This window comes from Lethenteron reissneri, unplaced genomic scaffold (assembly GCF_015708825.2).
Source record: "Lethenteron reissneri isolate LAM-NWPU_2019-01 unplaced genomic scaffold, ASM1570882v1 scaffold_122, whole genome shotgun sequence".
NCBI lineage: Eukaryota > Metazoa > Chordata > Hyperoartia > Petromyzontiformes > Petromyzontidae > Lethenteron > Lethenteron reissneri.
Genome location: NW_026890915.1, coordinates 144,347 through 251,137, shown reverse-complemented (window position 1 = coordinate 251,137; position 106,791 = coordinate 144,347). Strand labels below are relative to the sequence as shown.

At 49.2% G+C, this 106,791-nt stretch overlaps 1 protein-coding gene and 4 pseudogenes across 3 annotated transcripts; 4 read left to right on the top strand and 1 right to left on the bottom strand.

Moving 5' to 3' along the window:
* Positions 1–30,673: 30,673 nt before the first annotated feature.
* Positions 30,674–32,192, top strand: LOC133361754 (NADH-ubiquinone oxidoreductase chain 4-like; annotated as a pseudogene).
* A 182-nt stretch (positions 32,193–32,374) lies between these two features.
* LOC133361752 (NADH-ubiquinone oxidoreductase chain 5-like) lies at positions 32,375–35,756 on the top strand (annotated as a pseudogene).
* Positions 35,757–36,296: 540 nt separating this feature from the next.
* On the top strand, positions 36,297–39,761 carry LOC133361751 (NADH-ubiquinone oxidoreductase chain 4-like; annotated as a pseudogene).
* Positions 39,762–40,745: 984 nt separating this feature from the next.
* On the bottom strand, positions 40,746–41,258 carry LOC133361750 (cytochrome b-like; annotated as a pseudogene).
* A 6,999-nt stretch (positions 41,259–48,257) lies between these two features.
* On the top strand, positions 48,258–94,140 carry LOC133361747 (uncharacterized). Of its 3 annotated transcripts, XM_061580745.1 has the most exons (8): positions 48,258–51,246; positions 51,837–52,182; positions 52,998–53,150; positions 56,563–56,691; positions 86,704–87,091; positions 87,899–87,984; positions 88,365–88,458; positions 92,007–94,140. In XM_061580745.1, the coding sequence occupies exons 1-3, from the start codon at positions 50,196–50,198 to the stop codon at positions 53,137–53,139; spliced, it is 1,539 nt and encodes a 512-aa protein (XP_061436729.1). In that variant the 5' UTR covers positions 48,258–50,195; the 3' UTR covers positions 53,140–53,150; positions 56,563–56,691; positions 86,704–87,091; positions 87,899–87,984; positions 88,365–88,458; positions 92,007–94,140. The 3 variants fall into 3 exon arrangements, with proteins under 3 accessions (XP_061436729.1, XP_061436731.1, XP_061436730.1); XM_061580747.1 differs by lacking the exon at positions 56,563–56,691; XM_061580746.1 differs by lacking the exon at positions 86,704–87,091.
* The last annotated feature ends 12,651 nt before the right edge of the window (positions 94,141–106,791 follow it).

Below are 106,791 nucleotides of genomic sequence, written 5' to 3'. Positions count from 1 at the left end.
AACTGCCACTCACAACGACACTCACCCTCACCACTCACCCTCACTACTCACCACTCATCCTCACCATCACAACCTCACCATCACCACTCACCCTCACCACTCACGCTCACCAACTCACCCTCACACTCACGCTCACCACTCACCATCACCACTCACTAATCACCAATCACAACCGCCACTCACCCTCAGCACTCACCCTCAGCACTCACCCTCACACACTCACCACTCACGCTCACCCTCACCACTCACCCCTAACTAATCACCACTCACAACTGCCACTCACCCTCACCACTTACCCTCACTAATCACTACTCATCCTCACCAATCACACCCTCACCAATCACCACTCACCCTCACCACTCACCACTCACCCCCACCACTCATGCTCACCACTCACTACTCACCCCTGACCACTTACCACACTCACCACTCACCACTCTCCCTCACCACTCACCCTCGCCACTCACTCTCACCACTCACCAGTCATGCTCACAACTCACGCCTCACCCTCACTACTCACCCTAACCACTCACCCTCACTCACCCTCACAACCACCACTCACCCTATTCCCATTTTAAAAAAAACTTGCTTACGTGTCGTGTACACCACTCACGCTCACCGCTCACCCTCACCGCTCACCCTCACCACTCACCATTCACGCTCACCACTCACCCTCACCACTCACCCTGACCACTCACTAATCACCACTCACAACCGCCACTCACAACCGCCATTCACCCTCACCACTCACCCTCACCCACTCACGCTCACCACTCACCATTACGACTCACCCTCACCACTCACTAATCACCACTCACCCTCACAACAACCACTCACCCTCACCACTCACCACTCATCCTCATCAATCACACCCTAACCAATCACCACTCACCCTCACTGCTCACCCTCACCGCTAACCACTCACGCTCGCCCTCACCACTCACCCCTCACTAATCACCATTCACAACCCGCCCACTCACCCTCACCACTCATCCTCACCACTGACCCTCACCACTCACCCTCACCACTCACCCCTAACCACTCACCCTCACTACTCACCATCACCACTTACCCTCACCACTCACTATTCACCACTCACCCTCACCACTCACCCTCCCCACCTCTCCCTCACCATTCACTCTCACCATTCAACTCACCATTCAGCCTCACACCCACCCCTCAACCACTCACCGTCACAACCACCACTCACCCGCACTACTCACCACTCACCCTCACCACTCTCCACTAACCCTCACCACTCAACATGACCACTCAACCTTACCACTCACCTTCACCACTCACCCTCACAACAACCACTCACCCTCACCACTCACCACACTCATCACTCACCCTCACCACTCTCCCTCACCAGTCACCCTCGCCACTCACCCTCACCACTCACTAATCACCACTCACAACCGCCACTCACCCTCACCACTCACCACTCACCCTCACCACTCACCCTCACCACTCACCCTCACAACAACCACTCACCCTTACCGCTCACCACTCACCCTTACCACGCACCCTCAGCACTCACCACTCATCCTCACCAATCACACCCTCACCAATCACCACTCACCCTCACCACTCACCACTCACGCTCACCACTCACCCTCACCACTCACCAATCACCACTTACAACTGCCACTCACCCTCACCACTCACCCTCACCACTCACCCTCACAACAACCACTCACCCTCACTGCTCACCATCACCCCTCACCCTCACAACTCAACCTCACCACTCATGCTCACCCTCACCACTCACCCCTCACTAATCACCACACACAACCACCACTCACCCTCACCGCTCACCCTCACCGCTCACCCTCACCACTCACCATTCACGCTCACCACTCACCCTCACCACTCACCCTGACCACTCACTAATCACCATTCACAACCGCCACTCACAACCGCCACTCACCCTCACCACTCACCCTCACTACTCACCTCTCATCCTCACCAATCACACCCTCACCACTCACGCTCACCACTCACACTCACCACTCACGCTCACCACTCACCATTACGACTCACCCTCACCACTCACTAATCACCACTCACCCTCACAACAACCACTCACCCTCACCACTCACCACTCATCCTAATCAATCACACCCTAACCAATCACCACTCACCCTCACTGCTCACCCTCACCGCTCACCACACACGCTCGCCCTCACCACTCACCCCTCACTAATCACCATTCACAACCGCCACTCACCCTCACCACTCATCCTCACCACTGACCCTCACCACTCACCCTCACCACTCATCCCCACCACTCACCCCTAACCACTCACCCTCACTACTCACCATCACCACTCACCCTCACAACAACCACTCACCTTTACCGCTCACCACTCACCCTTACCACGCACCCTCAGCACTCACCACTCATCCTCACCAATCACACCCTCACCAATCACCACTCACCCTCACCACTCACCACTCACGCTCACCACTCACCCTCACCACTCACCAATCACCACTTACAACTGCCACTCACCCTCACCACTCACCCTCACCACTCACCCTCACAACAACCACTCACCCTCACTGCTCACCGTCACCGCTCACCCTCACAACTCAACCTCACCACTCATGCTCACCCTCACCACTCACCCCTCACTAATCACCACACACAACCACCACTCACCCTCACCACTCACCCTCACAACTCCCCACTTTCCCTCACCACTCACTCTCACCATTCAACTCACCATTCAGCCTCACCACCCACCCTCACCACTCACCGTCACAACCACCACTCACCCGCACTACTCACCACTCACCCTCACCACTCTCCACTAACCCTCACCACTCAACATGACCACTCAAACTTACCACTCACCTTCACCACTCACCCTCACAACAACCACTCACCCTCACACTCACCACACTCATCACTCACCCTCACCACTCTCCCTCACCAGTCACCTTCGCCACTCACCCTCACCACTCACTAATTACCACTCACAACCGCCACTCACCCTCACCACTCACCACTCACCCTCACCACTCACCCTCACCACTCACCCTCACAACAACCAATCACCCTTACCGCTCACCACTCACCCTTACCACGCAACCTCAGCACTCACCACTCATCCTCACCAATCACACCCTCACCAATCACCACTCACCCGCACCACTCACCACTCACGCTCACCACTCACCCTCACCACTCACCAATCACCACTTACAACTGCCACTCACCCTCACCACTCACCCTCACCACTCACCCTCACAACAACCACTCACCCTCACTGCTCACCATCACCCCTCACCCTCACAACTCAACCTCACCACTCATGCTCACCCTCACCACTCACCCCTCACTAATCACCACACACAACCACCACTCACCCTCACCGCTCACCCTCACCGCTCACCCTCACACTCACCATTCACGCTCACCACTCACCCTCACCACTCACCCTGACCACTCACTAATCACCATTCACAACCGCCACTCACAACCGCCACTCACCCTCACCACTTACCCTCACTACTCACCTCTCATCCTCACCAATCACACCCTCACCACTCACGCTCACCACTCACACTCACCACTCACGCTCACCACTCACCATTACGACTCACCCTCACCACTCACTAATCACCACTAACCCTCACAACAACCACTCACCCTCACCACTCACCACTCATCCTCATCAATCACACCCTAACCAATCACCACTCACCCTCACTGCTCACCCTCACTGCTCACCACACACGCTCGCCCTCACCACTCACCCCTCACTAATCACCATTCACAACCGCCACTCACCCTCACCACTCATCCTCACCACTGACCCTCACCACTCACCCTCACCACTCATCCCCACCACTCACCCCTAACCACTCACCCTCACTACTCACCCTCACCACTCACCCTCACAACAACCACTCACCTTTGCCGCTCACCACTCACCCTTACCACGCACCCTCAGCACTCACCACTCATCCTCACCAATCACACCCTCACCAATCACCACTCACCCTCACCACTCACCACTCACGCTCACCACTCACCCTCACCACTCACCAATCACCACTTACAACTGCCACTCACCCTCACCACTCACCCTCACCACTCACCCCTCACAACAACCACTCACCCTCACTGCTCACCGTCACCGCTCACCCTCACAACTCAACCTCACCACTCATGCTCACCCTCACCACTCACCCCTCACTAATCACCACACACAACCACCACTCACCCTCACCACTCACCCTCACCACTCTCCCTCACCACTCACTCTCACCATTCAACTCACCATTCAGCCTCACCACTCACCATCACAACCACCACTCACCCTCACCACTCACCCGCACTACTCACCACTCATCCTCACCAATCACCACTGACCAATCACCACTCACCACTAACCCTCACCACTCTCCACTAACCCTCACCACTCAACATCACCACTGAACCTTACCACTCACCCTCACCACTCACCCTCACCACTAACCAATCTCTCACCCCTCACCACTCACTCTTACCACTCACCACTCACCACTCATCCTCACCAATCACACCCTGACCAATCACCACTCACCCTCACTGCTCACCCTCACCACTCACCCTCACCACTCACCACTCACGCTCACCACTCACCCCTCACTAATCACCACTCATAACCGCCACTCACCCTCACCACTTACCCTCACTATTCACCACTCATCCTCACCAATAACACCCTCACCAATCACCGCTCACCCTCACAACTCACCCTCACCACTCACTAATCACCACTCACCCTCACTACTCATCCTCACCAATCACACCCTCACTACTCATCCTTACCAATCACACCCTCACCATTATATTATTGCCCCGGTCAACGCCGGATATTTCCCATTCGTAGCAGTTTATATCAACTCTATAACCAACTTATATTAAACGGGAACAGGGCGATTCTAAATGAATCTACAACCTTCGATTCCTTTCCGCGATTCAGAGAATCGATTCTTGGCGCGGTCGGTTTTACATTTTAAATTACACAGTTGTATTTTCATTGGTATGTTATGTTTTAAAGTTTTCAGAAGATTTTAAATGTATTTTCCCCCTGAGCAACGCTGGGTATATCGAGTTTATAACACAAAGTCGTCGCCTGACACGGGTGGGGTGTCGAGGCCTAGTACCGTGCAGAGCCTCCGGCCTCGCCTAGATTGCCCACCCGGCCAAGGCTGGGTGCTGTGGCCGTCACCCCCCCCCCCCCCCCCCCGCGCTACAATAATACTGTCTAATCGCTATCATTTTATTATCTATCGACCCTATGCACACATTGGGGTGGGGGGGAGTGAAGAGAACGTGAAACTTTGATGAATTTACCTCAGCGTCGCGTGTTAATCACCACTCACAACCACCACTCACCCTCACCACTCACCACTCACGCTCACCACTCACCCTCACCACTCACTAATCACCACTCACAACTGCCACTCACAACCGCCACTCACCCTCACCACTCACCCTCACTACTCACCACTCATCCTCACCCATCACAACCTCACCAATCACCACTCACCCTCACCACTCACGCTCACCACTCACCCTCACCACTCACGCTCACCACTCACCATCACCACTCACTAATCACCACTCACAACCGCCACTCACCCTCAGCACTCACCCTCAGCACTCACCCTCACCACTCACCACTCACGCTCACCCTCACCACTCACCCCTAACTAATCACCACTCACAACTGCCACTCACCCTCACCACTCACCCTCACTAATCACTACTCATCCTCACCAATCACACCCTCACCAATCACTACTCACCCTCACCACTCACCACACTCACCACTCACCACTCTCCCTCACCACTCACCCTCGCCACTCACTCTCACCACTCACCAGTCATGCTCACAACTCATGCCTCACCCTCACTACTCACCCTAACCACTCACCACTCACCCTCACTCACCCTCACAACCACCACTCACCCTATTCCCATTTTTAAAAAAACTTGCTTACGTGTCGCCAAGTGTACACCATTTACGCTCACCACTCACCCTCACCACTCACCCTGACCACTCACTAATCACCACTCACAACCGCCACTCACAACCGCCACTCACCCTCACCACTCACCCTCACTACTCACCTCTCATCCTCACCAATCACACCCTCACCACTCACGCTCACCACTCACCCACACCACTCACGCTCACCACTCACCATTACGACTCACCCTCACCACTCACTAATCACCACTCACCCTCACAACAACCACTCACCCTCACCACTCACCACTCATCCTCATCAATCACACCCTAACCAACACCACTCACCCTCACTGCTCACCCTCACCGCTCACCACTCACGCTCGCCCTCACCACTCACCCATCACTAATCACCATTCACAACCGCCACTCACCCTCACCACTCATCCTCACCACTGACCCTCACCACTCACCCTCACCACTCATCCCCACCACTCACCCCTAATCACTCACCCTCACTACTCACCATCACCACTTACCCTCACCACTCACTATTCACCACTCACCCTCACCACTCACCCTCCCCACTCTCCCTCACCACTCACTCTCACCATTAAACTCACCATTCAGCCTCACCACTCACCCTCACCACTCACCGTCACAACCACCACTCACCCGCACTACTCACCACTCACCCTCACCACTCTCCACTAACCCTCACCACTCAACATGACCACTCAACCTTACCACTCACCCTCACCACTCACCCTCACAACAACCACTCACCCTCACCACTCACCACACTCATCACTCACCCTCACCACTCTCCCTCACCAGTCACCCTCGCCACTCACCCTCACCACTCACCACTCACCCTCACCACTCACCCTCACCACTCACCCTCACAACAACCACTCACCCTTACCGCTCACCACTCACCCTTACCACGCACCCTCAGCACTCACCACTCATCCTCACCAATCACACCCTCACCAATCACCACTCACCCTCACCACTCACCACTCACGCTCACCACTCACCCTCACCACTCACCAATCACCACTTACAACAACCACTCACCCTCACTGCTCACCGTCACCGCTCACCCTCACAACTCAACCTCACCACTCATGCTCACCCTCACCACTCACCCCTCACTAATTACCACACACAACCACCACTCACCCTCACCACTCACCCTCACCACTCACCACTCATCCTCACGAATAACACCCTGATCCAATCACCACTCACCCTCATCACTCACCCCCACCACTCACGCTCACCACACTCACCACTCACCCTCACCACTCTCCCTCACCACTCACCCTCACCACTCACCCTCACCACTCACCCTCACCACTCCCCACTCTCCCTCACCACTCACTCTCACCATTCAACTAACCATTCAGCCTCACCACTCACCAACACAACCACCACTCACCCTCACCACTCACCTGCACTACTCACCACTCATCCTCACCAATCACCACTGACCAATCACCACTCACCACTAACCCTCACCACTCTCCACTAACCCTCACCACTCAACATCACCACTGAACCTTACCACTCACCCTCACCACTCACCCTCACCACTAACCAATCTCTCACCCCTCACCACTCACTCTTACCACTCACCACTCACCACTCATCCTCACCAATCACACCCTGACCAATCACCACTCACCCTCACTGCTCACCCTCACCACTCACCCTCACCACTCACCACTCACGCTCACCACTCACCCCTCACTAATCACCACTCATAACCGCCACTCACCCTCACCACTTACCCTCACTATTCACCACTCATCCTCACAAATAACACCCTCACCAATCACCGCTCACCCTCACAACTCACCACTCACCCTCACCACTCACTAATCACCACTCACCCTCACTACTCATCCTCACCAATCACACCCTCACTACTCATCCTTACCAATCACACCCTCACCATTATATTTTTGCCCCGGTCAACGCCGGATATTTCCCATTCGTAGCAGTTTATATCAACTCTATAACCAACTTATATTAAACGGGAACAGGGCGATTCTAAATGAATCTACAACCTTCGATTCCTTTGCGCGATTCAGAGAATCGATTCTTGGCGCGGTCGGTTTTACATTTTAAATTACACAGTTGTATTTTCATTGGTATGTTATGTTTTAAAGTTTTCAGAAGATTTTAAATGTATTTTCCCCCTGAGCAACGCTGGGTATATCGAGTTTATAACACAAAGTCGTCGCCTGACACGGGTGGGGTGTCGAGGCCTAGTACCGTGCAGAGCCTCCGGCCTCGCCTAGATTGCCCACCCGGCCAAGGCTGGGTGCTGTGGCCGTCACCCCCCCCCCCCCCCGCGCTACAATAATACTGTCTAATCGCTATCATTTTATTATCTATCGACCCTGTGCACACATTGGGGTGGGGGGGAGTGAAGAGAACGTGAAACTTTGATGAATTTACCTCAGCGTCGCGTGTTAATCACCACTCACAACCACCACTCACCCTCACCACTCACCCTCACTACTCACCACTCATCCTCACCCATCACAACCTCACCAATCACCCCTCACCACTCACGCTCACCACGCACCCTCACCACTCACGCTCACCACTCACCATCACCACTCACTAATCACCACTCACAACCGCCACTCACCCTCAGCACTCACCCTCACCACTCACCCTCACCACTCACCACTCACCCTCACCACTCACCCCTAACTAATCACCACTCACAACCGCCACTCACCCTCACCACTCACCCTCACCCTCACCACTCACCCTCACCACTCACCCTCACTAATCACTACTCATCCTCACCAATCACACCCTCACCAATCACCACTCACCCTCACCACTCACCACTCACCCTCACCACTCACCACTCACCCCCACCACTCACGCTCACCACTCACTACTCACCCTCACCACTCACCACACTCACCACTCACCACTCTCCCTCACCACTCACCCTCGCCACTCACTCTCACCACTCACCAGTCACGCTCACAACTCACGCCTCACCCTCACTACTCACCCTAACCACTCACCCTCACCACTCACGCTCACCACTCACCATTACGACTCACCCTCACCACTCACTAATCACCACTCACCCTCACAACAACCACTCACCCTCACCACTCACCACTCATCCTCATCAATCACACCCTAACCAATCACCACTCACCCTCACTGCTCACCCTCACCGCTCACCACTCACGCTCGCCCTCACCACTCACCCCTCACTAATCACCATTCACAACCGCCACTCACCCTCACCACTCATCCTCACCACTGACCCTCACCACTCACCCTCACCACTCATCCCCACCACTCACCCCTAACCACTCACCCTTACTACTCACCATCACCACTCACTATTCAACACTCACCCTCACCACTCACCCTCCCCACTCTCCCTCACCACTCACTCTCACCATTCAACTCACCATTCAGCCTCACCACCCACCCTCACCACTCACCGTCACAACCACCACTCACCCGCACTACTCACCACTCACCCTCACCACTCTCCACTAACCCTCACCACTCAACATGACCACTCAACCTTACCACTCACCTTCACCACTCACCCTCACAACAACCACTCACCCTCACCACTCACCACTCACCCTCACCACTCACCCTCACAACAACCACTCACCCTTACCGCTCACCACTCACCCTTACCACGCACCCTCAGCACTCACCACTCATCCTCACCAATCACACCCTCACCAATCACCACTCACCCTCACCACTCACCACTCACGCTCACCACTCACCCTCACCACTCACCAATCACCACTTACAACTGCCACTCACCCTCACCACTCACCCTCACCACTCACCCTCACAACAACCACTCACCGTCACTGCTCACCATCACCCCTCACCCTCACAACTCAACCTCACCACTCATGCTCACCCTCACCACTCACCCCTCACTAATCACCACACACAACCACCACTCACCCTCACCGCTCACCCTCACCGCTCACCCTCACCACTCACCATTCAAGCTCACCACTCACTCTCACCACTCACCCTGACCACTCACTAATCACCACTCACAACCGCCACTCACAACCGCCACTCACAACCGCCACTCACCCTCACCACTCACCCTCACTACTCACCTCTCATCCTCACCAATCACACCCTCACCACTCACGCTCACCACTCACCCTCACCACTCACGCTCACCACTCACCATTACGACTCACCCTCACCACTCACTAATCACCACTCACCCTCACAACAACCACTCACCCTCACCACTCACCACTCATCCTCATCAATCACACCCTAACCAATCACCACTCACCCTCACTACTCACCCTCACCGCTCACCACACACGCTCGCCCTCACCACTCACCCCTCACTAATCACCATTCACAACCGCCACTCACCCTCACCACTCATCCTCACCACTGACCCTCACCACTCACCCTCACCACTCATCCCCACCACTCACCCCTAACCACTCACCCTCACTACTCACCATCACCACTCACTCTCACAACAACCACTCACCCTTACCGCTCACCACTCACCCTTACCACGCACCCTCAGCACTCACCACTCATCCTCACCAATCACACCCTCACCAATCACCACTCACCCTCACCACTCACCACTCACGCTCACCACTCACCAATCACCACTTACAACTGCCACTCACCCTCACCACTCACCCTCACCACTCACCCTCACAACAACCACTCACCCTCACTGCTCACTGTCACCGCTCACCCTCACAACTCAACCTCACCACTCATGCTCACCCTCACCACTCACCCCTCACTAATCACCACACACAACCACCACTCACCCTCACCACTCACCCTCACAACTCACCACTCATCCTCACCAATAACACCCTGATCCAATCCCCACTCACCCTCACCACTCACCCCCACCACTCACGCTCACCACACTCACCACTCACCCTCACCACTCTCCCTCACCACTCACCCTCGCCACTCACCCTCACCACTCCCCACTCTCCCTCACCACTCACTCTCACCATTCAACTCACCATTCAGCCTCACCACTCACCACTCACCATCACAACCACCACTCACCCTCACCACTCACCCGCACTACTCACCACTCATCCTCACCAATCACCACTGACCAATCACCACTCACCACTAACCCTCACCACTCTCCACTAACCCTCACCACTCAACATCACCACTGAACCTTACCACTCACCCTCACCACTCACCCTCACCACTAACCAATCTCTCACCCCTCACCACTCACTCTTACCACTCACCACTCACCACTCATCCTCACCAATCACACCCTGACCAATCACCACTCACCCTCACTGCTCACCCTCACCACTCACCCTCACCACTCACCACTCACGCTCACCACTCACCCCTCACTAATCACCACTCATAACCGCCACTCACCCTCACCACTTACCCTCACTATTCACCACTCATCCTCACCAATAACACCCTCACCAATCACCGCTCACCCTCACAACTCACCACTCACCCTCACCACTCACTAATCACCACTCACCCTCACTACTCATCCTCACCAATCACACCCTCACTACTCATCCTTACCAATCACACCCTCACCATTATATTTTTGCCCCGGTCAACGCCGGATATTTCCCATTCGTAGCAGTTTATATCAACTCTATAATCAACATATATTAAACGGGAACAGGGCGATTCTAAATGAATCTACAACCTTCGATTCCTTTGCGCGATTCAGAGAATCGATTCTTGGCGCGGTCGGTTTTACATTTTAAATTACACAGTTGTATTTTCATTGGTATGTTATGTTTTAAAGTTTTCAGAAGATTTTAAATGTATTTTCCCCCTGAGCAACGCCGGGTATATCGAGTTTATAACACAAAGTCGTCGCCTGACACGGGTGGGGTGTCGAGGCCTAGTACCGTGCAGAGCCTCCGGCCTCACCTAGATTGCCCACCCGGCCAAGGCTGGGTGCTGTGGCCGTCACCCCCCCCCCCCCCCGCGCTACAATAATACTGTCTAATCGCTATCATTTTATTATCTATCGACCCTATGCACACATTGGGGTGGGGGGGAGTGAAGAGAACGTGAAACTTTGATGAATTTACCTCAGCGTCGCGTGTTAATCACCACTCACAACCACCACTCACCCTCACCACTCACCACTCACGCTCACCACTCACCCTCACCACTCACTAATCACCACTCACAACTTCCACTCACAACCGCCACTCACCCTCACCACTCACCCTCACTACTCACCACTCATCCTCACCCATCACAACCTCACCACTCACCACTCACCCTCACCACTCACGCTCACCACTCACCACTCACGCTCACCACTCACCATCACCACTCACTAATCACCACTCACAACTGCCACTCACCCTCACCACTCACCCTCACCACTCACCCTCACAACAACCACTCACCCTCACTGCTCACCGTCACCGCTCACCCTCACAACTCAACCTCACCACTCATGCTCACCCTCACCACTCACCCCTCACCTCTGCCCCTCACTAATTACCACACACGACCACCACTCACCCTCACCACTCACCCTCACCACTCACCACTCATCCTCACCAATAACACCCTAATCCAATCACCACTCACCCTCATCACTCACCCCCACCACTCACGCTCACCACACTCACCACTCACCCTCACCAATCTCCCTCACCACTCACCCTCGCCACTCACCCTCACCACTCACCCTCACCACTCCCCACTCTCCCTCACCACTCACTCTCACCATTCAACTCACCATTCAGCCTCACCACTCACCAACACAACCACCACTCACCCTCACCACTCACCCGCACTACTCACCACTCATCCTCACCAATCACCACTGACCAATCACCACTCACCACTAACCCTCACCACTCTCTACTAACCCTCACCACTCAACATCACCACTGAACCTTACCACTCACCCTCACCACTCACCCTCACCACTAACCAATCTCTCACCCCTCACCACTCACCCTTACCACTCACCACTCACCACTCATCCTCACCAATCACACCCTGACCAATCACCACTCACCCTCACTGCTCACCCTCACCACTCACCCTCACCACTCACCACTCACGCTCACCACTCACCCCTCACTAATCACCACTCATAACCGCCACTCACCCTCATCACTTACCCTCACTTTTCACCACTCATCCTCACCAATAACACCCTCACCAATCACCGCTCACCCTCACAACTCACCACTCACCCTCACCACTCACTAATCACCAGAGGTGGGACAAAGTCATTGTTATGCAAGTCCAAGTCGAGTCTGAAGTCATCAAATTCATGACTCGAGTCTGACTCGAGTCCAAGTCACATGACTCGAGTCCACACCTCAGAGGTGGGACAAAGTAATTGTTATGCAAGTCCAAGTCGAGTCTGAAGTCATCAAATTCATGACTCGAGTCTGACTCGAGTCCAAGTCACATGACTCGAGTCCACACCTCTGCTAATCACCACTCACCCTCACTACTCATCCTCACCAATCACACCCTCACTACTCATCCTTACCAATCACACCCTCACCATTATATTTTTGCCCCGGTCAACGCCGGATATTTCCCATTCGTAGCAGTTTATATCAACTCTATAATCAACTTATATTAAACGGGAACAGGGCGATTCTAAATGAATCTACAACCTTCGATTCCTTTGCGCGATTCAGAGAATCGATTCTTGGCGCGGTCGGTTTTACATTTTAAATTACACAGTTGTATTTTCATTGGTATGTTATGTTTTAAAGTTTTCAGAAGATTTTAAATGTATTTTCCCCCTGAGCAACGCTGGGTATATCGAGTTTATAACACAAAGTCGTCGCCTGACACGGGTGGGGTGTCGAGGCCTAGTACCGTGCAGAGCCTCCGGCCTCGCCTAGATTGCCCACCCGGCCGAGGCTGGGTGCTGTGGCCGTCACCCTCCCCCCCCCCGCGCTACAATAATACTGTATAATCGCTATCATTTTATTATCTATCGACCCTATGCACACATTGGGGTGGGGGGGAGTGAAGAGAACGTGAAACTTTGATGAATTTACCTCAGCGTCGCGTGTTAATCACCACTCACAACCACCACTCACCCTCACCACTCACACTCACTACTCACCACTCACCCTTACCACTCACACTCACTACTCACCACTCATCCTCACCAATCACACCCTCACCAATCACCACTCACCCTCACCACTCACGCTCACCACTCACCCTCACCACTCACACTCACCACTCACCATCACCACTCACTAATCACCACTCACAACCACCACTCACCCTCAGCACTCACCCTCAGCACTCACCCTCACCAATCTCCCTCACCACTCACCCTCACCACTCACCCTCACTACTGACCACTCATCCTTACCAATCACCACTGACCAATCACCACTCACTTCTCTCCAATAACCTTCACCACTCACCCTCACCACTCACCCTCACCACTAACCACTTACTCACCCCTCACCCTCACCACTCATCACTCACAACTCACCACTCACCACTCAAGCTCACAATTCACCCTCACCACTCCTCACCACTCACTAATCATCACTCACAAAAGCCACTCACCCTCACCACTCACCCTAACCACTCGCCCTAACCACTTACTCTCAACACTCACCCTCACCCTCACAACAACCACTCACCCTCACCACTCACCACTCACCCTCACCACTCATCCTCACCAATCACACCCTCACCAATCACGACTCACCCTCACTGCTCACCCTCACTGCTCACCCTCACCGCTCAGCACTCACCCTCACTACTCACCCTCACCACTCACGCTTACCACTCACCACTACCATTCACCCTCACCACTAACTAATCACCACTCACAACCGCCACTAACCCTCACCACTCACTCTCACCACTCACCCTCACCACTCACCCTCACCATTCACCCTCAAAACAACCAATCACCCTCACTGCTCACCACTCACCCTTACCACTCACCCTCACCACTCACCACTCATCCTCACCAATCACACCCTCACCAATCACCACTCACCGTAACTGCTCACCCTCACTGCTCGTCACCGCTCACCCTCACCACTCAACCTCAGCACTCACCACTCACGCTCACCACTCACCCCTTACTAATTACCACTCAAAACCACCACTCACCCTCACCACTCACCCTCACTACTCACCACTCATCCTCACCAATCACACGCTCAACAATCACCGCTCACCCTCACCACTCACCACTCACGCTCACCACTCACTAATCACCACTCACAACCGCCACTCAACCTCACCACTCACCCTCACTACTCAGCACTCATCCTCACCAATCACACCCTCACCAATCACCACTCACCCTCACTGCTCACCCTCACCACTCACCCTCACCACTCACCACTCACTAATAACCACTCACAACCGCCACTCACCCTCACCACTCACCACTCACCCTCACCACTCACCCTCACTAATCACCACTCATCCTCACCAATCACACCCTCACCAATCACCACTCACCCTCACTGCTCACCCTCACTGCTCACTGTCACCGCTCACCCTCACCACTCACCACTCACGCTCACCCTCACCACTCAACCTCACAACTCACCACTCACGCTCACCACTCACCCCTCACTAATCACCACTCACAACCACCACTCACCCTCACCACTCACACTCACTACTCACCACTCACCCTCACCACTCACACTCACTACTAACCACTCATCCTCACCAATCACACCCTCACCACTCACTAATCACCACTCACAACCGCCACTCACAACCGCCACTCACCCTCACCACTCACCCTCACTACTCACCACTCATCCTCACCCATCACAACCTCACCAATCACCACTCACCCTCACCACTCACGCTCACCACTCACCCTCACCACTCACGCTCACCACTCACCATCACCACTCACTAATCACCACTCACAACCGCCACTCACCCTCAGCACTCACCCTCACCACTCACCCTCACCACTCACCACTCACCCTCACCACTCACCCCTAACTAATCACCACTCACAACCGCCACTCACCCTCACCACTCACCCTCACCCTCACCCTCACCACTCACCCTCACCACTCACCCTCACCACTCACCCTCACTAATCACTACTCATCCTCACCAATCACACCCTCACCAATCACCACTCACCCTCACCACTCACCACTCACCCCCACCACTCACGTTCACCACTCACTACTCACCCTCACCACTCACCACACTCACCACTCACCACTCTCCCTCACCACTCACCCTCGCCACTCACCCTCACCACTCACCATTCACGCTCACCACTCACCCTCACCACTCACCCTGACCACTCACTAATCACCACTCACAACCGCCACTCACAACCGCCACTCACCCTCACCCTCACTACTCACCTCTCATCCTCACCAATCACACCCTCACCACTTACGCTCACCACTCACCCTCACCACTCACGCTCACCACTCACCATTACGACTCACCCTCACCACTCACTAATCACCACTCACCCTCAAAACCACTCACCCTCACCACTCACCACTCATCCTCATCAATCACACCCTAACCAATCACCACTCACCCTCACTGCTCACCCTCACCGCTCACCACTCACGCTCGCCCTCACCACTCACCCCTCACTAATCACCATTCACAAACGCCACTCACCCTCACCACTCATCCTCACCACTGACCCTCACCACTCACCCTCACCACTCATCCCCACCACTCACCCCTAACCACTCACCCTCACTACTCACCATCACCACTTACCCTCACCACTGACCCTCCCCACTCTCCCTCACCACTCACTCTCACCATTCAACTCACCATTCAGCCTCACCACTCATCTTCACCACTCACCGTCACAACCACCACTCACCCGCACTACTCACCACTCACCCTCACCACTCTCCACTAACCCTCACCACTCAACATGACCACTCAACCTTACCACTCACCCTCACCACTCACCCTCACAACAACCACTCACCCTCACCACACTCATCACTCACCCTCACCACTCTCCCTCACCAGTCACCCTCGCCACTCACCCTCACCACTCACTAATCACCACTCACAACCGCCACTTACCCTCACCACTCACCACTCACCCTCACCACTCACCCTCACCACTCACCAACACAACCACCACTCACCCTCACCACTCACCCGCACTACTCACCACTCATCCTCACCAATCACCACTGACCAATCACCACTCACCACTAACCCTCACCACTCTCCACTAACCCTCACCACTCAACATCACCACTGAACCTTACCACTCACCCTCACCACTCACCCTCACCACTAACCAATCTCTCACCTCTCACCACTCACCCTTACCACTCACCACTCACCCTCACCAATCACACCCTGACCAATCACCACTCACCCTCACTGCTCACCCTCACCACTCACCCTCACCACTCACCACTCACGCTCACCACTCACCCCTCACTAATCACCACTCATAACCGCCACTCACCCTCATCACTTACCCTCACTATTCACCACTCATCCTCACCAATAACACCCTCACCAATCACCGCTCACCCTCACAACTCACCACTCACCCTCACCACTCACTAATCAGTCCAGAGGTGGGACAAAGTCATTGTTATGCAAGTCCAAGTCGAGTCTGAAGTCATCAAATTCATGACGCGAGTCTGACTCGAGTCCAAGTCACATGACTCGAGTCCACACCTCAGAGGTGGGACAAAGTCATTGTTATGCAAGTCCAAGTCGAGTCTGAAGTCATCAAATTCATGACTCGAGTCTGACTCGAGTCCAAGTCACATGACTCGAGTCCACACCTCTGCTAATCACCACTCACCCTCACTACTCATCCTCACCAATCACACCCTCACTACTCATCCTTACCAATCACACCCTCACCATTATATTTTTGCCCCGGTCAACGCCGGATATTTCCCATTCGTAGCAGTTTATATCAACTCTATAATCAACATATATTAAACGGGAACAGGGCGATTCTAAATGAATCTACAACCTTCGATTCCTTTGCGCGATTCAGAGAATCGATTCTTGGCGCGGTCGGTTTTACATTTTAAATTACACAGTTGTATTTTCATTGGTATGTTATGTTTTAAAGTTTTCAGAAGATTTTAAATGTATTTTCCCCCTGAGCAACGCTGGGTATATCGAGTTTATAACACAAAGTCGTCGCCTGACACGGGTGGGGTGTCGAGGCCTAGTACCGTGCAGAGCCTCCGGCCTCGCCTAGATTGCCCACCCGGCCGAGGCTGGGTGCTGTGGCCGTCACCCTCCCCCCCCCCCCCCCCCGCGCTACAATAATACTGTATAATCGCTATCATTTTATTATCTATCGACCCTATGCACACATTGGGGTGGGGGGGAGTGAAGAGAACGTGAAACTTTGATGAATTTACCTCAGCGTCGCGTGTTAATCACCACTCACAACCACCACTCACCCTCACCACTCACACTCACTACTCACCACTCAACCTCACCACTCACACTCACTACTCACCACTCATCCTCACCAATCACCACTCACCCTCACCACTCACGCTCACCACTCACCCTCACCACTCACACTCACCACTCACCATCACCACTCACACTCACCACTCACCATCACCACTCACTAATCACCACTCACAACCACCACTCACCCTCAGCACTCACCCTCAGCACTCACCCTCACCAATCTCCCTCACCACTCACCCTCACCACTCACCCTCACTACTGACCACTCATCCTTACCAATCACCACTGACCAATCACCACTCACTTCTCTCCAATAACCTTCACCACTCACCCTCACCACTCACCCTCACCACTAACCACTTACTCACCCCTCACCCTCACCACTCATCACTCACAACTCACCACTCACCACTCACGCTCACAATTCACCCTCACCACTCACCCTCACCACTCACTAATCATCACTCACAAAAGCCACTCACCCTCACCACTCACCCTAACCACTCGCCCTAACCACTTACTCTCAACACTCACCCTCACCCTCACAACAACCACTCACCCTCACCACTCACCACTCACCCTCACCACTCATCCTCACCAATCACACCCTCACCAATCACGACTCACCCTCACTGCTCACCCTCACTGCTCACCCTCACCGCTCAGCACTCACCCTCACCACTCACCCTCACCACTCACGCTTACCACTCACCACTACCATTCACCCTCACCACTAACTAATCACCACTCACAACCGCCACTAACCCTCACCACTCACTCTCACCACTCACCCTCACCACTCACCCTCACCACTCACCCTCAAAACAACCACTCACCCTCACTGCTCACCACTCACCCTTACCACTCACCCTCACCACTCACCACTCATCCTCACCAATCACACCCTCACCAATCACCACTCACCGTCACTGCTCACCCTCACTGCTCATCGTCACCGCTCACCCTCACCACTCAACCTCAGCACTCACCACTCACGCTCACCACTCACCCCTCACTAATTACCATTCAAAACCACCACTCACCCTCACCACTCACCCTCACCACTCACCACTCACTAATAACCACTCACAACCGCCACTCACCCTCACCACTCACCACTCACCCTCACCACTCACCCTCACTAATCACCACTCATCCTCACCAATCACACCCTCACCAATCACCACTCACCCTCACTGCTCACCCTCACTGCTCACCATCACCGCTCACCCTCACCACTCACCACTCACGCTCACCGTCACCACTCAACCTCACAACTCACCACTCACGCTCACCACTCACCCCTCACTAATCACCACTCACAACCACCACTCACCCTCACCACTCACACTCACTACTCACCACTCACCCTCACCACTCACACTCACTACTCACCACTCATCCTCACCAATCACACCCTCACCACTCACTAATCACCACTCACAACCGCCACTCACAACCGCCACTCACCCTCACCACTCACCCTCACCACTCACACTCACTACTCACCACTCATCCTCACCCATCACAACCTCACCAATCACCACTCACCCTCACCACTCACGCTCACCACTCACCCTCACCACTCACGCTCACCACTCACCATCACCACTCACTAATCACCACTCACAACCGCCACTCACCCTCAGCACTCACCCTCACCACTCACCCTCACCACTCACCACTCACCCTCACCACTCACCCCTAACTAATCACCACTCACAACCGCCACTCACCCTCACCACTCACCCTCACCCTCACCACTCACCCTCACCACTCACCCTCACCACTCACCCTCACTAATCACTACTCATCATCACCAATCACACCCTCACCAATCACCACTCACCCTCACCACTCACCACTCACCCCCACCACTCACGTTCACCACTCACTACTCACCCTCACCACTCACCACACTCACCACTCACCACTCTCCCTCACCACTCACCCTCGCCACTCACTCTCACCACTCACCAGTCACGCTCACAACTCACGCCTCACCCTCACTACTCACCCTAACCACTCACCACTCACCCTCACTCACCCTCACAACCACCACTCACCCTATTCCCATTTTTAAAAAAAACTTGCTTACGTGTCGCCAAGTGTACACCACTCACGCTCACCGCTCACCCTAACCGCTCACCCTCACCACTCACCCTCACCACTCACCCTGACCACTCACTAATCACCACTCACAACCGCCACTCACAACCGCCACTCACCCTCACCACTCACCCTCACTACCCACCTCTCATCCTCACCAATCACACCCTCACCACTTACGCTCACCACTCACCCTCACCACTCACGCTCACCACTCACCATTACGACTCACCCTCACCACTCACTAATCACCACTCACCCTCACAACAACCACTCACCCTCACCACTCACCACTCATCCTCATCAATCACACCCTAACCAATCACCACTCACCCTCACTGCTCACCCTCACCGCTCACCACTCACGCTCGCCCTCACCACTCACCCCTCACTAATCACCATTCACAAACGCCACTCACCCTCACCACTCATCCTCACCACTGACCCTCACCACTCACCCTCACCACTCATCCCCACCACTCACCCCTAACCACTCACCCTCACTACTCACCATCACCACTTACCCTCACCACTGACCCTCCCCACTCTCCCTCACCACTCACTCTCACCATTCAACTCACCATTCAGCCTCACCACTCATCTTCACCACTCACCGTCACAACCACCACTCACCCGCACTACTCACCACTCACCCTCACCACTCTCCACTAACCCTCACCACTCAACATGACCACTCAACCTTACCACTCACCCTCACCACTCACCCTCACAACAACCACTCACCCTCACCACTCACCACACTCATCACTCACCCTCACCACTCTCCCTCACCAGTCACCCTCGCCACTCACCCTCACCACTCACCACTCACCCTCACCACTCACCCTCACCACTCACCCTCACAACAACCACTCACCCTTACCGCTCACCACTCACCCTTACCACGCACCCTCAGCACTCACCACTCATCCTCACCAATCACACCCTCACCAATCACCACTCACCCTCACCACTCACCACTCACGCTCACCACTCACCCTCACCACTCACCAATCTCCACTTACAACTGCCACTCACCCTCACCACTCACCCTCACATCAACCACTCACCCTCACTGCTCACCGTCACCGCTCACCCTCACAACTCAACCTCACCACTCATGCTCACCCTCACCACTCACCCCTCCTAATCACCACACACAACCACCACTCACCCTCACCACCCACCTTCACCACTCATCCTCACCAATAACACCCTGATCCAATCACCACTCACCCTCACCACTCACCCCCACCACTCACGCTCACCACACTCACCACTCACCCTCACCACTCTCCCTCACCACTCACCCTCGCCACTCACCCTCACCACTCACCCTCACCACTCCCCACTCTCCCTCACCACTCACTCTCACCATTCAGCCTCACCACTCACCACTCACCATCACAACCACCACTCACCCTCACCACTCACCCGCACTACTCACCACTCATCCTCACCAATCACCACTGACCAATCACCACTCACCACTAACCCTCACCACTCTCCACTAACCCTCACCACTCAACATCACCACTGAACCTTACCACTAACCCTCACCACTCACCCTCACCACTAACCAATCTCTCACCCCTCACCACTCACCCTCACCACTCACCACTCATCCTCACCAATCACACCCTGACCAATCACCACTCACCCTCACTGCTCACCCTCACCACTCACCCTCACCACTCACCACTCACGCTCACCACTCACCCCTCACTAATCACCACTCATAACCGCCACTCACCCTCACCACTTACCCTCACTATTCACCACTCATCCTCACCAATAACACCCTCACCAATAACACCCTCACCCTCACAACTCACCACTCACCCTCACCACTCACTAATCACCACTCACCCTCACTACTCATCCTCACCAATCACACCCTCACTACTCATCCTTACCAATCACACCCTCACCATTATATTTTTGCCCCGGTCAACGCCGGATATTTCCCATTCGTAGCAGTTTATATCAACTCTATAACCAACTTATATTAAACGGGAACAGGGCGATTCTAAATGAATCTACAACCTTCGATTCCTTTGCGCGATTCAGAGAATCGATTCTTGGCGCGGTCGGTTTTACATTTTAAATTACACAGTTGTATTTTCATTGGTATGTTATGTTTTAAAGTTTTCAGAAGATTTTAAATTTATTTTCCCCCTGAGCAACGCTGGGTATATCGAGTTTATAGCACAAAGTCGTCGCCTGACACGGGTGGGGTGTCGAGGCCTAGTACCGTGCAGAGACTTCGGCCTCGCCTAGATTGCCCACCCGGCCGAGGCTGGGTGCTGTGGCCGTCACCCCCCCCCCCCCCGCGCTACAATAATACTGTCTAATCGCTATCATTTTATTATCTATCGACCCTATGCACACATTGGGGTGGGGGGGAGTGAAGAGAACGTGAAACTTTGATGAATTTACCTCAGCGTCGCGTGTTAATCACCACTCACAACCACCACTCACCCTCACCACTCACACTCACTACTCACCACTCACCCTCACCACTCACACTCACTACTCACCACTCATCCTCACCAATCACACCCTCACCAATCACCGCTCACCCTCACCACTCACCACTCACGCTCACCACTCACCCTCACCACTCACTAATCACCACTCACAACTGCCACTCATAACCGCCACTCACCCTCACCACTCACCCTCACTACTCACCACTCATCCTCACCCATCACAACCTCACCAATCACCACTCACCCTCACCACTCACGCTTACCACTCACCCTCACCACTCACGCTCACCACTCACCATCACCACTCACTAATCACCACTCACAACTGCCACTCACCCTCAGCACTCACCCTCAGCACTCACCCTCACCGCTCACCCTCACCACTCACCCCTAACTAATCACCACTCACAACTGCCACTCACCCTCAGCACTCACCCTCACCACTCACCCTCACCACTCACTACTCATCCTCACCAATCAAACCCTCACCAATCACCACTCACCCTCACCACTCACCACTCACCCCCACCACTCACGCTCACCACTCACTACTCACCCTCACCACTCACCACACTCACCACTCACCACTCTCCCTCACCACTCACCCTCGCCACTCACTCTCACCACTCACCAGTCATGCTCACAACTCACGCCTCACCCTCACTACTCACCCTAACCACTCACCCTCACTCACCCTCACAACCACCACTCACCCTATTCCCATTAAAAAAAAAAACTTGCTTACGTATCGCCAAGTGTACACCACTCACGCTCACCGCTCACCCTCACCGCTCACCATTCACGCTCACCACTCACCCTCACCACTCACCCTCACCACTCACCCTCACTACTTACATTCACTACTCACCACTCATCCTCACCAATCACACCCTCACCAATCACCGCTCACCCTCACCACTCACCACTCACGCTCACCACTCACCCTCACCACTCACTAATCACCACTCACAACTGCCACTCATAACCGCCACTCACCCTCACCACTCACCCTCACTACTCACCACTCATCCTCACCCATCACAACCTCACCAATCACCACTCACCCTCACCACTCACGCTTACCACTCACCCTCACCACTCACGCTCACCACTCACCATCACCACTCACTAATCACCACTCACAACTGCCACTCACCCTCAGCACTCACCCTCAGCACTCACCCTCACCGCTCACCCTCACCACTCACCCCTAACTAATCACCACTCACAACTGCCACTCACCCTCAGCACTCACCCTCACCACTCACCCTCACCACTCACTACTCATCCTCACCAATCAAACCCTCACCAATCACCACTCACCCTCACCACTCACCACTCACCCCCACCACTCACGCTCACCACTCACTACTCACCCTCACCACTCACCACACTCACCACTCACCACTCTCCCTCACCACTCACCCTCGCCACTCACTCTCACCACTCACCAGTCATGCTCACAACTCACGCCTCACCCTCACTACTCACCCTAACCACTCACCCTCACTCACCCTCACAACCACCACTCACCCTATTCCCATTAAAAAAAAAAAAACTTGCTTACGTATCGCCAAGTGTACACCACTCACGCTCACCGCTCACCCTCACCGCTCACCATTCACGCTCACCACTCACCCTCACCACTCACCCTCACCACTCACCCTCACTACTTACACTCACTACTCACCACTCATCCTCACCAATCACACCCTCACCAATCACCGCTCACCCTCACCACTCACCACTCACGCTCACCACTCACCCTCACCACTCACTAATCACCACTCACAACTGCCACTCATAACCGCCACTCACCCTCACCACTCACCCTCACTACTCACCACTCATCCTCACCCATCACAACCTCACCAATCACCACTCACCCTCACCACTCACGCTTACCACTCACCCTCACCACTCACGCTCACCACTCACCATCACCACTCACTAATCACCACTCACAACTGCCACTCACCCTCAGCACTCACCCTCAGCACTCACCCTCACCGCTCACCCTCACCACTCACCCCTAACTAATCACCACTCACAACTGCCACTCACCCTCAGCACTCACCCTCACCACTCACCCTCACCACTCACTACTCATCCTCACCAATCAAACCCTCACCAATCACCACTCACCCTCACCACTCACCACTCACCCCCACCACTCACGCTCACCACTCACTACTCACCCTCACCACTCACCACACTCACCACTCACCACTCTCCCTCACCACTCACCCTCGCCACTCACTCTCACCACTCACCAGTCATGCTCACAACTCACGCCTCACCCTCACTACTCACCCTAACCACTCACCCTCACTCACCCTCACAACCACCACTCACCCTATTCCCATTAAAAAAAAAAACTTGCTTACGTATCGCCAAGTGTACACCACTCACGCTCACCGCTCACCCTCACCGCTCACCATTCACGCTCACCACTCACCCTCACCACTCACCCTCACCACTCACCCTCACTACTCACCTCTCATCCTCACCAATCACACCCTCACCACTTACGCTCACCACTCACCCTCACCACTCACGCTCACCACTCACCATTACGACTCACCCTCACCACTCACTAATCACCACTCACCCTCACAACAACCACTCACCCTCACCACTCACCACTCATCCTCATCAATCACACCCTAACCAATCACCACTCACCCTCACTGCTCACCACTCACGCTCGCCCTCACCACTCACCCCTCACTAATCACCATTCACAACCGCCACTCACCCTCACCACTCATCCTCACCACTGACCCTCACCACTCACCCTCACCACTCATCCCCACCACTCACCCCTAACCACTCACCCTCACTACTCACCATCACCACTTACCCTCACCACTCACTATTCACCACTCACCCTCACCACTCACCCTCCCCACTCTCCCTCACCACTCACTCTCACCATTAAACTCACCATTCAGCCTCACCACTCACCCTCACTACTCACCGTCACAACCACCACTCACCCGCACTACTCACCACTCACCCTCACCACTCTCCACTAACCCTCACCACTCAACATGACCACTCAACCTTACCACTCACCCTCACCACTCACCCTCACAACAACCACTCACCCTCACCACTCACCACACTCATCACTCACCCTCACGACTCTCCCTCACCAGTCACCCTCGCCACTCACCCTCACCACTCACTAATCACCACTCACTAATCACCACTCACAACCGCCACTCACCCTCACCACTCACCACTCACCCTCACCACTCACCCTCACCACTCACCCTCACAACAACCACTCACCCTTACCGCTCACCACTCACCCTTACCACGCACCCTCAGCACTCACCACTCATCCTCACCAATCACACCCTCACCAATCACCACTCACCCTCACCACTCACCACTCACGCTCACCACTCACCCTCACTACTCACCAATCACCACTTACAACTGCCACTCACCCTCACCACTCACCCTCACCACTCACCCTCACAACAACCACTCACCCTCACTGCTCACCGTCACCGCTCACCCTCACAACTCAACCTCACCACTCATGCTCACCCTCACCACTCACCCCTCACTAATCACCACACACAACCACCACTCACCCTCACCCTCACCACTCACCACTCATCCTCACCAATAACACCCTGATCCAATCACCACTCACCCTCACCACTCACCCCCACCACTCACGCTCACCACACTCACCACTCACCCTCACCACTCTCCCTCACCACTCACCCTCGCCACTCACCCTCACCACTCACCCTCACCACTCCCCACTCTCCCTCACCACTCACTCTCACCATTCACCACTGACCAATCACCACTCACCACTAACCCTCACCACTCTCCACTAACCCTCACCACTCAACATCACCACTGAACCTTACCACTCACCCTCACCACTCACCCTCACCACTAACCAATCTCTCATCCCTCACCACTCACCCTTACCACTCACCACTCATCCTCACCAACCACACCCTGACCAATCACCACTCACCCTCACTGCTCACCCTCACCACTCACCCTCACCACTCACCACTTACGCTCACCACTCACCCCTCACTAATCACCACTCATAACCGCCACTCACCCTCACCACTTACCCTCACTATTCACCACTCATCCTCACCAATAACACCCTCACCAATCACCGCTCACCCTCACAACTCACCACTCACCCTCACCACTCACTAATCACCACTCACAATCGCCACTCACAACCGCCACTCACCCTCACCACTCACCCTCACTACTCATCCTCACCAATCACACCCTCACTACTCATCCTTACCAATCACACCCTCACCATTATATTTTTGCCCCGGTCAACGCCGGATATTTCCCATTCGTAGCAGTTTATATCAACTCTATAACCAACTTATATTAAACGGGAACAGGGCGATTCTAAATTAATCTACAACCTTCGATTCCTTTGCGCGATTCAGAGAATCGATTCTTGGCGCGGTCGGTTTTACATTTTAAATTACACAGTTGTATTTTCATTGGTATGTTATGTTTTAAAGTTTTCAGAAGATTTTAAATGTATTTTCCCACTGAGCAACGCTGGGTATGTCGAGTTCATAGCACAAAGTCGTCGCTTGACACGGGTGGGGTGTCGAGGCCTAGTACCGTGCAGAGCCTCCGGCCTCGCCTAGATTGCCCACCCGGCCAAGGCTTGGTGCTGTGGTCATCACCCCCCCCCCCCCCGCGCTACAATAATACTGTCTAATCGCTATCATTTTATTATCTATCGACCCTATGCACACATTGGGGTGGGGGGGAGTGAAGAGGACGTGAAACTTTGATGAATTTACCTCAGCGTCGCGTGTTAATGCGTGCGCATATTTTTAACGGGAATTAAAAATGGCGTCCACCCCGCAGCGATGTTGCTGCCCGTTGCCAGGGGCCAACCGCCCGTTGCCAGGGGCAACCGCCTTCGCGCATGCGCAATGGCGTGCTTCGTTAAGTGCCGGTCGGCAATAGTAAATAAATAAATAAAGAGAAATCACACTAAATCGATAATCGGTCCGATTTAAAGTTTAGAGACGAAAAATCGGAAATGCCTAAGTTTACCGCGGGGCCGGGTCCGTGCCCACCTGCAAAATTTAATTTCGGCGAACCCCACGGTCCAAGAGCTAAATCCCCCAGAAGCGAGCGTACGCAGACGGACAGACGGACAGACAGACAGACAGACAGACAAAAAATGAATTATATAGGTTAGATGGAACAAACCAAGAAGCACTGGCAGAATTCCTCTATGTTGTGTGGCGAGAGGCTGATCTTACCACTGTGGGAAAGGACTTAAGCTTGTACATAGCACATGAAGACCAGTGTCACTGCGTGACTGTAATGGAGGATTTACATACTCTCAGTGCTGTTGAAGATCTGACATGTGATCATGAGGAATGTGACACCAGGGTGTATTTACATGCACAACATGCTGCACAGGAACATCAAACTGTAGTCATCAAGAGCCCTGATACTGATGTGGCAGTGATTGCTTTAAGTCTGCAGCCAGATTTACCATGTAGGTTGAATTTTTTCACGGGGGTTGGCAACAAAACAAGGCTCATTGACTTAGCTAAGGTGTCGTCAGCTCTTGGCACAAGTGTCTGTTTGGCACTTATTGGGATCCATACCTTCTCAGGTTGTGACTCTACAAGTGCCCTTTATGGCAAAGGCAAAAGAAATGCATTTTCTGTTGCTTGTGAGAAAGAGGAATATCTGACTGCTTTTACAAATCTGGGTAGCAGTTTTAACCGAGACCAGTCTACCCTTGAGCTACTTTGCACATATGTGTGCCACCTGTATGGCCAGTCATCTGCCAAAAATGTGAACGATGCAAGATACAAAGCATTCTGTATGGCATCGTCAGCTTTTCCAGAACTATCCATGCCCCTTACAAGTGACGCCCTGTATCAACAATGCAAAAGGGCAAACTACCAAGCAGCCATAATGAGACATTCTCTGAAAAGGTATAATGTGTGCCCCTTCACCCGTCGGCAATGGATGGCACCTCGAGGATGGTGAGTTAACAGTGACCTGGATGACTAGAAATCCTGCCCCTGAAAGTGTGTTGCAGGCAGTCCACTGCAGTTGCAAGCAGAGCAAATGTGAGACTGGAACATGTTCCTGTATGTCTGCAAGACTGTCTTGTACTGATTTATGTCGGTGCCAAAATTGTGCAAATGTTTCACAGGAAACAGAAGAAAGACCTACATGGGATGATGGCTCTGATAGTGATAGGGATGATACCGATGAGTAAATATGCGCTGTGTTATAATTTAAGGTGATTTTGAGCTGTAAAGAATCTGTGGTAGAATTGTAATTTTTTTTGGCAGCATTCCAAAACAAGAGGACAGTGTAGCATTTCGAGTCATTTCAGCCAACTTGGGCCAAAGTGTGCTTATATTTGTATCTTTCTGTGATTACACAGTACCTACTGAAAATTTTGATGTACAAAACATCACAGTTTTGCTAAATTTAAAATGTTTATGTTCAATTTTGCTTAGTGCCAATCCGTGAAGTTGAAGCATATTTTCTACAAATGTGCCATATTTCATGGTCTACATTCACACTTGAGTATATAATGCACCAAAACCTGTCTCAAGTGTTTAGGTACATGTATAAGTGTCAGTTTGAGAGATATTTGGTGTTGCTAAAATGTATATTAAAAAAGTTACAAACAAAACCAGCAGCATAAGATTTTAGTTTTTTCCAATTCACAATTAGATCCATTTATGGATTTTGAAAAAAAACTGCAGGGTATTTTGCGGAGAACTTTTAACATAAAGTCGAAAATGGTTTTGTCTATGAACAGTCGATCGGCCCTTATCAGCAGCAAAAATTTGGATTTCTTTATTTGCTCGCAATTCTTTGAAGGCTTTTGCTTCACTGAAGTTAATATTTGTATTTGACACTGTGCTGTTCTCAATAATTTTGGCAACCTCGTGCCAAATAATTTCAGCTTAATTATGAGGGAGATGTCTAACTGCTGATTCCACGTCAGCAATGATCTCATTGTCTGGAATTGTACATGGGGCAACAACAAAGTTAAGACATTTAGACAGGACTGAAACCAGATCGCTGGATAATTCAACGTGAGTTACTAAATGTCTAACGTTTGTTACTAACATTGAGAGTTCACCCTTCTTTGAGCTTCCTTATTTGTTATCCTTCTTACAATGGGCCTAATCTATGAATTACAGCAAAGAGGACTTGACTGAGCAGAATAGTTCATTGGGGCTTAGTCTAACTAAGACGATTGATTTCGGCTCAATTAATTCTGAACTTTCAGGAACACATACTCTCACATGCCTCTGACATTAATTTATAGCTCTTTCTTCCTAGCCCTGCGAGGCCTCTCCCGACAACAAAAACATCTTCTTTCACGTCTACTTACCTTAGAAAGTATAGCCCGAGCACTGTATGTCTCCACAGCACTACGAGCCTTAAACAATACCTCGCTCCCAATCATAGCAGCACCTCTTATCATTTTACCTTTTCAGCCTGCAAAGCTGGCATAGGGCTGTCCCTAATAATCGCAACAGCTCATACTCACAACAATGACCAACTAAAAGCCCTAAACTTACTAAAATGCTAAAACTTGTCATCTCCTCAATTATACTAATCCCAATAACCTTTTTAATTAACAAAAAAATATACTATTAACTGCTACGACCTTCTTCAGCTTTTTAATCGCAGTTGTGTCAACACTCACATTAAATTTAGATGTAGCTGAACATAATTCGGCCAACCCCTTTTTAAGCATTGACCAATTTTCACGTCCACTAATCATACTATCCTGCTGACTTCTCCCCCTGACTATTATAGCCAGCCAAGCACATATAAAGACTGAACCTATCACACGACAAAAACAATAATCTCCCTACTCATCCTTCTTCAAGTCCTTCTATGTGTTACTATCGGAGCCTCCAACCTACTAATAATTTATATTGCCTTTGAAACTACCCTAATCCCCACCCTTTTAATTATTACCCGCTGAGGAAACCAACAATAACGACTCACAGCGGGTTTATATTTCCTCTTCTACACTCTATCCACCTCCCTGTCCCTCCTTCTTGCCCTTATTATAATCCAAACCCATTTAAACTCTCTATCAACCTATATTATCCCCCTATCTGATCTTACACTTCTATCAAATGCACCTTGATCAGAAACCCTATGATGAGTTGCCTGCTTTCTAGGCTTTTTAATCAAAATGCCCCTCTATTATTTCCACCTATGACTACCAAAAACTCAAGTAGAGGCCCGAATCGCAGGTTCTATAGTTTTAGCTGCGATCGTATTGAAATTAGGAGGCTATGGTATAATTCGCATGCCATGTTAATTTATCCCGCTAACTGAGGACCTAGCTAACCCTTTTATTATTATTGCTATATGAGGAATAATTGTAACTAGTTAAATTTGTTTACGACAGACAGACCTAAAATCTATAATCGCCTACTCATCTGTTAGTCACATAGGCCTAGTTGTAGCTGGGATTTTCACAAAAATACCATGGGCCTGATCTGGATCTCTTGCAATAATGATCGCTCATGGACTAGTGTCATCAGGCCTATTTTGTCTCGCTAATATTACATATGAACGTACCCACACACGCTCGATCTTCATAATTCGAGGCTTACAAACCTTATTTCCTCTAATATCGTTCTGATGACTTATTATATATTTTGCCAATATAGCCCTACCCCCATTCCCAAACTTTATGGCCGAAATTTTAATCATCACCTCTTTATTTAACTGGTCAAATTGCACTATTATACTACTAGGCCTAAGCATAACCTTAACCGCTCTTTTCTCATTATACTTATTATAACTCAGCATGAACACCCCAACAAACATGCACCAGTCAACCCTAGTACCACCCGAGAACACCTACTAATACTAATACACATAGCCCCTATTATTCTTCTCATCGCTAACCCAAGCGCCATTATAAATAGACACAAACATAGTTTAAATAAAACATTAAATTGTGAGTCTAACAAAGAAGAATAAAAACCCTTCTGCCTGCCGAGAGGAGCAAGGCAGCGCTAAGAACTGCTCATTCTCTCCCCTGAGGTTCAACTCCGCAGTCCTCTTGAGTTTCTAAAGGATAAGCAGAAATCCGCTGGCCTTAGGTGCCACCGATCTTGGTGCAAATCCAAGTAGAAGCTATTGAATTCCCACTATCTAACTTTAATTATAAACTCTGGAAAACTACTCACAATTATTATCCTTCTTCCCCCTGTTATCATACCTAAACCATCCATAATTCTTACAACTAAACTCGTGAAAACCTCAATATTCATTAGTCTAATCCCCTTAACCATTTACTTGAAGGAAAATATAGAAACCACTCTCACACTAAAACCCTGGATAGATTGGACCCTCTTTAATATTGCCCTATCTTTTAAAATTGACAATTATATTGCCATCTTTACCCCAGTTGCCTTAATAATTTCCTGAAGTATCATAGAATTCTCACAATGATATATAGCAAAATAACACCACGTAGACAATTTTTTTTAAATATCTCCTTTTGTTTCGAATTACAATCATTACCTTTATCTCTGCAAACATCCTGTTACGATTATTTATTGGCTGAGAAGGAGTGGGAATAATATCCTTGCTTCTAATTAGTTGGTGATCAGGTCGAACAAAAGCTAATATCTCTGCTCTTCAAGCAGTGGCTTATAACCGCATTGGAGACATTGGACTAATAATAATTATAGTCTGAATATGTTCTAACACTAACTCCTGCGACCTACAACAAATTACCCTACTTTTATCTAATCAACAATATATTATCCCCACCCTAGGATTCTTAATCGCAGACACAGGAAAATCAACCCAAATTGGGCTTCACCCATGACTCCCTGCTGCAATGGAAGGTCCAACCCCTGTTTCAGCGCTACTGCACTCAAACATCATAATTGTTGCAGGAATATTTCTACTCATTCGACGTCATCCCTTATTTTAAAAAAAATCCTAGAAATAACCCTCTGCCTAGGAGCAATAACCACTATTTTAGCTGCCCTCTGCGCAACAACACGAAATTATATAAAAAAAGTATTGCCTTCTCCACGTCAAGCCAGCTTGGCCTAATAATAGTCGCAATTGGTCTTAACCACCCTCACATTGCCTTCCTCCACATGTGCATACACGCTTTCTTCAAAGCTATAATCTTCCTATGTTCAGAAAGTATTATTCACAATATAAATGATGAACAAGACATTAGAAAATTCAGCTGTTTAAACAACAACCTTCCTCTAACAACAACCTGTATACCAATCGGGTCCGTAGCACTTATAGGCCTGCCGTTCATAGCTGGCTTCTTCACCAAAGATTTAATTCTAGTGGCTGTAAACACCTCATACACTAATGCCTGGGCCCTAATAGTTACCCTTCTAGCCGTTACATTAACAACTGCCGACAGCTCACGTCTACTTATCATGTCAGCCTCTGGCACCCCAACACACGAAAATTTCAGGCCTAGTTATTACAAGTACCCTTCCGCCGATGAAGCCTCGTTGCTTTTTACCTATTACCTTTTACCTTACCTGCTGAAGGGTAAAAGGTAAGGGTAGAGTGATTGTATTGTCGTAAGGTAAAAGGTAGGGTAAAGGTAGGCTCGTTGTTTTTACCTTTTAACTTTAACCTTACCTTGCCGAAGCTTAAAATAGAGGCGTAGATGTGTTGACCACCCTTCTGCGCTCTTGCACAATGTGGGGTGGGGGGGGTTTAATGACGCATCGTAGATTATGCATTATGCGAGCCCTTTGAACTTGTCCTTCCTGTCTATTGTGTTTATTATAATAGCCCTACCAACAGTAATCCCTATTGAAGTACGCCGCCCTTAGTAGGCATGCATTTAAATAATCTATCACTTGATTCGCTTACAATCAGCACTAAGACGTTAGCTATCCGAACGGTTAAAGTTATTTTGATTTGTTTCAATTTCGATAGATTCTCTAATTATTCTTGACCAGTTATAGCTAGTTTTGCACCAAACTTTAACATTATCAAAATCAATTGAATATCTTTGTTGGCACGCGTTTTCTGCTACTGCTGACAGTTGCATTTGGGAGAATGTAATATTTATCTGATGTTCTTTTAGTCTCGTACTGATCATTCGTCCTGTTGCCCAACATAACATTTACCACACGTGCAATTTATCCTGTACACACCTTCTGTTGATAGTTTTGGTAATACATCTTTTGTACCAGATATTAAATTGTATTTTATGTGCCGTGAAAAATCTGAATCGGATGTTTTGTTTTTTCAAACATCTGGCTAGTTTATCAGTTACTCCCGCAATGTACGGTATTTTTTATCGTTAAAATTACTTGGGCAGTTTCAATGCTCTTGTTATTTGATGTGGTTGTGGTATTCAATGACCTATTGATTTCTGCATCATAGTAGCCGTTCATTTGCAGCGCTTCTTTAACATGTTGAATTTCACTTATCAGACTCACCATCTGACACTTTCTAAGCTCGATGAATGAGCGTCTTGATAAGAGCATATTTCTGTGCGGGGTGATGGTGTGACTGCATTCAGATAGGCATCAGTATGCGTTTTCTTTCGGTAAACACCGTGTGTTATTTTACCATTTCTACACCGTCCGAGCAGAATATACAGAAATGGTAGAGTTCTGTCAGCTTCCACTTCCATGGTGAACTGGATGGATGGGTTTTGCGAGTTGAGATGATTTAGAAATGCGTTCAGTGTATATTTGCCATGTGGTCAGACCACCAATGTTTCATCCACATATTTAAACCAAGCAGATGTTTTTTGGCGTGCTTGAAGCTCTTGCTTATTTTTCAAAATCTTCCATGTACAAATTCGCTATCACAGAAGAGCCCATGGCTGCTTCTTCCTTTTGTTCATAGCAGTCACCTTGCCACAATAAGTAGGTGTTCTTTATGACTGTTCAGCTAGTCTTGGGATATCTTTGGCTAAACCGTTGTTCGTTACCAGAGTGTCAAGTAATTTAATTGACTCGTTGACCAGAACCTTCGTGAACAGAGAGGTCACATCAAAACTTACGAGAATATAATTAGGATTAAGCTTAATATCTTTCATTATATTTACGAGATGTTCAGAGATGTTGATGAACGACGAGGGCCTACCGATATCGGGCTGTATTTGTTTCGTTACGTATTGTACGAATTTGTACGTGGCAGAGTCTCTTGTACTAACTATGGGTCTTAATGGAACATCAGGTTTGTGAATTTTTGGTACCCTATAAAGTCTTGGGGGGTTTTGATGCCCTTTGTTTGATCAGGCAATGTTCTTCCTGGGAATTGATGACTTGGCAATGATTCCCGTTGTTTTACATTCCAATGTGCTGGTTGGGTCTCGTTTAATTTTAAGGTACCTCCGTAGAGTACATTTTTTATTTTATTATCATATAGTCCTCACGGGGCATCACAACAGTCGATCGGCCCTTACCAGCAGCAAAAATTTGGATATCTTTATTTGCTCTCAATTCTTTGAAGGCTTTTGCTTCACTGAAGTTAATATTTGTATGTGGCACTTTGCTGTTCTCAATAATTTTGGCAACCTCGTGCCAAATCATATCAGCTTAATTATGAGGGAGATGTCTAACTGCTGATTCCACTTCAGCAATGATCTCATTGTCAGGAATTGTACATGGGGCAACAGCAAAGTTAAGACATTTAGACAGGACTGAAACCAGATCGCTGAATAATTCAACGTTAGTTACTAAATGTCTAACGTTTGTTACTAACATTGAGAGTCCACCCTTCTTTGAGCATCCTTATTTGTTATCCTTCTTACACTGGGCCTAATCTATGAATTACAACAAAGAGGACTTGACTTAGCAGAATAGTTCATTGGGGCTTAGTCTAACTAAGACGATTGATTTCGGCTCAATTAATTCTGAACTTTCAGGAACACATACTCTCACATGCCTCTGACATTAATTTATAGCTCTTTCTTCCTAGCCCTGCGAGGCCTCTCCCGACAACAAAAACATCTTCTTTCACGTCTACTTACCTTAGAAAGTATAGCCCGAGCACTGTATGTCTCCACAGCACTATGAGCCTTAAACAATACCTCGCTCCCAATCATAGCAGCACCACTTATCATTTTAACCTTTTCAGCCTGCAAAGCTGGCATAGGGCTGTCCCTAATAATCGCAACAGCTCATACTCACAACAATGACCAACTAAAAGCCCTAAACTTACTAAAATGCTAAAACTTGTCATCTCCTCAATTATACTAATCCCAATAACCTTTTTAATTAACAAAAAAATATACTATTAACTGCTACGACCTTCTTCAGCTTTTTAATCGCAGTTGTGTCAACACTCACATTAAATCTAGATGTAGCTGAACATAATTCGGCCAACCCCTTTTAAGCATTGACCAATTTTCACGTCCACTAATCATACTATCCTACTGACTTCTCCCCCTGACTATTACAGCCAGCCAAGCACATATAAAGACTGAACCTATCACACGACAAAAACAATAATCTCCCTACTCATCCTTCTTCAAGTCCTTCTATGTATTACTATCGGAGCCTCCAACCTACTAATAATTTATATTGCCGTTGAAACTACCCTAATCCCCACCCTTTTAATTATTACCCGCTGAGGAAACCAACAATAACGACTCATAGCTGGTTTATATTTCCTCTTCTACACTCTATCCGCCTCCCTGTCCCTCCTTCTTGCCCTTATTATAATCCAAACCCATTTAAACTCTCTATCAACCTATATTATCCCCCTATCTGATCTTACACTTCTATCAAATGCACCTTGATCAGAAACCCTATAATGAGTTGCCTGCTTTCTAGGCTTTTTAATCAAAATGCCCCTCTATTATTTCCACCTATGACTACCAAAAACTCAAGTAGAGGCCCGAATCGCAGGTTCTATAGTTTTAGCTGCGATCGTATTGAAATTAGGAGGCTATGGTATAATTCGCATGCCATGTTTATTTATCCCGCTAACTGAGGACCTAGCTAACCCTTTTATTATTATTGCTATATGAGGAATAATTGTAACTAGTTAAATTTGTTTACGACAGACAGACCTAAAATCTATAATCGCCTACTCATCTGTTAGTCACATAGGCCTAGTTGTAGCTGGGATTTTCACAAAAATACCATGGGCCTGATCTGGATCTCTTGCAATAATGATCGCTCATGGACTCGTGTCATCAGGCCTATTTTGTCTCGCTAATATTACATATGAACGTACCCACACACGCTCAATCTTCATAATTCGAGGCTTACAAACCTTATTTCCTCTAATATCGTTTTGATGACTTATTATATATTTTGCCAATATAGCCCTACCCCCATTCCCAAACTTTATGGCCGAAATTTTAATCATCACCTCTTTATTTAACTGGTCAAATTGCACTATTATACTACCAGGCCTAAGCATAACCTTAACCGCTCTTTTCTCATTAAATATACTTATTATAACTCAACATGAACACCCCAACAAACATGCACCAGTCAACCCTAGTACCACCCGAGAACACCTACTAATATGAATACACATAGCCCCTATTATTCTTCTCATCGCTAACCCAAGCGCCATTATAAATAGACACAAACATAGTTTAAACAAAACATTAGATTGTGAGTCTAACAAAGAAGGATAAACCCCTTCTGCCTGCCGAGAGGAGCAAGGCAGCACTAAGAACTGCTCATTCTCTCCCCTGAGGTTCAACTCTGCAGTCCTCTTGAGTTTCTAAAGGATAAGCAGAAATCCGCTGGCCTTAGGTCCCACCGATCTTGGTGCAAATCCAAGTAGAAGCTATTGAATTCACACTATCTAATTTTAATTATAAACTCTGGAGAACTACTCACAATTATTATCCTTCTTCCCCCTGTTATCATACCTTAACCATCCATAATTCTTACACTAATGACTGGGCCCTAATAGTTACCCTTCTAGCCGTCACATTAACAACTGGCGACAGCTCACGTCTACTTATCATGTCAGCCTCTGGCACGCCACGATACTTAGCTTTAACCCCAACACACGAAAACAACTTTATTAAAAATCCTCTAAAACGTTTAGCTTGTGGTAGTCTAATTTCAGGCCTAGTTATTACAAGTACCCTTCCGCCGATGAAGCCTCGTTGCTTTTTACCTATTACCTTTTACCTTACCTGCTGAAGGGTAAAAGGTAGGGTAGAGTGATTGTATTATGGTAAAGTAAAAGGTAGGGTAAAGGTAGGCTCGTTGTTTTTACCTTTTAACTTTTACCTTACCTTGCCGAGGCTTATAATAGAGGCCTGGATGTGTTGACCACCCGTCTGCGCTTTTGCACAATGTGGGGGGGGGGGTGGTTTAATGACGCATCGTAGATTATGCATTATGCGCGCCCTTTGAACTTGTCCTTCCTGTCTATTGAAGTACGCCGCCCTTAGTAGGCATGCATTTAAATAATCTATTACTTGATTCGCTTCCAATCAGCACTAAGATGTTAGCTATCCGAACGGTTAAAGTTATTTTGATTTCTTTCAATTTCGATAGATTCTCTAATTAGTCTTGACCAGTTATAGCTAGTTTTGCACAAAACTTCAACATTATCAAAATCAATTGAATATTTTTGTTGGCACGCGTTTTCTGCTACTGCTGACATTTGGGAGAATATAATATTTATCTGATGTTCTTTTAGTCTCGTACTGATCATTCGTCCTGTTGCCCAACATAATAACATTTACCACACGTGCAGTTAATCCTGTACGCACCTTCTGTTGATAGCTTCGGAAATGCATCTTTTGTATCAAATATTAAATTGAATTTTATGCGCCGTGAAAAATCAGAATCGGATTTTTGTTTTTCCAAACATCTGGCTAGTTCATCAGTTACTCCCACAATGTACGGTATTTTTTATCGTTTCAATTACTTGGGCAGTTTGAATGCTCTTGTTATTTGATTTTGTTTTGGTATTCAATGCCCTATTGATTTCTGCATCATAGTAGCCGTTCATTTGCAACGCTTCTTTAACATGTTGAATTTCACTTATCAGACTCACCATTTGACACTTTCTTAGCTCGATGAATGAGCGTCTTGATAAGAGCATATTTCTGTGCGGGGTGATGGTGTGACTGCATTCAGATAGGCATCAGTATGCGTTTTCTTTCGGTAAACACCGTGTGTTATTTTACTATTTATACCCCGTCCGAGCAGAATATCCAGAAATGGTAGAGTTCTGTCAGCTTCCACTTCCATGGTGAACTGTATACCTATGCCATAGGGGCATATATCTATGTTATACTGGTAGGAACCTCCTGGTTACACCAGTCCACAGGGAATTATTGTGTCCGTCGTGCAGGGAGGGGCTGGGTGGGGGAGGGGCTGGGTGGGGAGGGGAGGGTGGGGAGGGGCTGGGTGGAGGGAAAGTTCTTTGGGTTTTAAACGATTGTTCGTAGTGCCCTGGCGATGGTTGTTTATTTATGGCAGGCATAGCGGGGTATCTAATCCCGGTTTGTGGGTTTTGCTTTCGTGATGTCAAAGTGAGTTTATTCATTTTCATTCTTTTGATGTTGAGATATTTAGGCATACTTATTCAACTAGCAGCCATGATGGCTTCTATAGTATATATAGTATTCATTAAGCTAATTGTTTTAATCACGCTTTGTGCCAAAGATATCAGCTTAAGCTCCTCGTATAACCGCGGTGGCTAGCACGAGGCTTACCAGCTCTAAAATATGTAACTTAGTCGAGCTTGCGCCCATAGCTTAAGGTTTATCACTGCTGAGTACTCTTGAGGGTGTGAGTATCGAGGCGTTGTGGTCTAACTTCTTGTGAGCCTGATACCATATCTTTTTTATGTTTATAGTTAAAGGAGGTCCTTACGGGAGTGCGGAAACTTGCATGTGTAATTTCATATATAGTTGATATTAAGGCTAGAACTAATCCTTTGTTTCAAGGGGTTCGAAAACCATTTGGGCAGCTTCAGTGCTCTGCTTTAATGTTAAACTACTCTGGACGTTTAAAAAATCAGAGGACAATTTAATGTTAAGATACTAGCTTTGGGGGCTAGTTACAGGGGTTTGAATCCCCTTCCTTTGAAGGTCTGTGTGTTGCTTTTTAGTTGGACTTACTAGGGTCTTTGAGATTAACAGGATTTTTGTTTTCTAGGCGCCCTAAAATTGGGAAAATTTGAACAAAAATTAGAAAGCAAACTGTTGATGCAATTTATGTTATTAAGATAAATAGGTACTCAGCAGGCTCTCCTCCCAGTCAAGTGAGTAGCACGAGATCAGCGATTAGGACCCAAAATATAATTTGGGCAAATGGGCGAAATTGGATGCCGCGTTGTTGAGAGATGTGGGTAAAGAGGATAATTAGGAGGATTATGATGGCTGCTGCTAAAGCTACAACTACTCCTAGTTTATTAGGGACAGAACATAGAATGGCGTAGGAGAATATAAAATATAATTCTGGTTTAATGAGGGTTAGCGTAAATAAAATTGTCTGGTTCACCGAGTGCATTAGGAGCTAAAATGGAAATTATTAAAAGAATGCCGAGTAGAATAACAAAGTCTAAGATGTCTTTAAAGAAAAGTATGGGTGGAACTGAATTTTATCCCAATTAGAGTAAATGCCTAGGGGATTGCAAGATCCTGTTTGGTGGAGAAATATGATGTGAATTATGGTTATTGCTGTTAGAATGGTAAAATAAAATGGAATGTGAAGAATCGTGTTAAAGTGCCGTTTGATACTGAGAAGCCTCCTCATAGTCAGACAACAATATAATTCCCTACATAAGGTATAATTGAGATTAAATTTGTAATAACGGATGCCCCGCAGAAAGATATTTGTGCTCATGGAAGGACATACCATACGAAGGCAGTGGCTGCAGTTAATGCAAATAAAATGACTTCAACGTTTTATGTTTCTTTATATAAATAAGAGCCCTAGTAGATTCCTCACCCGATATGGGTATAGATACAAATGAAGAATATAGAGGCCCCGTTCGCGTGAAGTTTTCGTATAAGTCATCCATTATTAACGTCATGGCAAATGTATATAACTGAAGAGAAGGCTAGTTCAGTGGTAGCCATATAGTGTATATCAATAATTAATCCTGTAATACTTTTTAAGATTAAACATAAGCTTAAGAGTGAGCCAAAATTTCATCAGGCTGAGATGTTAGCAGAAGGGAGTTCTACTAGCATGCTATTACCTAGTGATGAGCGAGGGTGGGATTTTCGAATGATAGTTAGTTGGTGGGTTATTAGTCACTATGATTTAAATAAAAAAAATTTAAGTACAATTAAATATTTTTTATTTCAATTTTCTTTCATTACAATAAAAAATATACATTTTTCAATTACACTTTAAAAACATTTTAAAATTACAATTAAATACAAGTTTTGGTTGGGTGGTTCTTATAGTTGAATTCTACAACGGTGGTTTTTCAAGCCGCTGGTTTAAGGTAAATTCATAATGAGAATGCTGCTTTAAGAAGAAGTTACAGTGAGGGAAAAAAGTATTTGATCCCCTGCTGATTTTGTATGTTTGCCCACTGACAAAGAAATGATCAGTCTATAATTTTAATGGTAAGTTAATTTCAACAATGAGAGGCATAATAACAACAAAATCCAGAAAAACGCATGTCAAAAATGTTATAAATTGATTGGCATTTTAATAAGCTCAGCTTATTGGAGAGTATATTTAGTATATTGATGATACTGATGTAGTTTATAATTTAGTTTTTTACGTGGTGGCTTAGCTGCTGCAGCTCCATACTATTAACATTCCTTCCCTTTATTAATGCTAACCCTACTCCCTCCCTTTGATGCTGCTAATCCTGCATAATGCACGGGCATAATATGACTTTGAAACCCCCCACCCACCTCCTACGCATTCCACAAGTATTGACTAATCCCATATCTGCATTTCCCATAAATATGCTAAATTCCTCTTGATATGCAAATTCCAAGGCGCTCTCCCCCCTCCAACCCAGCTTAAATATAGGCTGCCAAGCCTGGTGGTCTTCATTCAGACGCTGTCTTTCCGACAGACCTGTTCTTAACCTGATGACGGCTGCTTGCGTTGTGGCCGAAACGTCGTGAGATAAATTTTATTATGTTTTATTTTTATTATTTCCCTTCTACGTGACTTTACCGAAAGAACCAAGAAGATAAATCCCTGCAGTCATGAAAACTTTAAATCGAAACTCAGCCGTATCTCTATCAGCGTCTCCGCCAAACCCCAGGCGCTTTCTTCTGGCTTCGCTGTCACACTCCAGCCTCTTCTGCTTGCATCTCAGTTGCTACCTGATACCTTACCACTGCTACCTGATACTTCTCCACTGCTACCCTACACTTCTCCACTGCTACCCTACACTTCTCCACTGCTACCCTACACTTCTCCACTGCTACTAGCTCCGCTGCTTCAACTCCAACATCCTCCATCTCCTTCCAGGCGCGAACTCCCGTCTGCTCCAAAACCCTCTCTTTATCCTAAAGCCAATTAATCTTCAATTAATTTGAGGCACCCCCCGCGATGCCACTCGCCCCCAGCCCCCGCTGGCACCTGCCATGTTTTTCCAGACAATGCGACGCCACTTAGCGACAACAACAACTTCTCGGCCAATCAGCGCCCTGCGTCCTTAATCACCCCTTACCACCTGCTACTGTCCTCAGACAGCGTGGCACCACCTTTGGACAACAACAACTCCCAGCCAATCAGCGCCCTGTGTCCTTAGTTGCCCCCTACTCGTCTCTGACCTTCTCCCTACGCCTAAGGACAACAACACCCTCGACATTGTTTGCTCCCACTGTACTCCGCGCGCACGTACACCCACTCCCGCATGTGGCGCGTATTTTTATGCACTACACTAATAACACTAGGTCTTGGCACACTTGTAACATTTTCGAGCACAAGCTGAATTCTAGCCTGAATTGGGGCTAGAAATTAAGACAATCGCCACCAAATACTTCATTGCTCAAAGTGCAGGCTCTGCCACATTTGTTATTACTGCCTGTTTAACTGCTTGGCACTCAGGAAACTGAACAATCAGCCCGTCCAGCGACCCAATTATTCTTAATGCTATAACTCTTGCTCTAATACTAAAACTAGGTACAGCCCCTATCCACTTCTGACTACCAAAAGTAATAGTAGGCCTAGATCTTACTACTGGAATAATCCTAGCAACTTGAAATTTTTTTGCCCCAATTGCCCTTCTTATTAAAATTGTAAAAGACCAAAACAATGCATTCATTCTTATCCCAGCTTTACTCTCAGTATTTATTGGAGGATGGGGGGACTTCAACCAAACTCAAACACAAAAAAGATACCTTACTCATCAATCGCACACATAGGTTGAATTGCTAGCATAGCCCCATTTAACCCAACAATTACTTGGCTCACAACATTAATTTACTGCTTGCTTACAAGCGCAACATTCATTAACCTACACATTTTAAAAGCTAGTAAAATTACAGCACTAACCATAAATAAACATAACCAAATCTCTCAAATATTTATGTTACTTCGCCTCTAGGAGGCCTACGACCGCTTACAGAATTCATCAACAAACTTGTAGCATCAAGCTAACTCGCTAATCAAAACATTGCTGTCAATCTATATATATAACATCGCAAACTGTCTGTTTGTCTGTCTGTCTGTGTGTGTGTCTGTCTGTCTGTGTGTCGCCGGACCATACGCAGTTTCATTGGACGAAATGTGAGGGATTTGCGAGACACGATTGGTCCGTTTGGTTTACCACGGCGGTTGCTCCTGGTTAACGGGTAGCGACGCATTCGCTGCGGGGTGGACGCCATTTTTAATTCCCGTTAAAAATATGCGCACGCATTAACACGCGACTCTGAGGTAAATTCATCAAAGTTTCACGTCCTCTTCACTCCCCCCCCCACCCCAATGTGTGCAATTACTATTATAGGGTCGGTAGATAATAAAATTATAGTGATTAAACAGTATTATTGTAACGCGGGGGGGGGGGGGTAACGGCCCCAGTACCCAGCCTCAGCCGGGTGGGCAATCTAGGCGAGGCCGGAGGCTCTGCACGGTACTAGGCCTCGACAGCCCACCCGTGTCAAGCGACGACTTTGTGGTATAAACTCGATATACCCAGCGTTGCCCGGGGGGAAAATACATATATACAAAAATACATATATTTTTGCACAGCAATTGAGCTGTGACGTCAAATCTGTCATGTGACCCGCGCATGTGGAAGCGTAACGCATTGTAGTGTCGTGGTTAGCGCGCCGCGCTACGAACCCGGCGACCCGAGTTCCATTCCCGCTCACGGCCACCACCGATGACGATTATTTGAACCGGTCCTGGGCCTCCCCTAGGTCGACTCAGCCTCAAAACGAGTAACTGGTGTGGCGTATGAATATCGCCACTGGGGAGACAAAGGCGGCTGGCCGTGGTGGATCCAAGTCCCGGGCAAAGCCGGGTAGTACAGCTAGTCTTTTTATAATAATGATAGGCTCTTTATTAAGTTTATTATCAATTATCCTGTCACCCCCCTGTCCAACAACAAACCTTATACGTTGTGCATTAAGAAAACAAGATGGAAGACGACATGGCCAAATCAGTTACAGTACAAGGCAGCACAAAGGCACGAAGCTACTTAAGAACACGGCAAGTATTAATGCGCGGCGTTGGCGGGAGAGCGGTGATGCAGGCACCTAGCCATGGCGCCTACAGCCATAAAGAGTCAGAAAAGCCTATGGAAGGGTGGATCACGGAAGCTTCTGAAGATACAAGTGAAGAAAAGAAAGATGAAGTTGATCCAGGTGATGGCATATCATTACTTTTTGGTTCTTTCGGTAAAGTCACGTAGAAAGAAAATAAATTAAGTATTTTATTTAAATAAATAATAATTCCCTTCCTATGTGACTTTACCGAAAGAACCAAAAATTAATTCGTGCAGTCACGAAAGCTCCAAATCATGCTTATCATTAGTATCATTTCCAAGGAGCAAAACCACAAGTAAACATCGCTCCGTAACTGGAGATGACTAGTTTCCTCAAAAACCTCCACAATTTGGGCACGTGTACTAGAAGAAGCAAAACACGCATCTATATTAGCCAAGGCAGCATCTTTAAAGAAGAAACAAGAAATCGAGCTCGAAGAAGTACAGCTGATGACAAAGTTTGAAGCTTAAAAGGTGCAGTTTGAGTTAGAGACTACTATTGCAGCATCCAGTGCTAAGCTCAAGGTGTTTGGAGAATGTGGACACTTTGGATGGCAGTCATAGTTATTTCAAGACGAAGACAACATCCAAAGAGCCTCAGGACCGCATGAAGAGTACGGTGACAGAGCGTTTGAGAAAATCCAGCCGGCGCATGTTATAAGAGCATACAAGGACTCGGAATCAGCTCCGACAAGAGGTAGAGAGGCTAGTACAAGTACAGCATACCACAGACCAGACCCAAGTGAACACCACCAGAGGCCTGAAAGGAACAAAATATATATTTATCAAGCAATGCAGTGTCAGAACGAGATTACAGAGACGCTTGTAAAACAGAAATACTTGTCATTCCTGTGTTCAAAAGTGACCCACTTGTCTCCAAGTCCTTCATCAGAGCTTTCGATCACACAATTGAAAGCAAATGAGTAGATAAGACAAGTTTTTTCTTAAAATCTGGAATAATTCACCAGTGGAGAACCACGAAATCTTGTGCGCAGTTGTGAACATGAGTCCAAAAAGAGGCTACCAGGAAGCCTGGAAGCTATTTCAGAAGCACTATGGTGATAAGCTAGGGGAATGAGTGGACAAAGTCTTTGACTTACTGTAGGTGCAGCTTTCTTGTACCAAAGAAGTAGGCTATGCCTTAACCTGTAGGAGCAATTAGTCTGACGTGTGTTTGATTTGTCTTGAATCAAAAACTGTTTCTTTATTTCTTGGTTGCATAAAACGAACGATTTCCAAAGTTATATCTCACCTGTCCACTTACTTTATCACACGGTAAACGACTGTCCACTGGTTCCCTCTGGTTTTCCTCCGGGCTCGAATCGTAGTCAAAAGGAAGTGACATCATGGGTTCAACCAACAGAGCGTCTAAAGGGGGATTCTAAATAGTTGGAATATTCCAAGTCAAGTATACCCAATCTTAAACAAATGTGTGACAGATGTAGATCAAATGTATACACCTAAATAATGCATTCACTTTCTGTCTTATGCCTCTTACAGTAATAGTTATATTAACTCTATAGCAGTGTGTACTGGCTATAGTAGTAGCTATACTAACTCTATAACATAACTAACTTCACAGAGTGTAGTGGAAAGGCCTAGTCCCTTGTAAAGCCCCCGGCCTCGCCTAAATTGCCCAGCCGGCTGAGGTGGCACCTTTGTAGGCTGATGCTGGGCTGCTACCCCCCCACCATCCCCCCGCCCGCTCTGCAATAATATTATCTAAGGACTATAATAGTAGTATCTACCGACCCTATAGTAGAACGTGCACACATTGGGGTGGGCAGGGGGGGAAGAGGACAGCATACTATGAAAAATTTACCTCAGCGTTGTATGTATTTTCTGTTGTTGCATTTTTAACGCGAGAATTCCACCCTCCCCCCACCGGTCGCGTGTGTGCGATGCTAGGGCGCCACCCTGTGCTCATATAAGGAATACATTGTTAATTTAACTACTTTAAACTTGACAGATGTGAAATACGGGGCATACGGTGTAGTATCCGTGAAACATATACCCCACAGTTTGTCAGTTAAAAACGTGAGAATAGGTTTTACCCGTTTTTCTGGCAACAAAACAGCAGTGTTACGATGTTACAACACCAAACTGAAATCTTTTACAAGGAATCATGTCTGCATTAACAACAATACTTGTGGTCAGAATGCAAAAAAACATACTCTGATAATGCATTGTCTTTGAAACTGATTGGTCCACACCAGCTTTATTTTGAGCATAGCCTCAAGATACTCACGCAGACAGACACACGGACGGACAGACAAAAAGTTACTTTTATATGTAAGAATAACCCGAGCATGACGTCATAGGTCACTTGACGTCAGAGACACTACCCATGTGGCTATGCCACCACAGATTGGAGAGAGATATTGGCAGCAGCTGGGGTCTGAACTTAAAGGCAGACTCCTCCCCAATGTTGAATAACATTCAATACATGTGATGTAGGGCACAATTGTGTCAGCAATCAAAACACAAAAAGTGTAGACGTCTTATTAATAATCTATGAGATTTAAACAGGTTAGTTATGAACGTTTTAAATGCTGACTCGTTTGTGTCTAAATAGCATGCCAAGTAACGTATCTAACAGTCTTAATTTTATTGCAGAAAATAAATATACCAACCAATAAAAAAAATCATGAAGCTTTAGTTTGTGGCCAAAATGTTAAGTAAAAATAAACAACACACATTGTCAACAGGGACGCTCACCTCGTTGAGGATTCGTTCTCCAAAGGCTTGTGCTGCTGCTCCCTCGTGCGAATTCCTCTGTCGGCGTAGGCGTGGCTATGACGTAACATGGATGACGTCTCTACCGACAGGCTCCGCCCCCACGCGCCCGGTTGCCGCACCACGTGGTGCAGTGTGGTGGTAAACGTGAGTGGACACAACAGGGGCCTTGGTTCTAAATTCAACATTTGCCCCCTCACTTTGTGCTGTTTTTGATGTCGCCGTTCCTGCGGCGAGGACTGCAGCAGTGCCTGGCCGTCAGGCCTGGCATATACCTGGCCTCAGGCTTCATATTCGTTAATGGTTATTTTAATATAATTGGAATGATTAACTTGTATTTCATACATTAAATTGCAAGCATATGAAAAACATCTCATTGGTATATTTACTTTTAAATGCAGGGTTTTATTATTAATCTATGTAGTTATGTTTAAGTTACAAGGTGGTAGTACTACGTGTGAATTTTAGTCACATGTTGATTATTGTGTAATGGATTTGTATGTGTGCACCTATCTTGGCAGGGGTAATATGGGCTTTTTAGTGTTAAGTCTTCAAAGAGATTGCTTATTTGTGTGTGTCGGTTGTTTGTCTGTGTCAGGTTACATATCTATGTTTGTACCTGTGTGTGATGCTGCCGCCACGAAGCCGTTCAGCAGCCGCCCCATCTACGACCTCGCCACCACCAAGTGACGGAGCCGACCCCGCGTCCCCCTCACCTCACCTCACATGAACACACCCGCATGCATTTCCCCCCCCCCCCCCCCATAGAGCTCCGAGGGGAGGTCACCTGACCGACCGGTTTTTATCCGAGAAACCCTTATCAGGATTAACTTTCACGGTTTCCGGCGACCAGGGAATTGGACGACCTCCCCCGACGCTACGTTGCACCGCGGCGCTGCGACCAGCCTTAAGATGGTATGGTCGCGGCGAAGGGCATTCGGCCACCGCGGTTGAAACGCATCCCCCCACACACACCCCCACGGGTCGACGAGACAGGCAGAGGATGGACGGGGCGGCATAGTTTAGGGTGCGCAATTGATGGAGCAGGGAGGGACTTCGGGGACCAGCGGCCCCAACAATATGGTGTCAGAAGTCGTACGAACCCTCACGTCTTCACGGGAAGGTAGCGCGTTACTCCACGCAAAGGTAAGGCATGTGTTCACCGGCCAGGGGACCCCTACATGGAAAGCGTTTTCCCGCAATATCATAGGGGCTAAAGAGCTTAATGGCTGGTCGGACGCGCAGGCGTTACGACATCTTACGTTGAACCTGGATGGGCGGGCAGCCGACTTTGTAGAGATACTACCCGAAAGCGCGCAAACCCAACTAGAGGAACTAATGCGTAGATTAGATCGGCGTTTCGGCACGCGCCGACGCCAACCTGGCGAGGACTTCCGAGACTACGCCGAGGACGTGCGATCAGTAACCCAGATCGCCCGTCCAGAGTTCGCGAAGGAGGTCATTGACGCGCTAGCTGCAGACAAGCTACTCAGGTACCTAGCTCGCACCGCGTGGTGGCAGCCCAAAAGGGGTAGCGCAGGCCTCCCCTTCGATACCCTAGTCGAGCAAGCACTCGAGTGTGAGGAGCTCTCCAGCGAACGTGCGCAGCTCCGAGGGTCGGGACAGAAGTGCACCGTGGCGAGCCTGATCCCTGACGAGGATGAGGAGGAGCCCGCCAGCCCAATAAGGAGACGGCCAAGAGAGCCCCAGAGACCAAGCGAGACAACCCCGGGGTGGGTAGCCGGGTTACAGACCGGCATGGGAGATATTGCTGGCCGGGTAGACCATATGGGCGGTAAGGTAACCCAAGTAGGTGAGAGGATAACCCACGTAGACGATCAAATGAGCCGAAATATGACCAAGCTACAGTCTACCGTTGAGACTGAGATGGGAGAACTATGCTCGACAGTGGGGGGGCTGGCCGGGAGGGTAGCCCAATTAGAGTCCGATATGGGACAACGGCGTACAGGGAGAGGGAGCAGGCAGGGGGCCCACTACGGAGCCGCCACCCCTCCCCGGACGTGTTATGTGTGCGACCGTCGAGGGCATCTCATGAGAAACTGCCCTCAGCTCGCCCGTGCGAGGCAGATGCATAGGTCAAACACTAAGGCCCCCCTAGAGAGGGGACCACCGAGGGATGAAATCGACGTAGCCCCGACCCAAACAAGCTGTAATGATAATGGCGAGCGAGTGATCTCCACGCAGATTCCAGCAACGACACCAAGGAACGCGGCGACTCCTGGCGACAGGCTGCGGGAGCTGGTGGCGGGAATCACGGGGGCCACGTCGCTGGTGGAGGGGCAGGTCAAAGGACGCCGTACCCAGATCTTGCTGGACACGGGGGCGGTGGCCTCGCTCGTGAGCGCGGCGCACTGCAGCATGATCGGGGTCGATGTGAGCCGCCTGCAGGCCCCGGACCGTGCGCTGCACACGGCGAGCGGAGCCGGAATGGGGCTGCTGAGGAGAGCCACCCTAGAGGTCCGCATAGGCAGCCAGGTGTGCACCCAGGAGTTCTACATGTCGAGTGTGTTGTGTCACGAGTGTATTGCAGGTACCGACCTCCTAGAGAAGCTGGGACTCAACGTGCAACCCCGCCAGCGATGCGCCACCATGGAGAGCGTTCCTGGGACGAGAACCGACGCGCCCCCACTTCACACCTGTGGCCGCTATCCTGGCGACGGCAGTCACCATCGGGTCGCTCACCGAGATGCTGGTGCCGGTGGCAACATCCCCCACCGACCCCGCGCTCCAACCATCAGGGGAGGTAATGCTAACTCCTCACCTGGAGTTGGCAAAACGGTATGGGGTCGTGGGATCCGCCACGTTGGTAAATGCAGATGGGGACCGATTGTTTATGCGGATGTTTAACCCCCACAGTGCCCCAGCGATACTGCGACAGCGCACCCCGATAGCTACCGTACACCCCCTGCATGCATGCCACTCTAACGACTCGGTGTCGCACTCTGGGCTGAGGACCCCGGTCGTCCTGAGGGTGACCAGGACCTGGCCTGGCGAGTCGGCCCGACTCCCCGAGCCGAGGTCGTTCCCCTGCTCGACGCGTTACATGTACCATGGGCGAATTTACCTAAGGGAGAGGCCGATCGGCTGCGCGAGTTACTGCGGGAGTATGCCGACGTGTTCAGCGAACACGACTCGGACGTGGGTCGGACCGACCTTGTTAAGCACCAAATTGACACCGGTGCAGCCCGACCCATCAAACTCCCTGCGTACCGAGTGGGCGCACCCGAACGCACCCATATCAAAGAGGCTTCGCGATAACATAATTCAGCCCTCGGCGAGCCCCTGGTCAGCCCCAGTGGTACTAGTAACGAAAAAGGATGGGTCAACCCGGTTCTGCGTCGATTACCGTAAACTGAACGCAGTCACGCTCGGCGACGCCTTCCCCATACCCCGCATCGACGACACGTTTGACAGCCTCGCCGGAGCGCGATATTTTTCCACCCTCGATCTCGCGTCCGGGTACTGGCAGGTGGAGATGGCAGAGGAGGATCAGCCGAAAACCGCATTCACCACCCCGATGGGACTATTCGAGTTTCGAGTACTCACGTTCGGACTCACCAATGCGCCCGCGACGTTCCAGCGGCTGATGGAGTTGGTGATGCGGGGCTTCCAATGGGAACAGTGCCTGATTTACTTGGATGACGTGATCGTGTTCAGTAGATCTTTGTCTGAGCACTGGTCCAGGCTACGAGAGGTGTTCCAGCGACTGCGAGCGGCTCATCTCAAGCTCAAGCCACGTAAGTGTTACATCGCACAATGCGAGGTGGGGTACCTCGGGCACCGCGTCAGCGAGGCAGGCGTGCACACCGATCCGGAGAAGGTACGCGCCGTAGTGGAGTGGCCACGGCCAAGGAATCTGACGGAGATCAGATCATTTTTAGGGCTCGCCACCTATTATCGTCGATTTGTAAAGGGATTCAGTGAGATTGCATGCCCCCTCACCCAACTCACCTCCCCTAAGCACCCCTATCAGTGGACGGGGGCCTGCCAGACGGCCTTCACCACTCTCAAAGATCACCTCACCCACGCCCCCACCCTCGCTTTCCCCGATCTTACCACCGATTTTATTTTGGACACCGACGCCTGCAGCAGCGGGCTGGGCACGGTGTTGTCACAGGTACAGGATGGGACAGAACGAGTCATCGCATAAGCCAGCCAGACCTTGAGTGGGGCCGAGCTGAACTATTGCGTGACCCGCCAAGAGTTGTACGCCGTGATTTTCGCATGTAAGCAGTTCCGGCCTTATTTATACGGCAGGAAATGTCGCGTACGCACTGACCATTATGCTCTGCAGTTTCTTATTACATTCAAGGAGCCGCGGGGGCAGATGGCCCGGTGATTGGCGCAGTTGCAGGAGTACAATCTGCAAATCGAGTATCGGGCTGGCCGGATGCATGCAAACGCGGACGCCTTGTCGAGGCGGCCCACGGTGTACGCCGAGACAAGGGCGGAGGAGGCCTGCCCGTGTTTCACGGGGTGACTCGCGGGACCCACGGCTCGGGACCCGGCGGATCACCCCGCCCCGATCGGACGGATCCAGGAGGATGTCGGCTGCGCCTTCCCGGGCCTGAACGACGAGCAGCTGAGACAGACCCAGCAGCGGGATCCGGATCTGGCGGCAGTGGAGGCGGCACTGCGGGAGGAAAAAAGTGCCCTACCAGGACCCTGGAGCGGTTTGTATGGCCGGTTGTGTGTGCAGAACGGGGTGGTACGGGAGTTAACCGAGGCCTGCCAGCCAGGGTGCATCTGTGTTCCTGCCCAGGTACGACCCCAGCTGCTACGGCTGGTGCATGATCACCCGCTCGGGGGCCATGACGGGGAACGACGCACTCGAGAGACCCTGTGTCGCCAGTATCTCTGGCCCAAATTGGCACAAGACGTGGCCGCCTGGGTACAGGGCTACCGCGCCTGTCAGCAGTGCGGGCCGAAACCGGCACGATACCAGGTACCCCTAAGGCCGTTCCGTGTCAGCCGCACGAATCAGCTGGTCGGGATCGACCTACAGGGGCCATTCCCGCGATCCCATCGAGGCAACCGGTATATCCTAGTCGCAGTAGAGTATTTCACCCGCTACCCCGTGGCAGTGGCCATCCCTGATAAAACGGCCTTGGTGGTGGCCCGGGCATTCGTGGAACATTACGTACTTAAGCACGGGATCCCAGAATGAGTCCTCACCGACCAGGGTAGCGAGTTCGAGGCCGAGCTGTTCCAGGTACTGTGCCGAGAATTCGGAATCCAGAAGGACCGAACCACAGCGTACCGCCCCGAAGCGAACGGTATGGTAGAGCGCATGAATCAGACCCTAGCGGGGAAACTCAAACGTATGGCGGCCGCAAATCAACGGGATTGGGACGAACACCTCCCCTACGCCCTTTTCGCCTACGCCACCACCGTACACACTTCGACGGGACAAACCCCGTTTTTAATGATGTTCGGCCGTGAGTCTCGTTTACCCGCAGATCTGCTATTCGGCGTTCCTTCCCCCCAGCCGGAGGAGGGAAGCCGCCCCGTGGAACACCTGTTGGAGACCCTGCGAGAAGCCCGAGGCCGAGCATACCCGCAAGGGGAAGCCGCGCATCGGCCGCAGGAACAGGGCACCCGACCCCGCATGGAACCCCCCTTATTCCTGACAGGCGCTAAGGTATGACTACACACCCCTCGCGTCGGGGCCGCGCAGGTGGGGAAACTGACAACCTACTGGCGGGGACCCTGGACCGTGGTGCGGCAGATCTCCCCCTGGATGGTACTAATCTATGGCGGGGAGAGGGGTCGAGAGACGGTGGTCAACGTCCGCCGCTTAAAACCGGGCACGCGCGCCCATTGTTAAAGAAACTGGAAGGGGAGCGACGACAGGCGGAGCAACATCCCTTTGATGTAGGGAGGATAAAAAGGGGGCGGAAAGGGGAGATCTCTCTCTTACTCCAGGACCAAGGCGACAGGACGCTCGCCAGCCCAGCGACCCGGACGTCCGTGAGACGCACTGAGGTACGCTGTGAGCAGGGGATCAACGGACCGCCGTGAGCACCTAGCAGTGAGTAAGAAGGTGAATATGGATCGTAGCCGATAAATAGGGAATAGGTCCAGGGGTAGTAGAATAGGCCAGCCTCGTCGATTCATACTGACTCAACAACCAATCCCAGGTAGCAAACAATAAATCCTTAATAGCTGATCGTGTCACCGTGTGATCTCGCTGAGAAGTGTGAGCGTGTGTGGTGCTGTGTACACAGCGGCTCGCCACGCGGGAGCGCTGCGTAGAGCGGCGCACAAGTGGGTGTCGCGTGTGTGCAGGTGTGTGCGCTCGTAGCGTGGGGGAAGGGATCGGCGCGTCCACAGGTACCAGTTTCGTATATCGCCGCAGGGATTCGCGCGGTGTGAGGGCAGCGTCGTTCGCCCTCCGACCCCTGACCCCCATTTAGAGCGCGTGATTTATGGAGAGACAACGCAGCATTTACAGGTGAACGAGAGCGTGCGGTGAGCTATGCCCCTCACACGAGCTCGCGGAGGGACGGACCAGGGAGGGGAGCCGTCGGGCGAGGAGCCCAGCGACAGCAGCAGCTGCTCGCAGAGTAGCGAGGGGTCGGCGAACAGCGGAGCCCCTGCCATAGGCATGGAGCAGGGAGGGACTTCGGGGACCAGCGGCCCCAACATGTGTGTGTTTGTTATTTTATGATGGGAGGTGATGGTGATGTTTCTTGATAATGGATGGCGGTGATGATGATGGGTGGTAGTGATGATTGGTGGTGATGGGTGGTTGTGATGATGGGTGGTGATTGATGGTGGTGATGGGTGGTGATGATGGCGGGTGGTTGGTGGCATTGATGATAATGATGATGGTTGATGATAATGGGTGTTCATTATAATGGGTCATGGTGTTAAAAGGTGGTTGATGATGGGTGGTGATGATGGGTAATGGGTGGTGATGATGGTGGCTGCTGATTATGATGGGTGGTGATAGGTAGTGGTGATTATGATTGGTGGGTGGTGGTGATAATCGGTGGTGATGGGAGGTGGTGGTGATGGGTGGTGATTATGAACATTGGTAGTGGTGATGGTTGGTGATGATGGGTGGTTATTGATGGTGGTGATAATGGGTGGTGTTTGTGGGTGGTGGTGATGGGTGGTGGTGATGGGTGGTGGTGATGGGTGGTGGTGATGGGTGGTGGAGATGATGGGTGATGATGGGTGATGGTGATGTTGGGTGCTTGGTGGCGATCATGATGGTTGGTGATAAAATATCGGTGTTGATGCTGATGATGGATGTTGATTGCTATGGGTGGTGATGACGATAGGTGATGATGGTGATGATAGGTGGTGATGATGATGATGGGTTGTGGTGATGATGGGTGGTGATTATGATCGGTTGTGATTATGGGTGGTGGAAATAATGATGGGTAATGGGTGGTGGTTATGATGCGTGGGTGGTGGTGGTTGTGGTTGGTGGTGATTGGTGCTGGTTGGTGGTGGTGGGTTGAGGTGGTGGGTGGTTGTGAGTAGTGGTGGGTGGTGGTGGGTAGTGGGTGGTAGTTGGTGGTGGTTGGTGGTAGTGGGTGGTGGTGGGTGGTGGGTTGTAGTGGGTGGTGGGAGGTGGTGGGTCATGGTAGTTGTGGGTGGTTGGTGGATATGGTGGTGGGTATTGGGTGGGTGCTGGTGGGTGGTGGTGGTGGTGGGTGGTGGTGGGTAGGTGGTGGGTGGTTGTGGGTGGTTGGTGGTTGTGGGTGGTTGTGGGTGGTGGTTGTGGGTGGTGGTGGTTGTTGGGTGGTTGTGTTGGTTGTTGGTGGTTGTTGGGTATGGTCGTGGTCGTTGTGGTGGTTGGTCGTGGTTAGTGGGTAGTGGTTGGTGGATAGCGGTGGTTATAGGATATGTGAATAGGGGTGCACGTTTTATAAACACCAAAAGTGTAATGTCAAACAGCACTACCATTCACAAATAAATTGTGCATTTCCGACATTATACACTCTCTCCTCTCTTTGTCTCCCTCTCCTCTGTCTCCTATGTCTCTATCTCCTCTGTATCTGGTTGTGGGTGGTGGGTTATGGCGAGTGGTGGTGGCTGGTGAGTGGGTGGTGGCTATGGTGGTGGGTGGGTGCTTTTGGGTGGTGGTGGGTGGTTGGTGGCTATGGTGGTGGGTGGTGATGAGTGGTGGTCGACGGTGGTATGCGGTGGTGGTTGGTTGTTGGGTGGTTGTCGTGGTGGTTGGTGGTGGTTTGTGGGTGGTCGTGGTTGGTGGTGATTTGTGGGTGGTGGTTGGTGGGTTGTGGTTGGCGTGTTGTGGTGGTGGTTGGTGGGTTGTGTTGGTTGGTGGATGATGATTATGATGTGTGGTAGTGATGAAGATGATGGGTGGGAGTGATTATGGGTGGTGATTATTACGAGTGGTAATGATAACGGGTGGTCATCACGATGGGTGGTTATTGATGGTTATAGATGATGATAATGATGGTTGGCGATGATAATACTGGTAGGAACCTCCTGGTTCCACCAGCCCACAGGGGATTATGGTGTCCGTCCGTCGTGCATCCAAAAATGGGAGGGGTGGGGTTGGGTGGAGAGGAGAGGGTGGGGCTGGGTGGGGAGGGTGGGGCTTGTGTGGAGGGGAGGGTGGGGAGGGGCTGGGTGGGGAAAGTGGGGAGGGGCTGGGTGGGGCTGGGTGGGGGGTGGGCGGCGTGGGACTGGGTGGGGAGTGGCTGGTCACACCGTGGTGCCCTTATAAAACTCAACATTTAACCTACTTACGCCGAAGTTTCTCCAGCACACGCTGGGCCAGCTCGTCATCACGATGGCCGAGGTGGAGAGTCGCGCACCCACACCGGCTACGGGGTTCGACGGGCCGCGCGGGGTTCACACTCAATCATCTCCCGCCCAATTTGAGGTTCGCACCAACCCACCGGCGGGCGCGCCGTAGGACTTGGGCGCCGCGCACAACCCGGCGGCCATGTTATATGCATCGCCGGAGTCGGCCACCATGACCACTGTCATGGCCGTGCCCATTAACACCGCTGCTACGGCCGTCGCCGCCGGTGCGAGCGTGGCTGCGCTGTGCACCGCGACTGCAGTTTGCGCCGCGGATACGGCTGTGGCTCCCCAACTCGCCGCGGCTTCCCGGCTGGACAAGGGGCCGGAGGCGAACCATCGGCCCAACGTTGCTGCTGCTGCCATGGCGACGGCGTCGGGCAGGGCTGGAGGTGAGTGGCCGCCGGGTGGGTTGACGTGGAGGCGGCAGCTGCACCGGTTGCCCCCTGTCGCGCCATTCACCGCAAAGGGGGGCGATTGGCTCGATTTCCAGGCCCGTTTTGAGGTGGCCTATGAGTCGGTAGGGTGGCCCATGGAGGAGGCGCCCTCAACGCGCGGATGTTGCAGGCTTACCGGAGCATCCCGCCGGCTGACAGGGCGATGCTCCAGGCAGCTTGTCAGCAGATGGCCACTGTATTTGAGCCGTCGCCTCAATTTCTACACGTGCCGGCGGGAGGAGGGGGAGCCGCCCTTGGCGTTTAGGTGCTCACTCCTGGCACTGGCTAAAGCCACCTACCCCAACCTGGAGGGGAGGGGCTTGGACTCCTCGCACGGCCGCTCTCTTCACCTCACGCACCTAGACGGGTTGGGGTCCATCCTCATGGGGTCATCTCTAAGGGGTCGGACTCGTGGGCCGCGCGGTCGTGCACATCGGTTGGGTGGCTGTTGTATGTGTTGGAATTATGAAATTTTAATGAAAATAATAAAAATTAAAAATTTTCCGAAAAATGCGCAAATCGCATTAATTATGTTAATGTGTGTATTACTATGCATAAATTATGATAATGCGTGTAATTATATGCATAAATTATGATAATCACGGAGATAATCGTAGTAATTTATGCGGAGGCTTGCGATTATGTTAATGTGTGCAGTTATGATAATTTGCTTAGTTTCGTTTATCCAGAGTTATCAATCAGGATAACACGATTATCATAGATTCATTTACCGATGATCCTAGTGTGTGTTATAATATTTTAGGTCTCCATTTTCATATCTCATCGCAGGTAACAGCTCTTATGAATAAGACAGTTTTGCATGGACTTGGAAGGAACACTCGATATGCTTCTGTGATAACAATTTTATTCTAACAAACACGTGGCATTCTATCATGCAGGTCAAACATGCGTCAATAATTCATGAATAACCAAACACTTATGTATTTGCGATATCATGCATTCGATTAATATGAATAACTAAAATTCTTATGCAATTACGAGACTATGCATTTGACTAAAATGAATGACTCAAAACTCTTATGCATTTAACGAACTGAATGACTAAAAACCCTCCTAACAACCAGGCATCTCATTAGTTCGTTTTTTTTTATCGATCACAATCGGCGACTGGCCGAGTTTGAAACAAGCATGACACACTTCATTTTGCGGTAATAAAAAGCACTTATTGTATCCCAGAGGCGAAAGTGTATGTATATACTGGTGGGTGAGGGCGTGTTGCGGGAGAGCTAATCTGGCTCTGTTTTAATTAATTCTTCGCCGAGACTCTTTGACAAAGGAACTGGTTTGACAAGATTTTCTCTGTTTCCTTGAGTCTGTATGTGGGGAGCGATACGACCTCTCTGCTGTCTGTGCGAGCGGCAGCTGAGACTTTCTCCGCTGTGATGTGAGCGGCGGCGCTCGTTCAGAAGACTTTGACTCTTTTTCTCCACGGCGGGATGACGAGTCGGTTTTGGTTGATGCTGGTCGATCTGGGTGTCGCTCGTTGTCGCTCGGTGGCGCACGGTGGCGCACGGTGGCGCACGGTGGCGCAAGGTGGCGCAAGGTGGCGCACGGTGGCGCACGGTGGCGCACGGTGGCGCACAGTGGCGCTCGTTCAGCGATCTCCGCCTTTCCTGCGGGTTGTTCGCTGGTCGTCACTCTGACGAGGAGCGATGCTTCGTTCGTGGCAGGGTGGACGTTGGCGTCTTTGTTGGCTTCACTCGCAGCTCGGCGACACAGGGTAGCGATTCTTCTCAGGTGGTGCAGACCTCGGCTTGTAGCTGCGCGTCGCTACTCCGCGAACCTCGTCATTCTGGATGACGAAAACTTCTTCGTTGTCGGCGTTGAGATGAGATGGGGCCCGTGGCCCGGACGATGCGGTAGGCCCGAAGCCCTGGCGACGAGATGGGGCTCAGAGCCCTGGCGATCTGCTTTGTATGGATTTTCCTTCGGTTTATATCTGGAAATTCCACTCAGTTTCCCGAGTTGTTCAAAGCCTGTCATAAAACATTCCTGTGGGTGTGAACCATCTGCGTTCGTGTGTGTGTGTGTGTGCGCGTGTCCGTCCGTGTGTTTCGCGTGCGTGTTTGTCCGTGTGTTTATTAGCTTTGAAGACACAGCTGTGTGTTGTTCTGGAAGAAAGGGGTGGGGAGGGGGCCTCGTGACGGCGCCACCTAAGTTTATCCATTAACCAGACCGATGATTCGCGTTCGCATTGAGTTATATAAAAAAAGTATTCGAATCCATGTTTTCATTACTGAATAATATTTGTCGCGAAAACCTACGCGTTAAGCGAGCTTAATTATTCCCTCCCTTGCTCGGGGATCATATCTTTTGTCTCACACAGCTTAAGTTGTTTTTGGTTTGGAAGTTGAAATGCGACTTATTTCCATTATGCCCAGTTATGCCGAAACCGTGTTCACGATGTTTCATCGTGACCCGATCTCCCATGGAAATGTTATTTCCTCGTGTGTGCAATTTTTGCTGTCCGTGTTGTGGGGAGACAAAGACGGTTGTTTCCACGGTGGGAGCACCCGGCGCATGCTTTTATTTATTTATCTTCGAAGACGTGTTAATTTCCTTTGAGCCATTGCCCCTTTTATGGGTGTCATTTCCTAGCTTTGTGCCTGCGTGTGGAGATCCTCTCGGAAAGACAAAGATGGCCGTGTTGCTCGCTTTCATGCCCTCTTTCCTTTGAAATGAGGTGTGCGCACATCTGTGGTAGTGTGGGGGCGTGTTCGTTCCCACGTTGCCGCGTCTATTAAAAAAAACGATATTATCTATGTTGGCAGAATAATTCTTTAAAAAAATATTTAAAAAATTAAAAAGGGGGTATATACACAACAGTCCGCCCGTTTGAAAATTATCAGGGGTCGATTTGGCCACTGGCGAATTTTCAAACAAAGTAATGCCCCCTTTTTATGTCATGCATCCCATCAGCCGCCCTTACTCTCGGCGGTTACTTCTTACGATGCGCGTGCACGTATTATGATTTTAACCTGGTTACATTTGAATTAGCAAAGGAAATAACAACCGTTAAACATCGACATTGCGTTACATCGGTTCTCATACATCATAACTCCGACGAATATTCATTTTTGTTTTTGCTTAACATGGTTACATTTGAATTAAGCAAAGAAAATAACAACACGTTAAAACATCGATATCACCAGTTACATGGTTCTCATACATCATAACTCCGACGAATTTCATCTTTGTTTTTGCTTAACATGGTTACATTTGGATTAAGCAAAGAAAATAACAACACGTTAAAACATCGATATCATCAGTTACATGGTTCTCATACATCATAACTCCGACGAATTTTCATTTTTGTTTTTGTTAAATCCTGGGAAACGCTAGGTAGCGGTTTCGAACGCATTTATGCGTTACCTTCCTCATGTTGCCTGGTTTACCGCTTATCACTTTGATAATTCGATCACGGTTTTCGGGTTCGTTTTTGTAGTTTCCACTCTCACTCTCTCGCGTCGTGGGAGTGTGTGGTGAAAAATTGTGCTGCACATAACCAGAATTCGCGCACACGACCCACTTTGACACTTGGTTCGTGGCATTCGCTCTCTCTGCGATTACATGCACATTTGCCGAGTCAGTGTGTCGATTTAATTCTGTGCCTCGTAATGTTGCCCTCTTTGTTTTTACGAGTGTGTTAGATTCCAACACCATTCCCGATATGTCATGAACATTCGTCTCCATTTAGCACTCCGATCCGCGTAAATTTTTGTTTCCCTTGGATATTTTTCATTCAAAGGCTCACGCCTGCGCTCCTCAGGGCGTGTCTCTGTGTTCTCTCTTTGTCTCTGCTGTCTGCTATCCACCGTCCGATCACACTTCAATTCAGCCCTGTTACTTGCAGCCTGCTTGTATTTCCCAATGAGGCCAGGGTTTAACAAAACTTCAGCGTGCGTGGCGCGTATGGGCTGCCCGCTCTCAATTACTGTGGATGGTTCCTCACGTATTTGGACCGCATTCTGTGTTATTCCTCTATTCCCTCCTGGTATAGCCGGTGGAGGAATTGGTCGTAATTGGACTGATTGTGTTTGACCTCCCATCCTGCGATTCTCGTACATTTTTGGCCCAGTGTTACTCCCATTTGGGTGCCAAATTTTTCCTGGATTGTTACTTCGCCATCTTTGTGGGTAATTTTGACCTTGTGTATGTCGGGGCATGGGGTGTTGATATGGTTCTGCCCTTAGCCTCCACATTCTGCGATTCTCCCGAATGTTCGCATCCATACCTCCGCAGTCTGTGTACCTTCCCGCTGGATGGTTATCTCGCCATCTTTGTGCGCAACTTTGGCCTCGTGTGTGTCGTGGCATGGGGTGTTGATATGGTTCTGTTCTGAACCTCCCCCTCCTGCGATTCTCCTGAATGTTCGGCTTTGTGCCGCTCTCATTCTCGTGCCAACCCCTCTCTGTGTTATTTTGCCATGTGTGCGTGCGTTTTTGCTCCTCCCTGCATCGTGGGACTGCTCGGTGATTTTTATTTCTCTCTGAGAGGCTGGGTTCCTTATCCCTCTCACTGTGTTCTGGATCCGAATTATGATTCTTAGCTCTGTATAACCATGTCATGTACGCCTTGCTCTCTATGCGGCGTAGGGATGCGGTTTCTGGATTCAAAACCATCCTCACCCTTTCTGTAATCTCTGGGCTCAAGGATTCAAAAAACATAATTTTGAACATTTTATCTCCTTCGTGGTATTGATTCACATCGCCTGCGTAATACGCTCTTTTAAATTGGACGAGGTAGTCACGTGGATCTTGGTCCATGCCCTGGGTCATCGATTTTACAGCATAAAACCCCTCAGTGAGTGTCGAATATTCTCCAAACTTCCGAATCACTGCCAGGCTCAATTGTTTAAAATCATTTCTAACCTTGTGTGGTAGTGACTTTACCCATGGGATAGATTCTTTATGTAAGGTCCGTTTCAACAAACTCGCTTTTTCATCCCGTCTCCTCAGCCCTCTAATCATTGCCTCCTCTTCTACTGTTGCGATATGTGTGTGGATATCCATAGTCTTATTGTGGGGGTCAAAATCGGGAATTCTGACTAGAGCCTTGTCCATCAATTTAAGGGTTTTACTGGTGAATAGGTATTCCGAAAGTTGATTGCCGACAGTGTCATCATCAAACAAGTTATCATCAGGCAATCTGTCACTTTGATCTGTACTGTGTCGGGCGTGATGAAGCGGTGTGCATTTTCTGTGTGCGCGCCCAGTGCCGTGTCGCTCGTGTTGCCATTTCCCTTCAGTTTTTGCCTCTGCCCTTAGTGAAGCATGTCTTGGCGACTTCACTTTAACTTTTGTGCGATCAATCCCTGGAATCTGTCCACGTACCCAAGAGTGTGATTTAATGTTACTTCCATATTTATTCTGTGGATCAACGTCTGTGAGTTTCGCTGGTGTCGCGAGCCCTGATTTCTCCTCCCTTACGATGGTGTGAGGACATTTTTCCTCGTTTATTAGAGACGATTTCTCTCCCGTTTCCTTTCCAAATTTTTCTTTATTCCACAATCCCTGTCTGTATGCCTGTGTGAGAAGACATGAGTCCTGCCCTGCCTTCTCTGCAGTTTTTGCATCGTGTTCGCCTTTGTTACATCTTATCCAGTCACTTAGTTTCCCTCGAGGTGTGTTCGTGTTATCGATATAGCTCCCTTCCCATATGTCTCTCTGACTGTACTGCTTTGTAACAGATTGGTCGGTACGTTTTAATACGAGTTCCCAGTATCCTGTAACCCATTCAAAAATTATTCTTAATCCCAGCATCTCAAAAGTGTGGCGGGAGTTACTTTGACATTCCCTTTCAGAGTGCATATAAAACAATTATCTCACAGAGTGTAGTCAATTTGACTCGAGCTATCTGTTATTTTCCGATTCAGAGTGCGTACCTCTAACACCATTTATCACAGGATGCAATTGGTTTGATACGATATTATCTTAACTCCACTGTCTCTGTTTTAACCTGCTATTCTGGGTTTTAACCTTAGAGGGCGTTTTTTTGTTTTCCGCCCGTTTACAATTACCATGCAATGTTCGATCCCGATATTCTGGTTAACACGAAGTGATTCATTCCATCATGCATGCAAAACACTGTCTGCGAGAGATCCCGGACGACGCCACCCATTATGTTGTATGTGTTGGAATTATGAAATTTTGATGAAAATAATAAAAAATTAATAATTTTCCGAAAAATGCGCAAATCGCATTAATTATGTTAATGTGTGTATTACTATGCATAAATTATGATAATGCGTGTAATTATATGCATAAATTATGATAATCACGGAGATAATCGTAGTAATTTATGCGGAGGCTTGCGATTATGTTAATGTGTGCAGTTATGATAATTTGCTTAGTTTCGTTTATCCAGAGTTATCAATCAGGATAACACGATTATCATAGATTCATTTACCGATGATCCTAGTGTGTGTTATAATATTTTAGGTCTCCATTTTCATATCTCATCGCAGGTAACAGCTCTTATGAATAAGACAGTTTTGCATGGACTTGGAAGGAACACTCGATATGCTTCTGTGATAACAATTTTATTCTAACAAACACGTGGCATTCTATCATGCAGGTCAAACATGCGTCAATAATTCATGAATAACCAAACACTTATGTATTTGCGATATCATGCATTCGATTAATATGAATAACTAAAATTCTTATGCAATTACGAGACTATGCATTTGACTAAAATGAATGACTCAAAACTCTTATGCATTTAACGAACTGAATGACTAAAAACCCTCCTAACAACCAGGCATCTCATTAGTTCGTTTTTTTTTTTATCGATCACAATCGGCGACTGGCCGAGTTTGAAACAAGCATGACACACTTCATTTTGCGGTAATAAAAAGCACTTATTGTATCCCAGAGGCGAAAGTGTATGTATATACTGGTGGGTGAGGGCGTGTTGCGGGAGAGCTAATCTGGCTCTGTTTAAATTAATTCTTCGGCGAGACTCTTTGACAAAGGAACTGGTTTGACAAGATTTTCTCTGTTTCCTTGAGTCTGTATGTGGGGAGCGATACGACCTCTCTGCTGTCTGTGCGAGCGGCAGCTGAGACTTTCTCCGCTGTGATGTGAGCGGCGGCGCTCGTTCAGAAGACTTTGACTCTTTTTCTCCACGGCGGGATTACGAGTCGGTTTTGGTTGATGCTGGTCGATCTGGGTGTCGCTCGTTGTCGCTCGGTGGCGCACGGTGGCGCACGGTGGCGCAAGGTGGCGCACGGTGGCGCACGGTGGCGCACGGTGGCGCTCGTTCAGCGATCTCCGCCTTTCCTGCGGGTTGTTCGCTGGTCGTCACTCTGACGAGGAGCGATGCTTCGTTCGTGGCAGGGTGGACGTTGTCGTCTTTGTTGGCTTCACTCGCAGCTCGGCGACACAGGGTAGCGATTCTTCTCAGGTGGTGCAGACCTCGGCTTGTAGCTGCGCGTCGCTACTCCGCGAACCTCGTCATTCTGGATGACGAAAACTTCTTCGTTGTCGGCGTTGAGATGAGATGGGGCCCGTGGCCCGGACGATGCGGTGGAGCCGAAGCCCTGGCGACGAGATGGGGCTCAGAGCCCTGGCGATCTGCTTTGTATGGATTTTCCTTCGGTTTATATCTGGAAATTCCACTCAGTTTCCCGAGTTGTTCAAAGCCTGTCATAAAACATTCCTGTGGGTGTGAACCATCTGCGTTCGTGTGTGTGTGTGCGTGTCCGTCCGTGTGTTTCGCGTGCGTGTTTGTCCGTGTGTTTATTAGCTTTGAAGACACAGCTGTGTGTTGTTCTGGAAGAAAGGGGTGGGGGGGGCCTCGTGACGGCGCCACCTAAGTTTATCAATTAACCAGACCGATGATTCGCGTTCGCATTGAGTTATATAAAAAAAGTATTCGAATCCATGTTTTCGTTACTGAATAATATTTGTCGCGAAAACCTACGCGTTAAGCGAGTTTAATTATTCCCTCCCTTGCTCGGGGATCATATCTTCTGTCTCACACAGCTTAAGTTGTTTTTGGTTTGGAAGTTGAAATGCGACTTATTTCCATTATGCCCAGTTATGCCGAAACCGTGTTCACGATGTTTCATCGTGACCCGATCTCCCATGGAAATGTTATTTCCTCGTGTGTGCAATTTTTGCTGTCCGTGTTGTGGGGAGACAAAGACGGTTGTTTCCACGGTGGGAGCACCCGGCGCATGCTTTTATTTATTTATCTTCGAAGACGTGTTAATTTCCTTTGAGCCATTGCCCCTTTTATGGGTGTCATTTCCTAGCTTTGTGCCTGCGTGTGGAGATCCTCTCGGAAAGACAAAGATGGCCGTGTTGCTCGCTTTCATGCCCTCTTTCCTTTGAAATGAGGTGTGCGCACATCTGTGGTAGTGTGGGGGCGTGTTCATTCCCACGTTGCCGCGTCTATTAAAAAAAACGATATTATCTATGTTGGCAGAATAATTCTTAAAAAAAAAACATTAAAAAAATTAAAAAGGGGGTATATACACAACATGGCCCAGACGGACCCACCAGTGCAGGGCCCTCGCGCATCGCATTGTGGCTGCCGCCATGGGGTCCTCGGCCGTTGTGGGACGCGTGCAGGGGGTGGATGTGCGGATCCTGATGGATACAGGTGCGTCTGCCACCATGGTTTCAGAGACCATTTATTGGCTGCTGCCACGCAGTGTCACGGGGCTTGTGTGGCCGTGAACGGGGGCAGCATGGATATTATGGGTCACGTCGTCGCTTCCATCGCACTTGGCGAAAATGAATTGGTGGGGCCCATTCTGGTCTCAAAGACCTTGGCGGTGCCGTGCCTTATTGGGACAGATTTTTTGGCCAGGATGCCCGTGCGGGTCCTGGTCGACCAGGGGTGCGTGGAGATGCCGTCGGGAGGGCGGTTGCATTTTCTGCAATCCCCCTCTGGGTTGACACCCTTGGCCGTGAGTGTGCAGGCCTTGACCACAGTGTCTATCACCGTTCCACCCGGGTCTCAGGTCTTGCTACCTCTCAGGCTGTGCAGTCCATTGAAATTGGAGTCCCCTTTCTCCCTCCAATTATTTCTCGAGGTCCGACAGGTTGGTGGGTGCCTTGACGGCCGTGCCGGCAGGCCGGGACCCCTTTTTACAGGTCCTGAATTTGGGTCCCTCGCCGATCGTCGTCCCCGTGGGTGCGGTGTTAGCGCACGCCATCCCGGGCCCTCCGGCCGACGGCGCTAGGCTGCTGGGAGAGGTTGTGGCAGGCGTGCTGCCCAAAGGAAGGACCGACGAATTGTGGATCGATGCGTTGTTCAACGAGAATGTCTCGTTGTCCTCCAAGGAGCGCCAGCAGCTCCGGGATGGTTCGCCGATGTGTTTAGCCAGAGTAAATTCGATTTGGGTCGTACCACTCTTCTGGAACATCACATTGACACGGCCAACTCGGCCCCTATTTGGTTAAATTCGCACCGCTTTAGCCCGGTTGAAAAGGATCATGTCCACTCCACAGTTGATGAGATGTTGGCGGCGGACATCATCTCCCCATCCACCAGCCCATGTGGTACCCCCATTGTGCTGGTCAAGAAACGGGACGGGAGTCTCCGGTTCTGCGTCTACTTCCGTAAATTGAACAAGATCTCGGTGGCTGATGCATATCCATTGACTCGCATGGATGATTCCCTCGACGCTCTCTCGGGTGCGTGGTTCTTTTCAACTCTAGGTTTGCTCTCGGGCGTTGCCTGTTGATTTCAGCCTGGGACTCCCCCGGGAGGTATGGTCCAAGTTGCAGATGGAGGATTCCTCTCTGCCCCGGCAATCGCCGTGCATGACGGCCGTTTCATGCGTTGGGATGCCCAGTTGGAGTGCTATTGTGTGGTTGTGCCGATTGGCTTGCAAAGTATTTGACCACGGCCATTCTCTAGAAACATATGCACCTCGGCTGCCATAAGACCTTGTTAACCCTTAAACGGGACTACTATTGGCCGGGTGTGGAGGATGATGTGGCCCTTCTTTTGAAAGGTTGCCATGACTGTGCGCGGAGGAAGGCCCCGGATGGTCAAGATCAGGTCCCGCTGCAGTCCATCCGAGTTTCTCGTGTTAATGAGCTTGTGGCACTCGACATTTTGGGGCCATTCCCTGCATCCCAGCGGGGCCACAGATACGTCTTGGTGGGGTGGAATACCTCATACGTTGGCCTATGGCATGGCCTCTGGTGGACCAATCGGCCTCGTCCATTACCGAGGCGTTCATTCAGGGGTATGTTCTCGACAAGGGGGCGCGAGAACAGCTCTTGACTGATCAGGGGCGAAATATTTCTTCCCGTTTACTCAAGGAAGTCTGTGACCTCCTTGGGACGAAGGTCCGCACCTCGCCCTACCACCCCCAATCCGACGGGATGGTAGAGCGACTGAACCGCACACTCACGTCTATGCTGTGCCATCACGTGAGCTCATCCCAATTGTACTGGGACCTGTTCATCCCGGGGTTGCTGGCTGCATGCAGGCTCCTCATGCCTCGACGGGGTTCTCCCCATTTTATCTCATGTACGGGAGGGAACCCGAGCCCCCGATGCATGTCCAGTTGGACCTGGGGCTTTCCAAGAAGGCCTCGCCTGTCCCTGCTCCCATGAGGGTCACGTTCGATCAGCTGCACGAGGCGTGGCAGGCAGCAGTGGAGATTTCGGCCAACCGGCAGGTGGCTAACGAGCGCCTGCCAAAACACCAGGCTACAGGTTTTCCGTGGGAAAGGGGCCAGTTGGCGTGGCTGCACTGCCCCCAAGTACCTGTTGGCACGTCACCGAAGTTGCATCGCCCTTGGCAGGGTCCCGTCGAGGTGGTAGAGGTTCGCCGACCCCAGTGCATTCGTATTCGGCTGGTTCACCGCCGTTGGATCGTTCACCCGTCTCGGCTCAAGCGGGTTGTACTGCCGGGCCTCCCGGATTCATCCCCACTTCTGAAGTGGCTGCCGATTGATGCGTCTGACGAGCCAGGCCTTGCGGATTGTGGTAACGAGGGCGATGCCCTGCCCGTGTGTGCGCCCGCAGAGCCCCCGCAGGTAAAGCCGACGGCGACGGGCTTCATGGTGGGTATAGCCGGCAACGGACCTGGGTCCAGCAGGCGCACCGCCTGTTCTGTCGGCTGATGCCGCACGGAGTAGCGGCCTGCCCGCGGATGCGTCGCCTGTGCCCCCACTGATGGTGCCACTGACAGCACCTACGCCTACACCGGCGGATAGGCCAGTGGCGTGTCCTGTTCCTGCCAGCACGCCGCCAGTCCCGATGACTGATGCCGTGTGAGGCGGCGGGCCGGCGGCTCACACGCGCTCAAGGGGCGTGCGCATCTGCTGATTGCCAGGGGGGCCAGGTTTTTTTTTTTCTTTCCAGCCTTCGTGGCCACTTTCCGTGGCCCGAGGAGTGCCTTGTTCTTACTTGTCTTGTCCGTGCTGCCCTAGTGTTGCGTTCCTGCTAGTAGCCGGGCGGGTCTTCACACGCGTGACGTCATGTCCCAAGGTGGTATTTAAGGGGAAGCCCGTGACGTAAGCAGGGTCGTCGTGGGAGCCGGGAACAGGAGAGAGTGGAAGTTGGGACCCGGGGTAGGTTATCCTGACACGAGTCTAAGGGTGGGGTGGCTACTTCACCCGACCGACCGAAGTTGGTTTAGCCCTCGGCCGGTGCAGGGAGGAGAGCCCAGATAGCCGATGTGGTAGGATTCCCAGTACCCTGTCCCCTGGGGAGTTATAGGCTAAGGTGTTAATTGTTAGGCGTAAGCCTGTAAACCAGTTAGGCGTAAGCCCATAATAAACTTGGCGTGAGCCCCTACAAGACCTGCCTCTGCGTCGTAAGTTGCACCTCAACACAGGGCAGCGAGGTGTGGGCGCGGCTCAGCGAGCACCTGCCGACAGCTGAACTGCCCCCCAGCAGGCGTGGGGTCAAGCAGCACACGTGCAAGGAGAGTGGCACCCCCAACCAAAGCAAAAGCCTCTCCAAAGTAATAAAACACAAAATAGGGCCTCTCCAAAATAATGAAACAGCCACTTTTTGCTGAGTTGCACCCCCCTATCAAAGAGCATCTTTGTAAACAATGTTTCTGCTCTTGCCTGCAGGTGCAAAGTAATGTAAATATTTATCATTGCCTACACGAGATTATCCAACATAAAGTTGGCCATGAGAAATGCACGGAGTTTACCAATTCAGTCCCATCACTTTTAATGAATGTCCTTGTGCCTTGTTAAAGGACATCGCAAAGCTGAGCTGGATGGGGAATTGAAGCCTCTTAAATTCAAAGACTATCGTTTGGGATCATAGGTATGCAAAAGATAAAGACGTCTTCACCTTTAAAATTGCTTATAATGATTGTAGCTTTGATAACATTTGAATGTAATTCTTTGACAATTTACCTTGTGCCATTGCACAGTTTAGGTGGGTCCAATTTCTCAATAGCAAGACAGGTGCCCCAATTTTTAGTAGCAAGTTGTGTGTTGGAACACCTGGGAGCTGCAGAGAATTCAAGAATTAAACTGGATAGTGAACAATTTGATCATGGTCCAACACTGGGTCAATATAATTTCTGCCACAACATGGAATTGATTCTATGAAAAGCATAATTTCTTGGAGCCAAAATGGCTCTCTCCCGTAGCCAGATAACATCTTGAAAGTGTTGTTGCATATTTGGGTACACTGTTTCCTCCAGTTCCTGTTCCGACGTGGAAAGGATGCCTTTAGACATGCTGATAAGTCCATCTGTGCCGTCAGCAAGAATACTGCCATTTCCAATATCAAGAAGAGTTTCAGCAAAGTTGCCTGCCTCTTGGTCTCCAAGGAGATATACATGCATGTTTGTAGTTAGTCTCAGTTTCATCACTTGCCTCCAGAGGAATGAAGACTTGATGCAGGCATTTAACTCATCAGCTTTGGTTCCTCGAAGTACTACAGATAAGGTTTGTAGGAAGTCACCAGCCATGAGAAAAGTTACACCACCCATAATCCTGGAATTGTCGCGGAGGTCCTGCAAAGTTGTGTTGACAGCTTCAAATGCTTCCTTGTGGGACATGGTGCATTCATGCCACACTATTAATTCACAATTAACCAGGACTTGTGCAAGGACAGTCCCCTTTCAAATATTGCAAACAGGGTTATCTTGGCGGGATAGATCCAATGGAAGCTTGAATGTGGAATGCGCAGTCCTTCCACCAGTGAGCAGAGTTGCATCAATCTCCGATGATGTCACAGCTAGAGCAATTTTCTCCCTCTGGCGAACCTTAGCCAGGAGCAGGTTGAAAACAAAGGTCTTCCAAAGGTCTTCCCAGTACCACCAGGTGCATCAAGAAAAAATATGCCTCCATTTTTAGACTCAATGTTTTCCAATATTTTCGTGTAGGCTTCTCTTTGTGCATCCATCAGCTTTGGTTCATTTTCCTCAATACATTTAAGAAGCTCTAAACCATAATAGGATATTTCACGTACGATCTCTTGAGCAAGGGCATGCAGGTTGTCCCTGGAGGGTGTTGGTAATCCGATAGACGTGAGGTCTTTTCCACCAATGGAGTCAAGTTTGCCCTCAAGGAGGATGAGGGCCTGGTTAAAGATGACATCAGAAAAGGTGACATCGAGGTTGAGCTGCAAACTTGAAGAATTATGCAGAAGAGCAATCTCAGTTGAGATGGGGACTGATTAACAGAAGCTTCTGTCATAGGTTCATCAAGATGCAGATAATCCTCAAGAATTCCACGAAGATTGCAAGCTTCCCTGTATGTTTGACATAACTCCTTCCACTGTTTTGAGGTCTTGGACACATTTGGGCCCTTTGACAACATGGAGAAGCATTCGCAAAAGTAGCACTCCTGGTTGTTGGGATGAACTGTGTAGACTCTTCCTAAGGCATCAGATTCACCGTAACCAGCACGTCACTTCCATTATTTTTTAGTAGTCCATGTATATTCATAATAAAGGTTTTTAGTTAGACCGCGTTATTTATAAATGTGTCGTAACCCTCCACCACCCGAGGGAACTTAATGATAGAGCAGTTTTGCAGTAAATGGGTCACTTTGGCACGAAACAAAGAACGCCATCAGGGTAGTATCTTGTGGAGCCAGGGCCTGTTGTTGGCTATTTCCTTCGGTGAAGTAGATGCATTGACCATTTTCGAGGTGAACTGCCAAATGGACTACTGTGGGGGAACGCTCATGGATGGGGAAGCCAATAATTCTACAAATGGCCTCATTGCTGCTGATATCTTCCATTGATAAAAGTTGAACCTCATCCACACTTTGGCCCTCTTTTTGCAAGGCAAACACAGCCATCTCAGAGCCTTTGTTTATGTATTTGCAAACATATTTGATGGCTTTCACAGAATCGCAGAATTCCACATTAATGTGGGCCTCAAAGATCTTGCACAGAAGAGGGCAGTATGGAACGATGCACTGATTGTGCCAGGTCTGAGCGTTGTTTCAAATCCACCATCTTCAGTATTTCTGTGACGATATAGAGGATAGCCATCATGCGCTGCCTGAGTGTCTTTCAAGAAGTTTATTGGATACCTCTTGGTACAATTTCAGTCTTGCATACATGGCGAATTTAGATTGAACTTCCCACAGGGGCCATGGACCATTTGCTTGCAAACCAAAACAAATAGGGCAGGGTCTTGATGGGGGTCAGGTAGCTTAACATTGATAAATGTATCAATGTCACTTGCATGTATTTTTTACCTCATCCATAGCAAAATGTGAGCATGAGGAAGACCACGTTTTTGCCACTCATTGGCGTGCAAGTTACATCTTGTCTTCCCAAAGACGCCGACTTTCTTTGTCGTAATAAGCCTCATGAGTTAATTAACTTTGAGTTTAAAGACCCTTGCAATGATGTCGTGTCTCTCTGTTGGCTTTTGGTTTGGATACAGCTCAATCTGGATCTCCTTCCATTTAGGATTGCAAGTGAAAGTGATAAACCGATCAGGCCTGCCATATTGCCTGATATACATCATGGCATCTTGAGTCTTCTCTTACATGTATCTTGGTCCACCTGTGAAGAATGAAGGCATTTGCATCTCCGTCAGCATTAATAGCGTCCCTGGGATGAACATACTGTTCTACACGCAGGCGTTTTTGATTCAGTTGAATGTCAAGAAGGTGCTCACTCTCAATTTTGGCATACTCATCGACAACATATTGGCGAAAGAGGTTGGAGCACCTTAATTTGTGGTGTCCTCCTCTGTGCATGAGCATGAATGAATAGAAGTCCTTAGAGGAGACAGTTTTGTGAGGATGGCTTTGTCCTGTAGCCTTGATAAATTGAGGAATCCGGACGTCGTACCCATCTTGGCCTTGCCACAGTATAATGGGGTATTGTAGGGCATAATATGCTCTGTTTGTCTCAGGAATTCGTGTGATAGTGTTGTCTTGGTATCGAAGCACAATGTCTCTCTTACCATGTTCCTCACCCACCATGAGAACAGCAACCTCACCACAAGTTGAGGCATTGAACCTCTGTGCGTGCTTTCAGCTTGGGACCTTGGATGCACTGATTACAACCTGATAACCATTGGAGGTGACTTGTTGTGCTGCAGGTTTGAAGCTTGTAATCAATAAATTGTGTTGGTTGAACATCCCTTGGAGAGGACAATTTCTAGTCTGGCACTGGGAACATTGCTGTATCGCTGGTTGCCTTGGTGACCTTCATCTCCCTTGAAGCAGCCGGTGAAGAACATGGCTGTCGGAAAGACAGCGTCCGAATGAACACCACCAAGCTTGGCAGCGTATATTTAAGCTTGGTTAGAGGAGAGCGCCTTGACAAAGGAATTTGATTATCAGAGGAATTTAGCATATTTATGGAAAATGCAGATATGGGATTAGTCACTACTTGTGGAATGTGTAGGTGGTGGGGGGGGGGGTCTCAAAGTCATATTATGCTCGTGTATTATGTATGATTAGCAGTAATAAAGGGAGGAAGTAAGATTAGCAGTAATAAAGGGAGGGAAATTTTAATAGTAAGAAGCTGCAGCAGCCAAACCACCACGTAAAAAACTAAAATATAAACTACATCAATATCATCAATATACTCAATATACTCTCCAATAAGCTGAGCTACTAACAGTAAGTCATACATTACACTTCTATGTCGCAAAAAGTATAATATGCCTCCAGCTAAACTTTTTTCTTACATCACACGGATATACCCCGTACTATACACTGCCATAGACAAACCCAACATTAAATTATCAAAATTCAACCTCCTCTCCAACAAGAGACCGGACCCACACACCGAAAAGCTAGACGTTAACAAAGTCGTAATTAATCGCAGTAACAGTTCTGTTTCTGATGATCTGAAATTCGTTTTAGCTAAAGAGCTAAACTTTGCAGTCACACCTAGACACATACCAGGTAATGATATCATTGCCCGAGTAGATGTGGCTCTCAAGGGCCTGGGTCACATCGCTGCAGACGTAGCAAGATCTGAAATCGCTGCAACCCTCAAAAACGCTAAGATGCCAGCTAGCAACATCAGAAAAGATGAGCGTTTCGAATTATCTCAATTAAAAAAGAGGGATGACATTGTCATCCTATTAGCCGACAAGGGCAATGCCACTGTCATCATGGACAAAATAGAATACTACAACAAAATTCAAGAAATACTCAACGATGGCAGCTATACAAAAATAAAAATAGACCCCACCAACAGCCTCGTCATTAAAACCAACAAAATCATTTCTGATTCAACCACATTAATTGATCAAACCAAACAGTTCTCGTTGAAACCTTCTTCGGCCAGGCCACCAAGATTATATGGCTTGCCAAAGATACATAAAGAAGATACACCCTTTCATCCTATTGTCTCTACTATCAACTCCCCCACCTACAAACTGGCTCGTTTTTTGTCTGAAATCCTGCGGCCTTTCACTGGAAAACCCACCTCTGTGGTACTAAACTTTACTGACCTGGTATCGACAATCAAGGGTATTTCCCTGTCCCCATTGAAGACTTGGTTCATCAAGGACTGAATACTGAGGTACCCTCCCTGGTGAGACACTGCTTAACCAATACATACTTCACCTGGAAAGGAACTTTCTACAAACAAACTGAGGGCACCCCTGTTGTATATGTCGGATTATGATATTTTGATAAAAATAATAAAAAATAATGAAAGTAAAAGAAATGCGCAATGTGCATACATTATGCCAATGTATATAAATATATGCATAAATTATGATAATCGCGGAGATTATCGTATTAATTTATGCGAATGCTTGCAATTATGTTAATGTGTGCAGTTATTATAACTAGGCTTAGCTTCGTTATCCAGAGTTGTAGCAATCAGGATAAAACGCTTATCCTTGATTAAACATTTATTGATTATCTTAGTGTGTTTATATTATGTTAGGTCTCCAAATTCATATCTCAACGCAGGATACAGTTCTTATAAATAAGAGTTTTGCATGGACTTGGAAAGAAACACTGAAACGCTTTTGTTAAGCAATTTTAATTCTAAACAAACATATGACACTCTAATATGCAAAGGCGAAAGCATACGTCAATAGATTCATGAGCAAGATTATGCAATTAACGAAAATGAATGACTAAAACACTTCTTATTCATGTAACTCGACGGCAGCAACTGCTTTGCACGATCAGTTGATATTGAACTACCAACTTGAAATTGCACCCCTTTTCGAAACACAAAGATAACTTTTTGAAAGTCTTGTTCGTGTGCGTGTTGTGTGTGCGTTGTCTCCTTGTAAAATTAATTATTATTTTTTTAGAGCCGGGAGTTGTGTCGTTAGCTTGCGGGGGGTGGGGGAGGGGGTATACCACCCGCAGCAGCTTCCCGCCCTGCTCCCTCGCTCGGGCGTCTCTGCTCTTTTGCTCACTCTCTCCACTGCTAGATGAGCGACGTCGGCACGGCACTCGCCGTCGTAGCGCGCGATGATTCCGTCGTCGGATAGCGCGCCGTTCTTCCGCTGCTGAATGACGAGTCGGCACGACACTCGGTGACGCCCGGGTGTGCTCCTCGTGCGCTCTCTCTCTCTCCACTGCTAGATGAGTGGCGTCGGCACGACGCTCCTTGAGGAAACTTGGTTGCTTGGCGCTTGATGACACCCGGGCTTGGTGCTGCTCGTGCACTCTCTCTCTTTTTCTCCGTGCTCTCTCCTTGATCGCTGCCAGCTTCACACGGACACTCGCTGATGCCTCTCCCGCCCTCACTTCAGGCTGTTCTGCTGAGGCTCTTTCACGAGAGTGATAGCTGGAATTTCGCAAGCTTCACTCGCACTTAACCACACCTCGCCACTTCGTTCTGCGAGAAGCGACACCGGCCATCGGTATCGGTGTTTGCTCCCTCACACGGCACCGCCAGCCGGAGCACGGCTGAAACCCAGCCTCGACCCAGGCTGAACTCCGACTTCTGTGACTCTAACGACCCCTCCTCGTTCCATCTCTCCTCGAGGCACGACCCACCCCAACTCCCTTGCGAGTCTCCCTCGTAATGCCGTGTCACAAGCCGAGAGCAAGACTGAGCGCGACTCGAACCAGACTGCACACAGACTTCTGCGCGTTTGTGGTTAACTCAAAAACGTGAACCCTCCCCTCTGCGCATCTCTTGCGAGAGAAACAACAAACCGAAAAAAACAGACACCCTCCCGACACCTCCTCACGACCGCCCTGACCCCCCACTCCCTCTGAGTGGGTCATCCCGAGGCCAGACCCCTCCACGGATTTATTGCGGGCCTGTTTTGGTGCCGAATCGTGGGAAGACAAAGGTGGCCGAGGAGATTTTTGTTCTATGGGATACATATTCTTTTAGTTGTGCGTGGTTGACCTATTTTGACTTCCTATTCTTCTGGATGACCGTTGTTCTAACATTTAATAATTATTATTCGGTTTGTGATTTACCATGGTTATTACCACGTATTTCGTAGAGTTTATTGATGTTTGTTGTCTATCTGTATACAGGGATTGCACTGTTTAACTCGAGTTATATTTTAATTTCCTGAGGTTAAGTGTAACTAAGTTTCCACTTAAGCTTTCTTGACTGCTGCAATTCGTATTCTTCCGTTTTTGGTAAGGTCATGTAGATAGAAACAAACAATACAAAATAATATATGCGGTGAGTACGAGTAATATAAGGGGATTACTAATAAAAAAAGCCCCTATTGTAGGCTGCAGTGTTATACCGTTGGTTGATTCTTTTTGTTATGTTTCTACTTTTCGTTAAGGAAAACGTTAAAAAAACGCGAGTTGCAACAGTTGTTTTTCTCTGCTCTGCACGTTATCCGTGCATCTCCAGACGTCTTGGGAAGGTTAGGCCATCGACCTTTCGTCCATCTGGATATCTCTAGGTAGTCTCTGACCTCTCTGTGCTCCAAAATCTTGCCGTTTAATGGCCTTCCACGTTGTGGCATGTGAGGGTTAGCGGGTTGTTTTCATTATTTAATTAAAAAAATATATTTTTTTTGGCCTAATTATTCTTAATATTATTTTTTGGAAAAAGGGGAATAGATACAACACCCCAATGGCCTTCCCCCTATCTCCGGTTGTAGCCAAAGTTTTCATTGAGAAATTTGAGACTAACGCCATCCAGACTGCCACTTTACGCCCGACATTATGGAAGAGGTACGTGGACGACACTTTTGTCATCTGGCCACATGGCCGGCCGGCTCTAGACCAATTCCTCGACCACATCAATTCCATACATCCAGCCATCAGATTCACCATGGAAGTCGAAAAGGATGGCAAGCTAGCCTTTTTGGATGTCCTAATTAAAAGGAGAACTGATGGTTCAATGAGCCACTCTGTCTACAGGAAAGCTACCCATACGGATGCTTACTTAAAACCGGATTCCCACCACCATCCATCCTAGAAGAATTCCCTCATCAAGACTTTACACCATAAAGCCCAATGCATCTCCGACCAGGAACACATTGCCAGTGAACTCAAGCACGTACACCAATCTCTCAAGGCTAATGGTTACTCCAACTACACAATCCGCAAAGCCATCACTCCAACCATGAAGAAGAATCCTCTTGAGGAGCCATTCAAAACCATCACCTTACCCTACATTGGGGGGGTCACAAAAAAAGATCTCCAAAATCTTGAATAAACACAAGATCCAGGTCCGATTCAACACATTACATAAAATCCGTGATCTGGTCCCATCTGTAAAAGATGTGGTTCCAGACATACAGTACCCGGGCGTCTACAACCTAAGTTTCCTCTGTGGTAGCAGTTACATTGGGGAAACCAAACGACATGTCTCGGACCGAATCCGTGAACATAAAGCAGACCTGAAACACGGTAGGACGAACACCTCAGCCGTGGCAGATCACTGTTACAATTCAGTGGGCTCACATGACATTGACTTCTCCAAGACAGAGGTTCTCTGCAAGCCATCCGGCTACCATGAGAGATTCGTTCACGAGGCAATCCACATATACAAACACAGAGACAATTTCAACCGAGAAGATGGATTATGGCTCAGCAATCATTGGAAGGACGTAATAAACCATTTCGGGTCTTGATTGATTTTGTTTTACGGTGACTTTCAGACTGCAATCCATTCGCTGGCATTGCCTCTTAGTACCTTTCACGCGACGGTCAATGGTATGGTTTATAGCAGATTGTATAATAATAAATAGTATAACCGTGTAATGTTTAATATAATTCATGAGGTAATATATGGTATCGTAATTGCATAGTGAATATACAGCAGTGTGGTATACAGTAGGGTTGGTAGAATAATACATAGTGTAATATTATAGTCTATAGCTTTTTAATCCGGCCCGCCGAACTTGTCCAAATATTCAATCTTAATTTGGAGCTTTCGTGACTGCAGGAATTGTCCAAATATTATTATTAAATAAAATTTTACCTTTCTCCTGTAATGTCCAGATTTCCCCAATAGATGGCGCACTTTGACCGGGAGAGAGAGAGAATATTCGTATGCGCAAATCATGTTTCTTTTGAAAGTAAGTTAACAGTAATATTTGGGTACAGTATTGTTTTTGGAAGCATTAACTGTAATATCGTATGAACGTTTACTTCACCGCATCATCGTATGAATGATGCGAGAAGAGATTAACGGGTTCTTATGTTAGCGATTTACGTACTCGGCGCTTTCGCTCTCTAAATTACGGCTTGAATGAGGGGGAGGGGTATGACTACATCACATTTTATTGGGAATTTTATATAACAAAAGTTATATACATAACTGTTACGCTTTGTGTAATTCAACAAAACAAACAAAACTTAACTCTGAGTTATCTCTGAATTTCACGAGTCCATTCTAGACCCCACAGTTTTTTTTTAAAGAGTTTTAAGCACAGAAAACATAATTAAAGTTTGAAAAATCATTAATAATACAAACTTTTCAATAATTTCCTTCTTCACTTCGATTTAAATTTTCTTTAAAAACTTCTTCTCACCAACATTACCACTCATTACCACTTTCTCCGAAGGCAAGTTTGTAAAATAATACATGGTACAGACAGCAGACATCTTGTGTCCGGAGATCAAAAGCAAATTTGAAAAAGTCAGTTCATCACGCAGGACTGTGACTCGCCGTGTGGAACTGATTGATAAAAAAACATAGCCAGTCAATTAAACAAAAAGTCTGATTCCTTTTAATTATATTCACTCGCACTGGATGAAAGTACGGACGTAAAAGACACTGCTCAGCTCCTCATTTTTATCCGAGGCATTGACGACAGTTTTGCGATAACAGAGGAGTTTTTGACCATGGAGTCCCTGAAAGGAACAACGCGGGGAGAGGACTTGTATAACCAGGTACCTGCTGTCATCGAAAGAATGACGCTAACTTGGAGTAAACTTGTCAATGTCACAACGGATGGATCGCCAAATTTAACTGGAAAAAATGTTGGGCTGCTGAAAATAATCCAGGATAAAGTGAAAGAGGAAAACCCTGTCCAGGATCTTATTTTCCTTCACTGCATCATCCATCAGGAATCCCTGTGTAAGTCTGTATTGCAGCCTAATCATGTCGTGAATCCAGTCGAGCAAGGGGACTTCAGCACCGTCAGTTTATTACGTTCCTGGAGGAAATTGATGCGGATCAGCAACTCACTTGCGAAACGCACAAAAATACAGCAAATCACTTGAGGACCTGCACGGAGAATTCTGCCGTAGGTTCTCTGATTTCGAAAACATTGAACAGTCACTTCAGCTGGTGTCCTGTCCCCTGTCACAAGACCCTGAAACAGCACCACAGGAGCTGCAGTTGGAACTGATAGATCTTCAGTCTGACTCCGTCCTAAAGGAGAAGTTCAACTCTGATAATTGGTTCTTTACCCTTCTATCTGGCAACAAAACTGACACCTTTTTACAAGGAGTCATGTTTGCATAGACCGCAATACCTGCAGTCATAATACAAACAAAAGAACATAACTCTGATAATCTGCACTGTCCTTAAAGTTGATTGGTCCACACCCGAGACAGCTTTCCTTCGAGCCTAGTCTCATATGGGTTGGACCAGATGACGCCAAAAGGCGCACAACTCAAGGACAATGCACCATCAGAGTATGAGAGCTCGGGGCAAGCATCTACACTATGGGAACCTCATTTGCCAGTAAAAATATGATAATTGGTTCCCATAGTGTAGATGCTTGCCCCGAGCTCTCATACTCTGATGGTGCATTGTCCTTGAGTTGTGCGCCTTTTGGCGTCATCTGGTCCAACCCATATGAGACTAGGCTCGAAGGAAAGCTGTCTCGGGTGTGGACCAATCAACTTTAAGGACAGTGCAGATTATCAGAGTTATGTTCTTTTGTTTGTATTATGACTGCAGGTATTGCGGTCTATGCAAACATGACTCCTTGTAAAAAGGTGTCAGTTTTGTTGCCAGATAGAAGGGTAAAGAACCAATTATCATATTTTTACTGGCAAATGAGGTTCCCATAAGTTCAACTCTGTTAAACTGAATGACTTTTATGCTTCACTTAACAGAGCCACGTTTCCAAACCTCCGGAGGACTGCACAGAAGATACTGAATTTGTTTGGCCCGACTTATGTGTGTGAGCAGACATTCAGCGTCATGAACGCCAACAAAGCCCGTCACAGATCAAAGTTAACGGATCAGCACCTCAGATCTATCCTGAGAATTGCCACAACCAAAATAACTCCAGACTTGGATGCACTGGCAAAAATGGGAGATCAACAACACTGTTCCCACTGATACTGAAAGTGATGATGTTGCTGCAGCGAGGTTGGAGCTAAATCTCTATCACACAGCCTGCGTGGCTGCTCTAACCTGTTAATGTAGATAATAAAGAAGTTCAAGTGAGGTAATTGGTTTGGGCGCAGGCCTCAGATGTTTTCATGATGTTTGATCAGTCACGTTACGACATGTTTTTGTATTGTTCATGTTCGTGCAATTTGTTTAATTGCCTTGCAAATAAATGTTTTGCTACCTGTTAAAGGCAAAATCCCTTCATGTAATGATTTTTACATGTCATTTATATTATTAGTTCACACAAACACCCTCTGTCAATTTTTAGAACCCATTGTGGCCCGCGAGTGAAAAAGTTTGCCCACCCCTGGTCTATAGTAACGCAGTGTATAATTCAACGTTGGGGTCTGTTTATGACAGTTTATAATACGGGGTATAGTCGTGTGATGTAAGAAAATAATTTAGATGGAGGCATATTATAATAATTTTCGCGAAATTGAAGTATAATGTGTAATGACTTATTGTTAGTAGCTCAGCTTATTGGAGGTTAAATTGAGTATTTTGATGATATTGATGTAGTTTATATTTTAGTTTTTTATCGGTTCACTATATGATAGTCATTATACAGTGTATTGTATACCCAGTTACTTAATGTTAATAGCTCAGCTTATTGGAGAATATATTGAGTGCATTGATTATATTGATGTAGTTTATATTTAGTTATTTCACATCGGTGTATTGTATGATAGTGGGTGGTTGCAGTTCTTTAGCGTCAATATACTAAATGCCTCTGTTGATATGTAAACTCTGACTTTAACATAGCCATATCCGCTAATTCATCATATTAACAGCATGCTAATCTCGCAGTTACATGCTAATTTCTGACTTTAACATCCTGCTAATTATCTCACATTAACACAGCTTATTCAATGCTAAATTATTCTGTTGATATGTAAATTCCTTTATCAAGGCGCTCTTCTCCTCCCACCCAGCTTAAAATACGCTGCCAAGCTTCGCAGTGTTCATTGGAGCGCTGTCTTTCAGACAGCTCTGTCTTCACATGAGGACGGCTGCTTGTGTTGTGGCCGAAACGTCGTGAGAATTTTATTTTATTATGTTTTATCTTTATTATATTATTATATCCTTACTACGTGACTTTACCGAAAGAACCAAGAAGATGATGATGGTTGTTGATGATGATGGGTATTGATGATGATGGTTTTTGATGATGATGGGTGTTGGTGCTGATGATGGGTGTTAATGATTATTGGTGGTGATGATAACGATGGGTGGTGGTGATGTTGGGTGGTTGGTGGCGATGATGATGATGGTTCGTGATAATGGGTGGTGGTGATGATTGGTCATGGTGATGATCATGGTTGATGGTTGGTGGTTATGATGCTTTAGATGGATGGGTGGTGGTGATGATGGATGTCGATAATGGGTGACAATGGTTGGGGGTGGTGATTGGTGGTGAATGGTGGTGACCAATGATTCGTAGTAATTGGAGATTGCTGGTGATTGGTGGTGATTGGTGGTGATTGGTGGTGATTGGTGATTGGTGGTGATTGGTGATGATTGGTGAATGATGGTGATTGGTGAATGATGGTGATTGGTGGTGATTGAATACATAAGTAGCAACGTGTATCGTGAGCAGCAGCATTCTTTAAATACTCTGCCAAATTTTTTTTTATTGTGGAGTGGTGGTACAATGGCGCAATTGCTTTCTCATACCTCTGGTGGCAGGCATAATTTCTATAAGATCGAGTTGTAGAGAGCCCCTTTACACGATGTTTTGGTCTACTCTTCCACACTGGGCAGATGTTTTAGAAAAGGACGGAGTACTCACACTTTAACAGACCACACGCACCTTGCTGCTCGATTGTGGCGTACCCATTTCTACTATTTGGTAGAAAAAGGAAGGGGGGTTTAAGAAACGCAAACATTGTTTCAACAGCTGTGGCATAAGGGGAACAGATCGGCATTGGGGCAGAGAGGTAGAGGGGTAGAGGGGCAGAGGTGCAGTGGAGCAGAAGGGCAGTAGAGCATTTGAGCTGAGGAGCAGTGGAGCAGTGGGGCAATGGAGCAGAGGGGCAGTGGGGCAGTGGGACAGCAGAGCAAAAGAGCAGTGGGCCAGATGGATAGTAGCGCAGTGGGGCAGTGGAGCAAAGGGGCAGAGCTGCAATGGATCAATTGAGCAGAGGGGCAGTGGATAAGTGGGGCAGTGGAGTAGAGTGGCAGTGTTGTGAAGGAGGCAAATGACCTGAATATCTTTTCCCTCCAACATTTGTATGTGCTCTGAAGAAGGACCATTTCCCAAAACGTCTCTCTTATATTTGTCTTTGTACCACCACACACACAGCTGGAAAACCGCACACCCGAGCCAAGGCACATTGAATCAACCCAGCCCGCACTTGCAAGCAATTCAACGATATTTCGTGTCATCATGGGTTTATTTCAGAGTTTATGTTACCAACAACAACAATGGCATTTAACCTAATTCTTTACAGGGTGTCCCTGGGGCTTGCCAGGTGGCAGGTTTCGTCTATTGTCCGTACCAGACCCCTCCAGCTCTCTCACCCTGGGTCAGCTGCCCCTTCCATGTCCTAGAAACCATGGCAAGGTCATCCCATGAAGACTGCTTGGATGAAAACCAGCATGGAAGGGGCCCAGAGTGGGGCCGGCTATGCTTTTGAGCTCGTCCCGCTTGTGTGTGGTGTGTGTGGTGTGTGCGCTGTCTTGGTAGCAGTCATTCTCCACTGTAGTCCTGGCATCTGCTGCTCAGCTTCCTTCCACAGCTGTGGTCCCAGTGGCAACGTCTCTCTGGGGAACCATGTCGTTTGTGTTTGGCATGTATCACGGAGTGGGTGGGTGGGTTTGTGTGTGGCATGTATCACGAGGTGGGTGGGTAGTATGGTGATAGTGGTCATGGTTGGTACCAATCCACGAACACCACCATCACCCCTACTGAGTGGTGGACATGCCACCACAAAGCAACACGCGGCGGAGGAGTGAGGTGATCGCTCTCGCCACGCGAGCGAGGCCCCCTCACTTCCCCTTCTTTCCCTGCATCACCACCTCCACCACCTGCACCTCCTCCATCTCGTCCTCTTTTAACTCGTCCTCCTCCATCTCTTCTTCATCCTCCACCACCACCATCTTATCCCCCTTCTCTGTTTTCTCCGTTCTCTCCTCCTCATCCTCGTCAACCTCCTCGGAGGTGGTGGCGGTGGCAGTTTTGGAAACGGAGGTGGTGGAGGTGATAGCTGTGGTGGCGGTGGTGGCGGTGATGGTGGCGGTGGTGTCATTGGCAGCGGTGGTGGTCGCGGTGGTGTCAGTTGCGGTGGTGGCTGCAGAAGTAGTGGTTGCCGCGGTGGTGGCGGTGGTGGCGGTAAAAGCAAGGGTGTCGGTGGTAATGGTGGCGGTGGCGAAGGTGGTGTCGGTAGCAGCAGGGGTGGCGGTTATATTGGTGGTGTCAGTGGTGTAGGTGGAGTCGGTGGCAGCAGTGGTGGCGGAGGTGGCGGAGGTGACAGCGGTGGTGGTGGTGGTGGTGGTGGTTGCCGTGGTGGTGGCGGTGATGGTGGCGGTGGTGGCGGTGGTGGCGGTGGTGGTCGTGGTGATGGTGGTGGCGGCGGTGGTGGTGGTGTCACTGGCGGCGGTGGCGGCGGTGGTGGCGGTGGCGGTGGTGGTGGCGATGGTGTCACTGGCAGTGGTGGCGGTGGCGGCAGTGGTGGCAGCATTGGTGGCGGTGGTGGGGATGGTGGCAGTCCTGACGAGGCACTGCTCCTCCTCAAGGTGCTTCTCCTCCTCCTCCAAATGCTACTCCTTGAGACGATTCATCTCGCGAAGACGCTTCTCATCCGTGAAGCACTTCACATTAATGAGGCGTTTCTTGAGGATATAGTCTCTGAAACACTTCTCCTCTGTGCGGCACTTCACCCTGGCAAGGCATTGCACCTCAAAGAGGTGCTCCTCTGCCATGAGGCGTTTCTCCATCGCAAGGTCGTTCTCCTCCTTGAGACGCTTCACCCCGCTGAATTCCTTCAACTCCCCAATTATCCTCTGTTCAAGCAAAGATAACCACAGGAATATTCAGACATGCACATGCAAGCAAAAATTCATACCCACAGGCACGCAAACATAGATGTACACATAAACCCAAACACAAATGCTTACTCACACATCTATGTACAGATGCCTTGTAGGTCATTAGGGTCATATGACCATACTCAAATTATTTGTCAGAGACACCACCCATGTGGCTGTGCCATCACAGATTGGAGACAGCTGTGGCAGCAGCTAGGGTCTGAACTTGAATAACATTCAATACATGTAATGTAGGGCACAATTTTACCAGAAATGAGAACACAATAATTGTAGACAAGTTATTCATATTCTATGATATTTATACAAGTTAGTTATTCAGTTTTTTAAATGCCTGCTAGGTTGGGGTCTAAAAATTGACAGTAACAGCAATATATCAGTGCATGCCAAATAACCTATCTAACAGTCCTAATTTGTACTCTTTGGTTTTTTCGGTAAAGTCACGTAGGTAAAAAAAAAAATTTCATTTATTTCTTTATTACCTACGTGACTTTACCGAAAAAGCCAAAGAGTATGAATCATTGCAGTCACGAAAACTTCAAATTTAGAATTAAGTCCTAATTTGATTGCAGAAAATGAAAATACCAACATATAAAAAAATTAAGCTTTAGTTTATGGTCAAAATGTAAAATAAAAATGAACAACACTTATCGTCAACAGGGACGCTCACCTCGTTGAGGATTCGCTCTCCAAATGCTTCTGCTGCTGATCCCTCGTGCGCATTCCTCTCCACTGTGGGTGGAGGCGTGGCTATGACGTAACAAAGGTGACGTCACTATCGCGAGGCTCCGTCCCCACGCGTCCGGCTGCCGCACCACGTGGTGCAGTGTGGGTGGTGCACGTGAGTGGACACATCCAGGAGCCTTGGTTCAAAATTCAACATTTGCCCTCCACGCTTTGTGCTGTTTTTGATGTCGCCGTTCTTGCGGCGAAGACTGAAGCGAGGCCTGGCCGTCAGGCCTGGCATACACCTAGGCCTCAGGCTTCGTTTTCGTTATGTTTAAGTGACTGAGGTGGTAGTACTAAGTGTGAATTTGAGTTAGGTGTGAATTATTGTGTTATGGATTTGTCTGTGTGCACCTATCCTGGCAGGGGTAATATGGGCTTTTTATTGTTAAATCTTTAAAGATATTTTTTATTTGTGTTTGTCTGTTTGTCAGGTTACGTATGTATTATTGTAGCTGTGTGTGTTTGTTAATTTATGATGGGTGGTGATGATCATGTTAATTGATAATGGATGGTGGTGTTAATGATAATAGGTGGTGATTTTGATGGGTGGTGATTATAAAAATTGGTAGTGATGATGGGTGGTGGTGATGATTGGTGGTGATGGGTGGTTGTGATGATGGGTGGTGATTATGAAAATTGGTAGTGGTGATGGGTGGTGATGATGATGGGTGGTGGTTATAATGGGTGTTGCTTATGATGGGTGGGTGGAGGTGGTGTTGGTTATGATTGGTGACGATGGTTGATGATTGTGATGGATGGTTATGATGGTTGGTGATGATAGTGATGAGTGTTTATGCTGATGATTGGCGGTGCTGATGATGGGTGTTGAGGACGATGATGATGGGTGGTGATGACGATGGGTGGTGATAATTATGATGGGTGGTGATGATGATGGGTCGTGGTGTTGATTGGTGGTTGATGATGGGTGGTGATTATGATGGGTGGTGATAGGGGGTGGTGATTATGATGGGTGGTAGTGATTATACGTGGGTGGTGGTGCTGATGATAGGTGATGGTGGGTGTTGGTGGTGATGGGTGGTGGTGATGATGGGTGTTGATTATAAAAATTGCTAATGGTGATGGTTGGTGATTGATGGGTGGTGGTGATGGGTGATGGTGATGATGGGTGGTGATGTGTGACGGTGATGTTGGGTGGTTGGTGGAGATGATAATGATGGTTGTTGATGATGTGGGTTGATGCTCATTATGGGTGGTAATGATGATGGGTGATGATTATGATCGGTTGTGATAATGATGGAAGGTGGTGGTGGTTGGTTGTGGTTGGTGGTGGTTGTGGTTGGTGGAGGTGGTAGTTGGTTGTGGTTGGTGGTGGGCGGTGGTAGGCGGTAGTGGTTGGTGGTGGTTTGTGGTGGTGGTGGGTGGTGGTGGTGGGTGGTGGGTGAACCTTCCCCACACAAGATGGCGGTTGGGTGACTTCCCCACTCAAGATGGCAGTTGACCACTTTCTCCACACAAGATGGCAGTTGGGCACCTTCCCTACATAAGATGGCGGTTGGGCGCCTTCCCCACACAACATGGCGGTTGGGCACCTTCCCTACAAAAGATAGCGGTTGGGCACCTTCCATACACAAGATGGCGGTTGGGAGCCGGCACCTTTGTCAAAGCTCCACTGTCCTCTACACATGAAGAGTGTTGTCAGATAATTAATGAGGAAACTGGAGCACTGGAAAATTCGTTTTCAATCGGTGTGAATCTACCCGTCTCCACATAAGTCTATGACTCTCTGTGAATATATTAGTCCCTTTCCAAGTCAATGGGTCTCTACGTTAGTCTAGGGGCGTCGGTTGTGAGTCTATGGGTGAGTCTATGAGTCTACGGGCGTCTGTTGTGAGTTTGAGGGTGTCTCCTGTGAGTCTGAATCCCTGCAGTCACGAAAGCTTTAAATTGAAATTTAACCATCATCATCACCCATCATCATAATCACCACCCATCATCACCACCCATCATTATCACAACCCATCACCACCACCAGAGCCGGCCCAGCCACTAAGTGACCCTTGCAATTGCAAAGGGCACCGTGGCCAGCAGAGGGCCCGCTAGAGTCACTGCTAGCGAGTGGGTAAAAAAAAATCATACATCAGAGAGGGGCCTCCAACCAAATTTTGCTAAGGGCCCCCAAAGGTCTAGGGCCGGTTCTGACCACCAACCATCATCATCACCACCCATACTTATCATCATCACCATCATCAAACATCATCACACATCGTCATCACCATCCACTCGCACCACCTGCACTGCACCACGTGGTGCGACAGTCAGGCGCGTGGGGGCGGAGCCTCACGGTAGTGACGCCGACAGTGGAGAGGAATGCGCACGAGGGATCAGCAGCAAAACCCTTTGGAGAGCCAATCCTCAACGAGGTGAGTGTCCCTGTTGACGATGACTGTTTATTTTTATTTTACATTTTGACCACAAACTAAAGCTTCATTATTTTTTTTGGTTGATATTTTTATTTTCTGCAATAAAATTAAGACTGTTATATACGTTACTGGGCATGCCCTGATATGTTGCTATTACTATTATTGTTTAGACACAAACGAGTCAGCATTTAAAACATTCGTAACTAACCTGTTTAAATCTCATAGATTATTAATAAAATGTCTACAATTCTTGTGTTTCGATTGCTGGCACAATTGTGCCCTACATTACATGTATTGAATGTTATTCAACATTGGGGAGGAGTTTGCCTTTAAGTTCAGACCCCAGCTGCTGCCATAGCTGTCTCCAATCTGTGATGGCACAGCCAAATGGGTAGTGTCTCTGACATCACGTGACCGACGACGTCATGCTCGAGTTATAACAAATAATTAAAGTATGGTCATATAACCCCAATGACCTCCAGGGAATAGGGGGGCCTTTAGCAAGCAGTCGATTAATACAAATGGGCTATACATCGACATGCATGTTTCGATTAGAGGTAAAATATCATTGTTAAGTCTGGCGATTATGTTTAATGCAATAGGCAGTTGGAAAAAACTTGTTGGTGCTGGTGAATGAGTGAGTGATCGGACGCACCCATGAGTAGGCAAACAAGTGAGGGAGTGGGCTTGAAAGCAACAGGCACGGAAGTGATTGAATTGGTACAGTGCGTGGTCAAATATCTAATAATTGAGAGGATGAGTGATTTAATTTGTTGCTAAATCTGAGCGTTGTTCCAACCTCCCCAGACCATCCAACTTCAAACAGAATTTACTCCTTCCCAACAACATGGACAGCCAAATTAAGTGGGCAGACATCTTGGATGACTACGAAGGTAAGTCCCAGATACCTACATCACATGGCATATATGCAGAGAAGGAGGCCTCTTGATCAATTACTTTTAGTAGACATGGCTTGATGGTGATGGGAATACGTAATGATCGAGTGTGGCAGAGACAATGGGTTTAGATCTGAGTTTCAGCCATCTTTGTTTAAACTGGGGTCTCATGCTTATGGAATTGATCGTCTCAACATGCCCACACAAACATGACTTGTAAAGTTTTACTGCCATGTAATGAATATTTCTCAATAGCAGGTCTTGTTGTTTGGTAAGAGGTAATTACATGGATCTTAAAATTAGTTCCGTGAAACTCCATGTCCTTCGTTCTCTAATTAATTACTCGTCCTTTGAATTAATTTTATGTTCTTTATAAGCCGGGAGTCGTCGTGCCAGTCGATCTCGTGGGGGGACATTATGGACAAAGTGGACCCTTTTCCAGGCCAAAGTTACAAGCTTCGCTCCCCAAAGGTGTGTATGGGGTCAGTGGGGGTCAAACACACAACATTCTCTCCAAAACTAGCACACCGTGTCACCACACCATCACACCAAAATATCACTACACCATCTCTCCACATCACCCTTCTCATCACACCACACCACCACCAATTAAATACACCATCATAGAGCCTCATCATGTCTCTATACCTTCACAAGACACCATCTCTCTAGAACAGGGGTGGGCAAACTTTTTGACTCGCGGGCCACAATGGGTTCTAAAATTTGACAGAGGGGCCGGGCCAGGAACAGATGGATGGAGTGTTTGTGTGAACTAATATAAATGACATGTAAATTTCATTACATGAAAGGATTTGGCCTTTAACAGGTAGCAAAGCATTTATTTGCTAGGTAATTTAATAAATTGCACGAACATGAACAATTCAAAAACATGTCATAACGTGACTGATCAAACATCATGAAAACATCTGAGGCCTGCGCCCAAACCAATTACCTCACTTGAACTTCTTTATTATCTACATTAACAGGTTAGAGCAGCCACGCAGGCTGTGTCTCGGAGATTTGGCTCCAACCTCGCTGCAGCAACACATCATCACTTTCAGTATCAGTGGGAACAGTGTTGTTGATCTCCCATTTTTGCCAGTGCATCCAAGTCTGGAGTTATTTTGGTTGTGGCAATTCTCAGGATAGATCTGAGGTGCTGATCCGTTAACTTTGATCTGTGATGGGCTTTGTTGGCGTTCATGACGCTGATTGTCTGCTCACACACATAAGTCGAGCCAAACAAAGTCAGTATCTTCTGTGCAGTCCTCCGGAGGTTTGGAAACGTGGCTCTGTTAAGTGAATCATAAAAGTCATTCAGTTTAACTTCTCCTTTAGGACAGAGTCAAACTGAAGATCTATCAGTTCCAACTGCCACTCCTGTGGTACTGTTTCAGGGTCTTGTGACAGGGGACAGGACACCAGCTGAAGTGACTGTTCAATGTTTTCGAAATCAGAGAACCTACGGCAGAATTCTCCGTGCAGGTCCTCAAGTAATTTGCTGTATTTTCTTGCGTTTCGCGGTGCCTCTTCCTGCATGGCAAGTGTGGGGAAATGAGCAAAAGATTTGTTCGCAATTTGTCCGGAGAACAAAGTGAGCTTGGATTTGAAGGCTTTCATATGTTTGTACATGTCGTGAACAAACTGATTTTTCCCCTGCAGTTTCACATTCAGCTCATTCATGTATGAAAATATGTCCACAGCAAACGCAAAGTCACTAAGCCAGTTCTTGTCGCTTAGCTCAGGGAATTCGTCAAATTTCCCCATCAACTCCCAAAATGCGATGATGTCCTCTTTCAGCTCCCACACTCGTTGTAACTCTTTCCCCAAACTTAACCAGCAGACACGAGAGTGGTACAGCAAGTCCTGATGATTCGCATCAGTTTCCTCCAGGAACGTAATACACTGACGGTGCTGAAGTCCCCTTGCTCGTATAAAGTTCACAAGTTTCACGACTGGATTCACGACATGAATAAGCTGAAATACAGACTTACACAGGGATTCCTGATGGATGATGCAGTGAAAAAAAATAAGATCCTGGACAGGGTTTTCTTCTTTTACTTTATCCTGGATTCTTTTCAGCAGCCCAACATTTTTTCCAGTTAAATTTGGCGATCCATCCGTTGTGACATTGACAAGTTTACTCCAAGGTAGCGTCATTATTTCGATGACAGCAGACACCTGGTTATACAAGTCCTCTCCCCGCGTTGTTCCTTTCAGGGACTCCATGGTCAAAAACTCCTCTGTTATCGCAAAACTGTCGTCAATGCCTCCGATAAAAATGAGGAGCTGAGCAGTGTCTGTTACGTCCGTACTTTCATCCAGTGCTAGTGAATTTAATTCAAAGGAATCAGACTTTTTGTTTAATTGACTGGCTATATTTTTATCAATCAGTTCCACACGGCGAGTCACAGTCCTGCGTGATGAACTGACTTTTTCAAATCTGCTTTTGATCTCCGGACACAAGATGTCTGCTGTCTGTACCATGTATTCTTTTACAAACTTGCCTTCGGAGAAAGTGGTAATGAGTGGTAATGTTGGTGAGAAGAAGTTTTTAAAGAAAATTAAAATCGAAATGAAGAAAGAAATTATTGAAAAGTTTGTATAATTAATGATTTTTCAAACTTTAATTATGTGTTCTGTGCTTAAAACTCTTTAAAAAAAACTGTGGGGTCTAGAACGGACTCGTCAAATTCGGAGAGAACTCGGAGTTAAGTTTTGTTTGTTTTATTGAATTACACAAAGCGTCACAGTTATGTATATAACTTTTGTTATATAAAATTCCTAGTAAGATATTAATTTTGTGAGTGTAGTCATACCCCTCCCCCCTCATTCAAGCCGTAATTTAGAGAGCGAAAGCGCCGAGTACGTAAATCGCTAACATAAGAACCCGTTAATCTCTTCTCGTATCATTCATACGATGATGCGGTGAAGTAAACGTTCATACGATATTACGGCGAATGCTTTCAAAAACAATACTGTACCCAAATATTACTGTTAACTTACTTTCAATAGAAACATGAATTGCTCATACGAATATTCTCTCTCTCTCTCTCAGAATCGACCGACTGATGTAGCAGACGAAACAATCATCTTGTTGAACGATTCTAAACCTTGATGCGGCAATGTTAGTTTTCTCTGTTGTTCAAGGTTTTCTCAATGTTATTCAATGTTTTTACATTTAGTATACTATTACACTGAATTCTACGGCATAATTAACTATTTTTGTGCTTAATAATCTTAAAAAAACAATATTTATATACAGTTCGTAGGAGCCTGGATTGGATTAATCGTATTTACATACAATCCAATGGGGAAATTAGGTTCGAGTCACGACCAAACCGGTTGCGACCAAAGTTATGGAACGAATTATGGTCGTGACCAGATGTTCTACTGCACACCACACTCCCGGTCAAAGTGCGCTAACTATTGGGGAAATTGGGGCATTACAGGAGGAAGGTAAAATTTTATTTAATAATAATATTTGGACAAGTTCGGCGGGCCGGATTAAAAAGCCCAACGGGCCGTATACGGCCTATGTCTGCTCTAGAACATTACACTACTTCACCTCTCCATATAACAACACCATCTCCCGACACCATCACCCAATCTCTCCACCATCCCACTCAAGCAAGCACTTCAAGTGGTCATTTATTACCAATGAAGACAGAATTATATAAAATCAGTCACATTAATTATGTCTGTTAGTTGATTGGAAGATGCCATTCCAGTTGACAACAATTTCTATGAAATCTTCGCAGTCGACCACAGCCTTAAGTGCATGGATGGGATTTGTGAGGATATATGAGGATGTAACATATATTTTGATTCTGTAGGTGTTGGGATATTTAGGGGTTAGGGCTACACGTACAAGGTGGATGTCTGCATCTGTACATCGATGTGTGAGTATGCATTTGTGTTTGGGTTTATGTGCACATCTATGTTTGCGTGCCTGTGGGTATTAATTTTTACTGCATGTGCATGTCTGAATATTCCTGTGATTATTTTTGCTTGAACAGAGAAAAATTGGGGAGTTGAAGGCCTTTAGCATGGTGAAGCATCTCCAGGAGGAGAAGGACCTTGCGACGGAGAAATGCCTCATGGTAGAGGAGCACATCTTTGCCAGTGTCAAGTGCCGCACAGAGGAGAAGCGCTTCAGAGACTATCTCCTCAAGAAGAGCCTCGTGAAAGTGAAGTCCTTCACGGATGAGAAGCGTCTTCGGGAAATGAAGCATCGCGAGGAGAATTGTCTGGAGGAGGAGGAGGAGGAGAAGGAGGAGAAGTACCTGGAGGAGGAGCAGTGCCTCGTCAGGATTGCTACCATCACCAACACTGCTATCAACGATGCCACCGCCACCACCGCCACCACCGCCACCGCTGCCACCACCGCTGCAACCACTGCCACCGCTGCCAGTGACACCGCCACCATCGCCACCACCGCTACCGACACCGTCGCCACTGACAGCACCGCCACCACCGCCGCCACCACCGTGGCAACCACCGCCTCTGCTACCACCACCACAACTGACACCACCACCAACGCCACAACCACCACCGCTGTCACCTCTGCCACCTCCGCCACCACCGCTGCCACCGAGACCACCAAAACCACTGACACCACCGCCACCACTGCCACCGACACCACCGACACCACCGCGGAAACTACCACCTCTGCCGCCACCACCGCAACTGACAACACCGCCACCACCACTGACATCACAACCACCACCACCGCTATCACCTCCGCCACCGCTGCCACCACCGCCATCAGTGACACCACCGCCACCATCACCGCCACCACCGCCACCACCGCCGCTACCGACACCGTCGCCACTGACACGACCCCCGCCGCCACCGTCACCGCTACCACCGCGACAACCACCACCTCTGCCACCACCACCACATCTGACACCACCAACGCCACAACCACCACCGCTGTCACCTCTGCCACCACTGCCACCGACACCACCAACACCACCGCGGAAACTACCACCTCTGCCGCCACCACTGCCACTGACACCACCACCACCTCCGCCACCACCGCCACCGACACCACCGCCACCACGGTGGCAACCACCACCGCCACCACCATCACCACCGCTATCACCTCCGCCACCTCTGCCACTGACACCACCGACACCACCGCGGACACTACCACCTCTGCCGCCACCACCTCAACAGATAACACCGCCACCACTGACACTGACACCACCACCACCTCTGCCACCACGGCCACTGACACCACCGCCACCACTGCGGAAACCGCCACCACCACCACCACCGCTATCACCTCCGCACCTCTGCCACCACCGCTGCCACCGCCACCACCTCTGCAACCTCCGAGGACGAAGAGGTTGAGGAGGATGCAGAGGAGAGAACGGAGAAAACAGAGAAAGGGGAGAAGATGGTGGTGGAGGATAAAGAGGAGGTGGAGGAGGACGAGTTAAAGGAGGAGGAGATGGAGGAGGTGCAGGTGGTGGAGGTGGTGTTGCAGGAAAAGAAGAGGAAGCGAGGGGCCTCGCTCGCCTGGCGAGAGCGATCACCTCACTCCTCCGCCGCGTGCTGCTTTGTGGTGGCATGTCCACCACTCAGTAGGGGTGATGGTGGTGTTCGTGGATTGGTGCCAACCATGACCATTATCACTATACTACCCACCCACCCCGTGATACATGCCACACACCAACCCACCCACCCACTCCGTGATACATGCCACACACCAACCCACCCACCGACCCCGTGATACATGCCTAACACAAACCACCTTTCCCCAGAGAGACGTTGCCACTGGGACCACAGCTGTAGAAGGAAGCTGAGCAGCAGATGCCAGGACTACATTGGAGAACGACTGCTACCAAGACAGCGCACACACCACACACTAACGGGACTAGCTCAAAAACAATGCCGGCCCCACCCTGGGCCCCTTCCATGCTGATTTTCATCCAGGCAGTTCTCATTGGATGACCTTCCCATGGTTTCCAGGACATGGAAGGGGCAGCTGACCCAGGGTGAGAGAGCTGGAGGGGTCTGGTACAGACAATGGACGAAACCTGCCACATGGCAAGCCCCAGGGCCACCCTGTATAGAATTAGGTTCAATGCCATTGTTGTTGTTGGTACTATAAACTATGTGAAATAAACCCATGATGACACGAAATATCGTTGAATTGCTTGCAAGTGCTGCCTGGGTTGATTAAATGTGCCTTGGCTCGGGTGTGCGGTTTTCCAGCTGTGTGTGTGGCAGTACAATGACAAATATAAGAGAGTCGTTTTGGGAAATGGTCCTTCTTCAGAGCACATACAAATGTTGGAGGGAAAAGATATTCAGGGGATGTGCCTCCTTCACAACACTGCCACTCTACTCCACTCCCCCACTGATTCACTGCTCCACTGCCCCTTTGCCCATCTGCCCCTTTGCTCCACTGCCCTACAACCAATTTGGCCCACTGCTCTTCTGCTCCACTGCCCCACTGATCCACTGCTCCTCAGCTCAATTGACCCATTGCCCCTCTGCCCCTTTGCCCAACTGCCTCTTTGCTCCACTGCTCTACTACCCATCTGCCCCACTGCCCCTCTGTTCCATTGCCCCACTGCTCCACTGCTCCTCAGCTCAAATGCTCTACTGCCCTTCTGCTCCACTGCACTTCTGCACCACTGCACCTCTGCCCCTCTACCCGCCCCGATGCCCATCTGTTCCCCTTCTGCCACAGCAGTTGAAACAAATGTTTGAGTTTCTTAAACCCCCCTGCCTCTGTCCACCAATCAGTGAACTGGGTATGCCACCATCGATCAGCCCTGAAAGGCCACCTCTTCTGGCGGTCCCCAACCAAATTTTCGTCCTTTACCCGTAAGGAGGTGCAAAGGCCTCGCGATCGTCGCAAAATTCAGAACAAATTTCCGATAATATGAGGCAAATCCCAAAAACCGACGCACATCCCCCACGGTGGCCGGGGTTGGCCAATCCCGGACGCACGCTGTTTTGTCCAGATCCGTGGCCACCCCATCAGCACTCACGATATGCCCCAAGTAACGGACGGACCGTTGCAGTAGGTGACATTTCTTAGGCTTAAATTTCAAATTCGCGGAACGCATTCTCGTAAACACAGACTCCAACCGCCGTAAATGTTCATCAAATGTGCGACTGAAGACGATAATATCGTCTAAATATATCAGACATGTCTCCCACTGCAACCCCGTTAATACCAGCTCCATCAACCTTTGAAATGTGGCAGGGGCAGCATTCAGCCCCATCGGAAGACAATTGAATTGAAACAACCCCTGCGGCATACGGAATGCAGTTTTCTCCCGCGAGGGCTCGTCAAGGGGAAGTTGCCATAATCCCGACGAGAGATCTAGCGTAGAAAAGAACTTGGCCCCCGACAAGGCATCGAGGGAGTCGTCCATACGCGGCAGGGGATACGCATTTGCCACAGATATTTTATTCAATTTCCGGAAATCGACACAAAATCACAATTTGCTGTCCTTTTTCTTGACCAAAACAACAGGCGCACCCCATGGGCTATTAGATGGAGATATAATGTCCGCAGCCAACATGTCATCCACTGCCCCTCGAACGTGTTCTCGCTCGGCCGGACTCATCCGATGTGAGTTTAACCGAATAGGGGCAGCGTCCCCTGTGTCAATATGATGGTAAAGCAACGAGGTGCGTCCCAAATCCAAATCGTCGGAGCTAAACACATCCGAATAAGCCAATAACAATTTACGAATCGCACAACGTTGTTCCTCGGACAGGGAAGGATTTTCCCTACACAAATCGGCAATCCAGCGATTATCCGAAGCTCCCGGCTCTGAAACCCCAGCGACCACGCCCTGGCTGTGCAGATAATCCTGAGCCGTAAACGCCGTAGTGGCATGTGCCACAACCGTACCAGCCGGAACACATACATTCTCGGTACTTGCATTAAGCACCTGCAAAAATGGCTGTTTGGTCCTGCCGGACAATAGTCTGCGCCCCAACCAGCGCCGATCTGGCTGTTATAGTGGCGGACGGTGACAACAAAACCCCAAGTGTGCCTTGCCGACCAGGCAGAGGCTTCCGATATCGTAAAGGAATAAGCATCTGTGAGCCAGGTGGAATATCAACAGATACCTCGGACAGCGCCTGCACCTGGGCGGCAGGAGCAGGTTGCCCCCAGGGCGACGGCAGAAACGAGATCTTACGGCCACCCGGCAATTCAATACAGTTTTCATTAATTTTTATCAAAATGGGCATCTTGGCCAGAAAATCAGTTCCCAACAAACAAGGAACTGCCAGAGATCGTGAAATTAACAAAATTCCCGAGGCCGACACTTCCCCGATAGATATCTTAGCGTCCACCTGGCCCACAATGCCCATGCTACCCCCGTTCGCAGCGACGCACGACCCGTAAACCGGACGCACGGCCTCTGGTGGGATGCCCAACAGGTGGAAAATGACATCCGATATAATGGTCGCGGACGCCCCGGAATCAACCAAAATACGCACGTCCACCCCTTGTATAGAACCAGGTACAGTGGACGAACCAGTAGCGGCCGCGACGACCCTTCGTGCCAATTTACGCCACTGCATTACCGAGCGACATGGCCCAGTCGATGGCCTCCCATTGTTAACAACACCCGGATCGCACGACAACGGTGATGGGTGAGGTGTAAAGCCTTGCCGGGTGTCTGGTGCGCACCGACTTGCCTGTCTTGGAGGTTCCTTCCTTGGCGCGTCCGTTGACGAGGCCTCCTGCTGGGGCGGACCCGGGACGCGGGCCCAGCAGTCCCTGGCGTAATGGCCCTTACGCCCGCAGCGGAAGCAGTCGACGTCGTTGTGCCGCACCGCAGACCCCCGTCCCGACGCGCCCATGTCGGCGGCGCAGCTCGCGGGCCCGGCCGACTGCGGGCCGACCACGGACCAGAGGCGGCTGTCAGCTCCTGCGGGCTCTCCCCATCAGGCACGTACACCGCCTTCTTGGGATCCCAACCCACGGCACCTCCTTCGACGATGGGCCCCCCCCCGTCCACGCCGTGACTTGCTTCCACCGGCGCAGGTTAAACTGGGCATCCAGACATTTGGCTGCCGCCCGGGATGTCAGCTTTTCGTGGCCACACACCGGCATAGGAATCCCCAGATCCCGGGACAGCTCGAGCATCTTACCCAAGATGAGAGGTTCAAGCAGGTCAGGCTTCGTCTCCGGGTATGCGGCCATAGCCAACTCCAGTACTGCACCCCTGTATGCCACCGGCGACTCCTCGGGTGCTCGCTGACATTGAACAAACCGGCGATGAGCATCATCCGGTGGCTCATAAGCATCTGCCATCTCGTCGAAAACTCCTCTTAATGTTTCCTTCTTCTCGGCCGTTATAAAACGAAAGAATCTGACCGACTCGTCATCAAGAAGAGTCGGCAGAACCTCCAATGCCTCAGCATCAATCCACCTTGCAGAGCGTACCGCCGCCAAAAACCTGCAGGCGAAAGCGCTCCAATCGCCCCCGATGGAGAATTCCTTAACAGTAGTAAGATGATGACTGCGACTCCTTGGCGCACCGTCCTCAGCCGATGACTCATCTGGAGGCATGTTCAAAATGGCGTCGCATCGCGGCGTGGACAAGATGGCGGCCTCCCGCCGCGGAGAGCACAACATGGCAGCTTCCCGCCGTTCTTCTCCAGCCACGCCCAAGATGGCGTCTTCATGCCGCGTGGCCGATGGCGTCGACAGCGAAGGCAATGCGGCGACCTGTGGAGCACCATCTGTTCTTCCCAACGCCGTCCTCGGCGTGACGAGCTCACATAACTGCGCCAGTACGTTTTTCAGTGTCTCCAGCTGCTCCGCCATCTGCCCCCATCGCAAGTCCGCGTCCTTTGGTGCGGACGGGTCCACCGACGCGGCGACATCTTGGACTCCTGGACCCGCACTCGTTCCCGCACGGATCTCCTCCTCCATCGTAGTCGGGTCCACCACTGGAGGAAGGTCGTTGTCGTCGGATGATGAAGCAGCTGATGGCGTCGGAATATTCTTTTTTCTTAGTTGCTTTGACATGCCGTTACACTTCTGACACCAGTGTAATAAAGGACTCGACCACTGTATCTGTCTTGGTTTCTTTTATTCGGGTTCGTATACTTTTCCCACACGGCTCTCTTCCAGAGACCCTCCTCTATTCCGTAGCAGCCCCGCTGCTGATCTCCTTGTGCGGTCTCCCCGGCCGCCCTCGCTGCAGCCTCACCGCTGCTCCCTCTGTTCCGTGGCAGTCCCGCTGCTGCTGCAGCCTCACCGCTGCTCCCCGCTTCTCCGGGGTCGGTCACCGCTGGCCAACGGTGCCGATCCTTACTTTGTGTGTGTGTGTGTGGCGATCTCGCCACCCCACCAACCTCCGCCCTGCGTGGCCTTACTCTAACCCAGTTTCCAACAACCTCCCTTCTCTTCCGGTTTCTCCCCTTTAAGACCTGAACCCTCTCCCCCACGTGACGTAGCTCCTCCCCCCGTGACGTCACATCCGGAAGGTCGTTTACGCCCGCATTACATTTACAAAGAGGTCTGCAATGTGCGCGCAGAGTCGCTCCGAGGATACGGCGAATCGGAGCGACCTCCGAGGCCCGCAAGCATTGAGGGGGGGCCTGCGCTTCAATGTTAAGGGGGTGTCAGATGTGTAATAAAGGTCGTGGAAGCGACTTCTGGAATCCGGTCTTTATTTGTCTTTCGTTCACAACACTCCCATCTTACTCCTTCACGCTGCTGACCGACAGCGTGAGAGGGAGAGAGAGACACGCGGCCACGTGGCAGCCTGGACCCCGCTCCAGCGTGGCCTCACCCTCCGTTCGTTCCAGATCTGACCACGTGTTGTCAGTCTCCACCCCTTTTAATACCCGGGTCACGTGGTACCTTTCCACCAATCCTGGTTAACCTCCATGGAATCTTCCAGACGCCATCGTACGATCCCAGGACCGCGCCCCTGACTCGTCCCCCCATTGGCTGTGGCTAAAGCCAGCAGATCCAATCCTCTACTTACAGATGTCACCTTCCCATTACGTCAGGGCCACGCCCCTAGACTTCCCCCTATTGGCTATGGACCAGGACCGGTAGAGCCAATCATTGTAACGAGGTGTGATCCATCAACCACCCGGATATATCCTCACATTACAGATGTAATACTTCCGGTGGAATTTGAAGGCGTCGGGGGACCACATACTGGGATTTGCCCCGGGCCTCGCACCCCCATGGACGGTCACGTGTGTACTTTTGTCTTGCCTTTACAACACACAATAAGGACATTAAAATAAAACGCATTACAGGACTGTGAAACAGATGGCATGTGAGCCCTGTAGTTTTCCCAAGTGCTTGTGGGTTGAACCTCGTGTTGTTCGGCAGGAATTCAGTGTGTTTGAAGAAAGGATGAGGTGTGACAGTGAGACAGGCCCAGGTGAGTGTGGGTAGAGAGGTGAGTGTGACAGTTAGACAGACCCATGTGATCCCGGTCGTCATTGACATCAAAAAATAAACCATCACATGGTTGTAATGTGGTTCTGCACTTAATTAGGATAAATTTCTTCTATAAGAAGTAATCATTCTAGATTTGAAGCTTTCGTGACTGCAATGATTCATATTCTTGGGTTTTTTCGGTAAAGTCACGTAGGTAAAAACATTAAAAAGTAAAATAAAATAAAAATCACGACGTTTCGGAGGCAACACAAGCTTCCGTCTTCAGGTGGTACCGTCACAGCCACGACAGCTGTATCAAGTAAATGAGAAATTGCAGGAGCTACCACTCCGTTTATATAATGGTTGGAGAAGATCGTGGTGCAAGGGGCGCATACTTATTATTAATATGGTAAGGTGAGGCTTAAGACTAAGAATAGACTGCATAACAAAGGCTGAGCCTTTGTTATTTTACTTTTTAATGTTTTTTACTACGTGACTTTACCGAAAAACCCTAAGAATAAGAAGTAATAACATTGTTACGACCAACGTTACTCCTACTTAAAGGCCAGGTGGGAGGGTGCTGCTATTTACTATGTGGACCAGAGGGCACTTGAAAGGTGCTCAGAAGTAGATCCGTGATATCAGCATCAGTGGGCCATTTTCTAACACAAGGCTTGGAATGGTCTGCTAGAGACACGAATTAATAATTTGTTTCACGACAGGATGGCGACATCCCAACCCAGGTTAAAAATTTGGAAAAATTAGAAAATGCGGGTTCATGAATAAAAGACGTTCCAGTTTTATTACCACTGCAGTGGCTTTTCGGCATGGAGCATGGAGGGTAGATGTGAAGTTTAACGTCATTGTGTAACCCGTCCTGTTTAACGGCAAAGTAAAGACTCAGAGTGAACGTACATCCAATGTCGGTTACTATCCACGTATAGTGATACTGTGATACTCTTAGTTTTTTCGGTAAAGTCACATAGGTAAAAAATAGAAATTAAAATGTATTAATAAAAATAAAATAATATTATGTTATTCTTTTTTTATTATTATTTATTATAATAATAAAATAATATTATGTTATTCTTTTTTTATTATTATTTATTATAATAATATTATTTTATTTTTATTCATTTCAATTTTTTTACCTACGTGACTTTACCGAAAAAACTAAGAGTATGAATCCTTGCAGTCACGAAAGCTTCAAATCTAGAATTGATACTGTGATGCCAACCCCCCACACGAACGCACACACCTAACCCCACGTAGGACCTCGTGGGGGAAGTCACCTGGCCTTTGGGTTTTCACCCGGGAGACCCTCGTGGTAATGCTCCAACGGTTTCCCGGGGTCAGCAAATTGGCAGATTTCCCCCAGGTTAAATTACACTGTGGCGCCGTGAATTGACTTAAGATCACACGGTCATGGCAAGGCCACTCCGCCACCACAATGAGAACGCACACAGCACGGCAGGTAGGAGGCGGGGCCACGAGGGGACAGAGGTACGTGGGGGAACACTCTGATTGGCCGAAAAGACCGCCCGGATTAGCCGGGGGGGGTCTCTTTGATGTAGAAAAGGATAAAAGGGGAGGGGAGACCACGACGAGATGGTCGTGTTCTTCTCAAGTCACCGATCGAGGCGGTCCACCTTCCGGCCACTCGAGCGTCCGTGTGACGTGTAGCAGCGCAGCCAGGAGTTTCGTGCAGCCTCGGTTCCCCCCGACTTCCCGCACGTCCGAACCAAACCGTGAGTATGTGAGAGAGGTGGGGATTAGCGTAAGGACTCCTCGGGAAATTGACTCGAAATAGACAGGGCAGATTGGGTTTAGACCGTCGGGAGACAGAGTAGTTTCTTCACCGATTCCGGCTCTGGGTCACGTAGTAATTAACCTCAGTCGTGCCGGGAATAAACCTCAAGCAATAAATAACAGCGCCGTGTGGTTTCTGTGAGTGTGGGGAGAGCGCGGGGTGGCGTGAGTACGCGCGTCGGTGTGGTGATCAGCGCGCATTCAATAATAAACGATCGCGGGCGTCCGGTACAGGCGTGATTGACGAGGGAAACACGCGAGGTAACCTCGAGCCGATTGTCATTGCGTTTGAGCCACGCTAACTGCTGCGCGCGTGTGCACAACGGATTGACGCACGAGTATCGTGGGTAACAGCTCGCCGTAGTGCGGGGAATTGGCGCGCGAATAACTTCATCAATCTTTTTGGTTCTTTCGGTAAAGTCATCACGTAGAAGGGAAATAATAAAGTAATGAAAATAAAACATAATAAAATTCTCACGACGTTTCGGCCACAACGCAAGCAGCAGTCCTCAGGTGAAGAACATGTCTGTCGAGAAGACAGAGTCTGAATGAAACACCCCAGGCTTGGCAGCGTATATTTAAGCTGGGTTGGAGGGGGAAGAGCGTCTTGACAAAATAATTTGCATATCAAGAGGAATTTAGCATATTTATGGGAAATGCAGATATGCGATTACTACTACGATTGTCATTGCGTTTGAGCCACGCTAACTGCTGCGGGCGTGTGCACAACGGATTGACGCAACGAGTTTCGTCGGTAACAGCTCGCCGTAATGCGGGGAATTGGCGCGCGAATAACTTCATCAGCGTGACCATTTTGCCCGAGTTTTGCATGCGAATCCGGCCGACATTCACCCGCCATTGTGCCAAGTTTGCGCGCGAATCCTGTCGTCAGTTAGTCATCATTGCGCCCACGTGTTTGCGCTCGCCCAAGCAGGGTTTGCCAGGGATTAGCGCGTGGGCATTGTCATCAGTAGTGTGCCATTGCCCTGGGAATTAACGCTCAAATCCTACCATCATTAATTTGGTGCTGCTGGTGGTGGTGGTTGTTGTGGGTGTGGTGGTGGCTATTGTGGTGGTGGTGGTTATTACGGTGGTCGTACTGCTAGTGGGGCTCGTTCTGCGCCGCGGCCGCGCATATTCACACGGCTATTTTTAGCGCGAGTCGTAGCGGATGAGGAAAGCAGCGCACGTGCCACGTGCACGCGCTAGAAACAGCGCGTGCTACAGCCGCGCTATTTCTAGCGCGTGCACGTGGCGGCCAACAGGTTGCGGGCGACTGAAGCCGCGTGCCCGAGTGTGGGCAGCGGCGTGCACGGACCCGCACGTGCGCGGAGTGTTCTCCGAATATTTGGGGGGGGGAGTGTACGCGGGGGGTGGAGTGAGTGTGTGAATAACCCCCAGCTGGCCGAACGCCAGCCCAGAGCCATGCCTCACAGGGAGGACACGGAGGCCGCGACTCGAGCGGCAATGGCACGAAGGGAGGAAGGAGAGGAACCTGGGAGGCAGCAGCTCTCACACGAGGTCGGCCCTCACACGAGTGAGGAGCCGGGGGGCAGCAGCCCTCACGAGGTTGGCCCTCACACGAGTGAGGAGCCGGGGGGCAGCACAATACACTCAGAGACACGAGGAGTAGGAGGCACGCTATTTATTACAGCCTTCACATGGTACAAGGGGTAACTTCACTTTCAGTCAAGACAGCTGACAGACATCCTGACTGACAACACCGAGAAGGTGAAGATGGTGACGAAGACTCCTGCAGCCCAACGGGATTCCACTTCAAGCAACAGCCCCGAACCTTCGCTCGGGGTCCCCTTTTATCCTCCCGGCGTGGCCTCGCTCCGCTCCCGGCCACGCCCCCCTTCTAGAACCTACTAGTGGGTTCCCAGGCTTACCTCACTTGCCCCCTCTATCACCTTTCCCCTACATCCCTCTCTTTGCCTATCACGTGGCCTGCTGACAGCCAGGGCTGCTGCAACCGCAGATCCCTTTCTCTGCCATCAACCAGCGCTATGCTCCACAGTGACACATTCCATGTCGCTGCATCACTCCCCTGGCTGACCTCCATACTCCTAGTGGGAAAACAACAACAATAACAACAACAAACTCCATCCCCCGTGGAGCGGACAAACAAAGAACAACAATAATAACCGGGACAATAAACAATCGCGAACGCACAGCAAGAAACCCGGCCCACCAGGGATAGAGCAATGCATGACGACCGTGAGCAACGCGACGGATCTCAGATCAACCGACAGCCACAGCCTGGCTCGCGTCTGTGGCCACCTGGCAGATGGCATCGGGACTAAATAGAACAGGAAGGGGACGCGGGCTATTGGAAACTAACAGCTTTGGTCCTTGTCGCCGGGCCCCCAGGCGGGACAAGAATGTGTTTCCTGGGGATCCCCGTGATGATTTGTCAATGGCCTAATGGGCACGGCTCCTCCCGGGAAGAAGATGAAGAGAAAGAAGAAGCGAATGGCGGCCGTTCCAACATCCCTGGTCCGACTGTGGACGGCACTGCTGGTGGGTCCGCGGGCGTCAGGCACTGGGATAAATTTGGCATTAGAACGGAGTCCCACTGAGGCGCACCCTCCGTGACCATACGCCCGGGCTCGTAGGACACGTCAGACACCCGGCCTTCAGGTGGTGGGGATGAAGCGACATCAAAAAGGTGGGAAGCAGGGTTTCAGCCATGACGGATGCACATACCGAAGCCTGCGACCGACCCTGGATTTGCACGCACTGCGGCCTCCTGACCTCAATCACCTCGACCGGGCCCTGCCATGGTTTGGGCAATTTAGGGGATGTGCCCAAGGGCACCTGGGGGCAATGCAGCCACGCCTTGTCCCCAGGGTTCCGTGGGTTTCCGCATCCACGGAGTCGCGCAAACTTTTCATTGGCGGCTTGCCGTTTGGCCGAATTACCCCGAGACGCCTCCCGTGCTTCCGTCAGCCGCCTGATTGTAAGCTGGATAGGCATGGGCACAGCGACCTTATTTTTGCCCGGATCTGTGTTCAACTGAGCCTCCATGGGGGGATCACATTCTTCTAGATTTGAAGCTTTCGTGACCGCAAGGATTCATTTTCTTAGGTTTTTTCGGTAAAGTCACGTAGGTAAAAAATTTAAATTAATAAAAGTAAAATAAAAATAAAATAAAAATAAAATAAAAATTACGACGTTTCGGAGGCAACACAAGCTTCCGTCTTCAGGTGGAACCGTCAAAGCACAATAGCTGCATCAAGTAATTTAAATTTGTATCTACGTGACTTTACCGAAAAAACCTAAGAATAGGGGTCACATTCCTTCCCATACTTGAGGGAAAAGGGGGAGAACCCCGTTGAGGCGATAGGGGCCATTTTGTACACGGCGAGAACACCCAGAACGTGCAAATCCCAACTGGACTGTGCCTTAATTTTCGATTTAAAGCTTTCGTGACTGCAGGGATTCATCTTCTTGGTTCTTTCGGTAAAGTCACGTAGAAGGGAAATAATAAAATAATAAAAATAAAACATAATAAAATACAATTCTCACGACGTTTCGGCCACAAAGCAAGCAGCCGTCCTCAGGTGAAGAACAGGGCTGTCGGAAAGACAGCGTCTAATTCTCACGAAACTTCGTGAGAATTGTATTTTATTATGTTTTATTTTTATTATTTTATTATTTCCCTTCTACGTGACTTTACCGAAAGAACCAAGAAGATGGACTGTGCCTTGTTGACCTGTTGGCACAGCATGGACAATTGAGTCCTGTGCAAGCGCTCTACCATCCCGTCAGTCTGGGGATGGTAGGGCCACGTCCAGATATGTTTAGTACCCAGGGAGTCCATACCTCCTTTAATAATTTGGAATACAAATTTCGATCCTGGTCTGTACGGAGAGGTTCCGGGGCTGCCCTATCTAAAACGTAGCCGTGTAAGAATGCGTCCGTAATGGACGTGGCCGACTGATCTGGCAAAGGCCATGTCACCGGCCACCAGGACAGGTACTTCACCCTGATGAGCTAAAATTTGTTACCCCTCGGAATGGTGGGAAATGGACCGAGAATGTCGAGAGAAACGAGCTCGTTCATACGGGATACCTGGATGGATTGCAACGGTGGCCGGGCCTGCCTCAGCGGGGGCTTTCGGCGAGCGCACTCAACACAATCCTTAAGCATGTAGTGTACATCCTCTGACATTCCGGGCCAAAAGAAGTCGCGCTTCAAGATCAATAAGGTTTTCTGCACCCCCAAGGTGCATCAACCTCACATGGACAGCCCGCGTAACTCTACCCCACAGAGCAATTAGCACGACGATGCAGTAACGCTGCACCTCCTCATCCCACCTCATCAGCAGCCCAGCACGGAGGACCATGAGGGACATTCCCGCTAGCCCCTTTCTAGCACCCATAGTTCCGACGCGACAGCCACCTAGAGGTGTCCCCATTCTGCATGCATGAGACCAATTGTATTCTTGGGTTTTTTCTGTAAATTCACGTAGGTAAAAAATTTAAATTAATAAAATAAAATAAAAACCACGACGTTTCGGAGGCAACACAAGCTTCAGGTGGAACCGTCACAGCACGCTTGCTGTAACAAGTGTGCATTTACTTGATACAGCAAGCGTGCTGTGACGGTTCCACATGAAGACGGAAGCTTGTGTTGCCTCCGAAACGTCGTGATTTTTATTTTATTTTATTTAACTTTTATTAATTTAAATTTTAATTTTTTTACCTACGTGACTTTACCGAAAAACCCCAAGAATATTAATCCTTGCAGTCACGAAAGCTTCAAATCTAGAATTGAGACCAATCGTGTTGTAGCAGGGAACGGTTGCTGCGATGACAGTGCACGGCAATCTTGCAACCACAGGTGTACATCAGCAGGCACCCATCATACATGCACATTGGCTCCTCAGCGGCAATCGCGACAAAGCGTCCGCATTACCGTGACGTGTACCTTTTCTGTAGGTGACCGTGAAGGAATCGTCAACCAGCAGGAGAGCTGGCCAGACAGCTGGCATTAAAGAGCTGCGTGATCCGTGCGTACGAAAAACTGTCTACCGTAAAGGTACGGACGGAACTGTTGTACGAAATTTACAATAGACAATAATTCACGGTGCACCACACAATAACGCTGCTCTGCGGGGGACAGTACACGGTTCCCATAAGCTACGATCCTCTCTACCCTGTTCACCACAATGCCGATTCCAGTGTCGCTGGCGTCCGTGTCCAGCACAAATGGTAAAGAACAATCGGAGTACCCAAGGGGAGGTGCATTAACGAGGCCATCACGCAGCGTGACAAACGCAGCCTCCTCCTCCTCCATCTTTCCACTTCTAGCCCTGCCTACTTCCCCCCCAGCCTCACTTCCTCTCCCCCTAGCGCTCACGCAGCCCACCTCCTTCCCCTACCCAACACCCCCCCCCCCTCTGTCTGCCCCCTTGCTCCTCCCCCCTTTCTTAACTATATAACCTCTTGCCACGGCAGCTCTCTCGCCCACTTCACCATTTTTTCTTGCTGTGGTGTTCCCACCTGATGAGGATTGCTTGTTGTGCGATCGAAACGTCGTGACAATCCTTGTGGTCAGAATGCAAACAAAAAACATACTCTGATAATATA

Excerpts from the sequence above, each read along its gene's own strand:
- LOC133361747 (XM_061580747.1), top strand. The coding sequence starts at position 50,196 with ATGCTGGTGCCGGTGGCAACATCCCCCACCGACCCCGCGCTCCAACCA. Across the intron at positions 51,247-51,836 it reads TCATCTCAAGCTCAAGCCAC|ATGGCCCGGTGATTGGCGCA; the intron begins GTAAGTGTTACA and ends CCGCGGGGGCAG. Across the intron at positions 52,183-52,997 it reads CCTACCAGGACCCTGGAGCG|CCGGAGGAGGGAAGCCGCCC; the intron begins GTTTGTATGGCC and ends CCTTCCCCCCAG.